The sequence below is a fragment of the Bufo bufo genome, chromosome 2 (assembly GCF_905171765.1).
Source record: "Bufo bufo chromosome 2, aBufBuf1.1, whole genome shotgun sequence".
Lineage (NCBI taxonomy): Eukaryota > Metazoa > Chordata > Amphibia > Anura > Bufonidae > Bufo > Bufo bufo.
This window is the reverse complement of record NC_053390.1, coordinates 380,113,221-380,257,399: the sequence shown is the minus strand read 5'-3', so window position 1 is coordinate 380,257,399 and position 144,179 is coordinate 380,113,221. Positions and strand designations below refer to the sequence as shown.

The following is a 144,179-nucleotide window of genomic DNA, read 5'->3' as shown; positions in this document are numbered from 1 at the left end:
GAGTCAGCCTCTGGACAAGGGGATAGGGGAGGGCAGAGGCCAACTGCGCTCTGCCCAGATGCCAGCTCTTCCGCTGGGATGAGGTCAGGGAATCCTGCCCCCAAGACCTTCTGTGGAGAGGAGGGATCATTTACCTCCTCCTCCTGGCATTCCTGCGGGGTTGGTGGGGAATCCGTACCGGCCGTCCAGCATCCCGGTAGGCCTGGTGCAGAGACTGTGGTTCCATCTGCACCATCGGAGTTAGGGGTGCTGTCCCCCTGTGGTTAGGGAGAGAGACAGATTGTCTCCTCTCCCTTCAAGGTACACTGTCGCTGGGGAATGGAGACGATGCTCTCCTCTCCCTGCAAAACATACTGCCGCTGGGGAGCAGGACCGACTGTCCCTACTCCCTGAAACTCTGGGTGCCGTTGGGGATCTGGGCCGACTGCCCAGCATCCCTGTAGGGCCGGTGGAGAGATCTCGGTCCCATCTCCACCTGCCATATGGGGTTCCCCCCAGGACCAGTCTATGAGGTCCCCTACCTCTGTAGCTGGTACTGAAGCAGGGGATACTTCAGTCGGGTCTTCCCAGTAAACCTCCACAATATCCTCCCAGCTGAAGGGCTCTGGACCTGGGTCTGACACTCTGCTCTCTAGTTGAGCCCTCTCACTGGAGTGGAACAGCTGCTGGTAGTCCTGTTCCAGCTTCATCTCCCGGGTCACCAGGTGGACCAGGTCTTGCTCAATTTTGTGAGTGTCGTCCCAGTCATACCTGCTCTCCCGCCACTCAAAGAGGTCCCTAATATGTTCAACGAACTGTGTCTCCGAGCTGCTCCTCCTCGCACTAGGACGCCATCCCACTGCTTGCCACCAATGTAACGGATCTTCTTGCACCGCGACCGGGTACCTCCATTGATACATGTTCCTAGTGCTTCCCGAGGACTCCAAGCACAGTCACAAAACCTGTCCAGTCTTATATTTATTATGTCGGTTCACTGGTATACAGTCTGACTGACACAAGGTCTGATTGGTCAGTTGCTGGCTGGAGTCTAGTGCTCTAGTTGTCTGATCTAGGGTATGATTGATTAACACAATACATATTTGGTTTGACCCGTCATCAGGATTTCAGCTGGTCTTTATTAGAGCATTTTTTGACAAAATTGCTATTGTATCACATACAGTTGAAAGAAAAAGTATGGGAACCCTTTGGAATGATATGGATTTCTGCACAAATTGGTCATAAAATGTGATCTGATCTTCATCTAAGTCACAACAATAGACAATCACAGTCTGCTTAAACTAATAACACACAAAGAATTAAATGTTACCATGTTTTTATTGAACACACCATGTAAACATTCACATTGCAGGTGGAAAAAGTATGTGAATCCTTGGATTTAATAACTGGTTGAACCTCCTTTGGCAGCAATAACTTAAACCAAACGTTTCCCCTAGTTGCAGATCAGATGTGCACAACGGTCAGGAGTAATTCTTGACCATTCCTCTTTACAGAACTGTTTCAGTTCAGCAATATTCTTGGGATGTCTGGTGTGAATCGCTTTCTTGAGGTCATGCCACAGCATCTCAATCGGGTTGAGGTCAGGACTCTAACTGGCCCACTCCAGAAGGCGTATTTTCTTCTGTTTAAGCCATTCTGTTGTTGATTTACTTCTATGCTTTGGGTTGATGTCCTGTTGCAACACCCATCTTCTGTTGAGCTTCAGCTGGTGGACAGATGGCCTTAAGTTCTCCTGCAAAATGTCTTGATAAACTTGGGAATATACACTGCTCAAAAAAATAAAGGGAACACCAAAATAACACATCCTAGATCTGAGTTAATTAAAAATTCTTCTGAAATACTTTGCTCTTTACATAGTTGAATGTGCTGACAACAAAATCACACAAAAATAAAAAAAATGGAAATCAAATTTTTAACCCATGGAGGTCTGGATTTGGAGTCACACTCAAAATTAAAGTGGAAAAACACACTACAGGCTGATCCAACTTTGATGTAATGTCCTTAAAACAAGTCAAAATGAGGCTCAGTAGTGTGTGTGGCCTCCACATGCCTGTATGACCTCCCTACAACGCCTGTGCATGCTCCTGATGAGGTGGCGGATGGTCTCCTGAGGGATCTCCTCCCAGACCTGGACTAAAGCATCTGCCAACTCCAGGACAGTCTGTGGTGCAACGTGACGTTGGTGGATAGAGCGAGACATGATGTCCCAGATGTGCTCAATTGGATTCAGGTCTGGGGAACGGGCGGGCCAGTCCATAGCATCAATGCCTTCGTCTTGCAGGAACTGCTGACACACTCCAGCCACATGAGGTCTAGCATTGTCTTGCATTAGGAGGAACCCAGGGCCAACCGCACCAGCATATGGTCTCACAAGGGGTCTGAGGATCTCATCTTGGTACCTAATGGCAGTCAGGCTACCTCTGGTGAGCACATGGAGGGCTGTGCGGCCCTCCAAAGAAATGCCACCCCACACCATTACTGACCCAATGCCAAACCAGTCATGCTGGAGGATGTTGCAGGCAGCAGAACGTTCTCCACGGCGTCTCCAGACTCTGTCACATCTGTCACATGTGCTCAGTGTGAACCTGCTTTCATCTGTGAAGAGCACAGGGCGCCAGTGGAGAATTTGCCAATCATGGTGTTCTCTGGCAAATGCCAAACGTCCTGCACGGTGTTGGGCTGTAAGCACAACCCCCACCTGTGGACGTCGGGCCCTCATATCACCCTCATGGAGTCTGTTTCTGACCGTTTGAGCAGACACATGCACATTTGTGGCCTGCTGGACGTCATTTTACAGGGCTCTGGCAGTGCTCCTCCTGTTCCTCCTTGCACAAAGGCGGAGGTAGCGGTCCTGCTGCTGGGTTGTTGCCCTCCTACGGCCTCCTCCACGTCTCCTGATGTACTGGCCTGTCTCCTGGTAGCGCCTCCATGCTCTGGAAACTACGCTGACAGACACAGCAAACCTTCTTGCCACAGCTCGCATTGATGTGCCATCCTGGATAAGCTGCTCTACCTGAGCCACTTGTGTGGGTTGTAGACTCCGTCTCATGCTACCACTAGAGTGAAAGCACCGCCAGCATTCAAAAGTGACCAAAACATCAGCCAGGAAGCATAGGAACTGAGAAGTGGTCTGTGGTTACCACTCCAGAACCACTCCTTTATTGGGGGTGTCTTGCTAATTGCCTATAATTTCCATCTGTTGTCTATCCCCTTTGCACAACAGCATGTGAAATTGATTGTCACTCAGTGTTGCTTCCTAACTGGACAGTTTGATTTCACAGAAGTGTGATTGACTTGGAGTTACATTGTGTTGTTTAAGTGTTCCCTTTATTTTTTTGAGCAGTGTATTTTTCCTTCGATGATAGCCATCCGTCCAGGCCCTGACGCAGCAAAGCAGCCCCAAACCATGATGCCTCCAACACCATACTTTACAGTTGGGATGAGGTTTTGATGTTGGTGTGCTGTGCCTCTTTTTCTCCACACATAGTGTTGTGTGTTTCTTCCAAACAACTCAACTTTGGTTTCATCTGTCCACAGAATATTTTGCCAGTACTGCTGTGGAACATCCAGGTGCTCTTGTGCAAACTGTAAACGTGCAGCAATGTTTTTCTTGGACAGCATTGGCTTCCTCTGTGGTATCCTCCCATGAAATCCATTCTTGTTTAGTGTTTTACGTATCGAAAATTCACTAACAGGGATGTTAGCATATGACAGAGACTTTTGTAAGTCTTTAGCTGACACTCTAGGATTCTTCTTCACCTCATTGAGCAGTCTGCGCTGTGCTCTTGCAGTCATCTTTACAGGATGGCCACTCCTAGGGAGAGTAGCAGCAGTGCTGAACTTCCTACATTTATAGACAATTTGTCTTACAGTGGACTGATGAACAGCAAGGCTTTTGGAGATACTTTTATAACCCTTTCCAGCTTTATGCAAGTCAACAATTCTTAATCGTAGATCTTCTGAGAGCTCTTTTGTGCAAGGCATCATTCACATCAGGCAATGCTTCTTGTGAAAAGCAAACCCAGAACTGGTGTGTGTGTTTTTAGAGGGCAGGGCAGCTGTAACCAACACCTTCAATCTCATCTCATTGATTGGACTCCAGTTGGCTGACACCTCACTCCAATTAGCTCTTGGAGATGTCATTAGTTTAGGGGTTCACATACTTTTTCCACCTGCACTGTGAATGTTTAAATGGGGTGTTCAATAAAAACATGGTAGCATTTAATTATTTGTGTGTTATTAGTTTAAGCAGACTGATTGTCTATTGTTGTGAGTTAGATTAAGATCAGATCACATTTTATGACCAATTTGTGCAGAAATCCATATCATTCCAAAGGGTTCACATACTTTTTCTAGCAACTGTATAAATGACTGGGACTAGGTTGGAATCTGATATCCACAACTGCTATTGAAACAAATGCTGTCAGGTTTGGGTCTTGATTTGAATGAACACTATTTAGTCTGGAGCCGTCTACCTCTTAACTGCATCATATGGTGTCTAATTGGTACAATAACTGTCCTATATAATGTTTCTTTGGCACAGGATTCTCTAATATTGTGTTATAGCATAAGTGAATTAGCACAGGGATCATCTGCTGGCTGTTTTTAATGGCTACTATGGTTCTATTATACTGACCTGGAGTCTCACTGACACAAGTTTTGTCTGGTTTGAATTCTTACAAGAACAAGGGCTTCCTGACCTAGTTTTTAATTGTCACACCTGGAGCTGAACTGGCACAAAAGCTGGTAGTCTATGATTACACTGGAGGTTTAGTGCTTTCTGGCCAAGGACATTATTGGCCAAAGGTACGTTTCTGCTGGGCGTCTAAGCTTTAATCTTTATAATGGATTTCTGTCTGGGATTTAAGTCTCACCCTTTGAGTGGTCCAGATAAGTATAAATCATCAGGATCCTTCAAGAATTGTATAATTTAGTACTAATGCCTTAAGGGACAGAATGGGTCTTTGTACTACCTTAGGAACTAGAGATGAGATACAGCCTCGATACTACCTATAGCCACTGGCCTGAAGTACTGAGCCACTAATTGGGACTATGAATACTTTTTGGGCATTTGTTTATTAAATGTTGCTGTCTATTTGCAGTCTTCATGTATTCTCATGCATTGCAGGCTGCTCAGTCCTGAATACAGATGAGACTGAGTTTACACTTCAGTTATTTGGACAGTTATTTCCATCAGTGAGGCCTACACAGATATAAGGTGTAATGGAAAGATCTGCACCTGTTCTGTGTTTTTGACTCGCACCTGGTTTTGGCTCATAATAACTGATGGATATAACTGACCAAATAACTGAAGTGTGAACCTAGCGTAATATATGAAGGATGCAGAAGACAATAAAAAAAAAAAATGCACAGAAGGTGTCCAGAGCCTTTGAAAAACTATTTTGTCTAATAATATACAGCAATAGATATCAAGGATATAAGATTTAGTTATCTGCTACTAATTAGACTTAAAAAATCTTAGCTCTATCTTCACAAATAAATGTAATACGTGATTAGTACACAATAATTGCTGCTTTTGTTGCTTCAGTCTCAGGATATTTGGCCGATCCAGCTAATTGAAGCAAACGGCATGTCTCAATTGCAGTGTTAAGCTAATACTTGTGTAAGGCCTGCAAAATTGTTATATTTAGTGTACGCCTTCATCTCCAGAGCCCACAAGCGGGCTCACCGCACCTGGGACAAGAGAGTAAAAATAATATTACAGGCACCCAGCTGCTCAGCCTGCTAGTTGGATAAAGTGTCTGTTGTCCATAGTCTAAGATGATGTTGATCCTAACCAAAACCTATTATCCGCTTCAGTGGCCTGGAACGATTGCCGTCTACATGCTGCAGTGTTTCGAGTCAATTACAGCCTGCTCTGGGATGGTATTCTTGCATGTGATTGCTGCTGCCTTCTCTACCGTTTAGTTCTGTTTTGCTGAGCAAGGAGATGAATATTGCTCCTTAAAAGGACCAAATGAATGCGTATTGCACAGATTCGATGTATTTATCAATAGCTGAAGTCTGTGCAGCACTGGCTTTCCACATTTACTGTTACAATTCATTGCTCAATTTGTTGTATAGGTATATAGAAGAAGCATTTCTATATACTGTATCAGTGATGTTTTTACTGTCAGTATGTAAAGTGTAGAATTCTGGTTTCCCACCTCTCTTCCCTTTATCCACATAGAAACATAGAATGTGTCGGCAGATAAGAACCATTTGGCCCATCCAGTCTGCCCAATATACTAAATACTATGGATAGCCCCTGGCCCTATCTTATATGAAGGATGGCCTTATGTCTATCCCATGCATGCTTAAACTCCTTCACTGTATTTGCAGCTACCACTTCTGCAGGAAGGCTATTCCATGCATCCACTACTCTCTCAGTAAAGTAATACTTCCCGATATTACTTTTAAACCTTTGCCCCTCTACTTTAAAACTATGTCCTCTTGTAGCAGTTTTTCTTCTTTTAAATATTCTCTCCTCTTTTACCTTGTTGATTCACTTTATGTAAATGTTAAATAGGTAGTAAAGCTAACACCACATTCCATCATAAGAACATCATACCAACAATCAAACATGGTGATAGTAGTATGATGGTCTGTGGCTGCTTTGCTTCTGCAGGACCAGGACAACTTGGCATAAAATAAATCTACCCGGAAATTGGGGTACAAATTGTATGTATTAATGTACATCGTTTTACAAGTGTAGAATCACTTGTTCATATTTACATTTTTACCGTTCTCCCTCAAAATACCATAAAAAAAATTTACTTGAAGAAATACAAAAAGATACATAGATTGAAAAAATATTTAAAGAGGTTCTCCAGGAATTAGTTAAAATGGCCCCCAGCCAGTTCTAAAATGTGTGCAGAACTGGTTGTCACCATTTACAGAGCTGTCTGACACTTGCATACACTACATATTGGAGAGTTTTTCTGCCTGGCTGCATAGCCATAATGGCATATCTCAGGCTACATGCACACGACAGGTTTTCAGAACCATTTCCGTCTATGGGGCAATTCACATGGCCTGTTTTTTTAACGGCCAGAGAACAGCGGCCGTCAAAAAATAAGACGTCTTATTTTTGGCCATTTTCAAAGCTAGACCTCATTAAAATCATTTGGGCTGTTTATAATGGCCGTGTACACAGAAGTGCACCCGTCTAATGGTCATTAAAAACGGGTTAAAATACCTTTCAGAGGTTTAAAAAAAAAAAAAAAAAACATTTGTGCATCCATTTTCGGGCCTTTTGGCTGTTTTTAATGGCCGTTTTGCATACATTTTTTACGGATGAATTTCATTGCCATTTTTTTAAATTAAATCCCAATCCCTGCAGTATACATAGTGTCCCCTAGTAGCCCACAGCAGTAATAATGTCCTCCGTAGTGGCCCCCAGCGTAGCCCATAATGTTCTCTATAGTGCTCCTGAGCTGTAATGTTCTTTTTTTAACAAAAAAAATGTACTCTCCTGCTGCTCTTGTATGCGCAGAGGTAGTCTCTTCTTTCTTGATTCTGAAGGACCTGTACTCAAGCATGATAACATCACCATGCGCTCTCAGCATGATCATGTGGTGATCTCATCACACTTGAGGGCAGGTCCTTCAGAATCAAGAGAGACGCAACTGCCTCTGCGCATGCAAATGGATGAACTGAGTGTTTTTTTAACCCCTAAAAGACCAAGGTTACTAGTGTAACCTTTTTTAACAGCCTCTAGATGGGTGCACTCCTGCCTAAGCAGTTGTTAAAAACTGTCCCATTGATTTCAATTGGGTGCGTCTAGCCGTGAAAACGTCCACAAATAGGACATGTCGCTATTCACTGGCTTTTAAAAAAAAAACTGAAAAAACCCAGCCATGTGAATAGAAGGAAATGGCTCTGAAAATAGCCGAGTGATGGCCATCGAAAAAATGGCCATCACACAACTGTTCTTCACTGTCATGTGAATGTAGCCATAGGCAGAATTACCATCTATTGTGCAGTGTCCTATGTAGTGAGTAGGGATGAGCGAATCAACTTCAAATGAAACATCCAAAGTCGATTTGCATAAAACTTTGTTCTAATACTGTACGGAGCGTAGCTCTGTACAGTATTAGGATGTATTGGCTCAGATGTGCCAAAGTTATTGCTTTGCGAAGTGTCGCGAGACTTCGCGCAATAACTTCATAAATTAATTTGTACTGTAAAAAAACATTTGGTACCTTGGAAGTAGTACCTTGGAACCGAACCCGGGAAATGGTTTTTAACAGTACAAATTAATTTATGAAGTTATTGCGCGAAGTCTTAATAGCTTCGGCTCATCAGAGCCAATACATTCTAATACCGTACGGAGGACAGGTTGATGGTGGCTATTTTAAATTATTCCTGGAGAACCTCTTTAAAATATATAACCACAGGAATGATGAGAGTCAGTATAAGTAAAAAAAAAATGATCTTTTTTGTAAGGCGTCAAATTATTCTGGCTCTAGGAAAACACATCCTACACTTCTCAACATTGAAATTGTAACACCAAGAAAGAAAGGTTATGCAAATCGAGAACATAGCAGGTGTTGCTAAGATCTGCGTATGATCAAATTTTGAAGCACCTAGCTCTAATCTGTGGCATGTGGAAGGGGCACAAAAAACAGATTGAAAGCAAAGAATTTTAGCCACATGAAACCTCAAAAATCAAATCAAGTCATGTAAGATGAGGGGGTATTACATAATCACTATGTTGACGTGCCAGTTCTTGACACTTGTCGCAAACTGAGGGACAGAATCCTTGAACTGAGAGACCTTGGGTTATCACTCATTATGTACCTACGCTGAGATGTCAGCATTGTTCAATGTTGCGCACCCTAGTGCTTGAGAGAACAACGATGAACTGGAATGACGGCAAGAGGTGCACAGAAGCGAACCTCTGCACAGACAAATTGTCTGATCAGGCTACTTTCAGACTAGCGTTCGGGGCTCCGCTTGTGAACTCCGTTTGAAGGCTCTTACAAGCGGCCCCGAACGCATCCGTCCAGCCCTAATGCATTCTGAGTGGATGCGGGTCCGCTCAGAATGCATCAGTCTGCCAGCGTTCAGCCTCCGTTCCGCTCAGCGAGCGGACACCTGAACGCTGCTTGCAGCGTTCAGGTGTCCGCCTGGCCGTGCGGAGGCAAACGGATCTGTCCAGACTTACAATGTAAGTCAATGGGGACGGATCCGTTTGAAGTTGACACTATATGGCTCAATTTTCAAACGGATCCATCCCCCATTGACTTTCAATGTAAAGTCTGGACGGATCCGTCTGAACAACTTTCAGACTTAGAATTTTTTCTAAACTATAATGCAGAGGGATCCGTTCTGAACGGATCCAAACGTCTGCATTATAGGAGCGGATCCGTCTGTGCAGACACCAGACGGATCCTCTCTGAACGCTAGTGTGAAAGTAGCCTTAGAAGAATGGCGTGTAATGATCCATTCTGTACTGCAAGTGAAATTCTCTGTCACAACCCAAGCCTAGTGCAGCAAACAGTGTCTAGACAAACCATCAGAAGGTGTTTGCACAACATTGGACTACGAGCCAGAGGTCCAGCTGCAAGTGTTCAATTGATCTCATGCTCTCAAAGGCTATCAAGTTGCACAGCAAGATGACAATGGAGGCTGGCAAGTCCCACTTTTGTTTTGGATGCAATGATAGCAGGAGATTAGTCTGGAGATCACGGAGGCAACACCATGAAGAGATCTTCACAAGGGAACATCACACTGGTATGTGTGTATATATATATATATATATATATATATATATATATTATTACGCTTTTTGTGAGGCAAGGTAACCAAAAAAAATGTCTGTTCTGGCACAGTTTTTATTTTTTACAATCTTCACCTGACAGGGTAGATCTTGTGATATTTTTATAGATCAGGTCGTTACGGACGCTGCAATACCTAATATGTCTATTTTTTACATTTTATTTTGGTTTTACACAATAAAAGAATTTTTGGGAAAAAAAAATCATGTATTTTGTGTCTCCATTTTCTGAAAGCCATATTTTTTTTATTTTTTGGGCGATTGTCTTGAGTAGGGTCTCATTTTTTGTGGGATAATATGACAGTTTGAATGGTACCATTTTGGGACACATGATTTTTGATCACTTGGTATTACACTTTTTGTGATGTAAAGGGAAAAAAATGGCTTTTTTGGCACATTTTTTATCTAATTTTTTTATGGTGTTCACTAGATAGGTTGGCTCACATGATATTTCTATAGAGCAGGTTGTTATGGACACAGAGATACCTAATGTGTGCATTTTTTAAATTTTATTTTACACAATAAAAGCATCTTTGAAAAAAAAAAATCATGTTTTTTTGTGTTTCCATTTTCTGAAACCCAAACCTCTCTTCCGGGTGTAGGACTGGCGTCATCGGCGCAGGCGCACTGAGGAAGGAGCGGCCGTCCTTCTCTCAGAGCGCCTGCGCCGAATGACGACCGGTACGGCGCAGGCGTGGGATTTGAGGCTGCAGGCAGGGCCAGCGAGAGGAGGAGAGCGCTCGCTGGCCCTGTCAATCAAGTGAAGGAGGGGGCGTTTTTTCAAACAGAGGATGCGGCGGCTACCAGCAAGTCCGCCCAACTTGCTGGTAGTGAAGAAATTTACATATAATAAAAGTACGTTTTTTACTGTAATTACTGCACAGCCCAAGGTAAGAGGGGCATATACACTGCGTGCAGAATTATTAGGCAAATGAGTATTTTGACCACATCATCCTCTTTATGCATGTTGTCTTACTCCAAGCTGTATAGGCTCGAAAGCCTACTACCAATTAAGCATATTAGGTGATGTGCATCTCTGTAATGAGAAGGGGTGTGGTCTAATGACATCAACACCCTATATTAGGTGTGCATAATTATTAGGCAACTTCCTTTCCTTTGGCAAAATGGGTCAAAAGAAGGACTTGACAGGCTCAGAAAAGTCAAAAATAGTGAGATATCTTGCAGAGGGATGCAGCACTCTTAAAATTGCAAAGCTTCTGAAGCGTTATCATCGAACAATCAAGCGTTTCATTCAAAATAGTCAACAGGGTCGCAAGAAGCATGTGGAAAAACCAAGGCGCAAAATAACTGCCCATGAACTGAGAAAAGTCAAGCGTGCAGCTGCCAAGATGCCACTTGCCACCAGTTTGGCCATATTTCAGAGCTGCAACATCACTGGAGTGCCCAAAAGCACAAGGTGTGCAATACTCAGAGACATGGCCAAGGTAAGAAAGTCTGAAAGACGACCACCACTGAACAAGACACACAAGCTGAAACGTCAAGACTGGGCCAAGAAATATCTCAAGACTGATTTTTCTAAGGTTTTATGGACTGATGAAATGAGAGTGAGTCTTGATGGGCCAGATGGATGGGCCCGTGGCTGGATTGGTAAAGGGCAGAGAGCTCCAGTCCGACTCAGACGCCAGCAAGGTGGAGGTGGAGTACTGGTTTGGGCTGGTATCATCAAAGATGAGCTTGTGGGGCCTTTTCGGGTTGAGGATGGAGTCAAGCTCAACTCCCAGTCCTACTGCCAGTTTCTGGAAGACACCTTCTTCAAGCAGTGGTACAGGAAGAAGTCTGCATCCTTCAAGAAAAACATGATTTTCATGCAGGACAATGCTCCATCACACGCGTCCAAGTACTCCACAGCGTGGCTGGCAAGAAAGGGTATAAAAGAAGAAAATCTAATGACATGGCCTCCTTGTTCACCTGATCTGAACCCCATTGAGAACCTGTGGTCCATCATCAAATGTGAGATTTACAAGGAGGGAAAGCAGTACACCTCTCTGAACAGTGTCTGGGAGGCTGTGGTTGCTGCTGCACGCAATGTTGATGGTGAACAGATCAAAACACTGACAGAATCCATGGATGGCAGGCTTTTGAGTGTCCTTGCAAAGAAAGGTGGCTATATTGGTCACTGATTTGTTTTTGTTTTGTTTTTGAATGTCAGAAATGTATATTTGTGAATGTTGAGATGTTATATTGGTTTCACTGGTAAAAATAAATAATTGAAATGGGTATATATTTGTTTTTTGTTAAGTTGCCTAATAATTATGCACAGTAATAGTCACCTGCACACACAGATATCCCCCTAAAATAGCTAAAACTAAAAACAAACTAAAAACTACTTCCAAAAATATTCAGCTTTGATATTAAAGAGTTTTTTGGGTTCATTGAGAACATGGTTGTTGTTCAATAATAAAATTAATCCTCAAAAATACAACTTGCCTAATAATTCTGCACTCCCTGTATATAACGCTGTACAGCCTCAGTGCAGGGCTGATCGAGGTCTGTAGAAGACCCGACAGCTCCTGCACTCTCCCGGCGGTCACGTGACCGCTGGGCCGGGACGCGCTAAGTGTATGCAGCGATCCAGAAGGCAGGGACACCTGGGAACTGTCCCTGCCTTCTCTCTGGGTTGCCCTGCTCTCATTGACAGCGGGCAACCCGTTCTGCAGCTGCACGATTAGCGTGCAGCTGCAATCTCTGAATGGACATTCAGAAACGTTCATTTAGAGATAGAGATCCACCTCCAGAGATTTATAGTCAACGGGCGGACGGGAGGTGGTTAAAGTAAAAAAGAAATTTACATAAAAATTGCTCCCTGGTGTAATTTTACTTACATACTAACTTCCCTTTCTTGTCTCTTCAGTTTCTGTGGGCAGGTATCAACTCCGCTCATGAGACAATGCAGCATTTACTGTACATCTCCCAGGAGTGCACTGCAGTCAGCTCATGTAAACTCCTTTCGCCTCTGCGTACAAAAATACACACACACAGTCCTAGCAATTTCACTAATAAAAGCACTATAGTGTATAATGCCCCCCAATTTCCTCCTCTATGGTCTAGAGCAGTGGTCCCCAACCACCGGTTCGCAGCCCAGGACCAGGCCCTGGATGATTGTTTGCTGGGCAACGGCAATACAGACGAGGAGAGATGCTAGGCACATACGCATGACATGCGCGCATCACACTCAACTTAAGGTGGCAGAGCAGGAAGAAAGGAGAGCGCTCCTTCCTTCCAACTGTGATGCTGGCCAGCCACTGCCACCAATGAAAAACCTCACAAAGGGGTTGTGAGGGAGGGAGGGATTGGTTAGTGGTTAGGATGTCACTGACCCACCAATGGAAATAAACATGACGGCCCGGTGTGGTCAGCATCCGGGGGCGGAATTGTTTCAGCTAGTATCGAACGGAGGGAGTGGGAGAATGACCTTGGAAAATATCACAGACAGGCAGCAGCAGAGTCCAGTGCAGCTGAGCCCCTTGCAGCAGAGCCCAGTGCATTATATAGTGTTATATACTTCAATATGCACCTTGTGTTTTGTTATGCGCGTATATCAGTCAGTGCCGACCAGAGCCCCCTAACCCCAAACTTAAATGTATTTTATTGGGATTTTATGGGATAGACCAACACAAAGTAGCAAGTATATGTGAAGTGAAAAGAAAATGATACACAGTTTTCAAAATTTTTAATAAATACAAATTTTGAAAGTTTGGCATGCATTTGTATTCAGCTCCATGTACTCTGATACCCCTACATAAAATCCAGTGTGACCAACTGCCTTTAGAAGTCACCTATTTACTAAATAGAGTCACATCTATTTGTAACTTATTCTCAGTATAACTACAGCTGTTCTGTGAAGGCCTCAGAGGTTTGTTACAGAACATTAGTGATCAAATAGCATCATGAAAAGCAAAGAACATACCAGACAGATCAGGGATAAAGTTCTGGAGAAGTATGAAGCAGGGTTAGTTTATAAAAAAAAAATATCCCAAGCTCCGAACATCTCACGGAGCACTGTTCAATTCATCTGCTAAAATGGAAGGAGTATGGTACTGCAAACCTACCAAGACATGGCTGTCCACCTAACCTGACAGCCCAGGCAAGGAGAGCACTAATTAGATAAGCAGCCAAGACGCCCATGGTCAGGAGGAGCTGCAGAGATCCACAGCTCAGGTGGGAGAATCTGTCCACAGGACAACTAATAGTTGTGTACCTCACAAATCTGGCCTTTATGGAAGAGTGGCAAAAAGAAAGCCATTTTTAAAAGGAAGCCATAAGAATTCACGTTTGTAGTTTGCCACAAGTCATGTAGGTGACACAGCAAACTTGTGGAAGAATGAGGTCAGATGAGACCAAAGTTTAACTTATTGGCCTAAATGCAAAACACTATGGGCCAGATTTATCATTAGCTCAAGTCAAAACAATGGAGTGGGGGGAAAAAAAAAAAAGAAATAGCTAAAACTGCGCAAAAATTTGCTACTTTTATTGGCTCTGTGCTATGCTCGCCAGTTTTCTGAAAGTGGGCGTGTTTTCCTATGTAAATGAATCCCTAGACAGATCTACTATTGTGACAATTTTAAAAAGTGGCAAAAAATTTGCGCAATTTCACTTTAGTGAGGACCATGCTTATCTTATGCGACTTTTTAATAGAACATGCGTCTTTTTCGTAATGACGTGCGACTTTTGTAAAGCCACTTACTGAAGGATAAAGTGCTACCGTCAAACCACATTTATCACAGTATTAAAGGACCATTAATAAATCTGGCCCTATGTGTGGTGAAAAACTAACACTGCACATCACCCTGAACAGTGATGGCCAGTTCGCCGGCGCACACATGCGGGCTGCCATCTTAACTCACAAGTCTGGCGATGCACAGGTAAGCCCTTACCTGTGCCTGTGCCACGAGCCGGTCTGAAACAAATGCGGTCACCGGGAGCAGGCAGTTCCGAGAACAGCCGCCGGAGGCCTTCATCGGGCTGTTCTCGGAACTGCCTGCTCCCGGTGACCGCATTTGTTTCAGACCGGCTCGCAGGGCAGGCACAGGTAAGGGCTTACCTGTGCATCGCCAGACTTGTGAGTTAAGATGGCAGCCCGCATGTGTTCGCGGGCGAACACGGCAAACTGGCCATCACTGACCCTGAACACACCATCCCCACCATGAAACATAGTGGTGGCAGCATCATGCTGTGGGGTTGCTTTTCTTTAGCAGGGACAGGGAAGCTGGTCAGAGTTGATGGGAAGATGGATGGAGATGAATAGAGGGCAATCCTGGAGTAAAACATTTTAGAGGCTGAAAAATTATTGAGACTGGGGTGGAGGTTTACCTTCCACCAGGACAACGACCCCAAACATACAGCCAAATCTACAGTGGAATGGTTTAGATCAAAGCAGATTTATCTGTTAGAATGGCACTTTCAAAGTCTAGACCTAAATCTCCTTGAGAATCTGTGGCAAGACCTGAAAACTGCTGTTCACAGACGCTCTCCATCCAATCTGACTGAGCTTGAGATATTTTGCAAAGAAGAATGGGCAACAATTTCAGCCTCTAAATGTGCAAAGCTGGCAGACCCGTACCGCAAAATAATTGTGGAGAAAGGTGATCCTACAAAGTATCCACTCAGGGGGGCTGAATACAAATGCACACCACACTTTCCAGATTTATTTAAAAAAAATTGAAAACCATACATTATTTTCTTTACACTTCACAAACACTTGCTACTTTATGTTGGTCTATCACATAAAATTCCAATAAAATACATTAAAGTTAGTGGGTGTAACATGAAAAAATTTGGAAAAGTTCAAAGGGTGTGAATACTTTTTCACAGCACTGTATATTGTAGTAATAGTTCATTTGAAATGCTCAATTGTTTGCACAGTAATACTTCTTGTGGGATAACTGTCTAGAGAAGAAGGAAAAGTTGTCTATGTAGAGACAGTGAGTGACTGGTGGACCGAAGCATTACAGGGCAATAGTAATCGGCAAATGAGTGACTGTGCTGATGAGATGTACACAGTAATGCTGCTGTTTATTAGCCCAGGGCCCCACACACAGTGCATACGAAGGAGAAATCTAATTATTTGTATACATAATGTCATTTTTAAAATTACCTTCTATTGTGATATACAGATAGCTATTGTGATATCTATCTCAATATGAACATGAATGTACGAGAAAAGCGATACCCAATGAAATGGGTTGTCTCAATTTCAGTGCCTAAGGCAGTATGAGATGTAAATATGGCCCACACTGGTAGTTGATATGCCCCAGTGAGTACCTCCATTAATTAGAGAAAAAAAACAAAAAAAACAATGGACTAGAACTTACATTTTTATATTATGCTAGGGCTGAATTTAGTATTAAAAATTATTTCATTTACTATATCCTCCAGGGAATCTCAGTGTGTGTAGTAGTCTTGCTACCTTGCTAATTTCTAGCTATCCTCACAAATGTATAACGATCATGGTTGCATGGGGTGCGAACACAATGGGGCCTGTGGAGTCAGTCTTCGTGTCAAATTTCTTGCTGCCTGGTTTACTCTTCACTGGCATGCACACCGCAGCAGCGCCCTGCAAGCTAGCGAAGCGATTACCAGCAGGCAGCAGGACTGTGTGTGCGAGAATCTTCTGTGTCATGTGTCTTGCTCCACTCTTGCCTGTCAGAGTCAGCAGCAGAGAGCTGGTATCTCCCTATAGTGCATACTTCTTCATGTACATAATATACTGTATGTACTATGAGGATACTGGAGACTGCCATGATGCACAGGGGTCCCAGACCGGGTCTAGTGTGAAAAATGCAGGGCACAGGGCCAGAAACAGAGGCAGGCAGTGAACTATTAATAAAGTCGGGGACTTGGGAATAGTGTAATGGGGTCTGGAAATCACTCAATTATGATAGGAGGTAGTGGCAGGTTTGCAGGGATGTGTGTAGCATATATAAGGATGTATGCGTATATATATATGTGTGTGTGTAGTGTATAAATGATGTATGTTGATATACCGGGATGTTGTTTGTAGTGGATATACAGTGTATATTACACACTACTCACAAAAAGTTAGGGATATTTGGCTTGAGGGTGAAATTTCAGGATGAACCTAAAATGCACTCTGACCTTTACAGGTGAACATAAATGCACATGTCCAATTGTTCAATGTTTCAGTACTTTTTGCACAACTTCCTGTTCTCCAACAGGGAGCTTAAGAGCAAAATTCATAACACGTGAATTGCCCAATAAATTTCCTGGTTCAATTAGAATTGGTATTTAAACAGTCCTCCTCATCATGCTGTTAAAATTTTGACATCATGAGACCAAGATGACACCTAGCAATTGATCAACAGTACCTCGCCATTGCGAGGCTTCAAGCAGGATGTTCTCAGACAGAAGTGGCCACTGAGCTTTGAGTGTCATTAGCAGGTTGCAACTGAGATACAGAGAGACTGGAGGAATCATAGAAAGGCATAAAAGTGGACATCCTTTGGCCACATCCCATACTGATGGCTGCGTCATTGTGAACAATGTCACACAACTCCAGGCACATTTAGGTAGGTGAGAGACACCCAAGTCACATCAGACTATTTAAAACTGTTTACATCAGCGTGGTCTGCGCGCTAGACGACCAAGGGTACCTGACCAAACAACCAGGCACAGGCATCATCATCTTGCATGGGCTAGGGAGCATCTACGCTGGATGAGGGACCAGTGGGCCTCACTGCTGTCCACTAATGTCGATTCACGCCGAGCAGAAATGATGGCCTCCAACGATGTTGGAGACTTCAAGGAGAGCGCTAAGCATCAGCCACTGTTGTCACCAGATGAGTCTTAAAGTGTGGGCAGGTGTGTCTAGTCAATACAGAACAGCCCTACACTTTGTGAATGGTACAATGACAAGCCCATACTACTTGAATAACATTATTAGAGAACGGCTGCTGGGGATTGGGGTACCCAAATGAAGTGGCCTGCACTTTCTCCAGACCATAACCCCATTTAAAACCTATGGGATCAGCTAAGTCGCTGTGTAGAGACTCGTAACTCTGTACCCAAGTACCTCAATGACCCGAGGGCCACGAGTGGGAAGCCATGCCTCAGCAGACAATAAGTCGACTTGTAAACAGCATGAGACGTCATTGTCAAGCTGTAATTGATGCTCAAGGCCACATGACAAGATATTGAGACATTGTAATTTTTGTGGGGGTATACCCACCACTGTTGTTGGCTTTTGTTTCAATAAATTGTTTGAGATGAGGAAATCACCATTGCATGCTTGAACTTAAATGACCCATTTTCATGATACAATATCACGGTTACATTTTCCATAAATTTCACCCAAAAGCCAGATATTCCTAACTTTTTGTGAGATGGTATATATGGTCATAGTTTGCTCTATCAGCAAGATTGCCTGTAAACACTCATTTAGCAATGGATTTGTGTATTCAGTGGTTGCACTACATTTTTTCCAGAAGAGTAAAAATACTCCTAATGCCTGTTATCCTGCAAGTTGATCGTTGTGAGGTAGAAGCCAATTATACCCACTTTAGGGGGGAAAAAAATGCCTTCCCGACTTCAATCAGGCAATCAGAATAATTCCCTGGATCAACAACCCATCTCTAGTAGCTATAGCCTGTATTATTACACTCCACTTAGTAATTTTGAGGAGTATTTTTAGCCGAGGAGTAGTCCAAATTTTGTGGTAATTCATATATATATATATATATATATATATATATATATATATATATATATATATATATATTTTTTATCCAACATCATACACTAAATATAAGACCACCGACGCCATAACAGAGCTACACAATGCCCACATAACACTGTCATACATATTACTTCCATATGCAGTTGACCCATTGTAAGATGTGATGATTTTGTATGTAGTGTCCCCATAACAGACCCATAAACGGTGCTCCTGAGACTATTCTGTAATTATCCAGTTCCTGCTGTGTATTTTCCTCAGACCCAGTCACCTTACCCAGGGGCTTATAGAGCTACTAGTGCCATCACTGCCCACAGCACCTCTTACAAGAGGCTGCTTACCACACCAGGCCGCCAGTCCACTGGCAGTAATGGTGAAGATGGCGGTGCTATTGCACAGGCATCCTCCACAGTGGTCTCAGAGGAAGTGGCCTGGCAGCCCACCTAAATTGACAAGTCAGCAGCCTCCTTACCAATAACTGTGTATATCTCCACACATACACACAGTTTATTGAATGGAGAGTGCATTGAACATCTAATACGATTCCTTGCCATCAGACCCACCTACCGGCAAATGGCAAATTCAAGCCCGATTTCCTTCAAGTTCCAAAACCTAGTGATGGGTCAGCTGGCTTATTATTGTACATGGAGGAGAAAGGGAAGTGAGACAGAGTCCCTGAGCCAGGAGTAGATACTATCTGTGTACAGGCCCAATGTATGTCAGCATTATGTAAATAACAGGACATAATACAATGTTATATATATGTCATGCTATGCATTTCCTCTAAAAATCTGAATAATGCTTTCCACACTATCACATCTAAAAGGGTTTGGATTATTTGGGTCTGGCTGGCTTTACAGTTATCCAAGTCTAATGGAAAGTAAAACCTTTTATCTCCTGCCAGGCACCCACAAATAAAGTGCAGTAAATGTTAAGTTTAGAGTAAGACAGCTAATGAATAACTTAATGATTTCTATAAAACCATTCTGAAAAACAACCATCGAGATAAGAAAAGGCTAACAAAACCCACCCAATTTTATTACTGTGGGATGTTATTCGTTAAATTGCATTTCCTTATTTTTATGTTAGGAGAATCAAGGCCACTTTTCATAAATGATTGCCTATGCCCATACCAGAAGTATATCCTATTCACATCCATTATACTGTTCTCTGTTACAACTTGCACAACTTTAACCCCTTCAGGACCCTGCCATTTTTCACCTTAGGCTGCGTTCAGACCTGAGCGTACGGGATGGAGCGCTCTGTATGCGTGATTGCATGCGCGTTTACAGACGCAGCTCCGGAACAAGCGAACGCCCATTGTCGCGCGTTCCCGCTGAAGTCTATGTACGGGAACGCGCGACAAGACGCCCCAAAGAAGCTCCTTTGGGCGTTTTACAGCGCGATCGTACGCGCTGTAAAACGCTCAGGTGAGAACCATGCCTATAGGGAAGCATTGGTTCTTGCCTGTTGAGCGTTTTACAGCGCGTAGGAACGCGCTGTAAAATGCTCAGGTCTGAACCCAGCCTTAAGGACCAGGCCGTTTTTTGGAAATTTGACATGTGTCACTTAATGTGGTAATGACTTTGAAACGCTTTTACTTATCCAAGCCATTCTGAGATTGTTTTCTCGTGACACATTGTATTTCATGATAGTGGTAAATTTCAGTCAATATTTTGTATTTTTATTTTTAAAAAAAATATTACATTTACAAAAAAAATTGGAAAAATTAGCAACTTTCCAAATTTCAATTTCTCTGCTTTTAAAACAGATAGTGATTAGAGATGAGCGAATCTCATAACCTGAAATTCGCTCATCTCGAATAGCGATACCTCATATAATAGTTATTACTTTACATTTCCCATATGTCTACTTTATGTTTGGATCATTTTGTGAATCCCATTTTATTTTTTGGGGACGTTAGAAGGCTTAGAAGTTTAGAAGCAAATCTTGAAATCTTTTAGAAAAATGTCCAAAACTCACTTTTTAAGGACCAGTTCAGGTCTTAAGTCACTTTGTGGAGGTTACATAATAGAAACCACCCAAAAATGACCCCATTTTAAAAACTACACCCCTCAAGGTATTCAAAACTGATTTTACAAACTTTGTTAACCCTTTAGGTATAGATGAAATTTTAGAATTTTACTTTTTTGGTAGATTTTCCATTTTAATCAATTTTTTTCCGGTAACAAAGCAATAATTAACAGCCAAACAAAACTGAATATTTATTGCCCTGATTCTGTAGTTTACAGAAAGACCCCATTTGTGACCGTAAACTGCTGTACGGGCACACGGCAGGGCGTAGGACAGGAGCGCCATGTGGTTTTTGGAGGTCAGATTTCACTGGGATAAGTTTAAGTTGCCATGTCACATTTGAAAACCACCGATGCACCCCGAGAGTACAAACTCCAAAAAAGTGACCCCATTTTGGAAACTACGGGATAAGGGGGCAGTTTTGTTGGTACTATTTTAGGGTACATGTGATTTTTGGTTGCTCTATATTACACTTCTTGTGAGGCAAGGTAACAACAAATGGCTGTTTTGGCACAGTTTTTATTATTTACAATGTTCATCTGAAAGGTTAGATCATGTGGTATTTTTACAGAGCAGGTTGTTATGGACGCGACAATACCAAATATGGTTATTTTTTGGTTGTTTGTTTTAGTTTTACGTAATAAAGCATTTAAAAAAAAAAAAATAAGATTTTTTAGTGTCTCCATATTCTAAAAGCCATATTATAATTTTTTTTTCTGGCAACTGTCTTATGTAGGGTCTTATTTTTTTCAGGATGACATGTTTGTTTGATTAGTACTATGGGGTGCGTTTGACTTTTTGATCACTTGGTATTACACTTCTTGTGATGTAAGGTGACAAAAAAATTTTTGGACACAGTTTTTCTTTTTTTACGGTGTTCATCTGAGGGGTTAGGTCATGTGATATTTTTATACAGCAGGTCGTTATGGATGTGGATTATATGTATACTTTTTTTTTTTTCACTTTTAACCAGGGCTTTTTTTCTCAGAGAAAAGGTGGTGGAACTCAGCCCCCCCCCCCTCCCCTGGCCCCGAACTAAAGGGGGGCGGGGCGAGTCGGAAAAATAGATGGCGGAATGCCGTTCCGGTGTGTTCCGCCAGAAAAAAAGGCCTGCTTTTAACACAATAAAAGCATTTTTGAAACAAAAAAATTATAATCATGTTTGTGTCTCCATATTCTGAGCGCCATAGTTTTTTTGTTTTCTGCCAGCTTATTTATGTAGTGGCTCATTTTTTGCAGGAGGAGGTGACTGATTGGTACTATTTTGGGGGGCATACGCCTTTTTGATTGCTTGGTGTTGCACTTTTTGTGATGTACGGTGACAAAAAAAAATGATTTAGCACAGATTTTATTTTTTCTACGGCATTCAGGTGAGGGGGTGGATCAGGTGATAATTTTTATAGTATCAAACAAGCAAGTGGAGATAATATATCAAAGTATCAATTTATTATCAAATATAAAATATGGGGAAAAGACAGGATGGTATACAGTATACAGAGAAGCAAAGGGCAGTTAATACAATTGCATACACATGTATATCCACAAGGCAATAAGCACTAAGTGGTTATCAGGTAAGAAAAGGGCTATAAATCAAGGGCAACCAGATCTGCATAACAATAATAGTGATCACCTCGTATGGGCTATATGATATATTGCAGAAAATAGTAAATAACTGGATGTCCGTGAGTTATCCCATAGCGTCCAGGCAGGGGCGTAGCTAGAAATGCATGGGCCCCATAGCAAAAAAAAATTATGGGCCCCCCCCCCTCTGTGCCATCCACAGATCCCCCTCCCCTAAATAGTGCCATCCACAGATCCCCCTCCCCTAAATAGTGCCATCAACAGATCCCCCTCCCCTAAATAGTGCCATCCACAGATCCCCCCTCCCCTAAATAGTGCCATCCACAGATCCCCCCTCCCCTAAATAGTGCCATCCACAGATCCCCCCTCCCCTAAATAGTGCCATCCACAGATCCCCCCTCCCCTAAATAGTGCCATCCACAGATCCCCCTCCCCTAAATAGTGCCATCCACAGATCTCCCCTCCCCTAAATAGTGCCATCCACAGATCCCCCTCCCCTAAATAGTGCCATCAACAGATCCCCCTCCCCTAAATAGTGCCATACACAGATCCCCCCTCCCCTAAATAGTGCCATCCACAGATCCCCCCTCCCCTAAATAGTGCCATCCACAGATCCCCCCTCCCCTAAATAGTGCCATCCACAGATCCCCCTCCCCTAAATAGTGCCATCAACAGATCCCCCCTCCCCTAAATAGTGCCATCCACAGATCCCCCCTCCCCTAAATAGTGCCATCCACAGATCCCCCCTCCCCTAAATAGTGCCATCCACAGATCCCTCTCCCCTAAATAGTGCCATCCACAGATCCCTCTCCCCTAAATAGTGCCATCCACAGATCCCCCCTCCCCTAAATAGTGCCATCCACACTCCCCTAAATAGTGCCATACACAGATCCCCCTCCCCTGAACAGTGCCATCCACAGTATCAGGTGCCTCTCTCTCCCCCCCCCCCCCCCATGTGCCAGTATCAGGTGCCAAGATGACCTGGCCTCCACAGTCACCGGACCTGAACCCAATCGAGATGGTTTGGGGTGAGCTGGACCGCAGAGTGAAGGCAAAAGGGCCAACAAGTGCTAAGCATCTCTGGGAACTCCTTCAAGACTGTTGGAAGACCATTTCAGGGGACTACCTCTTGAAGCTCATCAAGAGAATGCCAAGAGTGTGCAAAGCAGTAATCAAAGCAAAAGGTGGCTACTTTGAAGAACCTAGAATATGACATATTTTCAGTTGTTTCACACTTGTTTGTTATGTATACAATTCCACATGTGTTAATTCATAGTTTTGATGCCTTCATAGGTCATGAAAATAAAGAAAACTCTTTGAATGAGAAGGTGTGTCCAAACTTTTGGTCTGTACTGTATGCTCCTGATTCCCTACCTCACTTGTTATTTGTTAGGTGTGGGTTGATGTTCAGGGTGTGTTGTACGTCTTCATGGTTGTTACATGTCTGGGCTGTTGTTGGCGTTTGTCCCTACATGTATGTTTGACGTTTGCCCTGTATGCTGTAGCCTGTATGCAGTGCTGCTTGGGGCTGCCATGCACTGTGTAAGCATGGGGGGCTCTGGCAGAGTTGGTATGCTGGATTCCTGTGTGGGTTGTTTGTACCGTGACCTGCTGTGTGTTCGGGCTCCTGTACTGCACGGGTTCCAGTTATGGAGGCTTCGGCAAGTAAGTGAGATTTCATGTTGTTCTTACCTGCCGATCCTCTTGCTGTGTACGGTCTCTCCCTTTCCCTGCTTCTAGGCCTTTAGAGACCCCTGTTCCTCCGTGTTGTGGATGAACAGGTCATCTCTCCCCTGCTCCTAGTGAGGGATTTCCAGATATCCAGGGTATGAGACGCCCCACCATCAGGGTCCGCTCATACGGTTAGGAGTTAGGCCTCATGCACACGACCGTTGTGTGCATCCGTGTCCGTTGTTCCGTGATTTTCTGCAGACCTATTGACTTTCAATGGGTCCGTTAAACTTGGAAAATGCACCGTTTATCATCCGCGTCCGTGTTTCCAGTCCGTCAAACAAATATGACCGCCCGATCAGTGACTGCCGGGTCCGTGCCGCTGATCGGGCGGGCACAGCTCCTGCATCCGCCCGATCAGCCTGCCAAACATGCACGGCGAGTGTCCTTTACAGGTTAAAGAGAGAGTCAGGTAACTAAACGTTATACTCTATGCACTAGATAAAGCCACTCCTCTAGACAATGCATGAAAGTGCGCTTATCGGTACCATTTAACAATGAGCACGATTAAAAAGGCATCTGTCATGAAATTACAATAAAATAATTATTTGAACAGTTTAAAAACCTTGGTAAATGTCCATGGAAAACCACTTACGCATTTTGAATGCCAAGGGGCTCTTACTCATCGTATATATACACTTGAACAAGGATTCCTGTTCACTTTGTCGTGAACCATGAATAAATCTCTTACCAAACATAGAGAATAAACATAAAATGCCTATAGTAAGTATAAATATAATGAAGAAAAAAAAAAAAGGAAAACAATAAAAGCAATATAAAGTGCAATGCGGGATCTAAAGTCTTGCCAGCAGAATCAGAAATGGATTCCACGCCAAAAGGCAGTCATTGGCTGCTCAGAGTCTGTCTCTCAGTGCTTTCAATGGAAGGCCATACTGCAGTTTATAGCCCCTCCTGCATCAAAGAGAGGACATGTCCTTTATTGGCGCAGTGTCCCATTGAAGTCAATGGAAGCAGTGCTGTGGTAACCAGCTCTGTCTGCTGGGGTCTCCATCGATCATGCTCATGGAGTGGCAGTCAATTCAATTCATTGATATGGAACTGCTGAATATCAACCAAGTACACTGCTTGGCAATCTCTGGCAGTACCATCTGGATGAAGGATGTTGGCAGCCCCAGGGTTGACAACCTTCTCTTCATTATTATTTTTTTTTCTATTTATAGCAATAGATTGTACTTGTCGTCATAGTCAAATCCCTGGCGTCAGGGACTCCCATTTGAATCCCAGTTCCTGAGGACACACATACAGTTGAAGGAGGGACATGTGGCAGCCACCGTAGGATTAAATTTGGGACTGTTCTGCTGGATCTGGGATGGTTGGGATGCAGATTTACATCCAGATAGATTTTTTTCATAGCATGTGCAATGAGATACAATATCATCCACTTGGCTGGAACTGATCCACAGAGTTTTTGCCCCTGTAGCGATACCCTTAGGGTCCATTCACACATCCGCAATTCTGTTCCGCATTTTGCGGAATGGAATTGTGGACCCATTCATTTCTATGGGGCCGCACGATGTGCTGCGCGGATCCGGAATTGCGCATCTGCAATTCCGTTCCCCCAAAAAAAAAAAAAAATATAGAAAATGCCTAATCTTGTCCACAATTCTATTATAGCGCCGGCGATGTTCGGTCCGCAAAATGCTGAACGCACACTACCGGTGTCCGTGTTTTGCGGATCCGCAAAACATACACGGACGTGTGAATGGACCCTTAGGGAACGGGTGCGGACCCATTCATTCTCTATGGGCCCGGACGTGAAGCGGAGAGCACACTATGTGCTCTCCGCTTCCGCATTTGCAGAGCGCGGCCCCGAACTTCCGGGTTTCAGCCCCGCAAAATATAGAACATGTCCTATTCTTGTCCGCAGCTGCGGACAAGAATAGGCATTTCTATAGGGGGTGCCGGCCGGGTGTGTTGCGGATCTTGAACAGATTTTTGGCAGTTATAGTCCAGTACAATCATACAGTTACTGGTTCCACTTCTTGTTCTTATAACAGTCCAAGATAAATTCTGTGACAAGCATGATGGTAACTGTCTACTAGGCCTTGGTTACAATGCCAGTGACGTTTCCTCCAGTTCAGTATCAAGCTGTGGTGGCATATTGCTACCCAGCCAACTACTTCCAAGTCTCTGGCAGTATTCACTCCCTCAAGTTTGTCCCAGGAACACTCACTCAGTGGGTGGTCCTCAGGACCTTTAGTGACAGCAGCTTGCAGCCTCCTCTTCTGACTAGCTTCCTTACTACGGCTCCACTTTCTCTCAGTGCAGTCTCTCACACGTAGCTCCCTCAGCAATGGCAGTTAAATGTGCCACTCACCAACTACCCTGTTGGCGCATAACTGCCCTTGGGTGCTCGTAGTGGGTAGGAAATTTGTTGCGTAAAAAAAGTTGATACCAATGTAATGGAAGAATTTAATGGTATATTTCAGAACTTTTGGAGAGAAAACCTGGTGAACCAGAAATGGTAAAATCCATTACAAATGTTAGAAAAAAAATAAAATAATAAAATAGAACATGTCCTATTCTTGTCCACAGCCACAGACAAGAAAAGGCAATTCTATTATAGTGCCGGCTGTGTGCGGTCCGCAAAATGCGGAACACACATGGCTGGTGTTCATGTTTTGCAGATCCGCAATTTGCGGAGTGTGAATGGACCCTTACACGCAGTGTTGGACTGGCCCACCAGAGGATCACCTGGTGGGCCCAGGCTCTGATACAATGGTGGGCCCCAAAGGTCCAGAAGAAAAAAAAAAAACTGGAGTTGCCTTTGGAGACAGTAACTTGCCACTAGGGTGTATTTCATTGATCAAAACCTATTAAACTTTATTGATAATATGTGGTTGGGCTTCAAAATGAATTGCCTCTGGTAGGCCCAAGGAACCCTAGTCCGACCCTGGTTACACGGTTATAACTAAGCTGTCAGGTCACATGAATCTCTGCAGCTAAACTGTATAAAGCTTCCAGAAATAAAACAGAACTATTTCATTTTCATTCTGGTTGTAAATTTGGAAGAAAATGTTAAAACCAGGGTAAGTTAACCCTTTAGAGACCAGCCTGTTTTGGGCCTTACTGACCAAGCGTTTTTCTTCCTTTTTCCATCATCGCGTTCCAAGAGCTATACTTTTTTTATTTTTCCGTCTATATAGCTTTAGGAGGGCTTGTTTTTTTGCGGGACAAGTTGTAGTTTTTAATGGCGCCATTTTGGGGTACACATAACTTTCTGATTAACTTTTATTAACTCTTTCTGGGAAGGACATGGGAAAAACAGCAATACTGCCACTGCGTTTTTACGGTATAAATTTTACAGAGTTCATTTTTCGGTATAAATAACAATATCTTTATTCTCTGGGTCAGTACGATTACAGCAATACCAAATACATATACGTAGTTTTTTTTACGTTTTACAGCCTGCTAGAAATTACTGAAGGCTGGTCTGGGGCCTACATGAGAGCCCTGCCAGCATCCACACACATCGGCACCCCGCGATCGCATTTGCAGGGTGCCGATGGGAGACAGAGGGAGTCCGCTCCCTCTGTCAGCACTTTACATGCGGCAGGCGCCATTACCTGCGGCATGTAAAGTGTTAAACACTTGTTGCTACTGTTAGAGCAGTGCCGCGGCTCTCAGCTCCACGGGGACCTGTGCAGCGCTTAGACTGGGCTGCCGTAAAAAAAAGTGGCGGCCCCTTAGTGACCACCGTAAAAACACGTATGGGTGGTCACTAAGGGGTTAATAGGGTTGGTTAGGAATAGCCTATAAATAGTTTTTTATGTCACCTGTGACATGATGACTTACCACCGGCATGCTGCAGAAAGGTTCCTATCTGTGGCCTGTGTAAACACTCCAATCCTCCAGCGCTGCATCCACGAGTCGCAAGATGGTGGTGGTGACAAGATTCATCTATGTCACCGCTTTCAGTACTGTTCATGGATGGAAAAACATGCTTGCGCAGAACAGGATCCATCCATTGATGGTGCAGAAGGCAGTAATGTGGATGAATCACGTCACTGCCACCATCTTTTAAACCAATAACAGGCCACAGATTGAGACCAGGGGCCTTCTGTAACATTCTATTAAATAATATGACGTTACGTTTAAAAAGAAGTAGCAGCAGGAAAATTTTTAGTCTGAATCAGCATTATTTTAGTGCTGTGACTATTTACATCATTTCACATAGTTCTTTTAGTTCACATATGAGGTCTTCCACATCATCATGAGTCGTGTTATATCCCTCATAATGGTTTCATTCACATATCATGGAGAATGTCCTCTTCATGTTTTATTTCTCATTTCCTTACCATGCACTTTTTTGTGCACTTCACATGCATTCTTTATTGCTTTTATATTTTTTTTTTATTTATTATTTTCCACTTTGTCAATTTTAACATTTATTTTATTAATCACTTTTCCATATATATATTCTCTCTATTTACTTATATTAGGTGTAATCATGTATTATGAAGTCTTTTTATGATCATGTTCTGTGTGATTTCATATTATATGCTGATTGTACATATGTGTGAACATTAATTGTTGGACTGAATTAATATGTATATGTATTTAACTGTGTACCATATCACTTAATATGTTGCTGCTATGTATATATTGTATCATTTTTTACACTGTTGCCATCATGTATAGGAGGTATTATGTGATTGATGTGCATACAAAATTGATTCGGATATATTTTATGATATTGTTCACGGTGTTCTATGATCAATATACATAGTGGAATCATGTACAGCTGTGTAGTGATGGGAGACAGCGTATACGAGAGATATCCCTGCACAAGCATGACGTAGCATCTGTCTGATTTGATTCTCCTCCCCTGTGATGTGTGCAGATGATGCACAAGACGGCGTATGACACCTCCCACCGGGCGTCTTGACGTCGGCCGGACGCATGACGTGAGACGTCATGTGTCATGGGCGGTACGAGGTGACGCCAGTTGGGGGGAGGATCGCATGCCGGACTATGTTCATCAGGTTCCTGCCGCTAAAACATCCAGGTGATTAGAATCATCAGTGATTTTAATGCAATTCGATTGGAGGAGAGGCCTTTATAATCTTTGATCCACGGTGATGGAGCTACCCCCTGACGAAGGCACGCCGAAACGCGCATTGGGATAACGCCACCCCGGTCTGGATACACTACTTTGTTTGGTAAGTCTCCCTTATATATGTTCACTATTAGTTTTTGGTCAGCACTCCGCTAGGTACCATGGGTACACATAGTTTCCATATGGTCCGGCAAATTTTTCAGTTCTGACTGTGGTTACTTCCCTGGGAGTGACTTTCTTGTCCTACACAGGGATATTAAACGTATTTATATAGGAGATTTTACCACATACTATATAGATTTGTGATTGGGATGTAATCATCATTATTCCTTATGTAGTGTACCACCGGGGTGGTGGTTTTTTCCTGCTCCTACTTCTTTTTAAACGTAACGTCATGTATGCAATCATGTAATTTAATAAAATTTACACCATTTTTTTTGCATTTGTACCTTTGGCTTCGATTCTTGTAGGTCGTTGTTTTGTTAAAGGAGCTTGTACTTTTCTGTACTTTACAATAGTTGACCCCCTTTATATTGCCGCAACATGTGTTGCATTGACTCATTGTAGTTTTGGTATGGGTATCAACGTTGGTATTAATTTGCCTTCTGTAACATGCCTGGGGTAGGTTATGATGTGATATTCAGATGTATATCACATCAAAAACAGTTTAGGGGCTAAGCCTTAATATTTCAACAAACTGACCAACACTAAGCATTTTACTCAATGTGGTTAAACTGTGAAATGAAGTTTTTCTTTTAAACCATTTTTTCCTCAGAGTGTCTTAACACGGAAAATGTCTCAAACTGTCCTCCTGACTGAAGCATGGGTATCATTTTTCATTGGAATATAACATTTCCCAGCATGGACACTTTTAAACAGGAGTCTCGTTACATTCATTTATAGATAGAATATACAGAATATACAGACTCCTGGGCTTTTTATATATTGATGCATGAAGTGACTCATTAAACATGAACTTCTAGAAGTTCAAAAGACGCAATGAAAACTAACCCCCTGCCAAGTACACCGGATTATGGGATACCAGTGTAACGCATTATGTACTGCCGTAAGACACAATGCACACATCCAGCAGATTATGATATCAAAACCATGTACACAAAGCAATGTGCTTGTAAAGGCAGGCACGAGGTATACTTCAAAGTGCAACTTAAAAATAGACATCAGAACTTGTGATATTGACCCAGATTTCCCAGCAATCCCTATGATGGTGAGCGAGTGCATCCACATGAAAGATTCTGACAGTTCCAGGTGCTCAGTGATCTGCAACTAAAAAGTCATTAGCACATCCCGCTCTTGTACACTGGTGTGAAAAGGTTTCCCAAAAATAAACGAGTGAAGTCCTGGTTTGATCTTTTCAGCTAAAGACATAACAATGTTGAGATCGCCCTCTGCTGTCAGATCCAGATCGGTTTTCAGGTTACGCAGGGATTTGAAAACTTTCTTACCCTTCTGTCTAAAAAAGAAAAAAAAAAAGAAACCATAAATTGTATGGCTTTACATCATTCTGTTCGGACACTAACACTACCTATTTATAAACAGGTCACATCATCATGGGCATCAATTTTCAGTCCAGGTGCCTACTAACCTGTGAGGTGAATGGAAATAGATTCTAACAGATTTGGAAGGCTTCTTTAGAAGTGTCAGTAGTGTTTCGAGAATGGTATCTACAAGTCACTGCAGATTTGCAGGGTTGGCTGCGTTGACTATTAGGAGAAACAACTGGGCTGTGACCTAAGTGAATTTCTAAGTGAACCAAGCAGAAGGTTCAGGCAGTATAAAAACCCAACAGACACCGTCATTACAGGCAGCCATGTTTTACTCAGAAACCCTGCAGAAAACCATGGGAAGATGGATCTTCTGGATGGCAATCTGCCTGCTGTAACTGCTTATTTGCAGTCAGGTCCATAAATATTGGGACATCGACACAATTCTAATATTTTTGGCTCTATACACCACCACAATGGATTTGAAATGAAACGAACAAGATGTGCTTTAACTGCAGACTGTCAGCTTTAATTTGAGGGTACTTACATACAAATCAGGTGAATGGTGTAGGAATTACAACACTTTGCATATGTGCCTCCCACTTGTTAAGGAACCAAAAGTAATGGGACAGAATAATAATCATAAGTCAAACTTTCACTTCTTAATACTTGGTTGCAAATCCTTTGCAGTCAATTACAGCCTGAAGTCTGGAACTCATAGACATCAGCAGACACTGGGTTTCATCCCTGGTGATTCTCTGCCAGGCCTCTACTGCAACTGTCTTCAGTTCCTGCTTGTTCTTGGGGCATTTCCCTTCAGTTTTGTCTTCAGCAAGTGAAATGCATGCTCAATTGGATTCAGGTCAGGTGATTGACTTGGCCATTGCATAACATTCCACTTCTTTCCCTTAAAAAACTCTTTGGTTGCTTTTGCAGTATGCTTTGGGTCATTGTCCATCTGCACTGTGAAGCACCGTCCAATGAGTTCTGAAGCATTTGGCTGAATATGAGCAGATAATATTGCCCGAAACACTTCAGAATTCATCCTGCTGCTTTTGTCAGCAGTCACATCATTAATAAATACAAGAGAACTAGTTCCATTGGCAGCCATACATGCCCACGCCATGACACTACCACCACCATGCTTCACTGATGAGGTGGTATGCTTAGGATCATGAGCAGTTCCTTTCCTTCTCCATACTCTTCTCTTCCCATCACTCTGGTACAAATTGATCTTGGTCTCATCTGTCCATAGGATGTTCTTTGAGAACTGTGAAGGCTTTTTTAGATGTCGTTTGGCAAACTCTAATCTGGCCTTCTCTGTATTCACTCTGGTGAAGTCTTCTCTTGATTGTTGACTTTAACACACTTACACCTACCTCCTGGAGAGTGTTCTTGATCTGGGCAACTGTTGTGAAGGGTGTTTTCTTCACCAGGGAAAGAATTCTTCTGTCATCCACCACCGTTGTTTTCCGTGGTCTTCCGGGTCTTTTGGTGTTGCTGAGCTCACCGATGCGTTCCTTCTTTTTAAGAATGTTCCAAACAGTTGTTTTAGCCACGCCTAATGTTTTTGCTATCTCTATGGTGGGTTTGTTTTGTATTTTTTCAGCCTAATGATGGCTTGCTTCACTGATAGTGACAGCTCTTTGGATCTCATCTTGAGAGTTGACAGCAACAGATTCCAAATGCAAATAGCACACTTGAAATGAACTCTGGACATTTTATCTGCTCATTGTAATTGGGATAATGAGGGAATAACACACACCTAGCCATGGAACAGCTGAGAAGTCAATTGTCCCATTACTTTTGGTCCCTTAACAAGTGGGAGGCACATATGCAAACTGTTGTAATTCCTACACCGTTCACCTGATTTTGATGTAAATACGCTCAAATTAAAGCTGACAGTCTGAAGTTCAAGCACATCTTGTTTGTTTCATTTCAAATCCATTGTGGTGGTGTATAGAGCCAAAAATGTTAGAATTGTGTTGGTGTCCCAATATTTATGGACCTGGCTGTATGTACAGGGAGCAAGCTGTCAATCTAGCCAAGCCAGGAGAGAAACTGGCAAAAAGCCACCCAGATGATTTCTAACTGTTCCTGGCTGATGGTTGAATGATGTTCTTTGAAACACTGCAGCAGTTCAGAGTAAATCCAGTGTATCCAGAGAGCCTGTCACAATTGGTTGTTGAACCCGCACCTATCTGATAGCGATGACCTATCTGAAGGATACCTCATCAATAAAGAGGTTTTCCAACTATTTTGTAAGAGCAAAAGACTCTTCTAAGCCTAGTCATGACAGATATAGAATAAGTATAATCACTGTAAATTGCATAGTTTGACTGACGGTAAGCAAAAATGTTTAGGGAGCATAATTTCAGTATGATACAAGCAGTTGTCCTGTCAGTGTATTACTAGACCCCATGCAACCATTGTTATAAGCAATCCTCATTACTGGCAGCAATTTGAGTTGTCTAAAGTACACTCAATTATACAAAGCTTTAGACTTTATCATTGGTGTGTCCATTCACTCCAGTTGGCCTAAAGCAGAGGAGATGGATACGCGATACAGATCTAGGTCTTCACTTCTGCTCAAGTAAACCTCTGCAGTGTGCCAAAGCTTTTTTTCTTGCTGTGCGGGGCAGAGAATCTCAATGGCATGTCAGAAGTTTTCATTGTGCTAACAAGACTTTCTAAGATCTTGTTAACTACAGTAGTACAGTAAAAGGGACATTTAGTAAGGGCATTACGCTATTGTGGCGTTAAAAAAGCCGCAAATTATGGTGCATGCCATACGTGCACCATAAGTTGCGACTTTTTCAGCTTTGAGACACTTTTCCAAAGTGCCAAGAAAGTGTTGGGGCTTAGCAGGAGGGAGCGCGTTTTGCACTGCCAGCCTGCGCACAGGAGTTTCTATAACTTTCGACAGAAAGTGTCGTTACGTTATAGCTGAAGTCTACGCCTACCAGTGCCTATCGTAGACTTCTTTAGCTGGTGCACAGAAGGGCAGAGGTGCGCCTTATTAAGAAACATCTGCCTCTTAATAAATCAGGCGCATTTCATGCCGGCGCAGGTAGATTAAGACTGGTGTAGGAGAGTGGCAGTTTTGCCAAATCTCTAGATGTTGTAAGTAGAGATGAGCGAATCGAAGTTGACGATGAGGTGGAATTCGATCCGAATTTTAGGAAAAATTTGATTTGCACCGAATCGGAATTTTCTCACGCTTCGTGGTAACGAATTGCATTTTTTACTAAAATGGCTGCTGGACATGGAGCAAGGAACTCTGGGAATGAGGGATCACCCACAATGCCATGCATGCAGCCAATCAGCAGCTAGCCAGCCCTGTGATGTCACAGCTCTATGAATAGCCTCAGCCATCTTGGATTCAGCCATTTTCCAGTGTACTTAGTGCAGGGAGAGACGTCAGCAGGCACTAGGGACAGTGCTAGAAAATACTTTAAAACTTTTATTTTGCTGTATAGAAGTTCAGGGAAAGGATAGGGAGGAATAATTTCACAGTATTGAGGTAGAACAGGGTTCAGTAGGGAAGGTTACAGCCTGGGTAATAGGAACAATCCTATTACACCTTGCTGCACTGACTGGGATCCAAATTGCCATTATACAGCTCTGTAATTCCAGCAGACCATTCTTGTTATTTGGGTACAAGTGCTGTTTGATACAGCCATTAACAGGGTTTATTACAAGGAAATATTTCTACGTCTTATTTGCCCTTGTGTGGTGCAGTTATAGGTTATAAAGCATTTTTTGGCTTGTATTAGTGGGAAAAAAGGGTTTATTAGCCGTTCAGCGGTGCAGTTATATGTTCTAAAGCCCTTTTTGACATGTATTAGTGGCAAAAAAAAGATATATTATTTGCAGTTCTGCGGAGCAGTTATATGTTCTAAAGCACTTTTTTGCGTGTATTAGTGGCACAGAAAAAAGTATTTGCCGTTGTGTGGTGAAGTGAAAAAATATACCGTATTTTTCGCCCCATAAGACGCACTTTTCCCCCAAAAGTGGGGGGGAAATGGGAGTGCGTCTTATGGAACGAATTGTTTGAACTATTCAAAAGGCCCTATTGGATATCCTCGGGACATCAATACAAAAGAACAACGGTCATTGGACCAAAAAAATCCCTTTTTGGATCTCCACTAAATTTGTAAAATTATCTCTTTATTTGAAATAGAGATAATTTTACAAATTTAGTGAAGATCCCTAAAGGGATTTTTTTGGTCCAATGACCGTTCTTTTGTTTTTATGGAACGAATGCTGCCATTTTTACATTGCTAATGCCGATACATCGCCGGCTGCGATGCTGCACAGCGCAACGATGTATCAGTGGGGAGGGAGGAGGGGCTGGAGGCTGGCAACTTGCGGCGGGGCCCGATGCAGTCATTGTACTCTTACACTGAGCCCCGCCGCTCACAGCAGTAGACATATCTAAACAGTATAATCCTTAACCTCCAGTAACTTTAAAGCAGCGCTATCCTGTTTACTACCTTACAATCGAGCTCCGGTAACAGGCAGAGCGGGCGGCGGCGTAACGTCACTCACTCATGTCACGCGCCTGCTCCTCCCACTTTATGAATGAAGCAGGTGCATGACGTGAGTGAGTGACGTTATGCCGCCGCCCGCTCTGCCTGTTACCGGAGATTGATTGTAAGGTAGTAAACAGGATAGTGCTGCTTTAAAGTTACTCGAGGTTAAAGATTACTGTTTAGATATGTATACTGCTGTGAGCGGCGGGGCCCAGTGTATTGGGGAACACTGTTATTGGGGCGGGGGGGGGGGGGGGGGCAGATCAGTGGAGGACACATATAGCATAAGATGCTATATATAGTGTCATCCACAGATTGCCCCCATAGCAGGGTCATCCACAGATCGCCCCATAACAGTGTCATCCACATACCACCATTAGTTCAAAACCCACCAAAAGCACAAGTTTTGGCTAAAAATATTTTTCTTATTTTCCTCCTTAAAAACCTAGGTGCGTCTTATAGGGCGAAAAATAAGGTATATTTGCCGTTCAGCGGTGCAGTTTTATGTTCTAAAGCTCTTTTTGGCATTTATCAGTGGGGGAAAAAAGGGTTTATTAGCCATTGTGTGGTGAAGTGAGAAATTTACAGACTTTTTTGGGGTGTTTTAATTTCCTTTTTATTTATTTATTTGATCTAACAGTATGTCAGACAGAGAAGTGCCAGTCCTTGCACAGGGGAGTGGCAGAGGCCTAAATGTTTCTGGCGCAGGCACAGGTCGCAGCAGAGTGAGGGGGTGTGACAGCAGGAGTCGCAGAGAGAGGCCTGAGCTCCTGGTATCATCTAGCGGTCGTGTCTTAAGCAGCAACCCAGCGGTTCTTGAATGGTTGACTTGGTCATCCACTTTGTCCCAAGTAACATCAGACACCCCCAGCCAAGAGTAGGTGGGTTTGTCAGACACAACCCTGGGAGAAGGCCCTGTGCCCTCACCTGTCCACAACCTGCATCTGTCCTTTTCGGTTCCCTCAGCAAGAGAAGTATTATATGCTGTGGGCTCAGCTCTACTATACAGCAAGGACGAGCTACTAGAGGACAGTCAGCAGCTACTGGCCAGCCATGGTGTGGAGGAGACATCCGCTGCTTCTTTCAGTAGCCGGGCAAGTAGTGATGAGAAGAGTGGCGTGGGAGCTTGTGTTGCAAGTGGTCAGGCTCCTGACCCAGAGACCTTTGAGGAGGGATTAAGTGACGTGCAGACAGTACTCAAAAATGATGATGTAGCTGATCGTACTTGGGAGCCGGGTGAATTAGGGGCTTCATCATCATAGGGAGAAGAGGGTGGCAGCTTGCCCGTGAAAAGTCGCTAGCATGGCCAGGAGTCAGCAGGGTGGCAGTAGTGGGAGGTCAGGAGCCAAACGTGCCCGGGGTAGACCACCCGCTTCGCAGGAGCCTACCTGCCCAGAAAGTAGTGGTGCAGGGGTTCATTGAAGCAGCGGCGGTAACAGTCAGTCAGTGCAGAGTGTTGGGGTAAAATCACCTACTCGGCGGTGTGGCAGTTTTTTGTCAAGCCATTGGAGGAGGTGATCATGGCCATTAGTAGAATCTGTGGGCAGAAGGTGAAGCGTGGCCAGGGTGCCAATGTTGGCACCATGGCCCTGGGTCAACATATGCAGCGTCACTATAAAGTGGCCTGGGAGAACTGTGGCTCCGATGTGGTGGTCCAGCCTGCTGCAACAACCGCTGCATCACCCAGTGGCATGCACCCAATTTCAGGCAGTCAAGGTTGAAGGGAGCAGTCTGTCCTTCCCATCATCTGCTGGTCCTGATGCTCCAGCTCCTCGTCAGTCATTCAGTCAGCAATCGATCACCGAAGCGATGGCCAAGAGAAAAAAGTATGCGTGCACTCATCCAACGGCGCAGAAGCTGAATGTGCTCCTGGACAAGTTGCTGGTGCTGCAGTCCCTCCCATTCCAAGTGGTGGACTCTGCACCTTTCAGAGAACTGATGGCTTGTGCCAAGCCGAAGTGGAGAGTCCCAGGCAGTCATTTCTTTGCCAAAAAGGCAGTACCAGCCCTGCACACGTATGTAGAACAGAAGGTGGGCCACTCCTTAAGCCTGTCGGTGTCTGCCAAAGTGAACGGCAGAGCAGACGTGTGGAGCTATAACTACAGTCAGGGACAATACATGTCCTTTACGGCCCACTGGGTGAATGTGGTTCCTGCACAGCCACACTAGCAACTTGGCCAGATGACGCCGCTTCCGCCTCCACGTTCTCACGCCGTTGGTCCTGCGATAATGTCCGCCTCTGCCTCCTCATCCCCCACAGTGCCCATCCAGCATACCACATGTGGAGGGCACGGCGGTGTCACGCTGTGCTGCCTCTCGTTTGCCTGGGCGAACAGAGTCACACAGGGGAGGAACTGCTCCGTGTCCTTCATCAAGAAATCGAATCCTGGCTTTCTCCACAACAACTCAAAATCGGAACCATGGTGACCGACAACGGGAAGAACATGGTGTCGGCTCTGCGTCAGAGGACAGAGCCATGCGTCCTGCATGGCACACGAGTTCAATCTGGTTGTCAAGCAGTTCCTGAAGTCTTCCGCCCATCTGCAAGACATCCTAAAAATGGCCAGGAAACTTTGCATGCACTTCAGCCACTCGTACACTGCAAAGCACACTCTCCTTGAGCTTTAGCGACAGTACATCATCCACCAACATAGGCTGATATGCAACGTTTCCACCCGTTGGAATTTCACCCTCCATATGTTGGCCATTAACGTTTTCCTGATGATCCAAGCAGACAGGAGTACTCCCCTGTGTAACTTCAATATCAGCCAGTGGCAGCTCATGCGCGACACCTGCTGTTTGCTCAGGCCCTTTGAGGAGGCCTTGTTATTTGTCAGTCGCCAGGACTATGGGATGAACAACGTCATTCCACTGCTTCATGTCCTGGAACAGATGCTGGTAAATCTGGCTGGTCAGGGGACTGGAGACGTGGCGCCTAGATCTCATGGCCACATGAGCCCTGTGGGGGCTGAACTGGAGGAGGAGAACTTTGGAGCACAAGCAATGTGTAGCGAAATGGGTAGTTTTTCTACACAGGTGACAGGAGAGGAGGAGCAGGAGCAGCCAGAAAAGCTACAGGGCAATGAGAAAGACGAGGCAGAGGACCCAGACACAACGTGGCAGTATGCAGTGGAGATGGAGGCATGGAGTCCCTCCGAGTCACTTGCACAAATGGCCCGATGCATGCTCACTTGCTTGCGCAGTGACATCCGAATTGTCACCATTCGGCAGAGCGATTACTTCTGGCTCTCCACCTTGTTGGACCCTCGCTACCGGTCCAAAATGGGGGCCTTTTTTACACCCCGAGAGGGAGGACAAACTGAACTACTATAGAGACATTTCTATGTAGTCAGTTAGCCGCTGCCTATCTGCGCCATCGTCCATCCTCTCGCAGGTCTGACCGGGGGGCCCTCTGTGCTCACGTTCTTCTGCCATGGCTGCTGTGGCAGGGTAGGAGCAGTTCCAGCTCCATCAGCAGCAACTTGAGTCTAGAGTCGCTGATGAGCAGCTTTCTTCACCTGCCTAGTGAAGAAACTACTCACCAGCTGCAGCAGCTAGACCTAGAGCAGGACCTGAACCAGCAGGTGGTGGCATACTTGGACAACACCCTGCCAGCCCACATTGAAGATCTGCTCGACTACTGGGCAGCCAAACTGGATTTGTGGCCGCAACTGGCAGAGTTTGCCATGTAAAAGCTGTCCTGCCCGGCCAGTAGTGTGGCATCAGAGCAGGTGTTTAGTGTGGTGGGGGCCATAGTTACCTCAAGAAGAACTGGCCTGTCCACCCAAAATGTGGAGAGACTGACCTTTGTCAAGATGAATCAGCCAGGATTTCCACCAACCAATGCCTGATGCATCAGACTAGATCCATGGTGCCACACCAACACTGACCAAAGAGACCAGTTTCTTCTGGCTACCTGCCCCAGCTACTATTCTGATGCTGCCACCCGCCTGATGCCACACATCTGATGCCAAGTGCTCCTTCTTTCACCCACCATCATCAGCTGGTAATGGTATTGCCACCCACCTCCCCACTCTGTCACCGGGTCACTGTGTGGTATCCTGATGCTGCTGCCGCCGCCTCCACACTATGTCACCTTACCACTCAGTGGTCTCCCAATGCTGCTGCCACCTCCACACTGTCACCTTGCCACTCTGTGGCCTCCTGATGCTGCTGCTGCTGCCGCCATTTCCACACAGTCACTGTGCCACTCTGTGGCCTCCTTCTGATGCGGCTACCACCTCACCACTATGTCATAGGGCCACTCTGTGGACTTCTCATGCTGTTCCCACCCTCCCCACTTCATGAATGGGCCACTATTTTACCTTTCCGCCTGGCTGACATTTTTTGACCCTTCTGATCTGTCAGAAGGAAGGAAAAATGAGACGCACAACGCATCCTGTCTATGTAACAGCTGTAAGGCCTGCATGACATTGTCCCTATTTTGCATCAGAATTTGCTTATGATTTGATATAAAAAAAATAATTAGTGACGTCAACACAAACTTACTGCTGACACCCTCTCCACTCTGTCGGGGGGGGTGGGCTCTACTTGTATAAGCGTTTAATAGAACAGGTTCTGTAGACATCTATGTGGAATCAGCTGCTGACGGTGTAAAATGAGTGCGCTTGTCTTGACGCTAACATTGGCCTGTAAGGCTGAGTTCACACTTGAGTTATTTGGTCAGTTTTGGCCCCGTAACTGCCCAAATAAGTGAAGTGTGCAGTGATTCTATGTGCGATGCCTATCATCTACAGGTCATACAGACTCACAGTATTATTTCACTACCAGAGCAGACTCCCTATGCGCGTTACTGCAAGGCACAGTGTTCTACACCACTATAAAGGCTCTCTGCAGCCAGGAAATAACCGTTTTTTTAACGCCATTCGCCACGAATAAATTTGGATCTAAAAAATGTTTTTCAGAAAATTTGGCGAAACGGACAAATCTAATTTTTTAGAAATTCGCTCATCTCTAGTTGTAAGCAGTAAAAACAAATCAGCATTCTTTGAGGAATGGCAGTTAGTAATATTTGTGGAAATATATATCAGGATATTAATATATGCAATGAATATTTAATTTATTGAGATAACTGTATTCAAAACCTATTGTGTCATGTCTGGAGCAAAACATACTGGTGAAAAAAACTTGTTTCCCAAATGCTGAACTTACGTGTCATCCTCAATGTATTTTATCAGCGTCAGTGCTTTCCGATGAAGTATCAGCATAAACTGTGCCAAAAATGTGCTTCTTAGGGAAAGGTTAGGTTTCAGTTGGAATATCTAAAGAAAATGTGAGGCACTGAGTGAGTAAGGCAGAAAAACGCTTACATTTATAATATCACAGAGTCATAGTATAGAGTCAAAGTAGTCACTTCTAATATTAAATATTCTATAAGAAACCATTGGAGATATGGAAGCAACTAAAACCCCACACTCAGGATTTACATGCTAGTTCACATAAAAACATAGAATGTGTCGGCAGATAAGAACCATTTGGCCCATCTAGTCTGCCCAATATACTGAATACTATGGATAGCCCCCGGCCCTATCTTATATGAAGGATGGCCTTATGCCTATCCCATGCATGCTTAAACGCCTTCACTGCATTTGCAGCTACCACTTCTGCAGGAAGGCTATTCCATGCATCCACTACTCTCTCAGTAAAGTAATACTTCCCGATATTACTTTTAAACCTTTGCCCCTCTAATTTAAAACTATGTCCTCTTGTAGCAGTTTTTCTTCTTTTAAATATTCTCTCCTCTTTTACCTTGTTGATTCCCTTTACGTATTTAAAAGTTTCTATCATATCCCCTCTGTCTCGTCTTTCTTCCAAGCTATACATGTTAAGGTCCTTTAATCTTTCCTGGTAAGTTTTATCCTGCAATCCATGCACCAGTTTAGTAGCTCTTCTCTGAACTCTCTCCAAAGGATTAATATCCTTCTGGAGATATGGTCTCCAGTACTGAGCACAATACTCCAAATGAGGTCTCACTAGTGCTCTGTAGAGCGGCATGAGCACCTCCCTCTTTCTACTAGTAATGCCTCTCCCTATACACCCAAGCATGTAGCAAACAGTAGTGCAAAATCAAGACTGCAAGCATGGTTTACATAACTGATCAGCACTTTAATAGTCTACTGTGAGCGCTGCTGCCTTCTCAAAGAGCTGATCAGCGGGGGTCCCAGGTGGCGGACCCCTACTGATCAGATACTGATGACCTATACAGAGGATAGTAGACAAAAGTGTTTGTAGAGCAGCACCCACGGACATAAATGGCCACATCGGTAAGGCAACAGCCGAGCCACGACCGCAGATCCTCAGCAGTCGACCGTATAGAAAATGGAGAGGTAGCGGCAGCATCTCCAGTGAATTTTTTATTGGACGGACTTTACAGAAAGTGTGCTATAAAATCAAGCAGCAACATTTCGGCTGTATCCCAGCCTTTGTCAAGCTTGACAAAGGCTGGGATACAGCCGAAACGTTGCGGCTTGATTTTATAGCACACTTTCTGTAAAGTCCGTCCAATAAAGGATTCACTGGAGATGCTGCCGCTACCTCTCTTCATTTTCTATACAGAGGATAGGTCATCAGCCTTAAAATCTGGGAAAACACCTTTAACCCTAGGGTGTCATCTTTTGACCACTGAAACAAACAGCAATTCCTCTCCATGAGCTGAATGATCGTTCAGCCTCCTCTCCTGCCGGCACTGATTACACAGATCGGTATCTGGCAGGGATTGTAAATGCACAGCTCTCTCACTGATCCAGAAAAGTGCTCTCTAGATCATTGAGGAAGCAGTCAGGGAGGTCTGGCACTGCTGGACCACCCTGACTGAGGACTGTAACATACAGGCACTTATAAGCAAGACTTTCTCCTGCTAAAAAGTGAGTCTTATAGTTAAAAAAAAATACTGGATTTTAAAATCCAGAACAACAGCTTCAAATGCAGAAGGTATTGTTTGCCCTTTTAGATGTCACGGAGATCTTTGAAATGGCAATGAAATGTACACTAAGATCTGGCACTGCTCTTAGAGTATAAATGTATACCCTCACTACACAGCATTATGTAATGGGCTAAAAAAAGTTAAGGGAAAACACCCATCAACCTATGCTGAGTAATCCAATAAACCACCACCACTGTCAATGCTTCTCAAAGTGCATACACTACCTGTTCTAAGAAGTTGCTGACGAATGTGTCTCTGTGTAGAATATCTTGGAAAATATTCCTAGAAGAAAACAATGCACACAAGGACATGAAGCATGAAGTAGGAGAATTTCATTTTACCACTAGGTTTAGTTTTGAGAATTGTTTTTGTCTGTTTAAGTACATTAAGACTGAATAGACGTGTGCTAAAATCATCCAACCCTTTCGTTGGAGTGTGAGGGAGAGTTGGAAAAGGGACTGCTTTAGTACAAAGGAGCAGGATGCTCTGCGGAAGTAATGAAATTACCATTTCACTAGACACTTGCTTAATGCCGGCCACCCCGCTGTACCCATCCATTTATCTGCTCAACTAAGCAGCTAACTGCAGTCTTCATCTCTCTATTAATACTATTTTCCATCAATATTTGCAGACTTTCAAATTAGCTTTCATACACTTAAGATGTCACTCATCGAATGCATTTTAGACATCAGGAAAAATGTCGGCTCTTGACGAGTCTAGTTTGCACAGCAGGAATTCTATCACAGGAAATGCTGAAAGCAGGGCAGTGTTAATATGAAAATTGACTTTAACACAGGCTCCACTCACAAGTTAGGGGTGAAGCTTTCATCCGTGTGTATGACGGAATCCCCTGCCATTTCTTCATCTGAAGTGGCCTTCCACAAGGCAGCTAGTTCTGCCCTCATGTACCGGCGCTGGTTATATGTGTGCTCATGGCAAGGGGGCATCTGCTTTACGGTGTTGACGTCAACATCAATATGGGTAGCAGGGTACGGAGCATACATCACCTGGCGGAACGGCAGCACAAAGCTTCCAGTTGCATCCTGAAATCAATAAAGTGCCGTTTATAATTTGTCTTCGCAAGCATTTGTGTACACCTATAAACTAATGTACTTCTACTACAATACACAAAAATGGAGCACGCTCCCCAGTTGTTAAATGCCACCAATTGCCTTGTGTGCATGGTTCAATTTTGCAGATTCTGCAACAACACAATCTTAACTTGACAGCTGCACTGAATCTGACACTTAAACGTTAGGGCAACTCAAAGCAAAGGTATATGATTTTTTATATTATATATATATACACATACATACATACACACACATATATATACACACACACACCTAAAGAATTATTAGGAACACCATACTAATACGGTGTTGGACCCCTTTTTGCCTTCAGAACTGCCTTAATTCTACGTGGCATTGATTCCACAAGGTGCTGATAGCATTCTTTAGAAATGTTGGCCCATATTGATAGGATAGCATCTTGCAGTTGATGGAGATTTGAGGGATGCACATCCAGGGCACGAAACTCCCGTTCCACCACATCCCAAAGATGCTCTATTGGGTTGAGATCTGGTGACTGTGGGGGCCATTTTAGTACAGTGAACTCATTGTCATGTTCAAGAAACCAATTTGAAATGATTCGAGCTTTGTGACATGGTGCATTTTCCTGCTGGAAGTAGCCATCAGAGGATGGGTACATGTTCTCATTCTGTTTATGCCAAATTCGGACTCTACCATTTGAATGTCTCAACAGAAATCGAGACTCATCAGACCAGGCAACATTTTTCCAGTCTTCAACAGTCCAATTTTGGTGAGCTCGTGCAAATTGTAGCCTCTTTTTCCTATTTGTAGTGGAGATGAGTAGTACCCGGTGGGGTCTTCTGCTGTTGTAGCCCATCCGCCTCAAGGTTGTGCGTGTTGTGGCTTCACAAATGCTTTGCTGCATACCTCGGTTGTAACGAGTGGTTATTTCAGTCAATGTTGCTCTTCTATCAGCTTGAATCAGTCGGCCCATTCTCCTCTGACCTCTAGCATCCACAAGGCATTTTTGCCCACAGGACTGCCGCATACTGGATGTTTTTCCCTTTTCACACCATTCTTTGTAAACCCTAGAAATGGTTGTGCGTGAAAATCCCAGTAACTGAGCAGATTGTGAAATACTCAGACCGGCCCGTCTGGCACCAACAACCATGCCACGCTCAAAATTGCTTAAATCACCTTTCTTTCCCATTCTGACATTCAGTTTGGAGTTCAGGAGATTGTCTTGACCAGGACCACACCCCTAAATGCATTGAAGCAACTACCATGTGATTGGTTGACTAGATAATTGCATTAATGAGAAATAGGTGTTCCTAATAATTCTTTAGGTGATATATATATATATATATATATACACATATACATACATACATACATACATACATATATACACATACACATACCCACACACAAAACATGCAATGCAACAGCTCTCTGCAAACCAAATAAAGTACAAAAATGCATAATAATTGCTAATGCTATACTTCTAAATTAGAGATGCTTGGCAAATACATTTTGTACAAAATTATTTGAGCCCGTCTGCCGCACGTCAAGGCGATTCACTTGGCACCAGGAGAGATATAGTTGTGGACTCTCATTGCAGTCTTTGGTGGCCATTTGGCACCAGGATAGGTGTGGAGTGGGCCCGGCATGTATGTTGGTACCTGCATTCCTTGGATATAATGGAGGCCATTTTGGCACCAAAAATGACAGAAATTATAGCAGGCCCAGCATGCATGTGGAACCTACACTCCCTGAATTGTATGGTAGCCGTCATGGCACATAACAGGTAGAATTTAGTGTTAGGAACCCGTCTTACAGAGAACGCCTTGACGTGTAGCAGACGGGCTCAAATAATTTTGTACAAAATGATTTGCCAACCATCTCTAATTTATAAGTATAGCACTAGCAATTATGCATTTTTGTACTTTATTTGGTTTGCAGAGAGCTGTTGCATTGCATGTTTTGTCTTACAGTGTTGTTCTCAGCCATAGCAACATGCCCCTGCGCATTGGGATGTGCTGACTGACCCCCTTTTTCTTTGCAGAGATATATATATATATACACACACACACACACACACACACATATATATATATATATACACACACACCTCCACAATACAAGCGCATCACTCATGGTGATCATCAAATCATGCCAATCCAATTATCCAACATATGTGGAGACATTTATATGAGATTAGAAAAGCATGGCTACCTTTTGCCAGATCTGTTTGGTAAAGCAGCATTGCAAATTGGCCCTGACTGAATTGTGCTGCACTAATACACACAGGCTGCAGAAAAGAGCGGCAGTATTTCTGGAAAACAGTCATATTTTTCTAGTCTCACAATCTCTTGCAGACATTTGGCATGCACTTATGTCAAAATGGCAGAAGGGGAGTATGGAGCGGGCCTAGCAGCTGAGCCTGCTCCATATGTGGTGGGTGCTGGCTGTGTAATACAGCTGTTATCCGCCCATAGTGACCATTAACGGTGATAGCTCCAACCTCGGTCATTCAACTTGTAGGATACTGTGGTCAATAGCAACCACGGCATCTGTGCGGTTAGACAGAGGAAAGGGACTCTGTGGGGCACTGATCGATTGTCGTGGCAGCCTGGGTCCTTATGAAAGCTTCCAGGCCTGTCACTATAAAAACTGCCATTGGCAGGTCTTCTTGTGAGGTATCTATATATACATACACTGCAATAATAAAATATTGCAGTGTATGGTATAAGCGATTGAATGATTGCATGTTCAAATTTCCTAGAAGAACAAAAAATAAAAAGTAAAAAAATGTTTTTTAGAAATTGGATGTTGGTAAGGCTGAAGTTCAGCCTGCATTTGTGGGAGGGGCTTGAGCCTTTATAAACCCCTCTTCCCTCACCTTAGTAGGCGTTCCGGTTCATGGAATTTGCACTTGTGTTTGCTACGTGTGTCTCCTTGTTCCTCCGGCCGCCTCGCGCAGAGTTCTTCTCTTCTAGTGGGGTTTTTTCCTATTTTTCCGTTCTAATCGGTCCTATTCAGGTAAGTGCGCACTGACTCAGTCGGGGTCCCGGTCAGATCATGTTCACGCTTTTAATTGTCCCTTCATCTGTCCGGCTAGGTCAGGTTCTACTGAGCCATCCTACGGGTTCTTATTCGGTACGTGTTTCTCTATCGTGCACCAATTCAAATACCATTCCGTCATCACCCTCTCGTTTTATTATTATTTTTTTCCTCTTTATCTGTCATGCCTTTTGTTTTCTTGCAGCACTGCCATGTCTCGTGCTTCGGATATGGAGGACGGCCTGTCCGTCTCCGGCTCGACCATATCAGGCCAGGCGGGTCCATCATCCCTTCGGAGCTGGACCATACCAAAGCTATTGGCTGAGCTGAACCGAAGAGGCATTCCGCACCCGGCCACCGCAAGGAAGGCAGAGCTGTACAAGCTGCTCATGACCAGCCCCAGCACTTCGGCAGTGCAGCAGGAGGAGTCATCCATCCAGTTGTCACTGGTGCAGCTACAGTCGACCCTAAACTCCTTGGTCGACTCGGTAGCAGACGTTCGGGCAAGGGTTTCAGAGCTGGAATCCCGGCCACCCATGGCACCCCCGTCACCCGTCCCGCTGATGGCACCATCTACATCGGGTTGGCTGGCTACAGGTACGCCAAGGCCCATTCCCCAGGTGTCCCCCTCTCACTTCATTCCCGACAACCTCAAAAGAGACATTCTGGCAGGGAAAGATGTCAACCTGGCGTCAATCCTCATTGCCACTCAAGACGTACCCGAGAACAGGATCATCAACTGTGGCGATGCGTCGGTGGTCCTCCGGGCCAAGGACTCGCGGCTTAACCGCAAGTTGACAATCCCTGAGTTTGTCTTGGCTTTCAGCCTCTTCAGAGACATCATCTGCACCGCACAGCCGGAGAGGAGAGAAGAGCTGGACAGTTACTTGTGCCTGGTCACTGACCTGGGGCACAAGTATGGTGGGTCGGCCTTCTACGACTACCATCGTTCCTTTTCGGCTAAGGCGGCGGCAGCGTTGGCGCAATTCCAGTATGTCACCAGCTGGTCTTTGATTGACACGGAGCTCTTCTGTCGTCACTTCGCTGGCCTCAGGGCACCCAACTGTGCGACGTGTCAATCAATCTTCCACTCTTCTGAATGGTGCCCAAATAGCGCCCACCCGTCTCAGGACAGGGCCCTCCCGGGCACCTCCGGGTCTTTTCCGTCTAATCCCTCCACTGACAAACTAGGCAGACCCATTGTCTACTTGGGAAAAAGCCAGGTCTGCAACAATTTCAACTCAGAGGGGTGCTCTTATGCCAGCTGCAGATCCCTACACGTCTGCTCCCTGTGCTTCAGGGCCCATCCACGGTCCGCCTGCCCCAAAAAGTCTGCTAAAGGGTCCTGACTAGCCAACATTAACGTGGACCTCTTGGCGGCGCTCCTTCAAGATCACCATGATCAGGACTTTGTGGCGTTCCTGTTGGCGGGCTTCCGCCAGGGGTTCCACACAGGGCTCATCACGCTGCCACAGGTTCCCTGGGAAGGCAGGAATCTGCTGTCGGCCACCCTGGACCCTCCAGCAACTAGCGAGTTGCTCCAGTCGGAAGTGGCTAAAGGGTTTCTCATAGGCCCTTTCCCGCTCATCCCGTTTTCTTCATGGTGAATCAACCCCATCGGCTTAGTATCGAAGAAAAATACCAATAAAAAAAGGTTGATTATGACCTGTCCGCCCCTCATGTTTCCGGAATCCCTAGCCTTAATTCCCCGATTCCCTCGGAGGAATTTGCCATGCGTTACTCCTCAGTGGACGACGCAATTCAGGCCATCCTGTTGCATGGTAAGGGCGCTTGGTTGGCAAAGGTGGACATCGCCGATGCGTTTAAGCTCCTTCCCATCCAACCTCAGTTGTGGCAGTTCTACGGCATTGAGTGGGCCGGGCAGTATTTTTTCGCCAACAGACTCACGTTTGAAGAGTAGCCCCTGGTTATTCGACCAACTGGCCAAGGCGCTACATTGGATCTTGGTCCATCACAGGGGCCTCCGGTCAGTCACCCACTACCCCGATGACTCTCTAGTCGTGGAGGACCCGCAGGGCGGGTCTGGCATTCTCACCGTCCTCCTGGAGATGTTCGCCAGGCTGGCTGTTCCGGCCGCGGAGTCAAAGACTGAGGGTCCCGCCACGAGGGTCTCATTCCTGGGCATCGTCCTGGATTCGGTTCTATTGCAGGCCAGCCTCCCGGAAGAGAAACTCGCTCAGTGTCGGGAGGTCATTTCCCAGGCGGCTTCCACGGGGTGCCTCACTAGAGTCGAGTTGCAATCTCTTCTGGGGCGGCTCAATTTTGCTCCAGCTTCTTCCCTCAGCACCCGAGCAGGACAGCGTCATCCGGTTGGACGGCCAGGCCATGGCAGACCTGGCCATGTGGGAATTGTTCCTGTCCCGATGGAACGGCGTCTCCTTGGTGTCCCTCCTGCCCGACAATTTTTTCGGACGCTGCTGCATCCTGCGGCTACGCGGCTATTTGGGGTCCCCGTTGGCTAGCGGACCGTTGGCCCACTTCTATCCTAGAGGAGGCCGAGTCCATCCGCACCTCCTCCCTGTTGGAGTTGTACCCAATCGTTGCAGCAGCCCAGGCATGGGGTCACCTCTGGGCTAACTTGCCAGTGATGTTCGTGACAGACAACCAGGCCTTGGTCGACATCTTAGCCAAGGGCAGGGCCAAGTCCCCCAAAATCATGGCACTATTGCGCCAGCTGGTTTGGCTGGCCATGTCACACAACTTTCATGTGCATTGTAGCCACATTCCGGGTCAGCAAAATGTGGCAGCTGACGCACTATCCCGGTTTAATTTCACACTCTTTTTTCAGGTCATGCCAGAGGCCGAGCAGCTCAGATATCCCACCCCGGCTTTCAGTTCCCCCGACAATGGACTAGGCATGCTCGTCTCTTCGGCAAACGACCTGGCGCAGCAGTCCCTCGCCCCCAGTACGGCCAGGAACTATCTTTCAGGCCGGAGAACCTTCCAGGAGCTTTTGCGTCTGCACCCGCAGGGTGGCCTGGTGGACATTCCTTTCATCATGGCCTTCATTGCCCATTGTCACCACCAGTTACACCTCTCCTACAATACCATTAAGTTGTACCTGGCGGGCGTCCAACAGCACACCATGCTCCGCAACCCAGGGGGCGGGTCCATTTTTTCTGCGCACGCGATTAAGGCCACCTTGCGAGGGGTCCAGAAGGGTAGGCCCAATCCCCTGTCCCGCAGACAGGGCGTCACTGGGGAGATGTTCCGGAGATTGTCTTCTGCCCGGGATGGTGCTCCTTTTGGGCCCTTCTCCAGCTTGGTCTTTAAAGTTGCCATGTATTTGGGCTTTTACAGCTTCCTTAGGCCAGGCGAGTTCACTTGCAGTACGGCAGGGCGGTGCAGTCTGCACAGAGAACAGCTGGTGCGGAATCTAGACCATTACACGCTGAAGTTAATTTCCACCAAGACTAGTCAAACAGGCCCCCCGGTGGAGGTTCAGTTTTTCCCGACTAGTAATAAATGGTGCCCGGTACAGGTGTTTGGCCAGCTCATGCTCGCCCTCCAGGATGCTCCACCTCACAGCCCTCTACTATCACATCTCGATGGCGCTCTCACCGCGGCGCAGTTCATCAGCCACATCCGCACGGTTGCTGCTGGCTTGGGGTTTGACCCCGGTGCTATATCCGGCCATTCCTTCCGCATTGGAGCGGCTTCCCGGCATGGGGTCCCCACCCATGTCATCCGAAAGATGGGAAGGTGGCGTTAGTCTTGCTTCACCAGATACATACCTAACCCACAGGTGGAGATTTTTTGCAGGCGTTTTGGTCATTGGTATTATAAGGTAATAAAGTCTTGTACCTTAACTATGTTAATTTCCTTTTTGCCCCCTTTTAGGCTGCTCTCGTACCCGGCTCCAGGCACACACCAGCCGGTTTAGGTTCTAGGCAGGCGCGCTGCCCAAGGTCGTATTTTAGCCACGTCCACAAAATTATATATATATATATATATATATATATATATATATATATATATATATATATACACACGAAAAGTATTCAAATTATCCCCTTTCGCTATTTTATATATAAACATAAATAAAATAATAAACATAAGGGTTGACCTTACTAGCATTTACATTTACAGTATTCTGTTTCTGCAAAGGACAGAATACTGGAATTGCATTCACAGTAATGGGATTTACTGGTTGTCCGGCATGAATGCTGGGATTCTGGGGGACAAAATACTGACACATGCAGGATACAGCAATTCCATTATTCTGTTGTTCGCTACGAGCGTTGACAGATTGGCCCAGAATGCGTTTAGTGAAACTCACACCATTTTGCAAGCAAGTTCACTCAGTTTTGTCTGCAATTGTGTTCAGTTGTTCAGTTTCTTCCGTGCGGGTGCAATGCGTTTTGATGCGTTTTTCACGAGCGTGATAAAAAAAACTAAAGGTTTACAAACAACATCTCCTAGCAACCATCAGTGAAAAACACATCGCACCCACACTTGCTTCTGGATGCAATGCGTTTTTCACTGAAGCCCCTTTCACTTCTATGGGGCCAGGGCTGCGTGAAAAATGCAGACTATAGAACATGCTGCGATTTTCACACAACGCAGAACTGACCCATTGAAATGAATGAGTCAGGATTTAGTGCGGGTGCTATGTGTTCACATCACGCATTGCACCCGCACGGAAAACTCGCTTGTGTGAAAGAGGCCTAAGTTAGATTCAGGTTCAAGGCCACATATCAGATAATTTGCTATTGCCACACAACACACACCTGTTAAGCAATGGTCTGGAACATTCTGTGCCCATCCTAGTATAGGCACTAAGTGCGGATGCAATGCGTTTTTCACTGATGGTTGCTAGGAGATGTTGTATGTAAACGTTCAGTTTTTTTATCACGCGCGTGAAAAACGCATCAAAATGCATTGCACCCGCGCTGAAAAAACTGAACGCAATCGCAGACAAAACTTGCTTGCAAAATAGTGCCAGTTTCACTGAACGCATCCGGAGCCAATCCGTATCGTTCGTGTGAAAGAGGCCTAAAGATTATGGTACCTGGAAGGTGGGGAGATAATTATTTTTTTTTTTAATAGTTTATAGTTGGAAAGCATTAAAATAAACAGTACCTAAATAAGGCCTTATTCACATAGTCAGTGTTCAGTTAGGGTACTTTCACACTTGCGTTTTTCTTTTCCGGCATTGAGTTCCGTCACAGGGGCTCTATACCAGAAAAGAACTGATCAGTTATATCCCCATGCATTCTGAATGGAGAGTAATCCGTTCAGGATGCATCAGTTCAGTCTTTTTGACTGTTCAGGATGGAGATAATACCGCAGCATGCTACGGTTATATCTCTGGCCCAAAAAACAGAATACTTGCCGGAATGGCGGCATTTTTTCCCCATAGGAATGTATTAGTGCCGGATCCAGCATTCAAAATACCGGAATGCCAGATCCGTCCTTCTGGTCTGCGCAGACCGAAAAAAAAGGTGAAAAAAATAAAATGCCCGATCCGTTTTTCCGGATGACACTGGAAAGACGGATCCGGCATTTCAATGCATTTGTAAGACTGATCAGGATCGTGATCAGTCTTAAAATGCAATCAGTTGGCATATGTTTTGCCAATCCGGCAGGCAGCTCCATCGACTGAACTGCCTGCCGGATTCCTCTGCCGCAAGTGTGAAAGTACCCTTAGGGCTGTTTCACACGAACGGATGCCGTGCGTGACATCCGCTCCGTGAATGACAGCCAAGACCAGATGCAGACTGCAGAAGCACGGAGCATTAACATGACTGATAATGCTCCGAGCCTCTCTGTGATCTCTTTACTACGAAATCACAATGAGATAAAGTTGTCACTGTGATTTCGTAGTAAAGAGATCAGAGAGGCTCGGAGCATTATCAGTCATGTTAATGCTCCGTGCTTCTGCAGTCTGCATCGGGTCTTGGCTGTCATTCACGGAGCGGATGTCACGCACGGCATCCGCTCGTGTGAAACAGCCCTTAGTGATTCCCATCAGTAATTGTGAGCCAAAACCAGCTGCCGCTCTAAAAAACACTAAGCTCTCCATTCCCCCGGGCCTGAAATATTCTAGGTTCTAGGTGTGTTGAACTGAAAAAGTCTAATGCCTCATTCACACGTCAGTGATTTCCATCAGTGCTTGTGAGCCAAAACCAGGTGCGGCTCTTTACATAGAACAGGAGCAGATCTTTCCCTTATACCTTATGTCTGTGGAGGCTCCACTCCTGGTTTTGGCTCACAATCACTGATGAAAATCACTGACCAAAACACTGACGTGTGAATAAGGCTTAAGTTGTCTGCTCTAACCTACTGCAGAAGGTGCATCAAGCAACAATACATGTGTGACCTAAGGCCTGATTCACACACACACGTACCGTATTTTCCACTTTACAAGACACACTTTTTTGGGAAAAAAATGGCAGCAAGTCTTATAAAGCAAACACTAATGAGTGCTTCTATTATAGAAGTGCTGACTAGGAAGCAGGAGGCATGAGGAGCGGTGAGCATAGCGCTGCCTGTACTCACTGTATTTCCTCCAGGCGGCACACTGCATTGTGTCCGACTGTGTATAGCGTCAGGATGTAGTGTGTGCACTATGACCTGATGTTGTACACAGTCAGGTCACAGAACAGAGCGGGCCCAAAGAAGAACAGGGAGCGGTGAGTGCAGGACAAGTGGCTGGATGTGCAGAGTGGCGGTGGAGCAGGAGAGGTAAGATCATTTATTTATTTTAACTCTGATGGTGTCTGATGAAGATTCGGGGTCTGTTCTAAAGTCTAATGAAAAATATTTTTTTCCTCCTCTAAAACCTAGGTGTGTCATATCAGGGTAGTCTTATAATGCAAAAAACACGGTAATTTACATTTGTAAAGGGTTGCACATGTACATCGCACAGACCCATAGAGGTAAACTATGTTAGTCACACTTCTGTGTTTCCACAGACCAATCCCAGGGCATGCACTTTGGTCTCTGACTCATGGATCATGGACCTATGTGGACATACAGGCCAACAACTGCATTCAAAATAGTCTGTGTTAAAGGGGTTGTACCATCTCAGACAATGGGGGCAAACCAATAGGATATGCCCCCAATGTCTGATAAGTGCTCGGCTATTTTCGGTGCTCCCGTAGGCATGAATGGAGGGTGTCCACGCATGCAGAGGTGGGACCCGCACCTATCAGCCATTAGGGGCATATCCTAGCAATGTCTGAGATGGTATAACCCCTTTATGGAACATATCAAGGATGCCTTTTCATATGGATCTGTGAATCAGGACAAGTCAACTCATCAGCCAGTGAAGAGCAACAGACTACAACCTTTTGATTTCTGCAGTGATACATGCAAGTCTATATCGACTAACCTTTAGCAGTCCTTGTACGGACAGCCCAGATTCATACTTGAACGAAGACTCAGCTTTACAAAGTCGGGAGCATTTACGGTCGGTCGGAGATAGAAATAAGCACAACGTCTTTACCATCTTAACCAAAGGAGAAAAGAAAAATTATGATGGTTAATGCATCAACGTATCCAAACTTAATTACCTTAACCCCTTAAAGGGGTTTTCTCATCTCAGACATGGGGGCATATCGCTAGGATATGCCCCCATGGTCTTATAGGTGCGGGTCCCACCACTGGGACCCGCACCTATATCAAGAACGGAGCCCTGAAAGTGAAGGAGAGCGCACTGCGCATGCGCAGCCACCCTCCATTCATTTCTATGGGGCCGCCAAAAATATCTGAGCACTGGCTCGGCTATTGCCATCTGCCCCATAGAAATTAATGGGACCAAGGGCCACGCATAAGCGGCACGCTCCCATTCACTTCTATAGGAGAGGCGGGGATTAGCGCTTGGTGGTGGACGGACCCCAGGAAATCTGGGGTCCTCCAGCCACAGCGCTCCCCGCTCCGTTCTCGAAATAGGTGCGGGTCCCAGCGGTGGGACCCGCACCTATCAGACAATGGGGGCATATCCTAGCGATATGCCCCCATTGTCTAACATGGGAATACACCTTTAAAGACACAGCCAATTTTCACCTTAAGGACTAAGCCAAATTTTGCATATCTGACGTATCACTTTATGTAGTAAGAAGAACTTTAGAATGCTTTTACTTATCCAAACGATTCTGACATTGTTTTCTCGTAACACATCGTACTTCAGGTTAGTGGTAAATTTGAGTCAATAGGTTTCACCTTTATTTAGAAAAACAACCCAAATGTATGCAAAATTTGGAAAAATCAGCTTAGTGATACCTCAAACTAGTTATTAATTAACATTCCCCATATGTCTACTTTATGTTGGAATCATTTTGTAAAGGTCATTTTATTTTTTTAGTATGTTAGAAGGCTAAGAATTTTCGAAGCGCTAAAACGAAGAAAATTTCCAAAACCAACTTTCTTAAGGGCCCCATTTTAGAAACTATACTCCTCAAATTATTCAAAACTGATTTTACAAATGATTTATTAACACTTTACATGTTTCACAAGAATTAAATGAAAATGGAAGTGAATTTTTAACATTTCCCATTTTTTGTAGACTTTCCATTTTAGTCTATTTTCCCTGTAGGCAGCAAAGAGACCCCAAGTTACCCATAGAGTGGAAACCCTGAAAAAGTGAACCCATTTTAGAAATTACACCCCTAAAGGAATTTATTAAAAGGGTGTACTGACTGATTTGACCCGTCAAAAAAAAAAAAAAAAAAAAAAAAAAAAAAAAAAAAAGACTATTTTGACAATATTTTTATTTTTAAAGGCGTTTATCTGACAGGGAACATCGGTGAAATTTTTATAGAGCAGGTCATTACGGACACGGTGATACCAAAGATGTCTTTTTTTTATTGCACATGGCTTCATGATGGAAAAGGGCGCTTTATTTTTTTAACTTGAAACTTTAGAATTTTTTATTGTTAAAAAACACTTGTTTTAAACTTAGCGGATACAGCAGGTGATTGCGGTGGTGCATGTGGGGGACGGGACTAATTGCAGGACGAGAATGCTTGTCCTAATGCGGGAAGTACCCGCTGTTTAGGATGAGTATTAAACATGCAAAATGAAAAAAATAAAAAAATATAGCGTAGATTGGATTAAAAGTTTACAGGAGCTCCTGTTTACCTTAGTGTGTGTGATCAGCTTACCACTGTAACAAAACCAAAGTAAATGTGTCTCCTGTCATTGCTCCACGGGTGTCCCGCCATGCTTCTTATTCTACTAGATTTTTTATTTTTTTTGGGCATTTTTTTCTTCATGAGCATGACATTATGCACACAGCTCTGCAGCATACACATAATACATTAAATGACACACTGTATCTTGGCCACCTATTACAGACTGTTGCAGAACCTCATAATACACTCCTCGGCGCCTGCAAATCATCATAATCTGCTACAGAACACATAAGGCTTTGAACACATCCGTGCTAAGAGCCTCTTTCGCAGATCAGGTCATTAATACTGGACAAAATTTTGCTGCCTGCCAGGATCAATGATGGAAACCTATCAGATCTCAGTCAGTGGTATCCGTTGGGGGTTGTCCATGATGTGCCAGATCCAGCACTACCGTGATTTTCGTTGTTGTGCTCCTATGACCGGGCAGAACATAAAGTTACTAGCGCAGATGGGAACAAAGCCAAATACAAACCTCAGATGCTGCAGATCATCATAATAGCGACAAGAGAACTACAAGTCTAAGTACATGGAGGGGGTTAAAAGGAGAGAACTAAAACTCCTAGCACGTCCAGACTGTTATTATGAGGCATCAGTAGACATTATAGGGAGAGGGGTATAAGAAGAGAGAACTACCACTGCCAACATGTCTAGACTTATTATAGGGCATAATGGGACAGAGAGAGGCACATAGGGGGAGAGAACTAAAGCTACCAGCATGTCCCAACTGTTATTATAGGGCATTAGTGGACATTTCATGGGGAGGGATATAATAGGAAAGAACTACAACTCCCAGCATGGATATGATATTTTTACATCATAAGACATTAGAAGTTAGGCCTCATTCACACTTCAGTGAATCACAGACGTGTACTGTCCATGTTCTCCACGGACAGCGGGTGTACCCATTCATTTTAATGTGTTTGTTCACACATCAGCGGTTTTCCACAGACTGTGGGTCAGTAGGAAAATCATGGAAGCATGCACTACTTTGGTCTGTGATGCAGACCAGACACGGCCATTAAAGTCCGAGACACAACATGGATGGCATCTGTGTTCTGTTTGTGGTTCTTCAAGGAGCATTGGTAGGAAGTGCTCTGGAAATTCATTTTCAGCTGAGAGGTGTCCATGGAATGTGGATGGCACACAGAGACCAAATATGGATTAATCACAAACATCTTCACAGATAAAGCCTCATGCAGATGTCCGTGGAACGCGGTCTGTGAGATACCAGACTGGCATGGCAAGAGCGCACAGCGTCATTGGTTGCTATGACGCCATGCGCTCCTGCAATGCAGGTCTGGTATCTCATGGACCGTGTTCCATGGACGTCTGCATGAGGCTTAAAACAGACACATTTTCCACGGACTTTAGATGGACACTGAAATATGAACGAGGCCTTAGAGGAAGAGAAACCACTAACCTCTCAATCGCCCACAACACAGAAGCTCTGCCTCCTCACATTGTGCCATCACCTAGGTCCTTCACCACTTCGCTGCACTGGTCACATGTCAGACAGGTCTTTCTCCACCTGATATCTTCTACTCTGCACAGCTAGGTTGCAGCGCCCGGGGCCCCTGTCCCCACAGACCCCATAGCAGCTGCGTGGTCTGCCACTGTCAATGACCCAGCAAAACACTGTATGAGTAACTAGTCACATTACACAAGCAGAGCAGGCCTCCGCTACAGATTGTGACTGGCTGCAGCGGCCACGCTCCCCCCTGTCGACAGATGTTGATCTCAGCATGGCAGGGAGAACGGACGGATGGGGAGCATTAGACACCAAACTCCATGGCGGGCACCACATAAGTATGATCTCCACTGTGGAGGTCTGTCTTACTCTTGGATAACCCCTTTAAGGGAGCAGTCAGCTGGACTACCCCCACTGCAGACTATAAGTGTGTGTCTTCTAGTCCAAAAGCGCAGTGTGTGAGAATGTGTGTCTGCTGCTGAGATATTTACTGTTACTGATATTGTATAGTATTTCAACTTCCTCAAGTCAGGTCTGCCCCATGCTGTAACACTATTCTGGCGCTATACTGCACTGCAAGAGGATTATCACACATGAAAAGGACTGAAATGCTTTAGAGGAAGTGAGGGGATTATGGGAGATCAATTGCTTTTCATTTTTTTATAGTCTGAAAGACTTCAAGTAGTTTTGACAGTGTGAGTGCACTACTTGTAGTCATTACAGGAGATGGCTGGATAAAAGGTATTCCGACTGTGGATACATAGAAACAAACATCTGGAGCTGCTTAGATCATATGCCACACATACTGTATACTAAGGATACCTGCTCACCGGTGCAGATTTACTAAGGGAAAATCCACAGATCTCGGGTTTCACTTGCAGCTTTTGGTGCGGATTTGATTTGGTTTTCACGCAGGTCTCGCCCTTCCACTGAAAAGGGTGAAATCCGCTGTGGATGTCAACATCTGCATGGCAAGTCAATTTCCGCACAGAAGGAAAAAAGCAAAGTCTACATAAGATTTCTCTCATCTCGTCCATGTTGCTGGTACTGTATTACACTGCAGTTTTTGTGCACGAGAATCCATGTGGAAAAGCAGTGCGTAACCTGCATAGTGTCTAGGTAGTCTTAAAGGGAACCCGTCATCACCTTTATGCTGCCCATACTAACGGCAGTATAATAAAGTAGAGACAGGTGAGTTGATATCAGCGGTCTGTCGTTTATAAGTTAAAAGTAAATGGTTGCCGAGAACCAACATCACAATCATTACAGACTGGGCCTGGGAAAGAGTCCCGGCCACCTGAGAAGAGTCCTGGTTATTCATAAATTCCTGCTCTCCTCACCCACCTGCTGATGACGGACAGTCTTCTACCTAGTTTTCTCCCTTTCTCTCTAGGAGAAAACTGCCAATCATCAGCAGATGGGTGAGAGTGCAGGAGATTATGAATAACCAGGACTCTTCTCAGGTAGATTTGACTCTTTTCAAGGCCTGGGCTGCAATGATTATGATGCTGGTTCTCAGCAACCACTTACTTTTAGCTCATGAGTGACACACCGCTGAAAACAGAATTTCTGTCAGTAATTTATGCTGCCCACAGTGAGGTCAGCAAGTTGATGACAGGTTCCCTTTAAAGTGCATTTGTCACTATAATCAACCGTATTCAACCAAGCTTACTGCCTGGTATGACCAAATTAGTATTACCGATTCTGAGACATTCTTAGTTTTAGTTACATCTAAATGAGGCGCTCTGAGTACTGAGGGCTGGCCTAGCCCATCAGAGCACCGCTGCACCGGCCTAACTCCTCAGAGCACCACTGCACCTCCGCCTCTCGTTGCATTGTTTGTTTTGACTATTATTTATGCAATGTTTGTTGAAATTAAATGGGTTTTCTGGGCTATGCTATATTGATGACCTATCCTCAGGATAGGTCATCAATATCAGATTGGTGGGGGTCCGACCCCCCGCCAATCAGCTGTATGAGGACATGGCGCACGCTCCATCTCCCTTCCTGCTCACCTCTGCTGTCTATGGCAAAGCAGCAGCGAGCAGGAAGAGAGAAGGGAGACAGCATGTGCGCACTGTGCACGCCGTCTCCTCGTATAGTTGATTGGCGGGGATGCCAGGTGTCAGACCCTTGCCGATCTGATATTGATGACCTATCCTGAGGATAGGTCATCCATATAGAATAGCCTGTAGAATCCCTTCAAGTCTTTGTGTTTACATAGGACAAATTGAATTCACAGATAGCTTGGAGAAGCGGACTGTTGGGAAGGACAGTCAGCTGCTCGTTAAGTGGAGGTGAAGCACTGTATTTACATGCAGCGATCACCTCCACAGTAGGAGGACGAGGGATCGTTGCTGCCCCATACAAAATCATTGCTCCTGGGCAGTGCTATTTAGACAGCATGATCTGCTGCCTGGGAATAATGATTGAGGTGTCCGCATCTCCGATCACTTCCCCCGATAAACATGCGTTTCGCTCATTCATCGGGTGATCTGCAGCATATTTAGACAGGCAGATTATCGGGAATGAGCGTTCATTCCGATAATCGGCCTGATGTTCGGGATGTGTAAATCTTTCTTTAAAATCAGGTTAAATAATTGTATTATGTGCAATTCCCTGCTATAAAATAATTAGAATCGCTCCGTTTATAAGCTGGAGTGCCTGGTCCAATAATAATTCTGTAAAGAAATTAAATTCCTCGACATTTTTAACAACACATTTTGTAGTCTGAAAATGCAGTTTTTTTCCATCTTCAATAGTAGCTAGCAATATGTCCAATCACCACATCATCCCGAGTGGTCTGTTCTCATGCAGATAGATCCTGCAGATTTGAAGTGCATTCTAAAAATGACTTTAGAAATAGCAGATAGGCCTGAAAATAAGGCAATTGGAATACAGTGAACACTCTGAGATGAACCACCCAAAATTGCAGTGAAAAATGGACTTCTAAGTGGGTGGTTTTCTCAAAGAAAAGGCCAATATACACACACAACGGGGAAACAAACTGTCCCAGCAAGATCTGCTCTAGAAGGGGCGGCCTTCTCAAAGGGATAACGTTTTCGGGACATTTCTACACAGCCAGACTGCCGTCCAGTATGCAAGAGGTTCATCACCTGGTCAAACAAAAGTCCAAAGCTAATGAAAGTACATGAAACATTTGTCTTTTATGAAAGGGTATGTTTAACTCCCGACGCTACGTAAAAATTTCCAGGAAGAGAAATCTCTCAATTTGTTACATAGGTAATGATCATATAATTTCCAGATGTAGAAGGTAATGTGCCACCAAACTAAATGGTTACTTAAAATGTACCTGGACTGAATACTAACCCATTAAAGTCAATGGGTCAATTTACATGAGTTCTACAGCTCCGATTTTCCTGTAAGACTAATTCAGTCAAGTGCATTGGTCTTCGAGTAAAAGACAGCACACTGTTGCCGTCCCTGATAATTGGCCGGAAAATGGATTGTTCCTCCAAGACCTTATCCATCAGTACTGGGATGAGAGGCACGGAAAGCCATCCATGTTCATTACGTATCCCTGTGCACATGGAGCTGCATGTATATCGCAGACTCACTTTGGAGTGGAGACATTTTTTTAAAATAGTGTTATTGTAAAGAATTTTAGCGGACATGCCTTATACCACATTTAGACGGATCTTGGACACGTTTTCCAGCATGCTCGACAATGGGACGTGGCTTGATGAGAAAGAGTGCGTGGTTGTAGATGGAGAGATTATATGCCAACTAATAGGTGGTATAAAGTTAGATTAGACCTTGTAAAGCAGTGCCAGGATTTATCACCTAGCCTCAGCCACTCTGAGAAGTCAAAAAAAAAAAAAAAAAAAAAAAAAGTAAAATCACACAATAAAGTGGCCTAACTGGGAGGAAATGCTCAAACCCCAAATACTGTAGCGTATTTATAACCAGGGGAGCAATTCCTCATGTGATCTGTTGCAAACGGCAATCCCCAGCAAAAATGCATACAATGGAGGATGCCGGCAGCGGACCACATACACCACATAAACATCCTACACAAGATAGAATAGTGTGTGGATGAAAATATACAAATACATAAATCACTGCAAAAGGTGCACCACAATAGTATGCAACTGACAATACAAGGCTAAACCCTCACACGGAAGTTAAAAAATGAGATTTTAGCCAATATATTCCTGTCAGGAACATATCGGAGCGCGTGCACACCACCAAGGTATCTCAGTGTAGCGCGGAACCTACCTATAGTGTGTGAACACTGTCCGATAGGTGCCAAGGTCCGACTCACAGCCAAACTCCCACATACCTCCATTGTAAGATCACTAACACAATGGGAGGGTAGGAGGAGGCTGCGAGCCCCACCTATAGCAGGCCATGTGACATAGGCTACCAGGTGCACAGAATGTTACCAACACTCTGATAAGTCTGCACATTTTAGGATGACTGTTTGCACTGCCTAAATCTTAGACAAGATTAGTAAATCTGCCCCATCGTTTTAATAAGAGCCAGGTGTTTCAGACTGAAAAGTAGTCCTTTGTAAGGGAGCCTGTACGTTTCTGAAAGAACATTGCCGGAACTGAACCCAAAAGGTCAACAGTAAAGCTAGCTGCTTGTATAGGATCAACTGTAACAGTAATAACATGGACCGGAGAGTTCACACAACGGAACTCAAAAACGGAACAACGGATACGTGAAAAACGGACCGCAAAAAACTATACGTTCGTGTGAACTAGGCCTTAGTCTGTTTGGAATCACTCATTATTAGCCAAATGGACATGTGTGGGGGATATTTGAGTCCATTACCTTATTTACTTTCTCTGCACTGCTACCCACCACCACAGAGCAGCCGCACGTCTGCAGATGTGAGCTGATGGCACTGTCAATGAAAGAACAGAACAGATGTTCAATTGGTATTTAAATGTACAGCGACATTTGCTCGACTTCACAGTGCGCCCTATCTAATTAAAGCTATTTCTAAGCTACTCATGATACACGATTTATGAATAATGCCACGCTTCTAAGCAATGCCTTCATTTACACTACTATTTTCAGTACTAATAGCAAAAACACCTTGTAAATGAAGTCTGAAATGCTCCCTGTGGCAAAAGAAAAAAAAAAAAAAAAAAAGAAAAAAAAAGAAAAAAAAAAAAAGAAGTATTTTATCACTTGTTAAAGAAGTGCAACCATCTAAGACTTAAAAAGTCCCATAATAGGACTGTAATCTGTTTTGTCTATTTTGTCTTAGTTAGGGTACTTTCACACTTGCGTTATTCTTTTCCAGTGCCGAGTTCCGTCCTAGGGACTCACTACCGGAAAAGAACTGATCAGTTATATCCCTATGCATTCTGAATGGAGAGTAATCCGTTCAGGATGCATCAGGATGTCTTCAGTTCAGTCTTTTTGCCATTTCAGGACGGAGATAATACCGCAGCATGCTACGGTTTTATCTCCGGCCAAAAAAACTGATCACTTGCCGGAATGCTGGATCCGGTATTAATTTACATTGAAGTGTATTAGTGCCGGATCCGTCATTAAAGGGTTTCTACCACTTCGTTTTCACATAATTAGCTGTCAGACACTAGCGATCCGCTAGTGTCTGCTCTACCAAACAATCCTAATATAATCGCTTTTGGTGCACCCGTTTCGCTAAAAGAAGAACTTATATTGATATGCTAATGAGCCTCTAGGTGCTATGGGGGCGTCATTAGCACCTAGAGGCTCGGTCTACCTTCACAAAATGCCGCCGCCCAGCGCGTCCCTCCAGCCCGCCCATCTCCTCCGGAATGCGATCCTCCCTGTGAGCCAGCGGACGAATTCTCGCGCATGCGCCGTGCGCGTCTGTATTCGGCGCATGCGCAGTGAATGTCTGGCCGCTTTCTGCACAGACATCTCCATTGCGCCTGTTCCTCGGAGCACTATGACTTCATCGGCGCAGGCGCAGTGGAGATGTCTGAGCAGGGAAGCGGTCAGACATTCACTGCGCATGCGCCGAATACAGACGCGCACGGCGCATGCGCGAGAATTCGTCCGCTGGCTCACAGGGAGGATCGCATTCCGGAGGAGATGGGCGGGCTGGAGGGACGCGCTGGGCGGCGGCATTTTGTGAAGGTAGACCGAGCCTCTAGGTGCTAATGACGCCTAGAGGCTCATTAGCATATAGATATAAGTTCTTCTTTTAGCGAAAAGGCTGCACCAAAAGCAATTATATTAGGATTGTTTGGTAGAGCAGACACTAGCGGATCGCTAGTGTCTGACAGCTAATTATGTGAAAACGAAGTGGTAGAAACCCTTTAAGTGTTCCGGCATAAAGGATCCGGCATTCCGGTCTGCACAATGCAAACATTTTTTATACCTGATCCGTTTTTCCGGATGACACCAGAGAGACTGATCCGGCATTTCAATGCATTTGTCAGACGGATCCGCATCCGGATCAGTCTGACAAATGCCATCAGTTTGCATACGTTTTACCGGATCCGACTGGCAGTTCCAGAGACGGAACTGCCTGCCGGAATCCTCTGCCCCAAGTATGAAAGTAAGTGAGCCCCCATGTCTTTATGCAGCTGAGGTCTAGATTCCCCTCACACACCAGTCTGGTTCAGAATGGAGTAGTAAAATAATTCATCTAGTACCGGAGATGACCCCAAGAGTACGTGGCTTTGGCATGCACAATGTGCAGAAGATGCTGAGGAGAGTACACCTATCTTCATAATGCCAACAGGTTGTGACAGGGGCATATTTGGAAAGCTACACCCCAGCTATACACAGATCTGCTGGCGGTAAGTGGCCCCAAATTTAGTGTTAGGGTCCCTTTGATAGACTGCTCCCACTGGTAACAATATTGAAGCCCGCTAGAACTGATGCAGCACTGTTCCCAGATTAGTACATAACGCTCCTGCAGTCACTACAGAACAATTAGTGGGAAGCATCTGGAGGGAACGTAGACGGAGCAGCCGGGAGCGCTCCACTTAAACTACAGTACAGTTAAATGCTGGGGAAATATATCCACTCTTCCTGGAGCTTTCTTCATTTATAAAGCTTTATCTACATGGCTTCTCATAGCGGTTAGATTCCACATCATGACACCTACTGTGTTCATTCACTCATCCTACACTAGAACCTGACACCTCCTATTCTACACAACCATGAAAATCGATGAACTATTGATAAAAAAGCAAAAGAAAGAAAGGCACAGGATATCACAATGCATACTCTGAACAAGGGGAGAGAACAGACATTTTTGCATAAAATAAAGTAATTGCTTCCTGCTCCAAGGGAGATTTAAAGGAAGCAACTAAAGTGAGCAAGACGTGAACGGTGGCTAAGAAGATAACTTCACAGAGAGGTCTTCTGTACGCACACGTTGCCTCCAGCAAAACAATGCCTACGTTCATAGAAAGCAAAGAAAATCATCGGTAATACATACTTGCTTAGAAAGCCTTCATGGCAGCTGTCACCAATATCGTCATCGTTGAGAACTGTTGTGGCAATCTAGAAAATGAAATCAAAAGGATGAATAGGATAAGGCACCATAGTCTAGAATGGTAGAGAGATGGCGGACACTGGAGTTCATGCCAACATTTACCAGGATGAAGATGGAAAACAGTTTAGAACATCAACCAGCCTTTGGTGCTCAGTGACCTCACCTGACTTTTGGTTATTGGCAACCCCTTCACTTAAAGCATGAATGATTTTTTTATGAAAAAGTCCTATAACTTCCCAAAATTCTAACCACACGATATAAAATTTAAAGAGGACATCCAACAACATATCCCACAGGAGCCTCTGAAGAACACATTGGTAGAGTGTCAGCATGGAATGAAGGTGCAGTAGCACTCACCTCTTGAACATTGCTCTCCAGGACTGGGCTCCATTCACACGCCCGTAATAATGGGTCCGCATCCGTTCCGCAAATTGCGGAACGGGTGCGGACCCATTCATTCTCTCTGGTGACGGAATGGATGCGGAGAGCACACTATGTGCTCTCCGCATCCGCATCTCTGGAGCGCGCCGCCGATCTTCTGGTCCGCGGCTCCGGAAAAAAAACCCCACAACATGTCCTATTCAATAGGCATTTCTATGGGGGTGCCAGCCAGGTGTATTGCTCAATGCACTACGGATGTGTGAATGGACCCTTAAGCGGAGGTCTGATCTCACACAGGCTGGTTTCACACATATGTAGATTAACAAACTACAGTGAAGCCTGCAGGTCTCATTGCTGACTGCATTGTGGACTGAGCCACGGATTGCAACAAATAAGAACTGCAGCATTTCCAAGATAGGACACGTTGGGGATTTGAAAATCTGCGGCATGCCTAGAATCTGTGGTGGATTTTTACACTGTGGTTTCTTGAAACCCCGTTCATAGAATCCAAGTACAGAAACCACGATTAATACATCTGCGATTTTCTGCCAAGCTCTTATGTCAGGAGATCACTTTTGGAGGACTTCCCCTGGAACCAGCATGACCTATTTATGTCATTCTAAAATTATTTGTGGAAAACACACAGAGCGTAGCACATTACACCAGCAAGTGTATGTCAGTATAAATGAGGGCACTGAGAAGAGCAGTGTATGTGGATCAGACCATGATTGATGTTTTTTTTTGCCTCTACGGATCCTGATTGATCCTACAATATCCAAGACTCTTTCTAGGAAATGCTGCGCTCATCTGCATCAGGTCACCGATCTGACCCTCATTCTGTTTTGTATTATTGTAGATAAGGTATTCGAATATGGTTTGTCCAGATGTATATAAGAGATAACTGATCTATGCGAATACCCAAATAATGGCACAGGAACTCTTTCTTCCTGATCATTGCCTGCTTATCAGAGGTGGTTGGTGAGAGCTGCATTTACATGCAGCAATCTCCTCCACTGTAATCTGATAACAGACAGTAAAGATGCCTTTGTGGACATGACTATGCCATAAAAAACAAGTATAGAAGGCCTTAAAGCAGTGTTCTCCAAGGAATTGTTTGAAGTCTACCTTATGGTCCCTCTACACAGGACTGTTATTGGGCACAAATGTCCATATGAATGCTCGTTCCCCATCACTGTTTACACAGAATGAACTGCTGCCCAGAAACTAAGGGGGTCATTTATGAAACAGAAATACGCCTATACGCGACGTATTTCTGGTGCAGATTGAGCAGCAATCTGCGACTTTTCCCTGCTCATGCCAGGTCTAAAAGAAAAGTGGGTGTGGCGCGGGTGGGGATGGGTCGGCAGGCCTATCTCATTTACCATTTTCTACGCCTGTTTTAGGCGTAGAAAACGGTCTAAAATGTAAGACAGAAAGGGAGCAGTCTTACATTTAGAAGCGGCCGTGGAACCGCTGAAGTTATGGAGGTCGGCACCTAAAATGCCGGTCTTAATAAATGTGCTCCTATGAATCTATATAGGGACAAGTGACTGCAGTAGCCATCGCTCGTCCCCATAGAGTGGAGGCGATTGCTGCATGTAAAGGCAGCTCTCACCTCCTCTGACAAGCATGCAATGCACACTTCCTTCCCGACCACTGCCTGCTCTGTCGGTTCGTGTAAATGCATCACTAGGTTCCTGAACCTCTCACATGTGTCTCCCTGGCTGTCGGCAGGTAAAATACTATTCCAAATATTAGGCATGCAATAGTATTATCAGTGAATATCAGGTTATATGTCAGAGGTTTTTAACTGTGCAGGTTTGTGAGACCCCATGGTCACTAAAACTAAAGGGCATAAGTGCCCCTTAAGGTCCTTTAACTCAGGCTGATGATTGCACCAGTTATCAGGAACGAACCCTCATTCTCAGTAATTGGCCCATTTAAAGGGAACCTGTCACCGGGATTTTGTGTATAGAGCTGAGGACATGGGTTGCTAGATGGCCGCTAGCACATCCGCAATATCCAGTCCCCATAGCTCTGTGTGCTTTTATTGTGTCAAAAAAAAAACACGATTTTATACATATGCAAAAGGCAATCAGCGCGGGTCTAACCATTTACTTTTTCCTGACCTGAAGTATAATTGAGGGGTTTGGCAATTAACCCTCTGTAGACTAAGCAGCGACACACTCTTACTGAGTGTGAATTAGTGCAGTGTTGTCTTCCTTTCATGGCAGAGCGGGTTCCAGAGAGATATATATATATATATTATATATATATTAATATATATATATTAGAACCTTAGATGAGTCCTGTCTCCTCCATGCTTCAGAGAGGAGTCCAGGATTCTGACTCTGAGCCCAGCCACGCCCACTGTGAAGGAGCCCGTATCCTCTGAATCTTCTCCTTTCTCCCCGACGTCACAAAGCTAGGGCGCTGAAATATCGCAATGTGCGAGCTAGCACATGCGCAGTTCGTTCCCTGAGGCTGATGCCACCAATCCCCTGACAAACAAGCAAATGTCTGTCAGATGAAAGCATCTTTCATGTGTCTCCAAAAATTATCAATTGTGAGCAGCACATTGCCCTGTGTAAATCAAGATGAGATGTCAACAAATAATGAATCTACATGGGGACGAATGATCACGATAATGATCATTCATCCCCATGCAAAGGGGGTGGATGATTTCGCTTTATACTAATACCACTCATAGCTGACAGTGGGAATAAATTTCAGTCCGACTTGTTACAATGGTGACATCCTACTACAGGACCATGCTGAAAATCAGAGAGCTCTTTGGAATAACCCATTCGTTCACGGCTAATGGCTGGATTTTATACACCTGTGGCAATGGTGCAGAATTAAACACCTGAATTCATTGATTAAGAAGTGTGTCCCAATACTTTTGTCCATATATAATGTATATACACACACACACTATTTACCAGAGCAAGAAGCTCATATTTTTTGCAGGTTTCCCACATCACAGCAGACAAAGCAGAGGGCGGCAAAGAGCTATATTCCCCAGAGCTTCCTAAGGAATGACAAATGTACGCAGTGACACCAGAATACATTAATCATCGAACTGACAGATGGATTTGGAGACTTTTTCCTCAAACAGCCGGGTTTAAAGGCTTACATCTATTTCTTCAGGAACGCCATGCGACTTCATAGATGACAGCAGCTCCATAATAGGGATGACTTCTCCAGTCAACATGGAAATGATGCTCTGGCCCTGCACAAAGAGATGGAAGGAGTGGGAAGTGACACCACGTTACAACCACAGAATAGAATATGAAAGCAGAAAAAGGCATCCGCTGAATTATTTTTCCTTATGTGAAAGATAAGATTCTTGTGAGCTATGTACATTATATTTGCATAAGTTGCAGGCCTCTTAATAAATTTACCGCATTTTTCTGGGAGTCTACCCAACAGAAAATCAATCTACACAATCTAAGAGATGGCGTAGCTTTGAGCTATAATTTATTGCACGGTCTGATGACCATTATAGTACGTTTTTGGTCTCCGAAGATCCACCTAGTTTCCTCAAGAGTGGCAAAAAAAAAAAAAAAAGGTCTAAAAATTTTGCACTAAATAAGGCTCCATTCACACGTCCGCAAAATGGGACCACATCCGTTCCGCAATTTTGCGGACCCATTCATTCTCTATGGGGACGGAATGGATGCGGACAGCACACAGTGTGCTGTCCGCATCTGCAGAGCGCGGCCCCGATCTTTAGGTCCGCAAAAAGATAGAGCATGTCCTATTCTTGTCCGCAGCTTGCGGACAAGAATAGGCATTTCTATGGGGGTGCCGGGCTGGTGTGTTGCGGACCCGCAATTTGCGGGTCCGCAACACACCACGGACGTGTGAATGCAGCCTAAGTGTTATATAAAAATATGTGACTTTTGTAAATTGGTGTACAGGGTTTGTCAAATCCCCCCCCCCCTTCCAGCTAGGATATGCCCCCTTTGCACCTATATCGAGAAAGGAGCAGGGAGCGCTGTGGAGTCGGAGTTGAGGAGTCGGAGGCAATTTTGGGTACCTGGAGTCAGAGTCGGCAAAAAATGAACCGACTCTGACTCCTACTAGATTTAAATTGGAATAAAAAAACGCAAGTTTAAATGTCCCAATTCACAAAAAGTTATAATTAATTACCGTATGTTATGGGGAACATCTTTGGGTGGCACTGTTATGGGGGGCATCTGTGGGTGGCACTGTTATGGAGGATCATTGTGGGGGCATCTGTGGATGACACATATATAGCATCTTATCTTATGTGTCATCCACAGATCCCCCCCATAACAGTGTCCATGTGTAGTGAATGGGGGCCAGCATCTGTTTCTGTAATGGCAGCGGGGCCCGATGCCTGCTTCATTCTTAAAGTGGGCGGAGCAGTCGCGTGACGTAGTGAGCTGCGCCCACCCCAGCCTCCTGACTGCCAAGAAGTTAGTAGTAAGTAGTACAGCGCTAGATTTAAGATGATTGGAATACTTTAACAATACCCACAAGTTAGATATGATTACCGTATACTACAGTGAGCGGGGCCCGGTGTAGTAGAATACAGTGACTGCACCGGGCCCCGCTGCCATTACAGAAACAGATGCCGGCCCCCAGCCCCTCCTCCCTCTCAGCCTATTCACCGGACGGTCGCAGCATTCGCCCCCATAAGACGCACTGCTATTTTTCCCCCACTTTTGTGAAAAATACGGTACTTCTCTACTGTAAGAATAAAGGCCAATGCATGCAGTGCGTCACGTTACTGCACAACAAACACGTTAAGTGACCATGTAGAAGCATGCTTTACTATATGGCACGCAACGCACAGTTAAGGAGCGGCAATACTTATACTTTCCATTGTGTTGTGTTCCGCTGTTACAGGGAACGCAACGCCCATGGTTAACCTAGCCTCTCACTGATAACTGATTAAGTAAATGTGTTTTTTGCAGGACTAGACACTTGTATAAGTGAAGGGAATGGATAGTCAATAGTTCAAGACTGAAGCTGTAAACCATTTGAAAGACTGCTGTCCTTCAGCTAAGGCTATAAAAACTTGTAAACTCAGATTGTTCGCTTAAACTTTAAACATGACTATGGGATTCTACTAGGGAAATCATGTTTTACAATAAATGCCCCTTCCTGGATCCTCCCACTGCCCTATCTTCAGCAGAAGATCAGCACACAAAGGAGAAGGCAGCAGCTTCCTAGCCAGTAGTCCTGTGGTAATGACATGTATGTTGCCTTTCTTTCCTTCAAGGAATGTATAAAATACATTTGCATATTAAATACAGAGGAGTCGCAGTCGGAAGTACCAAAAACTGAGGAGTCGGAGTCGGACCATTTATCTACCGACTCCACAGCCCTGGTGGCTGGAGGACCCCAGATTTCCCGGGGTCCGTCCACCACCAAGCGCAATCCGCCTCTCCCATAGAACTGAACAAGAGCGTGCCGCGCATGCGCGGCCCATGCTCCCATTCATTTCTATGGGGCAGACGGCAATAGCCGAGCCAGTGCTCGGCTATTTTTGGCGGCCCCATAGAAATGAATGGAGGGCGGCTGCGCATGCACAGTGCACTCTCCTTCACTTTCGGGGCTCTGTTCTTGATATAGGTGCGGGTCCCAGAGGTGGGACCCGCACCTATAAGACAATGGGGGCATATCCTAGTGATATGCCCCCATTGTCTGAGATGAGAAAACCCCTTTAAAGTTTTCCAAGATTTTATAACTGATAATCTATTCTCTAGATAGAATATCAGTATCTGATCCGACACCCAAGACCCCCACCGATCAGCTGTATGAGAAGGCACCGGCGCTCGCAGTAGAACTGCAATCTTCGTGACGTCACGTTAATCGGTCACATGAACTAGGCGTAACTCGGCCTAATGGAAGTGAGCGGGGCTGAGCTGCAATACCGCACACAGCTTCTGTACAACGTGCGGAGCTGAGCTTGGTGAAGACCATGGTGCTACTGCGAGTGCCGCTGCCTTCTCAAACAGCTGATCAGAGGGGGACCCGGGTGTCCGCTACCACCGATCAGAAACTGATGACCTATTCTGAAGATAGGTCATCAGTATAAAAATCTTGGAAAACCCCTTTAACCACCTCAGCCCCCAGTGCTTAAACACCCTGAAAGACCAGGCCACTTTTTACACTTCTGACCTACACTACTTTCACCGTTTATTGCTCGGTCATGCAACTTACCACCCAAATGAATTTTACCTCCTTTTCTTCTCACTAATAGAGCTTTCATTTGGTGGTATTTCTTTGCTGCTGACATTTTTACTTTTTTTGTTATTAATCGAAATTTAACGATTTTTTTGCAAAAAAATGTCATTTTTCACTTTCAGTTGTAAAATTTTGCAAAAAAAAACGACATCCATATATAAATTTTGCTCTAAATTTATTGTTCTACATGTCTTTGATAAAAAAAAAATGTTTGGGTAAAAAAAAAAAATGGTTTGGGTAAAAGTTATAGCATTTACAAACTATGGTACAAAAATGTGAATTTCCGCTTTTTGAAGCAGCTCTGACTTTCTGAGCACCTGTCATGTTTCCTGAGGTTCTACAATGCCCAGACAGTACAAACACCCCACAAATGACCCCATTTCGGAAAGTACACACCCTAAGGTATTCGCTGATGGGCATAGTGAGTTCATAGAACTTTTTATTTTTTGTCACAAGTTAGTGGAAAATGATGATTTTTTTTCTTTTTCTTACAAAGTCTCATATTCCACTAACTTGTGACAAAAAATAAAAACTTCCATGAACTCACTATGCCCATCAGCGAATACCTTGGGGTCTCTTCTTTCCAAAATGGGGTCACTTGTGGGGTAGTTATACTGCCCTGGCATTCTAGGGGCCCAAATGTGTGGTAAGGAGTTTGAAATCAAATTCTGTAAAAAATGACCTGTGAAATCCGAAAGGTGCTCTTTGGAATATGGACCCCTTTGCCCACCTAGGCTGCAAAAAAGTGTCACACATCTGGTATCTCCGTACTCAGGAGAAGGTGGGGAATGTGTTTTGGGGTGTCATTTTATATATACCCATGCTGGGTGAGAGAAATATCTTGGCAAAAGACAACTTTTCCCATTTTTTTATACAAAGTTGGCATTTGACCAAGATATTTATCTCACCCAGCATGGGTATATGTAAAATGACACCCCAAAACACATTCCTAAACTTCTCCTGAATACAGAGATACCAGATGTGTGACACTTTTTTGCAGCCTAGGTGGGCAAAGGGGCCCATATTCCAAAGAGCACCTTTCGGATTTCACAGGTCATTTTTTACAGAATTTGATTTCAAACTCCTTACCACACATTTGGGCCCCTAGAATGCCAGGGCAGTATAACTACCCCACAAGTGACCCCATTTTGGAAAGAAGACACCCCAAGGTATTCCGTGAGGGGCATGGCGAGTTCCTAGAATTTTTTATTTTTTGTCACAAGTTAGTGGAAAATGATGATTTTTTTTTTTTTTCATACAAAGTCTCATATTCCACTAACTTGTGACAAAAAATAAAAACTTCCATGAACTCACTATGCCCATCAGCGAATACCTTGGGGTCTCTTCTTTCCAAAATGGGGTCACTTGTGGGGTAGTTATACTGCCCTGGCATTCTAGGGGCCCAAATGTGTGGTAAGGAGTTTGAAATCAAATTCAGTAAAAAATGACCTGTGAAATCCGAAAGGTGCTCTTTGGAATATGGGCCCCTTTGCCCACCTAGGCTGCAAAAAAGTGTCACACATTTGGTATCTCTGTATTCAGGAGAAGTTGAGGAATGTGTTTTGGGGTGTCTTTTTACATATACCCATGCTGGGTGAGATAAATATCTTGGTCAAATGCCAACTTTGTATAAAAAAATGGGAAAAGTTGTCTTTTGCCAAGATATTTCTCTCACCCAGCATGGGTATATGTAAAATGACACCCCAAAACACATTCCCCACCTTCTCCTGAGTACGGAGATACCAGATGCGTGACACTTTTTTGCAGCCTAGGTGGGCAAAGGGGCCCATATTCCAAAGAGCACCTTTCGGATTTCACAGGTCATTTTTTACTGAATTTGATTTCAAACTCCTTACCACACATTTGGGCCCCTAGAATGCCAGGGCAGTATAACTACCCCACAAGTGACCCCATTTTGGAAAGAAGAGACCCCAAGGTATTCGCTGATGGGCATAGTGAGTTCATGGAAGTTTTTATTTTTTGTCACAAGTTAGTGGAATATAAGACTTTGTATGAAAAAAAAAATCATCATTTTCCACTAACTTGTGACAAAAAATAAAAAATTCTAGGAACTTGCCATGCCCCTCACGGAATACCTTGGGGTGTCTTCTTTCCAAAATGGGGTCACTTGTGGGGTAGTTAGTTATACTGCCCTGGCATTTTCCAGGGGCCCTAATGTGTGGTAAGTAGGTAAATGACCTGTGAAATCCGAAAGGTGCTCTTTGGAATGTGGGCCCCTTTGCCCACCTAGGCTGCAAAAAAGTGTCACACATCTGGTATCTCCGTACTCAGGAGAAGTTGAGGAATGTGTTTTGGGGTGTCTTTTTACATATACCCATGCTGGGTGAGATAAATATCTTGGTCAAATGCCAACTTTGTATAAAAAAAATGGGAAAAGTTGTCTTTTGCCAAGATATTTCTCTCACCCAGCATGGGTATATGTAAAATGACACCCCAAAACACATTCCCCACCTTCTCCTGAGTACGGAGATACCAGATGTGTGACACTTTTTTGCAGCCTAGGTGGGCAAAGGGGCCCAAATTCCTTTTAGGAGGGCATTTTTAGACATTTGGATACCAGACTTCTTCTCACGCTTTGGGGCCCCTAAAATGCCAGGGCAGTATAAATACCCCACATGTGACCCCATTGTGGAAAGAAGACACCCCAAGGTATTCAATGAGGGGCATTGCGAGTTCATTGAAAAAAAAAAATTTTGGCACAAGTTAGCGGAAATTGATTTTTTTGATTTTGTTCTCACAAAGTCTCCCTTTCCGCTAACTTGGGACAAAAATTTCAATCTTTCATGGACTCAATATGCCCCTCAGCGAATACCTTGGGGTGTCTTCTTTCCAAAATGGTGTTATTTGTGGGGTGTTTGTACTGCCCTGGCATTTGAGGGTCTCCGCAATCATTACATGTATGCCCAGCATTAGGAGTTTCTGCTATTCTCCTTATATTAAGCATACGGGTAATGAGATTTTTTTTTTCCGTTCAGCCTCTGGGCTGAAAGAAAAAAATGAACGGCACAGATTTCTTCATTCGCATCGATCAATGTGGATGAAAAAATCTCTGCCAAAAAAAGAAAAAGGAGGGGAAAGGCGTCTGCCAGGACATAGGAGCTCCGCCCAACATCCATACCCACTTCAGCTCGTATGCCCTGGCAAACCAGATTTCTCCATTCACATCAATCGATGTGGATGAATAAATCATTGCCGGGATTTTTTTTTTTATATATACAAAGTGTTTGCCAAAGTATATGAACACCGCCACCTCCTCCGCTCATATGCCTCGGCAAACATATCTTTTACTGCAGAGGAGAAATCTCGTCTTGCAGCGCCGCATACACCGACTTGCGTGTAATCTGACAGCAGCGCAATGCTTCTGTCCGAATGCACATCAGTGCTGCAGCTGGTCGATCGGTTGGTCCACCTGGAAGGTGAAAAAAACAAAACAAAAAAGAAAAAACCAGGCCGCAAAGCAATAACTTTATTAACTTTAGAACAGAACATATTAACTTTTTTTAACTTTTTAAACTTTTTTACTTACCGGTAATTTTTTTTTTGTTTCGTTTTTTTTACCTTTATAGAACAAACCTCTCCTTCCCCATGGGACAATGTGCAAAGCGCAAATCGCCCAAAGATGTGGCGAAGTACGTTATGCACTTTATCCCAGGTGAAAGGAGAGGTTTGCAGCAGCTGAGAGTAAAAGGGCCCTAATAGCCCTGTGTGCCTGTCCTGTGAGATGCAATCCCTATGCTAGGTGTACCTGTGTGTGGTACTTCCGGAAACACTCACCAAAGCATAGGGCAGGGTGGTCAGGACAGTCAGGACAGAAATAGCGGGTGTCACGCCTTATTCCACTCCTGCTACAGACACGACATCTTTTTCGGGGTGACGGTTGGGTTGAGGTACCAGGAACGACACTGGGGAAATGTCGCTCGTGTAGACGGCTAACTACACTGGTGGATGGGGCCACGGAACCTCCTGGGTAAAGGAGGTTCTCGATGATCTCTTCCTGGAATTTGAGGAAAGATCGTGTTCTCCCAGCCTTACTGTAGAGAACAAAACTATTGTAGAGCGCCAATTGAATTAAATATACAGACACCTTCTTATACCAGCGTCTGGTTCTGCGGGAAACTAAATACGGAGACAACATCTGGTCATTGAAGTCCACCCCTCCCATGAGCGCATTATAGTCGTGGACACAGAGGGGCTTTTCAATGACACGGGTTGCTCGCTCAATTTGGATTGTCGTGTCTGCGTGAATGGAGGAGAGCATGTAAACGTCACGCTTGTCTCTCCATTTCACCGCGAGCAGTTCTTCGTTACACAAGGCAGCCCTCTCCCCCCTTGCAAGACGGGTGGTTACAAGCCGTTGGGGGAAGCCCACGCGACTAGTTCGCGCGGTGCCACAGGCGCAAATCCGTTCTAGAAACAAATGCCTAAAGAGGGCCACACTTGTGTAAAAATTGTCCACATAAAGATGGTACCCCTTGCCGAATAAGGGTGACACCAAGTCCCAGACTGTCTTCCCACTGCTCCCCAGGTAGTCAGGGCAACCGACCGGCTCCAGGGTCTGATCTTTTCCCTCATAGATCCGAAATTTGTGGGTATAGCCTGTGGCCCTTTCACAGAGCTTATACAATTTGACCCCATACCGGGCACGCTTGCTTGGGATGTACTGTTTGAAGCCAAGGCGCCCGGTAAAATGTATTAGGGACTCGTCTACGCAGATGTTTTGCTCGGGGGTATACAAATCTGCAAATTTCTGGTTGAAATGGTCTATGAGGGGCCGAATTTTGTGGAGCCGGTCAAAAGCAGGGTGGCCTCTGGGACGGGAGGTGGTGTTGTCGCTAAAATGCAGGAAACGGAGGATGGCCTCAAATCGTGCCCTGGACATAGCAGCAGAGAACATGGGCATGTGATGAATCGGGTGCGTTGACCAATATGACCGCAATTCATGCTTTTTTGTCAGGCCCATGTTGAGGAGAAGGCCCAAAAAAATTTTAAGTTCGGAAACTTGGACTGGTTTCCACCGGAAAGGCTGGGCATAAAAGCTTCCCGGGTTGGCGGATATAAATTGTGTGGCATACTGGTTGGTCTCTGCCACGACTAAGTCCAAGAGCTCCGCAGTCAAGAACAGCTCAAAAAATCCCAGGGCCGAACCGATTTGAGCCGTCTCAACCCGAACTCCAGACTGGGCGGTGAAAGGGGGAACTACAGGTGCGGCTGAAGTTGGTGACTGCCAATCAGGGTTTGCCAGCACCTCAGGGATTCTAGGGGCTCTACGGGCCTGTCTGTGCGGTGGCTGCGACGGGGTAACTAGTGCACGTGCCACCGTACCAGCTTCAGCTGCCCTTCTGGTGCTCGCCACGTCACCATGTTGTACGGCAGTGCTGGTACTAGGTCCAGGGAGGGCTGCGTTGCTGGTGTATGCCTCACCACGTGATCCGACAGCGCCAGCCCCACGCTGCTGCTCTTGAAGCGGATCCTGCATAACCTGTGGTCTAGCGACATGGGGCCGGGTACGCCTGGTGCTGCCAGGGACCTCCACCTCCTCGTCCGAACTTTGGGTCAGAGAGCCACTGCTTTCCACAGGTTCATATTCTGACCCGCTAGATTCATCAGATGAGGGTTCCCACTCCTCATTCGACTGGGTCAGAATCCTGTAGGCCTCTTCAGAAGAATACCCCCTGTTTGACATTTTGGACTACTAAATTTAGGGGTATTCCCTGAGACTACCCAAGAAAAAAAGCAAGCCTGTCTTACAAAGGGGAGGCTAGCGAAGTACCGGAGGCCGCTGCGGTTGATAAAAAATATCAAAACTGATTTTTTTATCGCCGCAGTGCGTGTAAAATGAATGTGCAGTGATCAAAAAATATATATTTTTTGTCACTGCGGTGGGGCGGGCGTGGGTGAACGCACGTGTGGGCGACCGATCAGGCCTGATCGGGCAAACACTGCGTTTTGGGTGGAGGGCGAACTAAAGTGACACTAATACTATTATAGATCTGACCGTGATCAGTTTTGATCACTTAGATACTATAAAAGTACAAATGCTGATTAGCGATACGCTATTCAGCGAATAAAAGTGACTGCGGTGCGGTGGGCGCTAACTGACGCTAACTACCTAACCAAGGGGCCTAAACTATCCCTAAAACCTAACAGCCAATACTAGTGAAAAAAAAAAAGTGACAGTTTACACTGATCACTTTTTTTCCTTTCACTGGTGATTGACAGGGGCGATCAAAGGGGTGATCAAAGGGTTAATTGGGGTGCAGGGGGGTGATCAGGGGCTACAGTGAAGTGTTTGGTGTACTCACAGTGATGTCTGCTTCTCTGCTGGATCCAACCGACGAAAAGGACCAGCAGAGGAGCAGAGAAGCCATATAACAGATCATATTTACTAATATGATCTGTTATATGGCTTGTGATTGGATTTTTTAAAAATCGCCAGCCTGCCAGCCAATGATCGTTGCTGGCAGGCTGGTGACGAACTTGTTCTTTAACTTTTGCCGGCCCGCGATGCGCATGCGCGGGCCGGCTTGGAGCGAAATCTCGCGTCTCGCGAGATGACGCGTATATGCGTGACTGTGCGCAGCGCTGCCACCTCCGGAACGCAATCCTGCGTTAGGCGGTCCGGAAGTGGTTAAAGGGCATTTCCTGGATTACTATGATATGCTCATGTATTTGCTTACCTCACGTACATCTTTCCCATACTCTTTGTTTTCAATTTCTACCCCCTGACCCATTTCCACCATGTAAAGAAATCACTCTGGTTTCTTTACTTCCTGTGTGTAGCACTTCCTGTTTCTGTATCCAACCAAACCCATGATGCACTTCTCCTTTCTCTACCACAGCTCAAGCACCACCCCTAACAATGCCCAGCTGGTTTCTAGCTCCTCCCACCAGCTAGATATATAGACACTACCCCATCACTGCCCTTGTATGGACATAACATTTAGGGAAATTAGAAAGAGCTGCGGACATGGTCATGTAACCACAGCCAAGAACGAAAGAAACACGTTAGATGGCCACTCCCACTGAAAATCGGCAGTTTTGGCTGATATCCATCTAATGAGCGATGTAGTGTTGAGCGAACTTTGTGTTTCAGGTTCGACATACAAGTTTCGGGTTATCTAAGAATTCCGTTATGGATTCCGCTACCACGGACCATAACTTATATGGTCCGTGATAGCGGAGTCCATAATAGAATTCTTAGATGGGCGTACAAGGTTCGGGTTATCCAAGAATTCAAGAATTCTATTATGGACTCTGCTATCACAGAACATATAGGTTATGGTCCGTGGTAGCGGAATCCATAACGGAATTTTTTGATAACCCGAACCTTGTATGTCGAACTTGAAACACAAAGTTCACTCATCCCAAGAGTGATGCCAACTGTTCCAACACATGCCAACATGGCCAACGTAGACTTACTTTGTGCATCCATATGCGTCCCTTCCGAATGATGTGTGTAAGGCGAGCCACGCACACCCGGTGTAGAGGTAGGTAGAAGCAGAGCTCGGTTTGTGGCAGGATGATTGAGAGGCCATATGTGCTCCGGTCACCGTTCCAATGCCCATCAAATATAAGGGACACAATGATCACTCCCTTTTCTGCCAATACAAAAAACTTCACGTCAATAGCCCCACTTTCTGCATTCCTCAGGATCTCGCCATTCAGGGTGTGATTTGCCAGGAATGTAATCTCTCCATCACTCAGCACAACTTCATCAGTCTTTGGGGCCCAGATATGCCTCACACGAGGTCCCAGAATGTTGTCCCAGTAGGCAAAGGTAGCGGCTAAAAGCGGCGAGTAACCATCGATAGCGATCAGAGTCTTGGCTACAGCTGGGGAAGGTGGAGGACAGAGAGCGGCCATTTTGCATTTCAGAGATAGACCTCTAACCTGAGGAAATGAAGCACAAATCAGGATTTATTCCACAGTGTCCAGGACAGAATAAAACCGCCACCAAATCCATTGTACTGTAAATACCGTAATACATTATACGGGGGAGCTCCCCACACAGGACCCCCCTGTAGAAGACAGAATGTACAGCTAATGGCGGCTTCCAATAAGGACATGGCTACTTCTACGATAACAGCAGATGTTGGGGTGTCCTAAGAGCCAGACCCATGTCACTTAGCTGATCATCGCAGCGTTCACTCCCTACATGAGATAGACCACATTTTAAAGGGGTTTTCTTCTGGTGTCCACAGCCCCCTCCTGGCGGTATTATGTATGAGGCGCCTGGGACAGTCGTGAAGTGCACTTTCCATCTTGGATGACTGCAACAAGGGGCGTGCCACCATTCAAGCACACAAACCTTCCATGCCTACCAGTATGAGCCCCAAGAGTTAGGCCAGAGCGTCATGAAGACTCGAGCGCACTGCTCTGCACCCAACCCAGAGTGTTCCCCAGGCCTCACTTATGTGCTGGAATAGACCAGGATAAGCATGTCAGGACGGACTGTTATCAGGGAGCACTGGACGCCATGTGCTAGTACTAGAGCCTCTAAGACACTATTCTTTGGCTGCTGTATGGAAGTATTAGGCCCTTTTCACACGGGCGAGTATTCCGCGCGGATGTGATGCGTGAGGTGAACGCATTGCACCCGCACTGAATCCGGACCCATTCATTTCTGTGGGGCTGTTCACATGAGCGGTGATTTTCACGCATCACTTGTGCGTTGCGTGAAAATCGCAGCATGCTCTATGTTGTGCGTTTTTCACGCAACGCAGGCCCCATAGAAGTTAAGGGGGCTGCGTGAAAATCGCAAGCATCAGCAAGCAAGTGAGAATGCGGTGCGATTTTCACGCACGGTTGCTAGGAGACGATCGGGATGGAGACCCGATCATTATTATTTTCCCTTATAACATGGTTATAAGGGAAAATAATAGCATTCTAAATACAGAATGCATAGTAAAACAGCGCTGGAGGGGTTAAAAATAATAATAATAATAATAATAATTTAACTCACCTTAGTCCACTTGATCACGGCCCGGCATCTCCTTCTGTCTCCTTTGCTGAACAGGACCTGTGGTGAGCATTAATTACAGGTAAAGGACCTTTGGTGACATCACTCCGGTCATCACATGATCTTTTACCATGGTGATGGATCATGTGATGACCGGAGTGATGTCACCAAAGGTCCTTTACCTGTAATAAATGCTCACCGCAGGTCCTGTTCAGCGAAGGAGATGCCGGGCTACACGATCAAGTGGACTAAGGAGAGTTACATTTAAAAAAAAATAATAATTTAACCCCTCCAGCGCTATTTTACTATGCATTCTGTATTCAGAATGCTATTATTTTCCCTTATAACCATGTTATAAGGGAAAATAATACAATCTACAGAACACCGATCCCAAGCCCGAACTTCTGTGAAGAAGTTCGGGTACCAAACATGCACGATTTTTCTCACGCGAGTGCAAAACGCATTACAATGTTTTGCACTCGCGCGGAAAAATTGCAGGTGTTCCCGTAACCTACCCGCACATTTTCCCGCAACGCCCGTGTGAACCCAGCCTTACTCTCTCAGAATTCAAAGGTTCAAGTTTGGCACTGTATGGTGTGTCACTACAGGGTAGGAGAGTTCCACATGGCTTTATTATCTACGTAGGGTATTGCACTACTTTGGCACAGTACGGTGGTATTATTTACAAAGTATTTGGAAGTATTATTGTAGCACAGTATGCTGGTACTGTTTACATGGAGTATAGAGGTACTACCCTAGCACAGTATGGCAGTATTATTTATATGGGGTTAGAGGCACTACCCTAGAACAGCATAGCAGTATTTATATGGTGTATAGAGGGAGTAATATGGCACAGTATGGCAGTATTTATATGGTCTATAGAGGGAGTACTATGGCACGGTATGGCAGGATTTATTTGGTGTATAGAGGGAGTACTATGGCACAGTATGACAGTATTTATGTGGTGTATAGAGAGAGTACTATGGCACAGTATGGCAGTATTTATATGGAGTATAGAAGCAGTACTAAGGCACAGTATGGCAGTATTTATATGGTGTATAGAGGGAGTACTATGGCACAGTATGACGGTATTTATATGGAGTATAGAAGCAGTACTATGGCACAGTATGACAGTATTTATATGGAGTATAGAGGGACTACTAGGGCACAGTATGGCAGAATTTATATGGTGTATAGAGGGAGTACTATGGCACAGTATGAAAAAATTTATATGGTGTATAGAGGGAGTAATATGGCACAGTATAGCAGTATTTATATGGTGTATAGAAGGAGTACTATGGCACAGTATGGCAGAATTTATATGGTGTATGAAGAATGTACTATGGCACAGTATGGCAGAATTTATATGGTGTATAGAGGGAGTACTAAGGCACAGTATGGTGGTATTTATATGGTGTATAGAAGGAGTATTATGGCACAGCATGGTGGTATTTATATGGTGTATAGAGGCAGTATTATGGCACAGCATGGTGGTATTTATATAGTGTATAGAGGCAGTATTATGGCACAGCATGGTGGTATTTATATAGTGTATAGAGGCAGTATTATGGCACAGCATGGTGGTATTTATATAGTGTATAGAGGCAGTATTATGGCACAGCATGGTGGTATTTATATAGTGTATAGAGGCAGTATTATGGCACAGCATGGTGGTATTTATATAGTGTATAGAAGGAGTATTATGGCACAGCATGGTGGTATTTATATAGTGTATAGAAGGAGTATTATGGCACAGCATGGTGGTATTTATATAGTGTATAGAAGGAGTATTATGGCACAGCATGGTGGTATTTATATAGTGTATAGAAGGAGTATTATGGCACAGCATGGTGGTATTTATATAGTGTATAGAGGGAGTATTATGGCACAGCATGGTGGTATTTATATAGTGTATAGAAGGAGTATTATGGGACAGCATGGTGGTATTTATATAGTGTATAGAGGGAGTATTATGGCACAGCATGGTGGTATTTATATAGTGTATAGAGGGAGTATTATGGCACAGCATGGTGGTATTTATATAGTGTATAGAAGGAGTATTATGGCACAGCATGGTGGTATTTATATAGTGTATAGAGGGAGTATTATGGCACAGCATGGTGGTATTTATATAGTGTATAGAGGGAGTATTATGGCACAGCATGGTGGTATTTATATAGTGTATAGAGGCAGTATTATGGCACAGCATGGTGGTATTTATATAGTGTATAGAAGGAGTATTATGGCACAGCATGGTGGTATTTATATAGTGTATAGAAGGAGTATTATTGGACAGCATGGTGGTATTTATATAGTGTATAGAGGCAGTATTATGGCACTGCATGGTGGTATTTATATAGTGTATAGAGGGAGTATTATGGCACAGCATGGTGGTATTTATATAGTGTATAGAGGGAGTATTATGGCACAGCATGGTGGTATTTATATAGTGTATAGAGGCAGTATTATGGCACAGCATGGTGGTATTTATATAGTGTATAGAGGGAGTATTATGGCACAGCATGGTGGTATTTATATAGTGTATAGAGGGAGTATTATGGCACAGCATGGTGGTATTTATATAGTGTATAGAAGGAGTATTATGGCACAGCATGGTGGTATTTATATAGTGTATAGAGGGAGTATTATGGCACAGCATGGTGGTATTTATATAGTGTATAGAGGGAGTATTATGGCACAGCATGGTGGTATTTATATAGTGTATAGAGGCAGTATTATGGCACAGCATGGTGGTATTTATATAGTGTATAGAAGGAGTATTATGGCACAGCATGGTGGTATTTATATAGTGTATAGAAGGAGTATTATGGGACAGCATGGTGGTATTTATATAGTGTATAGAGGCAGTATTATGGCACTGCATGGTGGTATTTATATAGTGTATAGAGGGAGTATTATGGCACAGCATGGTGGTATTTATATAGTGTATAGAGGCAGTATTATGGCACAGCATGGTGGTATTTATATAGTGTATAGAGGCGGTACTATGGCACAGCATAAAGCACGGTGGTGTCTCTGTATAGTCTGTAGTAGGTGCCATCCTCTGCGGTATCTGCCGGATAACCATCTGCAGCACACTGATCTGATTACACTGACCACAGAAAGAATCCCAGCCGCCCACAACATGATGACACACGGCTGACCCCCGTACCTCTTACCCAGGAGCTGACAGCCGCCGACCCCCGCACATATACCTTCGCTACCGGAAGCCGCTTCACGTTTTATATTTACCATTACCCTTCTGCGCTTACAGCCAATAGCAGCGATCTGCGCATTCCACCAATCACCGTGCCGCTCTCATCTTGATCAAGGGCCAAACGAGCCCGCGCAAAGAGCTCCCATTGGCTTCCCAGTTCCCATATAGTGCTATCTGAATGACGCCTGTTGTTACCGGCGAGAGATGCAGAATGGGGGCACAGCGCAGAGGTGCCCTGTGCAGTAGATATGATACCTCTGCATATGGCGCTGGGAATTACATATAATGGGGCACATTTACTAATGCTGCGGCTCATAGTTACCGGCTGTAAATCAATGCAAATGCCGTAAAACACAGCCTTTTTTAAGCAGCTTTTGAGACCGATTTTTAAAAAGCAACACAAAAGCAATGTGTGAACGCAGCCAGAGATCCTTCTTGACTCTTGCTCTCCGAAAATGCAGTACAATGTGTAGGCAGCATGTTACAAAGCAGGTGGATTCATAGGAAAATATTAAAGGGGTTCTCCGGGCTTTTAATATTGATGACCTATCCTCAGGAAAGGTATCGAAGAGGATGGGTCCGCACTGTGATTTGCAGGCGGTGCGCGCGTCCAGGGAAGGCGTCCCACTAGTGTGTAGCGAAGAAGGACCGGCACTCACTTTGACGATATGAAGAATAGACTTTTATTCAAAGCATAATAGCATCTGTCTTTTTGTGGACCCATTTTAGCAATGTCTATTCTTGTCCGTCTTTTCAGAACAGACTTCCAGATGCGGGCAGCGCACGGTGTGCAGTCCGCATTTTCTCAGCCCCATTGAAATGTATCAGTTTGCATCTAAGGGCTCTTTCACACTTGCGTTCTTTTCTTCCGGCATAGAGTTCCGTCGTCAGGGCTCTATGCCGGAAGAATCCTGATCAGGATTATCCTAATGCATTCTGAATGGAGAGAAATCCGTTCAGGATGCATCAGGATGTCTTCAGTTCCGGAACGGAACGTTTTTTGGCCGGAGAAAATACCGCAGCATGCTGCGCTTTTTGCTCCGGCCAAAAATCCTGAAGACTTGCCGCAAGGCCGGATCCGGAATTAATGCCCATTGAAAGGCATTGATCTGGATCCGGCCTTAAGCTAAACGTCGTTTCGGCGCATAGCTTTTTCTGAATGGTTATGCCGGGACGCTAAAGTCCTGTTTGCCATGGTAAAGTGTAGTGGGGAGCAGCATACTTACCATCCGTGCGGCTCCCGGGGCGCTTCAGAGTGACGTCAGGGTGCCCCACACACATGGATGATGTGATCGCATGGCACGTTATCCATGCGCATGGGGCGCTCTGACGTCATTCTGGAGCGCCCCGGGAGCCGCACGGACTGTAAGTATACTGCTCCCCCGCTCCCCACAACTACTATGGCAACCAGGACTTTAATAGCGTCCTGGGTGCCATAGTAACACTGAACGCATTTTGAAGACGGATCCGTCTTCAAATGCTTTCAGTACACTTGCGTTTTTCCGGATCCGGCGTGTAATTCCGGCAAGTGGAGTACACGCCGGATCCGGACAACGCAAGTGTGAAAGAGGCCTTATCTGCAAAAAATATTTTATGCAGATTTTTCTTGCGGTTTTCGCTGTGTTTTGTCTCGGATTTTGATGTGCATTTTGCACTAAAAATCCACTTTAAAAGCTGCAGTTCAAAATCCTTGCCGCAGGCCAATTTCCACACTGAAAGTTTACACAGTGTACATAAGATTTTTAAAATCTCTTCTACTTAGCTGGTACTGTATTACACTGCAGATTTTCCACACAAATTCTGCATGTAATGGGCACCATGTGCATATACCTTTGGGGCTTATTCACATGTCAGTGAATCACCATGGACAGCACAATTTCCTTCTTTCTTCAAGGCCATACAGATTAAGTTCTTTAACCCCTGAACGACCAGCGCTGTACAAGTACGGCAGAAGTTCGGTCCCTAAACACGGTGCCCGCTCACACGTGCAGCAATAAGGCTGATCGCTTACATTTTACCCTCCAGATGTCATGGTCAAATGTGACCATGGCATTTTCACAGTCTGGAAGCGCTTCCGCCCCGGTAACAGCGTTCCCCGACTGAGATCGGGGAACCTGTTATATTACTGAAATAGCCCGAAGCCTCAAGCAGGCTTCGGTGCCTATTTCAGGAATATACCAATACAGGCCACTAGGTGGCAGCATTGTATTGGTTTAGTGCAAATGAAACGTTCAAAGATGTCTATATTATCACCCAAGGTGACTTAAAAAAAAAAAAAAGTTTTTACAAATATGAAAAAAATATCATGGGCATTGCCACATGCGAAAATGCCCATACAATTAAAATATAACAATATTAATGGCAAATGGCATAACGGGAAAAAAAAGAAAAACAGCCAATTTGCTATTTTTTGTCACTTAAACTACCCAATATTTTTTTCTATAAAAAGTGATCAAAAAGTCACACACACTTCAAATTGGTATCACTGAAAAGAACAGATTGTCCCGCCAAAAATGAGCCCTTACACCGCCCTGTACACATAATTACAAAAAAATTATAGGGGTCAGAATATGGTTATTAAAACAATTTTTTTTTTCCTCAAAGGTTTTTTTTCAGTATTAAAACGCAAGACAAATTATACAAGTGTGGTATCGATGTAACCATACTGACCTGTAGAATGAAGGTAACAGGTAAATTTTACCGCATAGTGTACAGTGTAAAAAAATAAAAACCTTTAGCAGAATTGCGTTTTTTTCTCAATTCTACCCCATTTGGATTTTTTTTCTGCTTCCTACTACATGTTATGCAACCGTAAATAGTGCCATTAGAAAGTTCTTGTCCCGCAAAAAATAAGCCCTTATAAGGCTATGTGAATGGAAAAATAAAAAAAGGACTATGGGGAGGCAGGGAGTGAAAAACGAAAACGCAAAAATGGAAAATCCCCCGGTCCTTAAGGGGTTGTGCAAGAATGAGTGGGTTTTTGGTTTTTGGCTCCACTGGGCTCCTTCGAAGTCAACATCAGGATCGAATGCGGACAAAAAATATGTTTGTATGCATGAGCCCTAACAGGCAGTTTCCCATGACAGGCCTGGGAACCTTCCACAGGCCCCAAGCTGTCATGTTAAAGAGGTTATCCAATTTCCCCCCCCCCCCACATGTGTCGGGCCCCTCACCTGTCATATACGTTCCCGGCGCCGTTCCTGGTCCCCACACCACCGCTGCTTCTCCCTGTACACGGATGAAAACATCCGGTGTCGGGGAGGGGGGGGGGGGGGGGGGGGGGAGCAGCCTATGGCAGACGGGGACGAGCCTCCCTAGCGTCACCTGCAGTACTAGGGAGGCTCGCCCCCTGTCCCCGCCTGCCATTGGCTGCTCCCCCTGACACCGGATGTTTTCATCCGTGTGCAGGGAGAAGCGGCGGTGCGGGGACCAGGAGCGGCGCCGGTAACATGGTAAGTATATTACCTGTGAGGGGCCCAGCATATGTGGAGGTGTTTTGAGAACTTGGATAACCCCTTTAACCGTTCGGAGCTGGTTCAATCGGGACCCCCCTCCCTCTGGCTAACTCCACTGATGCCACAATCGCAATTTCCTGCGGCATCTCATTGGTGAAATGACGATCCCAGTTATTGTGGCTGGGTGCATGCTGTATTATACAGCCGGCACCTGCCGTGTATGGAGTGGGCTAGCCACTATCACGTACAGGTATGTCATTGTGGCTGAAGGGGTTAATATAGTGACTTTGTCCATTTTAATGTTTTGCAATCTCATTTTTTTTTCTTCCTGTCACTGATATAGCTGAAGAAAGTTTTATCTCCCTTCTTAACCCCTTAAGGACCGGGCTCATTTTCACCTTAAGGACCAGGCCATTTTTTGGAAATCTGACCAGTGTCACTTTAAGTGCTCATAACTTTAAAACGCTTTGACTTATCCAGGCCGTTCTGAGATTGTTTTTTCGTCACATATTGTACTTCATGACACTGGTAAAATGAAGTCAAAAAAATAATTTTTTTTGCACAAAAAAAATACCTAATTTACCAAAAATTTGGAAAAATTTGCAAATTTCAAAGTTTCAGTTTCTCTACTTCTGTAATACATAGTAATACCCCAAAAAATTGTGATGACTTTACATTCCCCATATGTCTACTTCATGTTTGAATTGTTTTGGGAATGATATTTTATTTTTTGGGGATGTTACAAGGGTTAGAAGTTTAGAAGCAAATCTTGAAATTTTTCAGAAATTTACAAAAACTCAATTTTTAGGGACCAGTTCAGGTCTGAAGTCACTTTGCGAGGCTTACATAATAGAAACCACCCAAAAATGACCCCATCTAAGAAACTACACCCCTCAAGGTATTCAAAACTGATTTTGCATACATTGTTAACCCTTTAGGTGTTGCACAAGAGTTATTGGCAAATGGGGAGGAAATTTGAGAATTTAATTTTTTTGTCTAATTTTTAATTTTAACCCATTTTTTCCACTAATAAAGCAAGGGTTAACAGCCAAACAAGATTGTATCTTTATTGCCCTGACTCTGCCGTTTACAGAAACACCCAATATGTGGCCATAAACTACTGTACGGCCACACAGCGGGGCGTAGAGTGAAAGGTGCGCCGTTTGGTTTTTGGAAGGCAGATTTTTATGGACTGGTTTATTTACACCATGTCCCATTTGAAGCCCCCTGATGCACCCCTAGAGGAGAAACTCCCTAAACGTGACCCCATCTAAGAAACTACACCCCTCAAGGTATTCAAAACTGATTTTACATACGTCGTTAACCCTTTAGGTGTTGCACAAGAGTTATTGGCAAATGGGGATGAAATTTGAGAATTTCATTTTTTTGCCTAATTTTCTATTTTAACCCATTTTTTCCACTAACAAAGCAAGGGTTAACAGCCAAACAAGACGGTATCTTTATTGCCCTGACTCTGCTGTTCACAGAAACACCCCATATGTGGCCGTAAACTACTGTACGGCCACACAGCGGGGCGTAGAGTGAAAGGTGCGCCGTTTGGTTTTTGGAAGGCAGATTTTTATGGACTAGTTTATTTACACCATGTCCCATTTGAAGCCCCCTGATGCACCCCTAGACCTAGAGGAGAAACTCCCTAAACGTGACCCCCATCTAAGAAACTACACCCCTCAAGGTATTCAAAACTGATTTTACATACGTCGTTAACCCTTTAGGTGTTGCACAAGAGTTATTGGCAAATGGGGATGAAATTTGAGAATTTCATTTTTTTGCCTAATTTTCAATTTTAACCCATTTTTTCCACTAACAAAGCAAGGGTTAACAGCCAAACAAGACTGTATCTTTATTGCCCTGACTCTGCTGTTCACAGAAACACCCCATATGTGGCCGTAAACTACTGTACGGCCACACAGTAGGGCGTAGAGTGAAAGGTGCGCGGTTTGGTTTTTGGAAGGCAGGTTTTGCTGGACTGGTTTTTTGACACCATGTCCCATTTGAAGCCCCCCTGATGCACCCCTAGATTAGAAATTCCATAAAAGTGACCCCATCTAAGAAACTACACCCTCAAGCTATTCAAAACTGATTTTACAAACTTTGTTAACCCTTTAGGTATTGCACAAGATTTAATGGAAAATAGAGACACAATTTCAAAATTTCACATTTTTGGCAGATTTTCCATTTTAATATTTTTTTTCCAGTTACAAAGCAAGGGTTAACAGCCAAACAAAACTCATTATTTATGGCCCTTATTCTGTAGTTTACAGAAACACCCCATATGTGGTCGTAAACCGCTGTACGGGCACACGGCAGGGCGCAGAAGGAAAGGAATGCCATACGGTTTTTGGAAGGCAGATTTTGCTGGACTGGTTTTTTGACACCATGTCCCATTTGAAGCCCCCCTGATGCACCCCTAGAGTAGAAACTCCAAAAAAGTGACTCCATTTTAGAAACTACGGGATAGGGTGGCGGTTTTGTTGGTACTAGTTTAGGGTACATATGATTTTTGGTTGCTCTATATTACACTTTTTGTGCAGCAAGGTAACAAGAAATAGCTTTTTTGGCACGTTTTTTTTTTTGTTATTTACAACATTCATCTGACAGGTTTTATCATGTGGTAATTTTATAGAGCAGGTTGTCACGGACGCGGCGATACCTAATATGTATACTATTTTTTTTATTTATGTAAGTTTTATACAATAACTTCATTTTTAAAACCAAAAAAATGTTTTAGTGTCTCCGTAGTCTAAGAGCCATAGTTTTTTCAGTTTTTGGGCGATTATCTTGAGTAGGGTCTCATTTTTTGCGGGATGAGATGACGGTTTGATTGGTACTATTTTGGCATACATGCAACTTTTTTGATCACTTTTATTACCTTTTTTGGGAAGTAAGGTGTGCAAAATTTAAATTTTCTCATAGTTTTTATTTTTTTATTTTTATGGCGTTCACCGTGCGGGGAAAGTAACATGACCGTTTTATAGATCAGGTTGTTACGGACGCGGCGATACCTAATATGTGTAGTGTATTTTATTTTTTTAATTTTTATTCAGTGATAAATGTTTTTTTTTATCTTAACTTTTTTCACTTTTTTTTACATTTTTGTGACCCAGACCCACTTGGTTCTTGAAGATCCAGTGGGTCTGATGTCTGTATAATACAGTACAGTACAATATATATTGTTCTGTACTGTATTTTACTTACACTGAACAGATCTATGCTTTTAGCACAGATCTGTTCAGCACCATGGACAGCAGGACGCCTGAGCAGGCGTCCTGTTGCCATGGGAACCTTCCCCGTCTGCTCAGAACTTCGCAGACGGGGAAGGGTAAGCACGAGCTGAGGGGGGCTCTCTGGGGGCTGTCGGGGGGCTCTCTCCCTCTCCATCGGGGGGCTGCAGAGGCACAGCAGCCCCCCGATGGAGAGGGAGGGAGCTCCCTGACCGATGACAGTTAACTTTTTCCATACAGCGGTCCGTACGGACCGCGGTATGGAAAGGGTTAAACGGCTGACATCTGCACAGATGTCAGCCGTTTATACCAGGGTGCCAGCAATGTGCTGGCACCCTGGTATACCCACTAGAAGCCAACGATCGTTCATGGGGAGGCGGGCGGGGGATCGCGATCCCGCCTGCCGCACCGCCCGCCTCCCGCAATGCCCCCACCGCCTGCGACACCCCCCCCCCCCGCACCACCCGCCGGCATAAAATCGTGCAGGGGTGCAGGGGGGGGTGTGAAAAATATTGATTTTAGCCACTCTAAAGTTTCTGATCCCCACGGTCAGGGACCGCGGGGATCAGAAACTGCAAAAAGCGCAGCAAACCGCAGGTCTGAATTGACCTGCGGTTTGCTGCGATCGCCGATACGGGGGGGGTCAAATGACCCCCCCCCTGCATTGTTACGGGATGCCGGCTGAATGATTTCAGCCGAAATCCCGTTCCGATTAACCCCTGGGGCGCCGGAATACAGATTTGAAGTCAGGACGTACCGGTACGTCCTTGGTCCTTAAGGACTCGGGAAATAGGGCGTACCGGTACGTCCTATGTCCTTAAGGGGTTAATAGATTCGGCCATTTCTTCTTCTTTTGATGCTTTAGCAGTATTAATAATATGTTTGCCTCCTTTCCATTGAATTTTATACAGTACTCTCTCAGCTACACTTCTGGATTTTTTATACCAGCCTTCTTTTCTTTTAGTATATTACATACTTCTCTAGTAAAGCATAGTGGTCTCTTCCTGCTTTAACTTTTTGCTAATCTGTCTGACATAGACAGGGTGGCCCGCGAAAAAGTAGCCCGCATCCAATATCTCCAAATCAAACTGCCTAATAGTAATACTGTCTTAGTTGTAGCGAACTGTGAGCAAATGGTTATGGCCACCATGTTCCCCAGATTTGTCCACTTGCAATTTTTATCTGTGGGGAAATGTACGTGAACAATCCACATCCCCTGGATGAACTCAAGGAAAACATCACAAACACTATCCGCAGCATCACAAGTAGAGATGTCGCGAACATAAAATTTTCCGTTCGCGGACGGCGAACGCAAATTTTCGCAAATGTTCGCGAACCGGGCGAACCGCCATAGACTTCAATAGGCAGGCGAATTTTAAAACCCACAGGGACTCTTTCTGGCCACAATAGTGATGGAAAAGTTGTTTCAAGGGGACTAACTAAAAACCAAACAAGTGGAATATAGTATCACAAAATATCATTTATTATAAAATATAAAAAAATCTGGAGAACAACGGGATGTTATACAGTACACGGAGAAGCACAAGGCCAGCAGCATCAAAAACACCACCATGAAACTGCGCAATGTGCGGCGCAGAATGGTATGACCCAAAGATAGAGCTAAGACTCTGGGATAGCCAAATAGATATCACATATGAAAGGTCTCCCCAATACGGGTGTAGTATGCAGAGTACCACAGACCGAATACGGGTGTAGTATGCAGAGTACCACAGACCAATTATGGTAAACCCAGAGCCGTAGTTGGCAAGCACGGAAATGATGTAGGCACCACAATCAGCCAATAAAAAATAATACAATGAATGTAGATCACTGGCTGAAAAAATTAACAAACGTGCGCCTAAGTACAGAGGCCCCAGTGTGGATACATACGAGGGTGCCCTGCACGCAGCATGAAACCGTGCTAATAGCGGGACGTACCTGAAGACATGGTGGTGGGATGAATGACAGGCCCTGAGCGCGAGACCTCGACGCGCGTTTCACCTCAGCGGCTTCGTCAGGAGGGGACTAACACCTGGACTGTGGCATGCCGGAGGGGGATCCATGGCAAAACTCCCATGGAAAATTACGTAGTTGACGCAGAGTCGGGTTTTAATCCATAAAGGGCATAAATCACCTAACATTCCTAAATTGTTTGAAATAACGTGCTTGAAAACATCACGTATGATGTTGTATCGATCAGGTAGTGTAAGGGTTACGCCCGCTTCACAGTGACAGACCAAACTATGACAGACCAAACTCCCCGTTTAACACACCGCAAACAACCGCAAACAGTACATTTGCACAACCGCAAACTCCCCATTTGCACAAGGTTGGATACCAAGCTAGCCATGTCCCGTTCCTTGTCCTCACTGACGTCATTGAAGGTCTCTTCCTCCACCCAGCCACGTACAACACCAAGGGTCCCCGAAAGGTGACAACAAGCCCCCTGGGACGCCTGCTGTGGTTGGTCTTCAACCTCCTCAAAGCCACCTTCCTCCTCTGACTCCTCTTCTTCAGACTCCTGACCTGCGTTGCCGCAGGTCCAGCAATCGACGACGACAAGGCTGCTTCTGGTGGTGATGGGGACCACAACTCTTCCTCTTCATACTCATCTACGGCCTGATCCAGCACTCTTCGCAGGGCACGCGAAAAAACGCATATGGGATGAGGTCGATGATGTTGCCTTGGGTTTGACTGACCAGGTTTGTCACCTCCACAAAAGGACGCATGAGCCTACAGCCATTGTGCATGAGCGTTCAGTAACGCGGCAAAAAAATACCCAGCTCCGCAGAGGCTGTCCTCTTTTGTTTAAATTAAAAAAAAATCGGTTCTTAACAGTTTAATCTCTGTTTTGTCCCCTATCAGGGGCCGGTGTATGGAATAGATTTTAGGAGCCGGGAGATGGAAAAAGATGCTTGGTCGGTCCTCTTACTTCCAATTTGGGGCACTGCGCGTACGCCTTGCAATGTACTGTGCCACCAGATATGAGTGGTGTGTTTAAGTAGTACTATTCCTATCAGTTTAATCCCTGTTACGTCCCCTATCAGGGAACGTGTATGGAATAGATTTTAGGAACCGGGAGATGGAAAAAGATGCTTGGTCGGTCCTCTTACTTCCAATTTGGGGCACTGCGCGTATGCCTTGCAATGTACTGTGCCACCAGATATGATTGCTGTGTTTAAGTAGTACTATTCCTATCAGTTTAATCCATGTTACGTCCCCTATCAGGGGACGTGTATGGAATAGATTTTAGGAACCGGGAGATGGAAAAAGATGCTTGGTCGGTCCTCTTACTTCCAATTTGGGGCACTGCGCGTGCGCCTTGCAATGTTCTGTGCCACCAGATATGAGTGGTGTGTTTAAGTAGTACTATTCTTATCAGGGGACGTGTATGGAATAGATTTTAGGAACCGGGAGATGGAAAAAGATGCTTGGTCGGTCCTCTTACTTCCAATTTGGGGCACTGCGCGTGCGCCGTGTAATGTACTGTGCAATCCCAATATGAGTGGTATGTTAAGTAGTACTATTCCTATCAGTTTAATCCCTGTTACGTCCCCTTTCAGGGGACGTGTATGGAATAGATTTTAGGAATCGGGAGATGGAAAAAGATACTCGGTTGGTCCTCCTACTTCCAATTTGGGGCACTGCGCGTGCGCCGTGCAATGTACTGTGCCACCAGATAGGAGTGGTGTGTTAAGTAGTACTATTCCTATCAGTTTAATCCCTGTTACGTCCCCTATCAGGGGACGTGTATGGAATAGATTTTAGACAACCGCAGAGTTGTCAATAGTTGACACACTCATGACATAAATTTTATTCCTCTATGCGTCAATCTTGGTGTAGTGATGACTGTGCTCGTGCGCACGTTTGCGAGATTGCAGGCGATGGGGGTTTTTCAAAGCCTATGGTCGTGCTGAGGTAGTTAAGTGACCCAGAAAACAATGATTCTGCAGTGTGGGCCCATTGTTGGCCTAGTAGGCTTTAATGATCACCTTAGATGATCACAAAGAAAATTAATGTTTTTTCTATGCAAAATTATCCAGCCGATTGCTTTTGGTCTGTTCACAATGAAGCAACAACCTTATCATCTGGGGTGTGCCAACTTTGCCATTGCCAACACACTCATAGAGCTGGTCGCTTCATTGTGATACGCAAGCCCCTTCACCACAACAAGGTAACGATCACGAAGGGGAATTGACACACGTATGTGCCTTTTTGTTTTGTTTTTGTAGCCACAGTGCAGCACCAGAGGCCAGAAAAATTAGGCATGTACACATGCCCGAAAAATTAGGTATTGTTGCAGCCGCTGCTATAGCAGCGGCCAGAAAAATTGATGTTTTCCAGGCAGAAAGTGCACTAAAACATCAGTTTTTGGGCGATTATCTTAGGTAGGGTCTCATTTTTTGCGGGATGAGATGACGGCTTGATTGGCACTATTTTGGGGTGCATATGACTTTTTTAATCGCCTGCTATTACACTTTTTGTGATGTAAGGTGACAAAAAATTGTTTATTTTGGCACAGTTTTTATTTTTTATTTCTTACGGTGTTCACCTGACGGGTTAGGTCATGTGATATTTTTTATAGAGCCGGTCGATACGGACGCGGTGATAGCTAATATGTATACTTATTTTTGTATTCTTATTTTTTGTCCCACTATGGGACAGGGTCTGATCCTTGTTTCAATACAGCACAATACATCTGTATTGTGCTGTATTGAACTGTTAGTGTCTTACACTGTAAGACGCTAACAGTTGCCTAGGCTTCCGTACATGACAGGCTTCCGTACATGCCTAGGCTTCCGTACATGATAGGCCCCAAGCCTTGGAATGGCTGGGGGCTGCCATGGCAACGATCGAAACCCCGCCACAGCAGAGCGGGGACCCGATGCATGAGGTGAGGGAGCGCAAACCTCCCATATGCCACGGTCAGCGCTGACCGCGGCATTTGAGGGGTTAATCCACCGGCATTGGCGTTATCGCCGATGCTGGTGGATGCAGCAGGGATCCGGCGGTCAGTAACCGCCGGTTCTCTGCTGCTGACCGGAGGGACTGCACGTGGGGGGAGAAACGACTGCAGGACGAGAGCGCTCGTCCGCGAGCACTAAGTGCCGGCGTTTGAGGACGAGCATTCTCATCCTGGGTCGTTAAGGGGTTAATCCATACACAATTGAACAGATAAGAGCACCGAAGGTGACCCCAAGTCTGTGCACCCTTGCTCCTCCTGCTTTCTCTATCAACCAACCACTCTCTCAAATTCTTGATTGGCGGGCCAGGTTCCTGCATAGTCATCTTATCTGTCAGGATGGAGAGGCTGTCTTATCAGTCAGCATGGAGAGGGAGGCTGAAAGAGGATGCAAGGAGGAACAAGGGTACTGAAGGCACTATGAAAACACATCATATGACAGAATACTCCTCATACAGGGGTCCCTCAAGTTACAATATTAATTGTTTCCATAACTCTATGGAAAACCAGTAATTGGTTCCAAAAAAATGTCATCTTAAAATAAGAATAAGTCAAGTTTTAAGAAAAATAAGCAGATAACCAAGACAGAAAAAGAAAGTCATTAGGAAAATAGACATGAATAGATGCTGGAAGCTGTAAATTACTTTCCAGTCTGTATCTCCTCCTCTAGTTATGCTAACTGGGCTTATATGCTATAATTGTGAGCTATTTGGATGGATGATATAAATGGGATTATTGGTGCTGTTTCATTTGATACGATTAAAGGGGTTAGCCACTTTCTAGTTACTGTTGACCAGTGTGTTTGTAAGATGAATATATGGTACTTACTAATATAGCCTGTAATGATCAGTGGGTGCGAACCCGTTGTCCCACAATACCAACCACCTCAGAGGCCAATGTCTAAGTGCACCCCTCGTTCTTCATGATACCTCTGATGGTGAGGATGACATTCCCAAGGGGTAAACCATTTGCTACCTCTGAGGAGGGCTGGAACATGAGGAAATGGATCCTGGGTGTGGAACCACAGGACTGACCTCCAGATGGCATGGTACACCCAGAGGGTGCTGGGAGGCCAGAGGCTGATCAGGCGGTGGCAAGGCAAGATCAGAGTGCAAGGTCCGAGGTCGGTGCTGGCAGCAGTATGGCATAGTCTGTAAACGAGGTCGGGGCAGGCGGCAGACAGGCAGAACAAAATGCAAGGTCCAGTACACAGTAAGGGTAAGAATTATAGAAATAGACTAGGCTAGGAACCAAAGTTACTCAGGCGCCTTCCTATAGAAGGCGGTGCCTTTAAATACATCCTGCAGACCAGCCTTAGTCTGGGGAAGATAGGGAGAGTGTGCATGCTGGCTTATATAAGGAGGAGAGACACGCCTGCACACACCCTATATGCACACAAGGAACTTTGAGTCAGAGAGCAAGTTCTGCACAGAGCCAGGAGGGGGATGCGGGTGGCAGGAGCGCAGACCACAGCCAAGAACCCTGCTACCCGCACCTGTCAGCACAGCGTGCAGAAGTGGGGAAGAATGAGGAAGCCTGGCGCCCGTACCTGCGTGTGGGGACAGAATTGCAGGCACGGGGAGTCGGGTTAACAGTACCCCCCTCCTTTACGCCCCCTCTTAAGATCTCTCCTCTGGGCCAAATCCATTCCTGTCCACCAGGAAAAAGGTCCTGCCTCTACTCTTCTTCGTACCCAGAATACCTTTAACTTCATAGATGTTCTCCACACTGACAGGAACAGGAGTAGGAACAGGTTTCGAGAGACATGGAAACAATTCGGTACCCGGAGAGAGGCAGGCAACTTAAACTTGTAGGATACATCATAAATCCTCCCAATAACTTCAAATGGACCGAAGAACTGAGGACCCAATTCAGTAGGGTACTTTAAGCCTGATGTACTTGAAGAAAAGCTATACTTTATCACCAGGACGGAACTGAGGAGAACTTCGGCGCCTTTTATCAGCAGACATCTTCATCCCTACAGACGCTTCTTTCAGAGCAGTCTGGGTCTCCTTCCAGATTTTGGAAAAATCCCTAGTGGCCACATCCACTGCAGGAATACCAGAAGTAGAGGACACTGGAGGGGAAGTTTGGTTGCTGACCATAAACAACATAAAATGGTGACTTTTTGGAAGCCTCACTTACATGATTGTTGTAAGAAAATTCAGCCCAAGGTAATAGTTCGACCCAGTTGTCGTGATGAAGATAAGTGAAGTGGCGCAAAAAGTTGGTAAGAATTTGGTTAACACGCTCCACTTGATCGTTGGATTGTGGATGATACGCCAAAGAGAAGTCCAGGAATACATTCAGTAGCTTGCATTGAGCTTTCCAGAATTTTTATGTGAATTATACGCCTCTAGCAGACAAAATATGGAGAGGGAAGCCGTGGAGATGGAAAATGTGTTCAATACATTTTTGGGCCAGTTGAGGAGCATAAGGGAGTCCAGGTAGAGTAACAAAATGTGCCATTTTGGAAAAGCAGTCTACCACTACCCAAATCACGCAACAACCAGAGGAAGTGGGCAGATCCGTAATATAGTCCATGGCTATTTGTTGCCAGGCAGCCTCAGGGACAGGAAAAGGAAGCAGAATGCCGGCTGGACATTGTTTGGGAGCCTTATTTTGCGCACAGGAAGGACAAGCAGCAAGAAATTCTTGGATATCTTGTTGCATGGATTGCCACCAGTACCGTTCCGCGATGAGTCTAAAGGTCTTTCGCTGACTGTCATGACCCACCACTTTAGATGAATGGCCCCATAGTAATACCTGCTTCCTGAGAGACTCTGCAAAAAAAGTCTTTCCAGGCAGAATCTCGGATAGCTTGAGAGGGCAGAGATTTTAGCGGGATCAATGATATGTTGGGGCTCCTCCTCCTGGTTGGTAGAATCAAAGGATTGAGCATCTGCTTTGATGTTCTTGTCTGCAGCACGAAAGTGAACAAAATCAAAATGGGCAAAGAACAGGGGCCATTTAGCTTGTCGAGGATTAAGTCTCTGTGCAGACTGTAGATAGGTGAGGTTCTTGTAATCAGTATAGAGCACAACAGGATAAGCTGCTCACTCCAGAAGATAATAAAGAAATAGAAGTGGGGCACTCTCTAAAAGTAAAGGGATCTTTAATAAACGTAAAATACAATAAATTGACAATATAGTATACAATAAAATTCAATAATATTTAAAACAGCAGAGGATAAGTCGTTAATAACAGTGGTGAGAATTCAGCGATGGATAAAACCTAAAATGATAAGATCAACATAAATATAGATCCCAATAGATAAATATTTTAAAATAATAAATTTGAATATAGAAAAATAAAAATAATCGGAAAAATATTCGAATAAATAATCGTAAGAATCTTATTTTCCACTGGTGGTAGGTAAATGCGTTTTCCACATACGAAATATAAATGGATAAATAAATAATCGTTTGTATCCGATGATGATGAACTTATGACCAGTCTCTTGTACACATAAATAAATAGTCATTATGAAATTTTCGTGATATAAATGGTCGCTGACTGCCGAATATTATAATCGATTTGCGGCCAGTCTTTTAATACATGTGCATAGTAGTGGCCAAAGTTCCAAGCATATATGGCTTTCGATAATTTAGGCAGACAATATTACAGCTGCTTGCTAGCACAGCGGCGTCCCGCTGTATTTAGTTGAAAAGCGATTGCTTATATCGGATATGCGTAGTCTTACCAGAAGGTCTTTACACTGGACGATAAGCCCTCGACTCGGCGTACTTTTTCTTTAGGGTTCCGGTCTCAAGGGCTGTTTGTTCAGATTCGAATTTTCGCGCCAATCGAATTGTTTGCTGCACGTGGTTTTAGTCTCTTCCATATAGTAGTGCTTTCTTTGGCAATTCGTTATTCTTATGATAAAGTCCAGGCCTCCTGAATGTCGCAATATCCTTACTTTCCTTAGTGGGGGGATTAACACCAGACGCGTTTCGGGGATTTAAGGCAATGACCCCTTCCTCAGTGGTTGACATCCCCCTGCTAATGTTCCGCTTTTATAGTGAATAAAGAGTGTAAGAAAGACTGGTCTGGAATACGAACTTTTTAGGGATTAGGATCTATAAATGTTATTTCTACCTAAACATACATATTAATAATATTACTATTACATGCATTAATTGTCTTATATTGTTAAACAAAGGAAAATAGTGTATATAGATAAAATTTTTATTAAAAGACATATATTTAAAAAACGTTAAAAAGTCATGATGGCAATGAGTTACATAGTAAATCTTTCATACAATTGTTCCCCATCTCCTTTGGGGTCACATAGTATAAAAAACACACCAGTATCGCATGCGGATTTAATGCGTTTCCGGTGCGTTTTTTCTGGAAATTTAATATTTCCAAAAGGTTTCTCAAAGGGATTCATTTTTGAAGCCTCTTACAGTGATTAAGAGAAATGAGAACATTAAGAACATTGTAAAAACATTGTGTGGATATTTCTCTAGATGGCAATAAGTTACATAAAAAATCTTTCATACAGTTATTCAACATCCCCTTTGGAATCACATAATCTAAAAAACGCACCAGTATCGCATGCGGTTTTAATGCGTTTCCGGTGCGTTTTTTCTAGAAATTTAGTATTTCAAAAAGAGGATTCATTTTCAAGCTTCTTACAATAATTTGGAAACATAGAAACATTATGTGGGTATTTCTTCATAACTAGTGCCCTCATCCAATTACTCTACACTAGTTATGAAGAAATACCCACATAATGTTTCTATGTTTCCAAATTATTGTAAGAAGCTTGAAAATGAATCCTCTTTTTGAAACATAGAAACATTATGTGGGTATTTCTTCATAACTAGTGTAGAGTAATTGGATGAGGGCACTAGTTATGAAAAAATACCCACATAATGTTTCTATGTTTCAAAAAGAGGATTCATTTTCAAGCTTCTTACAATAATTTGGAAACATAGAAACATTATGTGGGTATTTCTTCATAACTAGTGTAGAGTAATTGGATGAGGGCACTAGTTATGAAGAAATACCCACATAATGTTTCTATGTTTCAAAAAGAGGATTCATTTTCAAGCTTCTTACAATAATTTGGAAACATAGAAACATTATGTGGGTATTTCTTCATAACTAGTGTAGAGTAATTGGATGAGGGCACTAGTTATGAAGAAATACCCACATAATGTTTCTATGTTTCCAAATTATTGTAAGAAGCTTGAAAATGAATCCTCTTTTTGAAATACAAAATTTCTAGAAAAAACGCCCCGGAAACGCACTAAAACCGCATGCGATACCGGTGCGTTTTTAAGATTATGTGATACCAAAGGGGATGCTGAATAACTGTATGAAAGATTTTTTATGTAACTTATTGCTATCTAGAGAAATATCCACACAATGTTTTTACAATGTTCTTAATGTTCTCATTTCTCTTAATCACTGTAAGAGGCTTGAAAATGAATCCCTTTGAGAAACCTTTTGGAAATATTAAATTTCTAGAAAAAACGCACCGGAAACGCATTAAATCCGCATTCGATACCGGTGCGTTTTTTATACTATGTGACCCCAAAGGAGATGGGGAACAATTGTATGAAAGATTTCCTATGTAACTCATTGCCATCATGACTTTTTAACGTTTTTTAAATATATATCTTTTAATTTCAATTTTATCTATATACAATATTTTCCTTTGTTTAACAATATAAGACAATTAATGCATGTAATAGTAATATTATTAATATGTATGTTTAGGTAGAAATAACATTTATAGATCCCAATCCCTAAAAAGTTCGTATTCCAGACCAGTCTTTCTTACACTCTTTATTCACTATAAAAGCGGAACATTAGCAGGGGGATGTCAACCACTATAATTGATGCATGGCCAGAGAAAACCATCTTTTTTCTTCACAAAGAAGAAGCCAACGCCATACAAATGCCTCCAAGTTCGGGACTTTGGTTCTAGTGATTGGGAGGATCCCAGTGTTCTTACCACCAGAGATTATTTATCACTTATATTGTTTGTATTGAGATAACCTGAATGAATATTGAATAGTCAAGTGGGAGTGGATAGAGAGATTCTATATCTGCTTTTCATTATCAGTGCTGGTCACTAAGGCTACTTTCACACTTGCGGCAGTGTGATCCGGCAGGCAGTTCCGTTGACATCCTGATGCATCCTGAACGGATTACTCTCCATTCAGAATGCATGGAGATATGCCTGATCAGTTCTTTTCCGGTATAGAGCCCCTGTGAAGGAATTCTATGCCGGAAAAGAAAAACGCTAGTGTGAAAGTACCCTAAGGAATTAGTGAGTGCAGCCAGTGAGAATCGAGTGCTGTGGAACTAGAAGGTGCCGACCAGTTGAATGATCTTACTGTGCAGGCACGGACTTCCTCTCAGAGATGGATCTCTCTCAGGATGCCGAGAACGCCGGTATGACACTCCAAGAAGTTGTAATGCAGTGCACATAATTCTATTGTATTATATGCTTTATATTTTAACTTTTATTTTATTATTAAAGATCTGTCCCAATATATGTCTTAAGAGCCTACCTACGTATTTTATTCCATTAGGTTGTGTTTTGTGAGGGTACCCGTATTGGTTAGGGCACTCGATATATGTATTCCATATTTTTTTGACAGGGTGAGACAACTAGTTGAAAACAACACAACTAGATACATCATCTGCAATGAGCTCAGCAAGCACATCTTAGTGGGAAAGGGGTATATCGTAAGACACAATATTGTGCAGCAAAATTACTCCAGAATTCTGGTGTAAGATTATGTCGCAAACTGTCACAAACCAGCGGGCGTGAACCCACCATGCCACGCGTCCTACCTCCTCGTTCTTCACAATACCCCTGATGGTGGGGCTAGGCTTTCCCGAGAGGAACACCAGGTCGCTACCTCTTGAGGAGGATTGGCACACGAGGCATCTGGTCCAGGCAGACCAGGAGGTACCTGAGCAAGGTACCAGAGGTACAGACCTATTCAGCAGGCTGAGTCAAAACCAGGAGCAACAGTGTAGGACCAAAGGATGATGCAGAAGTGAAGTCAAACAAGCAATAGGTCAGGGCAGGCAGCACAGGTACAGGTCAGGCAGTCCGGGTCAGCAACAGGAGAGTCAAGGCAGACAGGGATCAAACAGGTAGTGGAGTCCAGGAACACAAGCACGGGTCAGGTATACAGAAGCACATGCAGAGAAATCAGCAACCTTAGCAGGACACAAGGACCTTGACACACAGGCATCTGGGAAGGGGGCCGAGCCACTTATATACATGCAGGAGGGCTAGGATTGGTCAGCAAGGTTACATGATCTAACCCATAAAGCACAGGAAGTGATGCGCGTCGGCTCTTAAAGGGGTTGTCTCATCATAGACAATGGGGGTATATCAATATGATCAATCAATAGGATATGCCCCCATTGTCTTAGCTTCGGGAGCAAGGATCTGTGTTTGACCTCGTTCCCAGGGTGGCTTTGCTAGCTGGGAGGCTCCCTGCTCCTAGGTCTGCCTTGAGCGCCGAGCTGATCACTTGGGTTCGATAGGATATGCTGGTCTGTTACCTTAGTCCCGACTCCTTAGAGGAAACCATGATGTTAGCTATCAGACTAGACAGACGGATTATAGAGAGACAGCGGGAGCATTTGTTTTTTGCTCATAGCCTTCCGAGGTCTAAGGTTTCTCCTATCGAACCCAAGGTGGAGACTCAGATGGATGAACCAATGCAGCTCGGGATGACACGAAGAGAACTACGCCGTCGCCGGGGCTCTTGTTTTTATTGTGGAGATTCCGACCACTGGGTCCGTCAGTGTTCCAAGGCTCCTCCTTCCGGAAGATCTTCCAAGTCAGAGGACAAGGTACTCCCGGAGGTGGTAAGAAGCAAACTATTGCTGCCTGTCTCAATTGCCTTTGGGGTCTTAAAGGGGTCAGGAAGTGCTTTTGTGGATTCAGGGTCAGCATTTAGTTTTATTGATCTCAAATTTGTTGATCGGGTAGGGATTCCAATACTAAAATTGTCCACCCCGATTCAGGTGGTTGCCATCGACTCTACCCCCCTGCTGGGGGGCACGGTAAAGCTCCGTACTGCCGAGATAATCCTGTCTGTTGGGGTCTGCCACTCAGAGAAATGTTCCTTTTTTGTTCTAGAGAACCTTCCTGTTCAGGTAGTACTAGGCATGCCCTGGCTTCAGCAACATAACCCCGTCATCAACTGGAGTTCGGGCGAGTTAGAGAAATGGGGTTCCAACTGTACTTCTTGCTTAACTGTAATTCAAGCTGGGTTTTCTTTAGATGTCATTCCTCACTTTATTGCTGACTTTCAGGATGTTTTTTCCACTGCTGAGACAGATATTCTCCCTCCTCATAGGTCTTATGACTGCGCCATTGAGTTGGTTCCTGAGTCTAAATTTCCTAGGGGGCGGATTTACAATCTTTCTGGCCCTGAACGCAGTGCCATGAGAGATTATATCCAGGAAAGTCTTAAAAAGGAGCATATTAGGCCCTCCACCTCTCCTCTGGGAGCAGGGTTCTTTTTTGTTAAGAAGAAGGACCCTGCATTGATTATAGAAACTTGAATAAAATCACTATTAGGAATCAATATTCCATCCCGTTGATTCCTGATTTATTCAACCAGGTCTTGGGTGCTTCTTGGTTTTCTAAACTCGATCTGAGGGGGGCTCATAACCTGATTTGTATTAAGGAGGGTGATGAATGGAAGACTGCCTTTAACACTTCAGAGGGACACTTTGAGTATCTTGTTATGCCATTTGGTCTCTGCAATGCCTCAGCTGTGTTTCAGAACTTTATGAACGACATTTTCAGAGAGCTTATTGGCAAGGTTTTGATTGTTTACCTTGATGATATTCTTGTCTTTTCATCGGATTGGAAGACCCATGTTTCGCACGTCAGATTGGTTCTTAAAATCCTCAGAGAGAATCCTCTATCTGTTAAATTGGAAAAATGTGTATTTGAAGTTCAAGAGATTCCCTATCTCGGGTATATTTTTACTCCTCATTCATTTAAAATGGATCCCAGTAAGGTTTAGGCTATCCAAGACTGGGTAAGACCATCCCCCTTAAAGGCACTTCAACGCTTTTTAGGATTCTCCAACTTTTATCGTAAATTCTTAATTTTTTTTCCGGTCATTGCCAAACCCCTTACTGATTTGACTAAGAAAGAGTCTGACCTTGTCAACTGGTCGTTGGAGGCCTGCCAGGCCTTTGAGACTCTAAAAGTTTGTTTTCAAAAGGCTCCAGTCTTGTTTCAGCCTAATCCAGAGGAACCTTTTGTGGTAGAGGTGGATGCCTCGGAGGATGAAGTGGGGGCCATCCTCTCCCAGGGGTCTTCCAACTTCACAAATTTAAGACCATGTGCCTTCTTTTCTCGCAAGTTCTCTCCCTTGGAGAGAAATTACGATATTGGAAACCGTGAGTTACTGGCCATTAAGTGGGCATCCGAGGAATGGAGAAATTTTTTAGAAGGGGCTAAACACTGTGTTACTGTTCTCACAGATCTTAAGAATTTAGTGTTTCTTGAGGCGGCCAAACGCCTTAATCCTAGACAAGCTAGGTGGGCCCTGTTTTTTACTTGTTTTAACTTCTCTGTTACTTCCAGACCAGGAAGTAAAAATATTAAAGCAGATGCCTTGTCCCGAAGTTTTAATGCCGTCCAACCTCCTGACACCCCTCCTGAACCATCTTGCCGGCAAGCATCTTTGTGGCAGCGATTTCTTCGGATCTTTCCTCAGAGATTCAAAGTGCTCAGCAACTTGCTCCTCCACAAACACCTTCAGATAAGTTGTTCGTTCCCGAGCATTTTCGTTTTCTACTATTGGGTGAGTGTCATGACTCCGTTCTGTGTGGTCATCCAGGCATCGCTGCCACTAAAGAATTACTGTTGAGGTCTTTCTGGTGGCCCACTTTATCTAAGGATGTGCGATCTTATGTTTTGGCTTGTGAGGTATGTGCCAGATCTAAAACCCTGAGGTCACATCCCGCTGGTGAACTACAACCACTACCTATTCCCTGCAGGCCATGGTCACACATTTCCATGGATTTTATCTCTGACCTGCCCCCCTCTGAGGGGAGGTCAGTGGTTTGGGTGGTGGTTGACCGTTTTAGAAAGATGGTGCACTTTGTTCCCTTAAGTAAGCTCCCTGATGCGAAAACCTTATCATTCTTGTTTATTGAACACGTGGTATGCCTGCATGGTGTTCCTGAAAATATAGTCTCTGATAGGGGCGTTCATCTTGCTCTGGATTTTGGAGAGCCTTTTGCCAAAGGTGCGACATCACGACAGATGCAACATCACTTTATCCTTTTCGTCCGCCTTCTATCCAGAGACTAATGGGCAGACGGAACGGTTTAACCAGGCAGTGGAGCTTTTTCTAAGGTGTTATGTTTCGCACAATCAGCTCTTGTGGGTGAGATACCTCCCGTTGGCAGAGTTTGCCATCAACAATCGGGTTAATTCATCCACGGGGGTATCTCCTTTTTTTTAATGGTGGTTTTCATCCTCGTTTTTGCTCTAATTCTTCTGTGTTCTCACTCAACCCGCAGGCAGATTCTTTTACCTCTAGACTGTGCACAGGAGATTCAGCGTAGATAGGCCAATAAGAAACGCTCTAAGGGAGTAAATTTAGTACTCGGCGATAAAGTGTGGTTGTCGACTAAAAATCTTTCTTTGAAACATTGTTCTAGGAAATTCTCTCCGCGTTTCATAGGACCATATAATATTATTGAGGTTATTAATCCGGTGCCTTTTAGAGTGAAACTACCCGACTCCCTTCGTATACATAATGTGTTCCATAAATCGTTACTCAAGAAATACTGTATGTGTCACCAGTGGCTCCTTCCAATAAACCTCCCCCACCTGTGGAGGTTGAAGGTCAGGAGGAATTCATCATCTCTAGAATTATTGATGTTAGAAAGGTTAGGAACTCCTTTCAATACCTGGTCCACTGGAAAGGTTTTGGACCTGAAGAGAGGTCCTGGGTTCCTGTGTCTAGGATGCATGCCTCCAAGTTAATTGCTAAATTTCACCGGGAACACCCTGAGAAGCCCTCTCTGCGATTGTTGGGTCCAGAGTACTGTAACTCGGTCTCCCATCAGCCCTGCTGCTTAGCTTCGGGAGCGAGGATCTGTGTTTGGCCTCGCTTCCAGGGTGGCTTTGCTAGCTGGGAGGCTCCATGCTCCTAGGTCTGCCTTGAGCGCCGAGCTGATCACTCGGTGCGCGACTTGTCTGTCTGTCGGTCATATGACGCTGGCCACGTCACATGACCCTCACTCCCTACTATAAATACAGGCGGCCTGCTGGCTACAGGTTGCCTGTGATTTTAGTCTCTTAGGCTGTGTTTATTGTTATCTACTCTATTGATTGACCTCTGGAATTTGACCTTGACCATTTCCTGACCTCCCTTTGCCTGCTCCCTTAGTTTTGACGCTACATCTCGGATTCTGACCTCGGCTCGTTCTCAGATTTGCCACGTGCCTCTTCCCTTGTATTGTCGTGACCTCCTGGACTGACCTCGGCTAGCTGACCTGCCTTTACCTTCTCCTTCACAGGGTGCCTCTCTCTTGTCCACTTCCTTGTCCATTTGTCTGCCTGCATCTTGCGTACCGTTCTCTGCCTAGCTGTCCGGTACCCTCTCTGTTCCTTCCTCCCCTAGGGCGGGTGGTGCAAGTAGGCAGGGACAGGGTTGAGAGTGGCAGTCTAGGGGGTGCGCTTCCTTCTTCCTTCCCTTCCCGTGACAACGGAGCCCCGCAAGGTGGTGGCTGGAGGACTCTGGTCCGGCCACCACCAAGCCGGCTCCCAATAGAAGTGAATGGGAGCACACCGCGCATGACCGGCCACCCCTCCCATTCACTTCTATGGGCTCGGCGGAAATAGCCGGGCCAGCGCTTGGCTATTTTCGCCAGCCCCATAGAAAATGAATGGAGGGTGGCTGCGCATGCGCAGTGTGCCCTCCTTCACTTTCGGGGCTCCGCTCTCTATATAGGTGCGGGTCCTAGCAGTTGGACCCACACCTATAAGAGAATGGGGGCATATCCTAGCAATATGCCCCCATTGTCTATGATGAGACAACCCTTTTAAGGAAGTGCTGCAGGGAAGAAGCATCAAGCATGCTTTGGCCAGGGCTGAAAGGAAACTGTGGAGCGGATCCCAGAACAAACAGTACCTGCAAGTACAGAGCCCAGGACTGCAGTGGTGAATGGGGAAGCACAGGAAGCAGATCACCACTGAACACTGCGCCCAGGACCGCTGCGGTAAGCAGGAGAACAGCGTCGCACAGCAGCCGCTGTTACAGTACCCCCCCATACGCCACCTCTTCTTGAGGCCACGACGAGACAGAAACCTCTTTACCAAGTTCGGAGCATGAATGTTTTCCTCTGCTTCTCAAGACCTCTCCTAAGGATCAAAGCCTTTCCAGTCCACAAGATAGTAGGTCTTTTTACCAGGCTTCTTGATGTCCAGGATGTCTTTGACCTCAAATACCTCATCAAAATCTCCAAATACCAGAGTCGGAGTAGAGGGAGCCGTTGAGAAGTGATTAAGAACTACTGGTTTCAGTAAGGACACAAGTAAGGCGTTAGGAATCCGCAGAGAGAGAGAGGCAGACGTAACTTATATGTCACTTCGTTAATCCTCCTCAATACTTCAAACGGTCCAAGGAACCTAGGAGAAAACTTGAAATTGGGAAACCTTAAGTGGATATTTTTAGAGGAGAACCATACCTTATCTCCAGATGAGAACTGAGGCGGTCTTTTTCTTCTCTTGTCTGCATTAGTTTTCATGCGAATCACCGCTTTGTTGATGCAGTCCTTGGTGTCATGCCAAATCTTCAAAAAATCCCTAAAAGAGGAATCCACAGCTGGTACCCCAGATGATGTAGGAACAGGGAGGAGTACAAGGGTGTTGTCCATAAACAACAAAGAATGGAGAGGATCCAGTAGACTCACTAGAGTGGTTGTTATAGGAGAACTCAGCCCAAGGTAGCAATTGTACCCAGTTGTCGTGTTGGGCCAAAACAAAATGCCGGAGATAGTTCTCTAATATTTGACTGACCCGCTCTAATTGGTCTGGGGATAATGACCGAAGTCTAGCTCAATTTCGAGCAGCGGGCAAAGAGCTTTCCAGAGCTTAGAGGTAAACTGGATTCCGCGATTGGAAACAATATGCCAAGGTAGTCCATGCAAGTGGAATATGTGTTTCACAAACAGTTTAGCAAGTTCAGCAGCCAAGGACAGTCCAGCCAAAGGAACCAAGTGCGCCATCTTGGAGAACCAGTCCACAACCACCCAGATAGCTGTACATCCGGCAGAAGAGGGCAGATCGGTAAAAAAGTCCATGGCAATGTTTTGCCATGGGGCATCAGGAAGATGTAACAACAGCCCGGGTGGTTTGTTCCTGGAGACTTTATCCTGAGCACAGACAGTGCAGACAGACACATAATCACACACATCCTTAGGCAGTGTGGGCCATCAGTAGTGTGCGCAAAGTAGATTTCCGGATAAACTCCCTCTTGAGATTCTCTTTGATGTAATCAGACATCGCTCGGGTCTCAGGAAGCGAGATTTGGTAGATTCGACCACGAGGAGGAGTGGCACCAGGCAGAAGGTCAATCGGACAATCATATGGACGGTGAAGAGGAAGGGTCTCGGCCTCTTTCTTACTTAAGACATCTGCAAAAAACTGGCATACTGCTGCAGAAGTCCAGGCAGGTGAGGAAGCAGGTCAGACCTCCGATAAGCAAGTGGACTGAAAGGATGATCCCCAACACAGAATCTGACCAGAGTGCCAGTCCAAAACTGGAGTGTGCTGATGCAGCCAGTGAAGACCAAGGATAACCGAATTTACGGACACTGGCAGCACATAGAAGGAGATCATCTCCTAATGCAGAACCCCTATTTGCAACTTAAGACGCATAGTAACAGAAATCACAGGTTCGGGAAGTGGCAGTCCATTTACGAAAGCCACTGACAGAGGCCTTTCCATATGGATGGTAGGGAGCCGGTACTGATGGACCAATTACCTAGAGTCCAAGAATGCAGGCACAGACAGTGTGACTCCCTTGTGAGAGAAAGTCACTGGAACTGAAAGTTTCGGAGAGGACTTCTCCTTGTTTAGGACTACCTCTCCAACTGATCTTAGACATTGACATTTCCCGGCTTCTGTGGACAATTACGCACAAAGTGGGCCTTGCCTCCACAATACAGACACAGGTTCTTTGCTTTGCTGCGTAAATGTTCCTGGTCAGACAATCGAAGGTGCTCTATTTGCATAGGCTCTTAAGGTGGGGTGGATACTGGAGGAAGAACCGGCCTCTAGAAGAATGGAGCCAAGCGAGGTGATCTTTTGGTGCATGTGACCTCCTTAGAACGTTCCCTAAAACACTTATCTATCCTTATGGCCAAGGTCATCAGGTCATTCAAAGTAGACGGACGGTCACAACCAGCTAATTCATCCTTAATCCTGTCAGAAAGGCCCCCCAGAACACCGCCAGTTAAGCCTCATTGTTCCATGCAAGTTTTGCAGCCAGGGAACGAAACTGGATGGCGTACTGACCCATAAAAAAAGGAACCCTTGGAGGTGGAGTAAGTCATAATACTGGGTCCTTGCAGGCTCAGCGGCTTAAACCCCCACTGATGTACCCTCTGGGCCCGGACCAACACATTCACCCCCAGTCTTGCCAATGTCTCACCCTTTACTTTATGGCCGCTTGATCGTCCGGCAAGTCGAAATACACCCGCTGGGAATCAGATGCCAGGAATGGAGCGATGACCTCAGCCTACTGGTCACGGGGTAGCTTTTCCCTGATGGCCACTTTCTTGTACATTGCCAGGTAGGTTTTGATGTCGTCTGCGGGGGTCATCTTATGAATCGCGGCAGCGACTGCTTTCCGGGCATTGTGGACACTCGGGGTTGCTCCTGCTCTCTGCAAAGCCATCATGTGTTGTAGCAGCAACTGGTTAGTCTCCTGCTACTGCTTATTAGCCTCATGTTGCTGCAGGTTTGTCTCTAGCAGCTGCAGATTAGCCTCCATGAGGGCCTTCACCACAGCCTCCATTTTGTCGTGGGGCACTGGTTGTAATGCAGCTGGTTTAATGTACGACATACAACCGTGCTTGAAAAATGCAAAAAACAAAAATATCGGCGTTCACGCCAGCCTCACTGCTCTTGCCCACATCCTCCACCAATTGTGGGGTTTCTCTCTAGTAGATAGGGTAGGCAGGCGCAGTACAGAGGCAAAATACAAGATCTTAACTCAAAACGTCAGTGTTTATTCACACTTGAGGCAATTGCACAAAACAGCATGTAACTTTGCAGTCTTGGTGTTAATTCACACACAATGGAAAGTTCATATAACACATGTCACCTTGCTGGCAGTTCTGCCTCAAGTAGTCCACAGCAGGCTTTAGGGGGCCTGTTTCCCCAGCATGTGGCTCTCAGCCCTCCAGCACGGCACAAAGCCTCAGATCCCAAAAACAGCTGAGCCCAGCTGCCTATTTAAGGACAGCCAGGTGCTGCCAAAACCCAGACCGGCACTTAAACTCCGGTCCTGTATTTGACCACAACTGGCTGGAAAACAGCTCAGCCGCACATGCTGCGAGGAAAATACCTGCCTTGCCAGACACAACCCCTCACTGTGTCGCAATATGTATAAAGTGTTGCAATTTGGTGACTGAAGGACGGGAAAATAACCCTTGAGGTCAGGATGACATTGCTTTTACCTTCAGAGATTTAGCTTCACCTGAAAATAAACATGCTTTTCAATTTTCATTTGCAACCCTGCTGTAATAGATGATGGGGCCATGGGGTACAAATCTAGTACTTCTCAATTCAAATCCCATAATACTGGCTTCTAAATCCTGTAATTCTCCATAAATGCTATAATTCGCACACCAAATCCTGTAATTCAAATCATAATGCATAATATCAGCAACACTTCCATTTCTGTTTTGGTGGTGTCCGCTCAGTAGGAAAGATACATATTCAAAATTAATGCAGCGTTATTATTATTTTTTAGACAAAATGCAGTAAACCTCTCTTTGATTGACATCGCCACTGGCGTTATTTCAAGCAATTTTGTGCTCTCGCAATATGTATTTAATCTCATTCAGAAGGATTGCCTGGGATGTACTGTACACACTGGGGCTGCTGTTGACTTCTTACTAATAAGACACTGGCAGTGAGGGCCTGCTATGTAGATTTAATACCTTGCAAGTGATAAACTTGATGATATCAGGTACAGTATTCTATAACACAGAATGGAAGCATGTAAGTTAAAGCGGTTGTTATACTATATATTCTTAGACTGCTCTTGAAATCTTTTGATGTGGTTATACTGGGGAGCATGAATTTATAAACCTATTGTACAAGCACAACAAAGTACCGGAAGGTTGCATTCAGTGTATTGGATTTACATATCTCCTTTCCTGTAACAGAGCAGATAAAAGGAAATACAAGTACTAATGGAAACCTAGCCTTGATGCAAGCATGATCTATGTAGAGAGATGTGTTGTTTTTCTATTGGTACCAGTCATTCATTGTTTGGTCATCATGCATGTATTGTATTTTACAATGGTACATACAGTGGATATAAAAAGTCTACACACCTCTGTTAAAATGTCAGGTTTCTGTGATGAAAAAAAAAAGAGACAAAGATAAATCATTTCAGAACTTTTTCCACCTTTAATGTGACCTATAAACTGTACCACTCAATTGAAAAACAAACTGAAATCTTTTAGGTGGAGGGAAGAAAAGAAAAAAGAAAACTAAAATAATGTGGTTGCATCTTTCCGCATGACAACGACCCAAAGCATACATTCAAATCAACAAAGGAATGGCTTCACCAGAAGAAGATTAAAGTTTTGGAATGGCCCAGCCAGAGCCCAGACCTGAATCCAATTGGAAATCTGTGGGGTGATCTGAAGAGGGCTGTGCACAGGAGGTGCCCTCGCAATCTGACAGATTTGGAGTGTTTTTGCAAAGAAGAGTGGGCAAATCTTGGCAAGTCAAAATGTGCCATGCTGATAGACTCATACCCAAATAGACTGAGTGCTGTAATAAAATCAAAAGGTGCTTCAACAAAGTATTAGTTTAAGGGTGTGCACACCTATGCAACCATATTATTTTATTTTTATCTTTTTTTTCTCCCCTCTACCTAAAAGATTTCAGTTTGTTTTTCAATTGAGTTCTACAGTTTCTAGGTCACATTAAAGGTGGGAAAAGTTCTGAAATGATTTATCTTTGTCTCATTTTTTTTACATCACAGAAACCTGACATTTTAACAGGGGTGTGTAGACGTTTTATATCCACTGTATATGATTTGAAGTATGCATAGGAAGGACAATGGAAACCAAAGGAAGACCCAGTGAAGAAAAATCGTTTAGACACTAAAACTCATTTGGTGACAGAATAACTCCTTCTTCAGGCTTCCTGTAGTGTTCTCCACCGGATCAACTATTAGGTTCCATTCTTCCCGACAATGCTACTGCAGTGTCCCACCTACGCGACCGTGGGCACCGCAAACGTGTTTTAATTGTGTATTAATGTCATGTAATATGCCTGCATTTTGTATTTTATCTCCTGTCATCTCCCATGTCACAATGTGATTCTATATGCAAAGCTCCTTTACACAGGCCTTGTGTCAGGGTGCACTGAGAGTTCAGTTCAAAGCAGTTCTCTCATGAGCTTACTCAGAAAGCAACAGCCATGTAGCTTAATACCTGGAGGGAGGCATATTCCTAGCCTCTCTGCTCTGTCCCTGTCGGCTTCACAGTCCAGGGTTAAAGCCTGCAATTATTTTACCTAGAGGTGAGCAATCCACTCCTATAGATCGCTCTTCCAGGGTGACCAATGTCTAAACTGTATGCAGCCGAGTATTTAAGAAATTATCACGTTTTTATGCAAGACAAAGGATTAGCAAGATAGTCATTACCTGAGGACTTATTAGGCACCTTTGTAGTAGGTGTAGGAGATAGCAAGAAGCATTCACACCTCCAGTTCAAACTCTGAGGACAGTCAGGCCAACTGTCAGAACAACATTGGAATAGAAGTTCCAGGATTCAGAAGAGCACCTTTAATCAAGGATTAGGATCAGGCCGGAGTTTTGACCAGTGTAAGACTTTCATATTATTACAAGCCTAGTCTGAGCAGTAGCTTTCTTATGTATTACAAGAGCCTGTACTTCATTGAGGATTTGCATTTCCCTTTCCCCATAGGGAGATTGTGCTTAATGCCGGATTATATCAAGAGACTGTTTTAATGCTTTGGATGTACTGTTATCAGAAATCATCTTCAGTAAAGTTCTACCCTGGATTTCATCCTTCCTGTCTCAGTCTCAAGTTCCTCCATTAACACTACAGTAAATGGTTGTACCTCGATACAAAAGGTACTGGCGTCACGACTACAAGGGAGCTTGCCATAGGCACATTAATACAGATCATCAAGGGCACCTCAAACCATCTGGCCTGTGTCCCTTACACCAGAGTGTGCCCCAGAGAATCCTTGTGCCGTTCTCCGTTTCACTTATGCGAGCCTGCCCAGGGACGACGTAACCGCGAGTAACCAGAACAGTATTTACCTCGGCCCACCTATAGCTCACACCGTGACCTCACGCATAATTCCCCTGTTAGGTCTGGCATACCGCACTACCATGGCTTTCTTGTTTCTATATCTTCTTTAAACATCACTGACCTATTGAGGCAACCCTCCCAGCAAGACAGAACTGCAGACAGTTTCTTCCAGACTATCCCCCATCTATCCTGAGCAGTCGACAACTTTTTAACATTCATCAGTGTTGTACCAAATCAACAAAATACCACTGGTGAGGGCATGTCCACTGACATCTCAGGTATTATCAGAACTGGAGATATGTAAGACATCAATTATGGATAATAATAATCAATATCATATGGGTCCTCTGAAACTACTTTTCATGGGACCACACAGGGCGCAGAGATTAAAAACAGTAAAGACTCACTAGCTACTGGCACTTCTGTTTCAGCTTCAAACTCCCTTCTCCACTCCTGGTCCCCGCTGGATTGGAAGCGGGACGTGCCATCTACATGCACGTCACCCCTGCCAGCCAATCAGTGGCTTCAGCAGTCATGTGTGCATAAGGCTGTTAGGACAGCTGCCCATGACAGCCTCTGCCCTGCTCACCTCTGTGGACACGGACACGCTACTACTCACCATGCTGCTCCCTTCATGCTTCTGCCTAGTACTGCAGCCTCACTCATGCTCACCTCTGACCTCTTAAAGGGCCAGTGCATACACTTCCAAATCCTTTCCCAGCCAATGGCTAGGTGCCCTCTCCATACAGAAAGTGGCTGAGCAAATGTGTTGAAGTCTTGTGCTTCAGTGATTCTCCTATGTTTTGCCTGCCTTTATCCTGCATTTGTTCCTTTCCGTGCACCAGACCTGTACCTGCTCTGCCAGTGTGTTGCTCTATTTCAAGTTTCAGTTTTGTTTGTGTTTCAGTTTAACCCAGTCTGTCTTCCATGTCTTTATTCCTGCCAAGTATCCAGTCTGCTTTGAAATAAAGCTGTGTAATTCAGCACCAACAGAAATCAGCAGGCCACGTCACAGATCCACGGCGTATTCACACCCAAAGAAGTCCACAAAAATTGTAAGGTGGTGTCGGGGGGTAATAATTCAATTAAGAATTATTAATTATGGTCATAAAAATAATTAACCATAAAAATTAAAATTTATAAAATTTGTCATAAATTCTTAAAATCATGACCTAGTGAATTGTAGACAACCTAATTGATACAATTCACATCTGAGTCAGACTATTTCCTCAGATAAATAAGTTCTTTTTGACGTGAGATGATGTTAATGATAAAATGTAGTTTTGCATTATACAATAATACACAGGTATTATAAAAATATGCAGATTTATTGGTTACAAGATTATAAACATATATAAGTAAATAAACACAATGATACATGCAATTGAATATATATAGCATTAATATAAAGCATTACAAGCTTAACAATATATGTGAGTGGAAATAACTTGTCACATTATACACAAGCTATTATTAGGTTAGGATATCAAAATATGAACATAAGTTATATATATCACTTCTGTTCAGAGAAAACCTCATGATATCAGGATGGGCATGTCTAATCCTAGACATCATTATAGAATGCTAAATACATTCTGCCCCCCTAACCAACTACACATCACATGGCTTCAGGCATGGGCAAATCCATCCAAGGATATAACTTAGAAGAGACAACTGTATCCTTCCGCCCCATCCTGGACTATTTTCACATATATAACATTGGTAAGACTATTAAGACAAATAACAGGGATCTAGGATCTTAAATGGAAGGATTTGGAACAAATCTTTCCTGTGGGAATCCATCACTTCCTTGGCGAAGAATGTTCTATCAATATATATATATATAAGCAATTATTTAATGCTTTGCTAGATTATGAGTCTAGATTCTTCTGCAGGTAGAATGAAGGCTCACAATATCCTAAGACTACATCTCAATATGGAGATGATCAATTAATTTAATTATTTATTTATTCGCCAATCTAGATGGTATAATTTCACCCACACTATCAAATTAGTCTTAATAAAATGAAATATCATTTTCTGTGTCTCTTACCAAGTCCTAGTAGGAATCTCACTTCTGCTCCTAGGAAAGCTGGGTGGTCCATCATAGCACATCCCACCATGGCTTTCATCTTGATAGACCCCTCTAGAGACTCAACTTCTCTTCTCTCTCTCCTTTTCTCTCTCCAGCTCTCGCCCTTTTTTCTCTTGCTCGCTCTTTTTTTTTATGCTACCCCGCACACGAGTAATTATTCCCCCCCTTATCTAAAAATCATCCCCTTTAGATTATGGATTCCCAATCAGGTAGGGTGGGTGTATTCGCATGCTAATAACATCATGATGTCATATCAAACTCCTAATATGGTATAGAATAAATAGTGAAATAATATAATGTTGTCCATCTGCCTCCAGATGGCACTGTGGTATTGTAGGTGAACATCCCAACTTTTAAGCATTAAAATTAAATATCTAATAATATGTTTAAAGGACCTCGTTGACCTTTCTCACTATAAATCATTGAGGAAGGTCTTTTCCTGACACTTTTAATTACCTATATCCTGGACTTGTTGGAGTTGACTGTCTTCTCCTATCTTTTTGAAATATAGGTTGAGCGGCTTTGATGCTTGGCATCGGAACTTGTACATTTCATTTATCTACATCCATGAATAACTATTGTTTTGAAATCCAATTAACTTAAACTTATTTGTTTCTGTACTTTCAAAATGGTAAATACATGGTATAACATATATATAAATCGATACATTGTTACACATAGATAACACATTATATGAATTATTGATTAACATATGTTGTAAACTAAATATACCATGCAAAGATATATATAATATAATTATGAATATATAAATTGAACCTCATACAGCAGGTGTGCTCCAAGGACATGAGTCCTTATCAAGTAACCATGTTCCCTCCAGACAGACATGTTTTAGGGAGTTGGCATATAATGTCATTAGATAATATTGTATACGTATGAAAATGCCCAACAGTGGAATCCAGTGTGTATAATGGAATACATTTTTTATTCCAATGTTTACATTAAAAAACGTGTGCATTTTTTTATGTGATCATCGGAATAAGGAATTGATTTTATTATGCTGGATTCCTCCTTACAATCCAATGTCCTCTGTATCTTTACTATTGCCTTGCTTGCCAGTTTATCCTGTGTACCAGCTACACTATAAGTTTGCTGTCTGCATCTCGAATCCTACATTCATGCCTTAAGTGTGTATTAGACACACCGATTCTGCAAAAGATTGTCGGGAAGGAAGCATTCCCTCCCTGCAGTCGCCAAATAGCTAGCAGAAGATGTCTTCCGTAGCATGGGGAGGAGTGATCGCTATGTCATCGTTCATCCCCATGCCAGACAGCAGTGTGCCAGCGGCAGATCGTGATTACACAGCATGATCTGCAGCTGGCAAATCCAGATCTTTCAGCATGCTGAAAGATGTAAATTACCTGATAAATGAGCGTTTGCTCGTTCATTGGGCAATCGAAGGCAGCATTAAGGTTATATTAGATGGGCAGATTTTCTGCCCGATAATTGCAAATGAGCGTTCCTATGAACGCTCGTTAGTAATCATCTGGCAGTCTAATATTGTCTCTGATTGCCCGATGAACGTTCATCGGGCAATTCAGGTCTTTCAGCATGCTGAAAGATCTGGATTTGCCGGCGGCAGATCATGCTGTGTAATCCCGATCTGCTATGGCACACCTCCCCTCCATGCTGTGGAGGACATCGCTGCATGTAATCCTCTGCTGGCTATCTGGCGACTGCTGGGAGGGAACGCTTCCCTTCCAGCAATCGCTTTCAGCATTGGGGTGTCTAATACACCCTTTAGACTGCCAGGTGATCGCTAACGAACATTCATAGGAACGCTCATTAGTGATAACCTTAATCACTTAATCAGACTATTTCAGTTAATATCGGGGGAGCACCGGAGTAACGCTCTTAGAGTTAGCCCAAAGCCAAACTGGTTGGCATAGTGGGTCCAAACTCACTGATCTTCATCAGAAGCCATTGATTGACAATGACATGCATGTAGAGAGCACATCACACTTCCAGTCCAGTGGGGACGGGAAGCATAGGAGATAGGATCTGAAGCCCGCTTGGCCATATAAAAATTGATTCTTAGTCTTGGATAACCGCTCTAATTATTTTTCATGGGAAAAAAATATATTCCCTGGAGTATCTGCATAGTAGGACTCTGGCCACCTCTGTGCAGAGGAACCAAAGCGCAACTCCTTTGAAGTGAAAGGGGTAAGATGCAGTTTACTGGAAACTTACGTGGCCAAGAGCACTACTGCACAGGAAAACACAGTGACGGGGCCACAGTGCTGCAATCCCTTCATTCTCAGGTTTGGTGGGGGTCTCAGAGGACAAATGTCAACCAAAAATACAGTGATGGCATATCCTAAAGTTCGCTTTTCAAGATAGGAATACCAGATTAATAGTAACATAGTTTATCAACCACTGCAGAGGAAATGTAGTATGAAATGTCAGACGTTAAAATAAACTGTGGTGTCGTGGTGCTCTATACTAATGAGGGGCAAGAACTCTGAAACAGCTGTCTACAGATGGGTGACTCTGGTTTGTCAGGTGTGATCTAATTTGCATGCAAGACATTCAAATGAATGGTCCATGTTACATAGTTACACCGCAGTTGATGAATGATGTGCGGCGTCTTTATATTAGGGCTCATGCACATGACTGTATGTATATGTCCTCAAAAAACGTATCCGCAAAAAATATAGATGACGTCCATGTGCATTCCGTATTTTGCAGAACTGAACAGCTGAACCCAAATTGAACAGTACTATTCTTGTCCGTAATTCTATTTTTTTGCGGAACGGACATATGAAAATGAAATGCACATGGAGTAACTTCTGTTTTTTTTGTGGACCCATTGAAATGAATGGTTCCGCATACAGTCCGTAAAAAAAACGGAACGGACATGGAGAGAAAATACATTTGTGTGCATGAGCCCTAAGTCAGATCTATGGTGCTTCAATTTCAATTAGACTAGTCTGATTAGTATGTGGATGAAAAAAAGACTCAAATGTGCTGTGAAACGTCCAGTGTGTACTGGAAGCATGGGAAAAAAAGACATACGTTCAAAAATGAAACATAAGTCAATAAAGTTTAACCAAGGGATAGGTGGGGATGTGAATTTTAGAAAAAATGAGTGAGACCCAGATTTGTACACATTTACATTAATATAATTTACTGTTAAGAATTCATCTAAGCCCTCTTTAAAACTGTCCACTGTTCCTGCTGTGACCACGTCCTTCAGTAGAATATTCCACAGATTTACAGTTCTTACAGTAGGTTAACACCTCTGGAGAATGGCGTCTTCTCCAGGCGGAGGCATGAGATACATGGGCTGGGTCTGACATAAAGGGGGATTCCTTGTGCGGCAACCCCACTATGACGTCTATTTGCCCTAAGAGGGCATATTGACAGGGGTTATCATTGTGAGAAAATTCCTTTAAAGGGGTTCTACAGTTTGTTTTAACTGATGATCTATCCTCTGGATAGATCATCGGCATCTGACCGGGGGGTCCGACACCCGGGACCCCCGCCGATCAGCTGTTTGAGAAGGTAGCAGTGCTCCAGCAGCGCCGCGGCCTTCTCACTGTTTACTGCTGGCCCAGTGACGTCACGACTAGTATCAACTAACCTCGGCGCGGCTAAGCTCTGTTCCCTTGAATGCCCCGCCCAGGTCAGTTAATACTAGTCGTGATGTCACTGGGCCAGCGGTAAACAGTGAGAAGGCCGCGGCACTGCTGGAGCGCTGCTGCCTTCTCAAACAGCTGATGCTGCACTGCTGCCTTCTCAAATGATCAGATGCTGATGATCTGTCCAGAGGATAGTGTCACGGCTGAGGATGGGGAAAACCCTCAGCCGTGCGGTATCAGCAGATGGAGTCGCTGCAAGGCCAGGACAGAGAATTAGGGAGCTGGTCACCTCCTACACATCCCTAACTCTGACCCTGTCTCCTATCCGTATGAGCCAACCCTGAAGGTAGGAGGGCTCATACTCCGGAACCTGATATTCCTGCTCACCCTCAGGGTGGCCCTGGACTAGGAGCAGAGTAAGACGACCCGTTCCTCCTAGACACGGAGGAACAGGAGTCTCACTGGCCAAGCTACATAGAAAGGGGGAACATAAACAGACATATGGCAATGACAGGTAAGTAAGACTAGTTCCACACTTACCTGCCACAGACACACAACCTGGAACCCACGTGCAAGTGCTGCTATCCACAACCAACATAAAGGACACAGCACACAACAGACATCACACGGGAACCCAGTAAACCATATGCTGCAATAACAGATAAACCATAAACTAACACCAGACATAACGTTTATGACCACCAGGGTGGCCCTCACTGGCAGATGGTAAATAAGCAGGAGGCTGTCTCCAGCAAGCATGGCTGAAGCACCCTCTCTGACTACTGCCTTCCACTGAGGCTTTATAGGGCCAAGTAGCCACACCCACAGTCAGACACACCCAGTGCACACACACACACTATGAAGGAAGTTAACCCTTCCAACACCAGGGAAGGGAAGACAACAACTTAAAGGGGAAGTGCACACAACACATATAACACCCCGTGCACACCGATAAAAGGCACACCTACAAAGAGAGGTTGCCAGGTGCAACCGAATGCCTACTGCAGCAAGCTGCCTAGCACCGCTCAGGCTGCTCTGCTGCCACATACACAATGTTGCCAGCAGCAACCACAGGTGAGGCAACATACTATAGCCCTCACCTGTGATTGACAACAACACCAAGACTGCAGGCAACTGCATGCGGTGACAGGAGTCACGACCATGACTATGGCCGTGACAGATAGATCATCAGCTAAAACAAACTGCAGAACCCCTTTAAGGACCATCACATAGAGGGGGTCTTACTTTAAGCTGTTCTTGTGTCTGTTAGTTACATGAAAGTACTGTATGAATATGGTAACTGGTGGCTTATTTGACAGCCACAAGGTCAAAGAATCTTTATGTCACTTCATGGCACTACCAAGTCATTATTTTTTTATGGACATTTCATGGACGAGCACAAGCTATGCTTTTAGTGCCTTATAGTTCCCCATACGTCATTATCCTGGATCATGTGAGTATTGACATGGGGAAGTGGAATATTGACTTTGGGAGGTATCAAATGTTACTATTGTGTGTCAAACATGGGAATTTTTTTCAACATAATAGCTAATAAATTATATTGGAAAGAAACATAACTCTTCTTAATATACACACAGTTAACAAGTTCTTTCCATTAAGATTAACTACAAATAAACTTGAAGAGAACCTGTCACCTAGAAAATGCATATTTACCCGTAGAGGACCCGCGCTGTAATGTACGGCACTGGTGGAGGTGACTTACGGACCAGCGCCGTACATGTACTGCAGACTTATCGGGCGGGTACAGTCACTGACAGCTGGGCCCCTGCTGCTTACTGCATATTAAGCCTTTGTATGCCGCGATCAAAGCTGACCACGGCATGCATAGGGTTTGGAGAGGGTAGGGGTTCCCTCCGCTTCCCCATCGGGTCCCTGCGATGCAGTGACGGGGACCCGATGGATAAGAAGGCAGCCCGATGCCTTCCATAGGCATCGGGGCTTGCCTTTTATGGAAGACTGTGAGATCTAGCCCCTTGGGCTGGGTCTCACAGGCAGGCTGTCAGCATAAAAGCTGACATGCAATGTATTACAATACAGGATGTATTGTAGTGCATTGCAGAGGGGATCAGACCCCAGAAGTTGAAGTTTAAAAAAAAAGTTTAAAAAAAGTGTTTTTCATAATAAAAAAATAAAGTTTCAAGTAAAAAAAAAAAGCCCCTATCCCAAAATAAAACACATAAAATTGTAAAAAAAAATAAAAAAAAGGAAAAACAGACATATTGGGTATTGCCGTACCGTAACGACCAGCTCTATAAAAATATCACATTATCCACTTCCTCAAATGAACGCCGTAGAATTTTTTTTATAAAAACTGTGCTAAAACAACAATCTTTTTGTCACCTTACATCACCAAAAGTTCAAGACCAAGTGATCAAGAAGGCGTATGGTCCCCAAAATAATACCAATCAAACCGTCCCTTCATCCCGCAAAAAATGATTCCCGCCATAAAACAATCGCCCAAGAAATAAAAAACCTATCGAATATGGAGACATTAAAACATGATTTTTAAAAAAAAAATGCTTTTATTGTGTAAAACTTAAATAAAAAAATAAAAGTATACATATTAGGTATTGCCACGTCTGTAACAACCTGCTGTATAAAAATATCACATGACCTAACCCCTCAGGTGAACACCATAAAAAAAATTATAATAAAAACTATGTAAAAAAAGCTATTTTTATCACCTTACATCACAAAAAGTATAATACCAAGTGATCAAAAAGTCATACACACCCCACAATACTACTAATCAAACCGTCATCTCGTCCAGCAAAAAATTAGACACTACCTACTGTAAGTCAATCGCCCAAAAAATAAGAAAAACTATCGCACTCAGAATATGGAGACACTAAACCATGATTTTTTCAAAAATGCTTTTATTGTGTAAAACTTAAATAAATAAATAAAAGTATACATATTAGGTATTGCCACATCTGTAACGACCTGCTGTATAAAAATATCACATGACCTAACCCCTCAGGTGAACACCATAAAAAAAAAAAACTATGTAAAAAAAAGCAATTTTTTATCACCTTACATCACAAAAAGTATAATACCAAGTGATCAAAAAGTCATACACACCCCACAATACTACTAATCAAACCGTCATCTCATCCAGCAAAAAATTAGACCCTACCTACTGTAAGTCAATTGCCCAAAAAATAAGAAAAACTATCGCACTCAGAATATGGAGACACTAAACCATGATTTTTTCAAAAATGCTTTTATTATGTAAAACTTAAATAAATAAATAAAAGTATACATATTAGATATCACCGCATCCGTAACAACCTGCTGTAAAAAAAATATTACATGACTTAACCCTTCAGGTGAACACCGTAAAAAAATAAAATAAAAACTGTGTCAAAAAAGCAATTTTTTTGTCACCTTACATCACAAAAAATGTAATATCAAGCGATCAAAACGTCATGCTGTAATCTCATCCTGAAAAAAATTAGCCACAAAATGAGCTCCCAATATAAGACAGTCACCCCAAAAATAAAAAAAATTTGGCTTTCAGAATATGGAGACACTAAAACATTTTTTCAAAAATGCTTTATGTAAAACAACCAACCAAAAAAAGTTGTCATATTTGGCATTATCTCGTCCGTAACAACCTGCTCTATAAAAATATGATCTAGCCTGTCAGATGAACATTGTAAAAAATAAAAACGGTGCCAAAACAGCTATTTTTTGTTACCTTGCCTCACAAAAATTGTAATGTAGAGCAACTAAAAATCATATGTACCCTAAAATAGTACCAACAAAACTGCCACCTTATCCTGTAGTTTCCGAAATGGGGTCACTTTTTTGGAGTTTCTATTCTAGGGGTGCATCAGTGGGTCTTCAAATGTGACATGGCAAAATGTGATTATCCCAGTGAAATCTGCCCTCCATAAACCATACGGCGCTCCTTTTGTTCTGTGCCCTGCCGTGTGCCCATACAGCAGTTTACGACCACATATGGGGTGTTTCTGTAAACTACAGAATCAGGGCAACAAATATGGAGTTTTGTTTGGCTGTTAATCCTTGATTTGTTACCGGAAAAATATGGATTAAAATGGAAAATCTACCAAAAAAGTGAAATTCTGAAATTTCATCTACATTTTCCTTTAATTCTTGAGGAACACCTAAAGGGTTAACAAAGTTTGTAAAATCTGTTTTGAATAGCTTGAGGGGTGTAGTTTCTAAAATGGAGCCATTTATGGGTGGTTTCTATTATGTAAGCCCCACAGTGACTTCATAACTGAACTGGTCCTTAACCACTTCACATCTGTGCCATTTGCCTCCTTCCTGACCAGGCCTAATTTTGTAACATATGTCACTTTATGTGGTAATAGCTTTGGAACACTTTTTCTTATGCACGCCATTCAGAGATTGTTTTCTCATGACACATTGTACTTCATGATATTCATAAATTTGAGTCAATATATTTCACCTTTGCTTATGAAAAAATCCCAAATTTACCAAAAATTTTGAAAAAATCGCTAATTCTCTGCTTTTAACAGAAAGTGATACCTCATAAAATATTTATTACTTAACATTCCCCATATGTCTACTTTATGTTGGCATCATTTTGTAAATGTCATATTATTTTAGAAGCAATTCTTAAAATTGTTAAGAAAATTGCCAAAACCCACTTTTTAAGGACCAGTTCAGGTCTGAAGTCACTTTGTGGGGCTTACATAGTGGAAATACCAATGAATGACCCCATTGTAGAAACTACAACCCTCAAGTTACTCAAAACTGATTTTACAAACTTTGTCAACCCTTTAGTTGTTCCACAAGAATTAAAGGAAAATGGAGATCAAATTTAAAAATTGCACTTTTTTGGCAGATTTTTCATTTTAATCCATTTTTTTTTCTTAACACATCGAGGGTTAACAGCAAAACAAAACTCAATATTTATTACCCTGATTCTGCGGTTTACAGAAACACCCCACATGTGGTCGTAAACTGATGTAAGGGCACACGGCAGGGCGCAGAAGAAAAGGAGCGCCATATGGTTTTTGGAAGGCAGATTTTGCTGAACTGGTTTTTAGATGCCATGTCCCATTTGAAGCCCCCCTGATGCACCCTTACAGTAGAAACTCCCAAAAAGTTCCCCCATTTTGGAAACTAGGGGATAAGGTGCCAGTTTTATTGGTACTATTTTGGGGTACATATGATTTTTAATTGCGCTATATTTCGTTTTTTTGTGAGGCAAGGTAACCAAAAAATGGCTGTTTTGGCACTGTTTTTATTTTTTACAACATTCAGGTTAGATCATGTGCCATTTTTATAGCGCAAGTTGTTACAGACGCAATGATATCAAATATGTCTACTTTCTTTGTTTGTATGTTTCAGTTTTACATAATAAAGCATTTTTGAAAAAAAATTATGTTTTTGTGTCTTCATAGTCTGAGAGCCATAGCTTTTTTATTTTTTGACCGATTGTCTTAGTTAGGGTCTACTTTTTTGCGGGATGAGGTGACAGTTTGATTGTACTATTTTGGGGGGCATACGCATTTTTGATCTCTTGGTGTTGCACTTTATGTGATGTTAGGTGATGTTAGGCGATTAGGTGCATGTGTTAGGTGCACGTTTTTTTTTTTTTTTTTCACGGTTTTCACCCGAAGGGTTAGGTCATGTGATATTTTTATAGGGCTGGTTGTTACGGACGCGGCGATATCTAATATGTATACTTTTTATATTTATTTCATTTTAACACAATAATAGCATTTTTGAAACAAAAAAATTATGTGTTAATGTGTCCATGTTCTGAGAGCTATAGTTTTTTATTTTTTGAGAGATTTTCTTATGTAGAGGCTCATTTTTTGCAGGATGAGGTGACGGTTTTATTGATTTTTCTTTTTTTTTTACATGTGAAACCTTTTTTTCATATTTTTTTATTTTAACACTTTATTTTTTTATTTTACACTTTGCGTCCCCCCATAAGGTCATACAAAACCTCTGGGGGACATTTAATTTCAATTTTTTTCCCCACTATTGATTTCTTCTGTAACTGGGGCTTACATAGTAGCCCCAGTTACAGGAGAAATACACCCCCCAGAGAGGCTGTACAGCAGAATACAATGCTGTACAGCCTCAGTGCAGGGCGGATCGAGGTCTGTGAAAGACCTGACAGCTCCTGCACTCTCCCGGCCCCAGCGGTCACAGGAACAGGAAGCGCATAGCTTGTATACAGCGATCTAGAAGGCAGGAACACCCTGGAACTGTCCCTGCCTTCTCTCAGGGTTGCCCTGCTGTCACTGACTGCGGGCAACCCGCTCTGCAGCTGCACAATTAGCGTGCAGCTGCGATCTCTGAATGGACATTCAGAAACGTCCATTCAGAGATAGAGATCCACCTCCCGGACGTTTATAGTCAACGTGCGGACGGGAGGTGGTTATAAAAGTGGGTTTTGGAAATTTTTTGAAAAATTTCAAGAATTGCTTCTAAACTTCTAAGCCTTCTAACATCCCCAAAAAATAAAATAGCATTCATAAAATGATCCAAACATAAAGTAGACATATGGGACATGTAAAGTAATAACTATTATATGAGGTATCACTATCTGTTTTAAAAGCAGAGAAATTGAAATTTGGAAAGTTGCGAATTTTTCCAATTTTTGGAAAAATTTGGGATTAAAAAAAAAATAAAAATGAAAAATATTGACTGAAATTTACAACTATCGTGAAGTACAATGTGTCACGAGAAAACTATCTCAGAATGGCTTGTATAAGTAAAAGCATTCCAAAGATATTACCACATAAAGTGACACATGTCAAATTTCCAAAAAACGTCCTGGTCCTTAAGGTGAAATATGGTAGGGCCCTAAAAGGGTTAAACCACCAGCAGTACCTTTTTGCAGCCTGTGCAATGTGGCCACGCTATGTAAACTATAGTCTTGAAGTCAAGGGGGCAGCAGCTTTCTCGCCTGAAGTCAAGCGAGCACTGTTCCACTCCTCTGTTAGGTAGTTTTTAAAAGCAATGCTCAGGCACTAGCACACGAGAGCCTGGGCATGCGCAATACTACATTCAAGCAACCGGCAGTGAAGGAATTGGACATCCTATCAATCAAACGCTAAGGGGAGGAAAGGGTGCGGGCACGCTTGACTTCAGGTGAGAAGGCTTTGCCCCCTTGACTTCAAGACTCATTTACATAGCGTGGCCAGTTGAATAAAAGTATTTTTTCAGACTCATTGTAGAGAAAATACACAGACACCTATAATCATGCTACAGGCTGCAATAAGGTACTGCTGGCGGTTTAATATGTATTTTCTAGGTGACAGGTTCCCTTTAAGGGTAACCCAGCAATGCCACTAGCTGACTAATATAAATGATTAATGAAATAACTAATTTAATTTTCTTAGCACTAGACTATGTCTATGTCAGTGCCAAGCTCATCATGTTGACCTGTATGCCTTTGGATCCCTTACGTTTATAACATATCAGCAACTAAACCTAGAAAGATTGAACATGATCATTATGGAAATGCTGGCCCTTGAGAAATTGGACAGAGATCATTAGGCTGTGAAGGGTTGTGTATTTGACATGAAAAGCATCTCAAGCATCAATCGGATACACTTTCATCTTTAAATGGATAATCTCCCAGGATCAAAGTGTTCCAGCATGCTTAATAGTTAAATACAGGTTACTGACTACACTGCTAATCACATCAGACAAGCAGAAATGGTCTTCAACATTTTTTTTATACGTCTGTTGCCTCTCTACTGACTAAATGCTTCTTTATGTGAGAAGTCTAGTAAAATGTTACGTGAATCCATGGGGACAGTGACTAAACAGGACTGACGTTAAAATTTACTCAGCGATAGCATTGCTATGTATATTACTGATGCAGTAAATGATACATGTATAGATAGGTCAAACCACTTTCTGTACATAGTAGTCGAAATCAAAGTACTTCAAATCACAGAGTAAAGCTTGCAATTAGTGTTAAGTGAACTTTTGTTTTCAAGTTCAGCGTACAAGGTTCGAGTTATCTAAGAATCCAGTTATGGATTCTGCTACCATAAACCATAAGTTATGGTTCGTGGTAGCGGAATCTGCAATGCAGCAGCCCCCAGGGCCCTATCGCGTCCCAGGTTTAGTGGAATGCTGAGTGGTGTGGAGCGGTCATTAATAGTCTCTATGTGTCTGTCACACCCGTGTGTGGGAGGGAGAAACCACACCGGTCAAAGAAGGAGAGGGGACAAGGAACAAGGCCTGAAAGCAAGCGAAGAAAGAAGGACAACTCCTAGTCAAATCCCTAGTCACAGTCCTGACTGGCTATCAGTATGAACAGACCCCAATGGAAGGTGAGTTCATATGCAGGAGTACCTAGAGTCCTAACTCACCGTATAAGACCCTGGCAATAGTGACAGGACTGAGACTACCTGTTCCTCCAGAAAGGAATGACGAACAGGAGTCTCCCTCAGGCCTACAACAAAGGACAGGGGAAAAACAACACACAGATAAACCAAAACAAAATGCAAAAGGGAAAGGAAACACTTAACTTTACCGTAGCTATGGCAGCAACAGGAACTCAGTCGAGAACCAAACAGCAGCAGACCACAGAAACCACTGAAGCTATAAACCGCACAGCATTGTGGGAGAAGCAACTATAAATTAGGAAAGTTAAATGACCACAATAGCAACACCTGGAGGTTAGAGGTGTGGCCAGTATCAGATACAACAGAGACGTCTATTGATCCACAAGGAAACCTGTCAGATCAAGGCACGTGTTGCCAGTTTCACAGATCTTCTTTCTCCCACTGAGGGGACGTCTGTATGTCTCGGTACGTCCGTGACAGTGTCACGGTGCTCCTACCTGGATACAGCGGGGCCCCAGGCTTAGGCTCTGTAGCAAATAAAAAGGGAATAGTTGAGTTAGGGGGTGAAGAAAAATTTGAGTCCAGACCTTGATAAAATTTAACAGCAGCTTTACTTAAGTAAACTTGATTCCAGACAATATTCAAGATTTTCTTACATTCAGGCTTTCTCTTGGTTCCAGAAGGCTTTGGCATAAACTGGCAGGCAAACTTGGTAACTGTGCTTTCTCTCTTTCTCTCTGCTGTACTGACAGGCACACTAAACTGCTGCACTAAACCCTGCTTAGCTCGGGTTACTGAACTTTTGGTCTGTTCTATTATCCTTGGATTGGGGTGCCTTTGGCTGTTATCCCCCTCCTGACACTAAATAACTTAACTTCCAGCCGAGGAACAATTTCTTCTTGCTGATATCTCTTGTGGCGACCGAAGAACACTTTCCTTTGGTTGCTATATCTTCCATACATCTGATTCCATGGCAAGCATAGCTTAGCCTGCACTGGCTGTTATAGTCACGGCTGGCTGTGACCGTGCCCAGGCTTTCACTTCACTGTCTAGCCTAGACTAGAATAAACTAGCACTGCTGACCTTCCCTCCTGGTAGGAAGCAGGACTGGCCCACTTCTGCCCAAAGGGGGAGAATGGAATGGTAAGTTCCATTCTATCTAAAGATCTCTCTCTCTGCCATATACACTGCCACCTGCTGGTGAACCAGGCATATTACATGAACATAACAGTTTCATAATAATATTATCAATGCACACTTGTGAAGGACCTGGAAATAAATACACAGATGACATAAGCGTTAGCAATAAAATACATTAGAAGAGTGAAAGAATAGTAAAACCACTTTGGGGTTGTAATGGAAGGCATCAACGAAACAGACCAGTGAGGATGAAGTAAAAGGGGTTTATTAACAAAATAAAAAAAAGTCCAGGTAAACTTCACTGGGCAAACATCAGGCAAACAAAAAACGAAGGAAAGCCAGGAGTATTCCCGATCCATGCATAAGTCTCTGTGAAACTTCTCAGGTAAACTGATGCGTCATGGAAAGTCCCGGGTCCTGGGTCCCACTGGAATGGACGGAGTCCCAGCAAACTTCAGTCAGTAGCTAGCAGTACTGACCTGCACGTGGATAAGGAAGGATAACAGTGGGCACTGACCGACCTGGGAAGCCACTGTGCCTGCTAACAAATCCCAGGGCGCCAAGTGTCCACTCCCCATAGGTCTTGATTCTGCCCTACACCTGTGTACAAGGCTTTGGTCGGTCATTAGTCAATTAGACCAATGCCGGCCCCCTAATCTGCTTTGAACTTGCGGCCAGGTGCTATTCCCTTCGCTGGTCGGCGAAGCGCATAAGAAGCAAACCCTTGCAAACCCGTTTTCAAACATAAATGCGGATGCACGACAGGCTCTGCGAGAGTGCGCGAGCGCGTCGACATGGACAACGGAATGGAATCCGCAATAGGCACCGGAGACAAGCAATAGGCACCGGAGACAAGCTCGGCCGCAGCGTACTGCCACAAGCCCGGCCAAGCTGTCCCCGAAAGCCATGCGGTCTTCCCCTCCGGTGCACATACGAACGCATCCCCGCGTCGGTTCGCAAAGGGGTAGGAGCTGGTGTATCAATGGAGACAGGCGTAACCTGTCCCACAGCTTCACGAGGACCCTTTTTGGTCACACCGGAGTGCGAGACAGGTGAGGATCTTACAGGGGTGTTACAAATCCATAATAGAATTCTTAGATAACCGGAACCGGAACCTTGTATGCTGAACTTGAAACCACAAGTTCGCTCAGCACTACTTACATAGTAGTACCCCAGCCATGTTCTTTAGAGAAACCACATCCAAAGATTTTCCTTGATTTGAACCACAAAGCTATTAACCGCTTGGATACTGGAGGTTTTGTTTTCATTTTCCTTCCCTGTCTTCCCAGAGTCATAATTTTTTTATTTTTTTGTTGACATAGCCTTATGAGGGCTTGATTTTTGCAGGACAAATTGTACTTGCTAATGCAACCATTTAATATGGCATACAATGTAGTGGGAATCAGGAAAAATTTCAAATAGGGTGGAATTGAAAAAAAAAAAGGGTTTTATGGGTTTTGTCCCTACAGCGTTCTCTATGTGGAAAAACTGACCTGTGCCCCTCATTCTCTGGGTCTGCATGATTACAACGATACCACATATGTGTAGATTTTTTTGTGTTTTAATACTGAAAAATAATAAAATATATATTTGGATTAGCAGCCTTACTCCTTAGGGACCGGGCTCATTTTCACCTTAAGGACCAGGCCATTTTTTGCAAATCTGACCAGTGTCACTTTATGTGGTGATAACTTTAAAACGCTTTGACTTATACAGGCCATTCTGAGATTGTTTTTTCGTCACATATTGTACTTCATGACACTGGTTTTTATTTATAAAAAATACCAAATTTACCAAACATTTTGAAAAATTAGCAAATTTTTAAGTTTCAATTTCTATACTTCTATAATACAAAGTAATACCTCCAAAAATCGTTATTAATTTACATTCCCCATATGTCTGCTTCATGTTTGATCCTTTTGGGAATGATATTTAATTTTTTGGGGATGTTACAAGGCTTAGAAGTTTAGAAGCAAATCTTGAAATATTTAAGAAATTTTCAAAAACCCACTTTTTGAGGACCAGTTCAGGTCTAAAGTAACTTTGTGAGGCTTACATAATAGAAATTACCCACAAATGACCCCATTCTAGAAACTACACCCCTCAAGGTATTCAAAACTGATTTTACAAACGTCGTTAACCTTTTAACCCCCAATTAATGGAAAATAGAGATACAATTTCAAAATTTCACTTTTTTAACAGCCAAACAAAACTCAATATTTATGGCCCTGATTCTGTAGTTTACATAAACACCCCATATGTGGTCGTAAACTGCTGTACGGGCACACGGCAGGGCGCAGAAGGAAAGGAATGCCATACGTTTTTTGGAAGGCAGATTTTGCTGGACTGTTTTTTTGACACCATGTCCCATTTGAAGCCCCCCCCCGATGCACCCCTAGAGTAGAAACTCCAAAAAGTGACCCCATTTTAGAAACTACAGGATAGGGTGGCAGTTTTGTTAGTACTAGTTTAGGGTACATATGATTTTTGGTTGCTCTATATTACACTTTTTGTGAGGCAAGGTAACAAGAAATAGCTGTTTTGGCACCATTTTTAATTTTTGTTATTTCCAACATTCATCTGACAGGTTAGATCATGTGGTATTTTTATAGAGCAGGTTGTCACGGACGCGGCGATACCTAATATGTATACTATTTTTTTATTTATGTAAGTTTTACACAATGATTTAATTTTTGAAACAAAAAAAATCATGTTTTAGTGTTTCCAAAGTCTGAGAGCCATAGTTTTTTCAGTTTTTGGGCATTTATTTTGGGTAGGGTATGATTTTTGCGGGATGAGATGACGGTTTGATTGGCACTATTTTGGGGTGCGTATGACTTTTTGATCGCTTGCTATTACACTTTTTGTGATGTAAGATGACAAAAAACAGCTTTTTTTACACCGTTTATTTATATATTTTTACGGTATTCACCTAAAGGGATTAGGTCATGTGATATTTTTATATAGCATGTTATTACGGACGCGGCGATACCTAATATGTGTACTTTTTTTATTTATGTAAGTTTTACACAATGATTTCATTTTTGAAACAAAAGAAATCATGTTTTAGTGTTTTCATAGTCTGAGAGCCATATTTTTTTCAGTTTTTGGGCGATTATCTTGGGTAGGGTATGATTTTTGCGGGATGAGATGACGGTTTGATTGGCACTATTTTGGGGTATGATTTTTTTGATCGCTTGTTATTACACTTTTTGTGATGTAAGGTGACAAAAAATGGCTTTTTTACACCGTTTTTATTTTCTTTTTTTATGGTGTTCACCTGAGGGGTTAGTTCATGTGATATTTATATAGAGCAGGTTATTTCGGACGCGGCGATACCTAATATGTATACTTTTTTTTATTTACTTAAGTTTTACACAATAACAGCTTTTTTAAAACAAAATAAATGATGTTTTAGTGTCTCCATATTCTGAGCCATAGTTTTTTTTATTTTTTGGGTGATTGTCTTAGTTAGGGGCTCATTTTTTGTGGGATGAGGTGACGGTTAGATTGGTACTATTTTGGTGGGCATAGGCCTTTTTGATCGCTTACTGTTGTACTTTTTGTGCTGTAAGGTGACAAAAAAATTGTTTATTTAGCACAGTTTTTATTTTTTATTTTTTACAGTGTTCATCTGAGGGGTTAGGTCATGTGATATGTTTATAGAGGCGGTCGATACGGATGCGGCGATACCTAATTTGTCTACTTTTTTTCCCTATTTTTTACCAATTTTCTTTTACTTTATTTGGGGGAAATGCCGTTTTTTTTTTTGTCCCACTTTGGGACTTCGACTTTTGGGGTCTGATCCCCTTTACAATACATTTCAATACTTCTGTATTGGAATGCATTGGCTGTATGAGTAATACAGTGTGTATTTCTCATACAGCTTTCTGCCTGTGAGATCCAGGGGGCTGGATCTCACAGGCTCATCACAGGAAGGCAGCGCCGATGCCTAAGGAAGGCATCGCGCTGCCTTCCATGCCATCGGGTCCCCCCTACAGTCGCACGGGGACCCTATGGCACCGCCGCCCGCTGCCGCAACCTACACTAAAAGCCGCAAACCGCAGGTCTGAATTGACCTGCGGTTTGCGCCGATCGCCGACAAGGCGGGTCACGGGACTACCCCTCGCATTGACCCAAAGTGCCTGCTCAATGATTTGAGCAGGCACCTTGTTCCAATCACCCCCCGCCACGCGGCGGTGATCGGAAGTACACAGGACGTACAGGTACGCCCTGTGTCCTTAAGTACCAAGACATCACGGCGTACCTGTACGCCCTATGTCCAGGACAGGTTAAACCTATATTACTATGAAGCAAGGTGACAGGCACACTTTCATCTAGACCACATAGATCTATTCGTTTAACTTGACCGTTTATTAAGTTTCACTATAATAATATAGTTTAAATGTGAACAATAAAAATAGAAATAGACATATATATAAAATATATAAAAACAGTATTACATAGAAACATAGACATAGAAACATTGCATATAAAATACAGTATCCTATCTCACCACATGTTGGAAATTATATTTAGCACGTGTTGTGCACCATAAATTGTATTACCTATGGTACACACTACGCTCTATACTTCTAATATACTAAAAACATATACAGTATAGTCTAAATGTATATATCTGCTACGATGGTCGTTCTCATTTCATAATTCCAGTTTACAATACATATAGCCGGTAAAAGAATGTCCCGCGGTATATGTAAGATTATCCTTGTTTTATATTGGAAATGGTGGGGACTATCTTGAGTTCCTGTAGAAAATATAAGTAGGAGTACGTACTCACAATGTTCGTAATTACATGTGGCTCGAGCGTGGACCCAGCAGTGTGTGCACTCACGCTGCCCATTGCGGCACTCCACGTGACACTGGAGTCTGTGACCCTCGCACCCAAGTTCTGCGTCCCACGTTGTATGTATCAGTGATGTCGGGTTTACTACCTGTTACACTGTATCGTCATGGCGTCCCATGTGGTCTCAATCGTCAGTCGGTTTAGCTGTGTTCTCTGTGTTCTTTATTATGTGTTCACCTCTGCCTCCATCCGGCTCCTTTCAATACAGCTCTGCTACAGTGTATATTGTTCTTTTTAAATGGATGTATCCTTTGAATAGATATATCTTAGGATCTACCAAATGCGTTTTGGAGCATACTCACTCCTTCCTCAGTGGCCATGATGGTCTCTTGGGTCCTGTCCACATTTATATCCATTTATTGGTCACAAGTAAAACCCTTTCTTGATTTTTTCATTCATTCTGTTTATATATATATATACTGTATATATATATATATAGTTCATACATCAAAGAAGTACAACTATATTCCTAAATGAACCTCCCATACAACCGTTTAAATCAATGATCTTATTGTTCTTGTATCAAACCATGTTAAAAAAAACACGTTGCGACCTAGGTGTGTTTTTAATGCGTTTTTTTTTTTTACTATGCATGTGTTTTATTGAGCATTGATACATCTTCATTCATATTACAAGTTGAAACCAGAAGTTTAAATACACTATATAAAAAGACACAAATGCATGTTTTCTTCAATATCTGACATTAAATCAGAATAAACCTTTCCTGTTTTTAGTCAATTAGGATTACCATAATTATCATTATTTGCCAAATGCCAGAATAATGAGAGAGAGAGAATGTTTTAAGGCATTTTTATTACTTACTGCAAAGTAAAAAGTTTACATACTGTACATTCCATTAATATTTGGTACCATTGCCCTTAAACTGTATGACTTGAGTCAAACGTTTTGGATATCCTTTCACAAGCTTCTCACAATAGTTGGTCGGAATTTGGGCCCATTCCTCCTGACAAAAACTGGTGTAACCGAGCCATGTTTGTTGGTCACTTTGCTCGCACCTGCCTTTTCAGCTTTGCCCATAAATTTTCAATAGGATTGGGATCAGGGCTTTGTGATGGCCACTCCAAAACATTGACTCTGTTATCCTTAACCACTTCACATCTGGGCCATTTACCCCCTTCCTGACCAGGCTTAATTTTGCAAATCTGATGTGTCATTTTATGTGGTAATAACTTTGGAATGCTTTTACATATCCAAGCCATTCTGAGATTGTTTTCTCGTGACAAATTGTACTTCATGATGGTGGTAAATTTGAGTCGATATATTTCACCTTTATTTATAAAATAATCCAAAATTACCCAAAATTTGAAAAAATTAGCAATTTTTTTAATTTCAATTTCTCTGCTTTTAAAACAGAAAGTGATACCTCATAAAATATTTATTAGTTAATATTCCCCATATGTCTACTTTATGTTGGCCTCATTTTGTAAATGTCATTTTTTTTTTAGGACATTAGAAGGCTTAGAATTTTAAAAGCAATTCTTAAAATTTTTAAGAAAATTTCCAAAACGCACTTTTTAAGGACCAGTTCAGGTCTGAAGTCACTTTGTGGGGCTTACATAGTGGAAACCCCCCATAAATTACCCCATTGTAGAAACTACACCCCTCAAGTTACTCAAAACTGATTTTACAAACTTTGTTAACCCTTTAGGTGTTCCAGAAAATTTAAAGGAAAATGGAGATGAAATTTCTAAATTTAACTTTTTTGGCAGATTTTCCATTTTAATCCATTTTTTTCTTTAACAAATCAAGGGCTAACAGCCAAACAAAACTCAATATTTATTACCCTGATTCTGCGGTTTACAGAAACACCCCACATGTGGTCGTAAACTGATGTAAGGGCACACGGCAGGGCGCAGAAGAAAAGGAGCGCCGTATGGTTTTTGGAAGGCAGATTTTGCTGAACTGGCTTTTAGATGCCATGTCCTGTTTGAAGACCCCCTGATGCACCCTTACAGTAGAAACTCCCCAAAAGTGACCCCATTTTGTAAACTATGGGATAAGGGGCCAGTTTTATTGGTACTATTTTAGGGTATATATGATTTTTAATAGCTCTATATTATGTTTTTTGTGAGACAAGATAATTAAAAAATGGCTGTTTTGGCACTGTTTTTATTTTTTATTTTTTACAAGATTTATCTGACAGGGTGGATCATGTGCTATTTTAGTAGAGCAGGTTGTTATGGACACAATGATATCAAATATGTCTACTTTGTTTGTTTGTTTGTTTCAGTTTTACATAATAAAGCATTTTTGAAAAACAAATTATGTTTTTGGCGTCTCCATTTTCTGAACGCCATATTTTTTTATTTTTCTGCCGATCGTCTTGTGCAGGGGCTCGTTTTTTGCAGGAAGAGCTGACGTTTTATTGGTACCATTTTTGGGTACATATGATTTTTTGATCATTCAGTTTTACACTTTATGGGGCAAGAAGACCAAAAAAATTGTTGTTTTAGCTCCGTTTTTATTTATTTATTTTTACAGCGTTCACCTGAGGGGTTAGGTCATGTGACACTTTTATAGAGCATATCGGTACGGACATTGCAACACCTAATATGTATACTTTTTATTATTTATTGTTTTACACAACAATAGCATTTTAGAAACCAAAAAAATTATGTTTTAGTGTCTCCGTGGTCTGAGAGCCATAGCTTTTTCTATTTTTTGACCGATTGTCTTAGTTAGGGTCTAATTTTTTGCAGGATGTGGTGATGGTTTGATTGGTACTATTTTGAGGGGAATACACCTTTTTGATCGCTTGGTGTTGCAATTTTTGTGATGTAAGGCTTTTTTTGGCACTGTTTTTATTTTTATTTTTTTACAGTGTTCACCTGAGGGGGTACTTTCTGTGATGTAAGGTGCCAAAAATGGCTTTTTTTGACACAGTATTATTTTTTTTAGGTGTTTATCAGACGGGGTGGATCATGTGATATATTTATAGATCCAGTCGTTACGGACGCGGCAATACTAAATATGTCTTTTATTTTTTTTTACATTTTTTTTATTACTTAATTGGGGAATTTTTTTTTTTTTACATGTGAAACCTTTTTTTTATTTTTCATTTTTGAACACATTATTTTTTTATTTTTTTATATTTTATTTTATACTTTGCATCCCCCATAAGGTCATACAAGACCTTTTTTTTCACTCTTGATTTCTCCTGTAACTAGGGCTGACATAGTAACCCCAGTTACAATGGAAATACAGCCCCCAGAGAGGCTGTACAGCAGAACACAACGCTGTACAGCCTTAGTGCAGGGCGATCGTGGTCTGTGAAAGACCCGACAGCTCCTTCACTCTCCCAGCCCCGGGAGTCACATGACCGCCGGGTCGAGACAGGATAGCACTTCCTGATCTGTATACACAGCACTCTCTGAGTGCTGTGTATACAGCAATCTAGAAGGCAGGGTCACCTGGGAACTGTCCCTGCCTTCTCTCTGGGGTGGCCGGCTGTCACTGACGACAATTAGCGGGCAGCTGCCATCTCTGAATAGACGTTCCAGTACGTCCATTCAGAGATAAACATCCACCCATAGGACGTTTATATCCTATGGGCGGATGTGAAGTGGTTAAGCAGTATGCTTCGGGTCATTGTTTATTTGGAAGACCCATTTGCACCCAAGCTTTAACTTCCTGGCTGATGTCTTGAGATGCTGCTTCAGTATTTCCACATAATCTTCTTTCCTCATGATGCCATCTATTTTGTGAAGTGCACTAGTCCCTCCTGCAGCAAAACAACCCCACAACATGATGCTGCCACCCACGTGTTTCACAGATGGGATGGTGTTCTTAGGCTTCCAAGCTTCTTCCTTTTTCTTCCAAACGTAATGATGGTCATTATGGCCAAAAAGTAAAATTTTAGTTTCGTCAGACCAGAGGACATATCTCCAGAAATGTAGATCTTTATTCCTGTGGGCATTTGCAAACATTAATCTGGCTTTTTTATGTTTCTTTTGAAGTAATGGCTTCTTCCTGGCAGAGTGGCCTTTCAGCCCATGTTCATACAGTACTTGTTTCACTGTGGATATTGACACAATCTTACCAGCTTCCGCCATCATCTTCACAAGGTCTTTTGCTTTTGTTCTTGGGTTGATATGCCCATGTCGGACCAAAGCACATTCATCTCTGGGACACAGAACCCATCTCCTTCCTGAGCGGTATGATGGCTGGACATTCCCATCTTGTTTGTACTTGAGTATAATTGTTTGTACAGATGAACGAGGCACCTTCAGGTATCTTGAAGTTGCACCCAAGGTTGAACCAGACTTGTGCAAGTCCACAATTCTCTTCCTGATATCTTGGCTAATTTTTTTTGACTTTCCCATGATGCTACACAAAGAAGCAGTGTGTTTCAGGTGTACATTTAAATACATCCACAGGTGTGTCTCTAATTAACTCAGATGTTGCCAACAAACCTAACAGAAGCTTCCAAACACATGGCATCATCATATAGGCATTCCAGAATTGTTTAACCCCTTAAGGACTAAGCCCTATTTCACCTTAAGGACTTGGGCATTTTTTGCAAATCTGACTAGTGTCACTTTAAGTGCTCATAACTTTAAAACGCTTTGACTTACCCAGGCAGTTCTGAGATTGTTTTTTCGTCACATATTGTACTTCATGACACTGCTAAAATTGGGTCAAAAAAGTAAATTTTTTTTGCATAAAAAATACAATTTTTACCTAAAATTTAGAAAAATTAGCAAATTTAAAGGTTTCAGTTTCTCTACTTCTGTAATACATAGTAATACCCCCAAAAATTGTGATGACTTTACATTCCCCATATGTCTACTTCATGTTTGTAGCAATTTGGGAATGATATTTTATTTTTTGGGGATGTTACAAGGCTTAGAAGCAAATTTTGAAATTTTTCAGAAATCTTCAAAATCCCACTTTTTATGGACCAGTTCAGGTTTGAAGTCATATTGTGAGGCTTAGATAATAGAAACCTCCCTGGAGGGGGTAGGCAGGGAGGCCACGTTGATTTTTCCGCACGGTCCCACAAGCGAACGTGGATCTGGCGGCAAGGGACCTGAAAAAGGGAATGCTGGTATAAAAACCTCCCATTCTAGAAACTACACCCCTCAAGGTATTCAAAACTGTTTTTTCAAACTTTATTAACCCATTAGGTCTTCCACAAGAGTTAATGGCAGATTGAGAAACAATTTCGAAATTTCTATTTTTTGGAAAATTTTCCAATATAATCAATTTTTTCCAGGAGTAAAACAAGGGTTAACTGCCAAACAAAACTCAAAATGGGTTGCCCTGATTCTGTAGTTTGCAGAAACACCCCATATGTGGTCGTAAACTACTGTTTGGCCGAACGGGAGCACATAGAAGGAGGGGAACACCATATGGGTTTTGGAAGGCAGATTTTGCAGGACTGGTTTTGTTTATACCATGTCCCATTTGAAGCCCCCTGTTGCACCCCTAGAATAGAAATTTAAAAAAAGTGACTCCATCTAAGAAAGTACACCCCTCAAGGGATTCAAAACTGGGTTTACAAACTTTGTTAACCCTTTAGGTGTTCCACAAGAGTTAATGGCAGATGGAGAAACAATTTCGAAATTTCTATTTTTTGGAAAATTTTCCAATATAATCAATTTTTCCAGGAGTAAAACAAGGGTTAACTGCCAAACAAAACTCAAAATGGGTTGCCCTGATTCTGTAGTTTGCAGAAACACCCCATATGTGGTCGTAAACTACTGTTTGGCCGAACGGGAGCACATAGAAGGAGGGGAACACCATATGGGTTTTGGAAGGCAGATTTTGCAGGACTGGTTTTGTTTATACCATGTCCCATTTGAAGCCCCCTGTTGCACCCCTAGAATAGAAATTTCAAAAAAGTGACTCCATCTAAGAAAGTACACCCCTCAAGGTATTCAAAACTGGGTTTACAAACTTTGTTAACCCTTTAGGTGTTCCACAAGAGTTAATGGCAGATGGAGAAACAATTTCGAAATTTCTATTTTTTGGAAAATTTTCCAATATAATCAATTTTTTCCAGGAGTAAAACAAGGGTTAACTGCCAAACAAAACTCAATATGGGTTGCCCTGATTCTATAGTTTGCAAAAACACCCCATATGTGGTCGTAAACTACTGTTTGGCCAAACGGGAGCACATAGAAGGAGGGGAACACCATATGGGTTTTCAGGCAATCTCTGTATTCAGACAATTGTCTACGCAATAATCATCGCAATCCAGAATCCGTTTAGCTTGCCAATCAATGGTTGGGTTGGATTGGACACTGCTTCTGTGCGAGCAAGTAGATGAGGTGAGTATTTTTTTTTCTGTTGTTTCTAAGACAACTCCAGCCACCATTTTATAAAAATGATTTGTTACTATGAAGCTCAAAGAAATTTGGCTTGTTTAGAATCAAGAATTTTTTCTAAAATTCGGACCAAATTCCACTTCTGATGCTTCATACAATGCTATTGATAATCGAAACCTTCTAAGAGACAGGCAGTTGTCGCATTTTTGCCATGCTGGTGATCTCAAAGTTTTTCATTCCTGTGTACTCAAATATTGTCCTAAGCATATCCATTTTTACTATGGCTTGATGTTTGAAAGGACACAACTTGCCATTATGGATCCCAATCACAATGTTGACATGAGTTCAAGCAGTATTAAGAAGGAAATCTGGTGATTCTAGTACTGAAGAACAAATACATATATGAAAACTCGAAGGCAAGAAAGGCCAGGGATGTTAAAATTTTATTTCAGCAAAAGTCATACAAATTTTCAAAAATGTAACAAGAGATTTACTTTTCCTGGTGGCTGGAGAAACAATTATGAGTGGGAAACAAGACTGAAATAAATATCACTCCAATTCTGTGTCCACCAACAGGAGAATCACTGCAGAAGTTTATGAGTTGATTTTAAATTAAAAAGGCAGTAAAAATGTAGCTTGTTATTTTAAGATTACCATGGGTTTCTATTTCTGTTATTTTTTGGGGGAATGAACTGTTAGGGAACATTACATATACCATTCAAAAATGGTATTCAGTGCAAAAATGTAATTAGATAAAAATGTTGAAAATATAAGTTAAATTGAACTGAATTTTGAAAAGGGTGATATATATAAAAAAAACTAAATAATTTCACAAAATTGTATTTAAAATGTATTTTTAATTGTAATGAAGTGTATAAGAAAACAGATTTGTTTTGGTCTCATTATTCTTTGCTAACCTAAACTTTCACACATGAAAATTAGGCTATACAGGGCATACCCCTGTCAAATCAGCATATTCATTTGTTTACAATATTTATGTTTTTAATAGCAAAAAAATAATAATTTCAAAGCCCAGATTGTTATAGTTCTTAGCCAAGACTTGTACTACTTTTTATTTTACCACATCATTGTCCACATGTCTACAAGAGTGATGTTGATCAAAGATTTATGTGCATGAAGGCTAGATGCCGTCTCAAGCTACAGAAACCAGAGGTAGACCAAACCACACAAATGATTGATAAAAACATTGATTGATAAGTAGTGTTCACCATAAGTAACATTAAATTGCAAAACACGTTTTGCTTTTTGTATTGCACATAAATGAGTAGCCTTTAGAACTTTGTCTTATATGGAGTGTCATCAATATTGGACATTACAAGTATATTCTTTGGCACAAAGAGATAAATTTTACAGGAAATGGTGAAAAGTATGGGTGATAACGGTGAAATGTATGGGTGATAACCACATAGTGCTGATTTTAACTATGTTACCTGATAATTATACAATATTTTTCTAATTAAAAAAGACAATGAACTGTTTAAAAAAAAATATTTAACAACTTCAAGATTATAACTTATAAATTGAAAAATACAGAACAAATATCAATTTTTTCCAGGAGTAAACAAGGGTTAACTGCCAAACAAAACTCAAAATGGGTTGCCCTGATTCTGTAGTTTGCAGAAACACCCCATATGTGGTCGTAAACTACTGTTTGGCCGAACGGGAGGACATAGAAGAAGGGGAACGCCATATGGGTTTTGGAAGGCAGATTTTGCAGGACTGGTTTTGATTATACCATGTCCCATTTGAAGCCCCCTGTTGCACCCCTAGAATAGAAATTTCAAAAAAGTGACTCCATCTAAGAAAGTACACCCCTCAAGGTATTCAAAACTGGGTTTTCAAAATTTGTTAACCCTTTAGGTGTTTCACAAGAGTTCATGGCAGATGGAGAAACAATTTTGAAATTTCTATTTTTTGGAAAATTTTCCAATATAATACAATTTTTCCAGGAGTAAAACAAGGGTTAACTGCCAAACAAAACTCAATATGGGTTGCCCTGATTCTGTAGTTTGCAAAAACACCCCATATGTAGTCATAAACTACTGTTTGGCCAAACGGGAGCACATAGAAGGAGGGGAACACCATATGGGTTTTGGAAGGCAGATTTTGCCGGACTGGTTTTGATTATACCATGTCCCATTTGAAGCCCCCTGTTGCACCCCTAGAATAGAAATTTCAAAAAAGTGACTCCATCTAAGAAAGTACACCCCTCAAGGTATTCAAAACTGGGTTTACAAACTTTGTTAACCCTTTAGGTGTTCCACAAGAGTTAATGGCAGATGGAGAAACAATTTCAAAATTTCTATTTTTTGGAAAATCTTCCAATATAATAATTTTTTTCCAGGAGTAAAACAAGGGTTAACAGCCAAACAAAACTCAAAATGGGTTGCCCTGATTCTGTAGTTTGCAGAAACACCCCATATGTGGTCGTAAACTACTATTTGGCTAAACGGCAGGACATAGAAGAAGGGGAACGTCATATGGTTTTTGTAAGGCAGATTTTGCTGGACTGGTTTATTTACACCATGTACCCTTTCAAGCCCCCTGATGCACCCCTAGAGTAGAAACTCCATAAAAGTGACCCCATCTAGGAAACTATGGGATAAGGTGGTTGTTGTTTTGGGACTATTTTAGGGGTAAATATGATTTTTGGTTGCTCTATATTACTCTTTTTTGAGGCAATGTAACAAAAAAATTTAATTCTAAAATTGTTTCTACATTCGCTATTTAGTTTTGTGGAACACCTAAAGGGTTAACATAGTTTGTAAAGTAACTTTTGAATACCTTGAGGGGTGTAGTTTCTTAGATGGGGTCACTTTTTTGGAGTTTCTAGTCTAGGCTACATCAGGGGGGACTTCTAATGGGACATGGTGTAAAAAAAAAAAAAAAAACTGTGCATCAAAATCTGCCTTCCAGAAACCGTATGGAGTTCCCTTCGTTCTATGCCCTGCCGTGCGGCTATACACTGCGTGCAGAATTATTAGGCAAATTAGTATTTTGACCACATCATCCTCTTTATGCATGTTGTCTTACTCCAAGCTGTATAGGCTCGAAAGCCTACTACCAATTAAGCATATTAGGTGATGTGCATCTCTGTAATGAGAAGGGGTGTGGTCTAATGACATCAACACCCTATATCAGGTGTGCATAATTATTAGGCAACTTTCTTTCCTTTGGCAAAATGGGTCAAAAGAAGGACTTGACAGGCTCAGAAAAGTCAAAAATAGTGAGATATCTTGCAGAGGGATGCAGCACTCTTAAAATTGCAAAGCTTCTGAAGCGTGATCATCGAACAATCAAGCGTTTCATTCAAAATAGTCAACAGGGTCGCAAGAAAAACCAAGGCGCAAAATAACTGCCCATGAACTGAGAAAAGTCAAGCGTGCAGCTGCCAAGATGCCACTTGCCACCAGTTTGGCCATATTTCAGAGCTGCAACATCACTGGAGTGCCCAAAAGCACAAGGTGTGCAATACTCAGAGACATGGCCAAGGTAAGAAAGGCTGAAAGACGACCACCACTGAACAAGACACACAAGCTGAAACGTCAAGACTGGGCCAAGAAATATCTCAAGACTGATTTTTCTAAGGTTTTATGGACTGATGAAATGAGAGTGAGTCTTGATGGGCCAGATGGATGGGCCCGTGGCTGGATTGGTAAAGGGCAGAGAGCTCCAGTCCGACTCAGACGCCAGCAAGGTGGAGGTGGAGTACTGGTTTGGGCTGGTATCATCAAAGATGAGCTTGTGGGGCCTTTTCGGGTAGAGGATGGAGTCAAGCTCAACTCCCAGTCCTACTGCCAGTTTCTGGAAGACACCTTCTTCAAGCAGTGGTACAGGAAGAAGTCTGCATCCTTCAAGAAAAACATGATTTTCATGCAGGACAATGCTCCATCACACGCGTCCAAGTACTCCACAGCGTGGCTGGCAAGAAAGGGTATAAAAGAAGAAAATCTAATGACATGGCCTCCTTGTTCACCTGATCTGAACCCCATTGAGAACCTGTGGTCCATCATCAAATGTGAGATTTACAAGGAGGGAAAACAGTACACCTCTCTGAACAGTGTCTGGGAGGCTGTGGTTGCTGCTGCACGCAATGTTGATGGTGAACAGATCAAAACACTGACAGAATCCATGGATGGCAGGCTTTTGAGTGTCCTTGCAAAGAAAGGTGGCTATATTGGTCACTGATTTGTTTTTGTTTTGTTTTTGAATGTCAGAAATGTATATTTGTGAATGTTTTGTTATATTGGTTTCACTGGTAAAAATAAATAATTGAAATGGGTATATATTTGTTTTTTGTTAAGTTGCCTAATAATTATGCACAGTAATAGTCACCTGCACACACAGATATCCCCCTAAAATAGCTAAAACTAAAAACAAACTAAAAACTACTTCCAAAAATATTCAGCTTTTATATTAATGAGTTTTTTGGGTTCATTGAGAACATGGTTGTTGTTCAATAATAAAATTAATCCTCAAAAATACAACTTGCCTAATAATTCTGCACTCCCTGTATAGCCATTCACGACCACATATGGGGTGTTTCTGTAAACTACAGAATCGGGGCAATAAATATTTAGTTTTGTTTGGCTGTTAACCCTTGCTTTATTACTGGCAAAAAGGATTCAAATGGAAATTTTGCCCAAAAATGGGTGTTTTGGCACCGTTTTTATTTTATATTTTTAACACCGTTCATCCGAGGCTCAAAAGTTATTTTTATAG

At 43.4% G+C, this 144,179-nt stretch overlaps 1 protein-coding gene across 3 annotated transcripts; it reads right to left on the bottom strand.

The window, feature by feature from the left end:
* Positions 1–29,761: 29,761 nt before the first annotated feature.
* On the bottom strand, positions 29,762–83,110 carry C9orf72 (C9orf72-SMCR8 complex subunit). Of its 3 annotated transcripts, none has more exons than XM_040417175.1 (10): positions 82,936–83,110; positions 78,138–78,608; positions 67,612–67,707; positions 64,038–64,102; positions 61,418–61,490; positions 53,349–53,465; positions 42,705–42,940; positions 42,122–42,179; positions 40,127–40,236; positions 29,762–30,388 (listed from the first exon to the last, which is right to left on the bottom strand). In XM_040417175.1, the coding sequence occupies exons 2-10, from the start codon at positions 78,579–78,581 to the stop codon at positions 30,202–30,204; spliced, it is 1,386 nt and encodes a 461-aa protein (XP_040273109.1). In that variant the 5' UTR covers positions 78,582–78,608; positions 82,936–83,110; the 3' UTR covers positions 29,762–30,201. The 3 variants fall into 3 exon arrangements, with proteins under 3 accessions (XP_040273109.1, XP_040273108.1, XP_040273107.1); XM_040417174.1 differs by having other exon boundaries at positions 82,850–83,109; XM_040417173.1 differs by having other exon boundaries at positions 82,857–83,109.
* Between the last annotated feature and the right edge of the window lie 61,069 nt (positions 83,111–144,179).

What these genes read in the sequence shown, in the direction of transcription:
- C9orf72 (XM_040417175.1), bottom strand. Translation starts at nt 78,581, where the DNA reads ATGGCCGCTCTCTGTCCTCCACCTTCCCCAGCTGTAGCCAAGACTCTG. An exon ending in GACGCATATGGATGCACAAA is followed by an intron (nt 67,708 to 78,137) that starts GTAAGTCTACGT and finishes CTCTTTGTGCAG; the next exon opens with GGCCAGAGCATCATTTCCAT. An exon ending in GTGCAGAGAAAGTAAATAAG is followed by an intron (nt 53,466 to 61,417) that starts GTAATGGACTCA and finishes CCTTTGGTTAAG; the next exon opens with ATGGTAAAGACGTTGTGCTT.